The sequence below is a fragment of the Dryobates pubescens genome, chromosome 19 (assembly GCF_014839835.1).
Source record: "Dryobates pubescens isolate bDryPub1 chromosome 19, bDryPub1.pri, whole genome shotgun sequence".
Lineage (NCBI taxonomy): Eukaryota > Metazoa > Chordata > Aves > Piciformes > Picidae > Dryobates > Dryobates pubescens.
Window position 1 is genome coordinate 11,304,614 of NC_071630.1, and position 144,179 is coordinate 11,448,792.

The 144,179-nt window shown below is 43.4% G+C and overlaps 3 protein-coding genes across 3 annotated transcripts; 2 read left to right on the plus strand and 1 right to left on the minus strand.

Annotated features, from left to right (window-relative positions):
* Positions 1–5,396: 5,396 nt before the first annotated feature.
* On the plus strand, positions 5,397–31,991 carry LOC104303794 (hepatocyte nuclear factor 4-beta). Its single transcript, XM_009904476.2, has 10 exons — positions 5,397–5,639; positions 12,288–12,459; positions 15,055–15,149; positions 23,931–24,037; positions 25,693–25,848; positions 26,355–26,442; positions 27,749–27,901; positions 29,661–29,897; positions 30,530–30,643; positions 31,478–31,991. Exons 1-10 carry the CDS (start codon positions 5,525–5,527, stop codon positions 31,612–31,614), a joined length of 1,374 nt encoding a protein of 457 aa, XP_009902778.1. The 5' UTR covers positions 5,397–5,524; the 3' UTR covers positions 31,615–31,991.
* Positions 31,992–36,054: 4,063 nt separating this feature from the next.
* Positions 36,055–60,875, minus strand: ZDHHC7 (zinc finger DHHC-type palmitoyltransferase 7). Its single transcript, XM_054170056.1, has 8 exons — positions 60,703–60,875; positions 54,600–54,686; positions 50,326–50,648; positions 47,263–47,387; positions 41,653–41,749; positions 41,148–41,229; positions 39,809–39,939; positions 36,055–38,255 (listed from the first exon to the last, which is right to left on the minus strand). Exons 3-8 carry the CDS (start codon positions 50,629–50,631, stop codon positions 38,079–38,081), a joined length of 918 nt encoding a protein of 305 aa, XP_054026031.1. The 5' UTR covers positions 50,632–50,648; positions 54,600–54,686; positions 60,703–60,875; the 3' UTR covers positions 36,055–38,078.
* Positions 60,876–67,302: 6,427 nt separating this feature from the next.
* Positions 67,303–78,166, plus strand: LOC104303853 (uncharacterized). Its single transcript, XM_054170207.1, has 11 exons — positions 67,303–67,599; positions 69,816–69,950; positions 70,663–70,787; positions 71,072–71,140; positions 72,011–72,124; positions 72,928–73,040; positions 73,562–73,617; positions 75,140–75,192; positions 75,803–75,930; positions 76,332–76,488; positions 77,656–78,166. The coding sequence occupies exons 1-11, from the start codon at positions 67,393–67,395 to the stop codon at positions 77,756–77,758; spliced, it is 1,260 nt and encodes a 419-aa protein (XP_054026182.1). The 5' UTR covers positions 67,303–67,392; the 3' UTR covers positions 77,759–78,166.
* The last annotated feature ends 66,013 nt before the right edge of the window (positions 78,167–144,179 follow it).

The window sequence follows — 144,179 nt, forward strand, 5'->3', positions numbered from 1 at the left end:
TTAAACCAGATTAAATTATTTATTTTTTTCAGCTTAATGATTGGAGCTTACTTAATTTTCTATTTTTCCCAAAGGGTTGCTATGGAAGATTGAATCTAATTCATCTGAAAGCAAAATGAGCAAATGCTAAATGAATGTGTTTGGCAGCAGTAAAGAAAATAGCTTAGTCTGGAGAGAAATTAGGTGAAAGTCCCGATCCTCGTGTCTTTTGCTTTCCTTCTCTCCATCTTTCTTTCTGATAGGTGATTCTATCCCATCCCCATCGAGTCATTGTCCCTTATGTCATATCCACCATGGGACTTGAAGAAGGCTGTATGGTTACTGCCATCCTGTTGGACATGCTGCCACGTCATCCTGAAGAAAGCCTATGTCCTTACTCAGATTTTGTTCACCACCTCAGGGTGTGACTCAAGATTAGTCCAAAAATTTGGTAAGTCTATACAACCCCAGATTTGGTGACTTTGGACTCTAAAGGGTCTCTGCTATGCCTGATATCTTAGAGGCACAATTACTGATGGCTGTGTTTCCAGCAGGGGATGAAACAAGAGCTAATGTAAAACGGCCACCAAGCCAAACCCAAGATGTGTTGAGGGTTTTGGGTAACTTTTTTTGGGATACATGTTGTTTCTTAGTCAATTGCTATTAACCTTACTGGGAATGGTGTTAGAGAGGGATGAAGGGACCTCTTGGAAACTGTAGAGAAACAAGCAGGGAGTAACATCTCATTTCACTTTCCTTGTTCACACAGCTCTTTCATAGTACTGGAAGAAATAAATTGTTCAGCTTTGACTTCACTACTGAATGTGTCTCTCTTGAGTTCCCATCTACTCAGAGAGAGGATGGGCTGGAACCAATGTGGCTGTGCCCAACACCATAGGATGCTAAATGACCTCCATGGTGAGTCCTGCAACCTTCAGCTTAGGCTGCCATGACACTGACCTCCCTAATGGACACCTGCATGACTGTCCTGTTTTTCAGACATGCAGTGAGTTTGCAACCCAGCAGATAATTGGCCTGATGCTTCTTGGAAAAAAGGGAAAGACACAACTCAAGAAATATCTTAAACTGTCTTCATTTTGTGCATAATCACTACACAGGCAACATGTTTTTAGGAGATACAGCTGGAAGAGCAAGCAGCTCCTCACTCTACTGTGAAATATCATCACAAATATCATTCAGTTATATATATATATATATACATATATATATACACTCCATATGAAATTGCACACAAGAAAAGAGGGAACTGATTTATTAGACATCTGGTCTAGATAAATTTGTCATGTCTGCCATTGTAATTATATGGTAATGATATGATTTCACACTGCTTGTAATCTCAGAAGCATACTGTTTCTAATTATACATAACCCAGAAAAAAGGCTTTTCTGGCTTCTGTCTTTCAATTACTGTTTTTACCCAGACACCTTCTCTTTAAATAGGTAAATTTATGGCTACCAAGGTTTGTGATACCTGAGAACCATCTGAATATTGTTGGATTTATGTTCACTAGTCCCTGCAAGTTCAGCGAAGAGTATAATTATTGCTGCACTTCAGATGGAGAACAATCTTCAAAACAGTGGCAGGGCTTTAAATTGGGCTTCTAAGAATAAAAGAAGGAAAGGTTGGTGCCAAAAATACAGTTATTGGCTGAAGTTTGCCTCATCATTTTGCATAGCAACAAGTCTTTTGTTAGGCTTTGGTGTCTCAGAGATCTTTCCCCATATGCAGCATAGAATTTCTTTCCTTTAAAACCACCCTCCAGAGATTGATGTGCAGCTGCCATAGCTTGCAAACATCTTCTCTCACCACTTACCTTGCCAAAGAAATGTTGCTTCTGGTGGCTTGCTCACAGTACTTTGTGTTCTCTCTTAATTAATCAGAGCTCTTATCTTTTCCACACTTAATCTTGCCTAACATGCATTCCCAAATCATCCCAATTTTATTTCTAGGAAAAAAAGTGTGCTGTCTTTATGAGACCATGTGATTTTTCAGAGGCTGCCATCTCTCTTCTCTGCACTATGCCTCAGAAACCATACTGATTCATTCCCAGAGAACCATCTTTGAACATTCATTCTATTTTTATTAAATATAACTCTGTTTTTTTCCCTTCTTTCTCCTCTTTCTCCTGCACCCTCCAGCTATTTCCAGCCTGGTTGAGTCAAAAAAAGGAAGAAATGGAAAAAAAGAGGTTTATGCCCATATGAAGGAGGACTGACATTGTCAAGAATTAAGGCTGGGTCAGCCCCACACAAATGACAGACTCTCTCTGTTAATCCCTCTCCTTTCCAAAAGGGAAAAGGGAGAGAGACTGAAGGTCTGGGAAAGAAATGGAACCAGCTTTAATGAAAACAATAACAACAAAATGAAATAGAAACAAACAGATAAAAGCCAAAGCTGAACCCAGTCTCTGATGTCAATGATGTCACTGTCACCAGTGATGCTGGGGGCAGGCATTGTGTCCCAGACTGGGCTCAGCAGCAGATGGGAACAGGATTCAGGAGCTGGATTCTGGAACTGGATTTGGGAACACATGGTTCAGGAAAAAAGGCAGAGTGGACAGAGTCTTCCTCAGTCCTTGGCCATTGAAGAAGAGGCTTGACCCTGGTGATCCCTCAACTTTATACTGAATTTGATGTAGATGGAATGGAATCCCTTGTTGGTCAGTTTAGGGTCACCTGTTCTGTCTGTTCCTCCCCACAGGTACACCTCAATAGGGTACACAAAATTCAGCAGCGACCTCCTTCTGCGCAGGAGCAAGTCTAAGCAAGAGCTTTTCATACATCAAAGGGAGGTTTCCAAGGGCAGATTTTTGTCTAACATTTGCTTGGGATCAGCTCAAGAGAGATCTCTCCCTACCTCCCTAACTGATCTGCTCTATCAGGTTAAATCACAAGAAGATGAAGAAAGAAGCTAGAGATTGTTGGTTCTTGATTGGGACAAGTATCCACTTCATTGTGATAATGAACAGTGCTGAGCAGATGTGAAAACATCTCAGAGTGAACTTGATTTCTTCTGATGTTAGTGAAACTCAGTTCCAGCTTTGAACAGATTGCAGTAGAATTGCATCAGTGACTCAGAAAGTGACATAAGAAAGCAGGGAGAGGACAAAGGAGAAACTGTCCAACCCTCAGCAAAGTTTCAGTACTCTTCAGGGCTGCTTTTGTGCTGGAGTGGTTTGGAACATGGCACTGACATCTGTTTGAAATGAATAGAAATGCCACATAGTATCACTCCAATACCACCTTCCATAACAAGTCAGTCCTGATTGCCAGTATGGATGTGATGTTGAAATCCAGTCCTGAACTATGAAATTTACTCTATAACCTTTTTTTTTTCTCCTCCCAGAAATTCATTCCAGAATGTCCTTGTGCACTGCCCAGATTTCTTTGGAAATAAGTCTTAACCCTCACTTGGGACTGAGAGATTGAGAGTACCAAGGGATCTTGAGAATCAACAATATCTGGGCAGAAGCTCAGATTTCTTCTCTCTGGACCACAACTGCCCAAAATCATGGTGAATACTCATATGGTTATTTTAATGGTGAGAACACATACCAAAAAGAAACCCCTAGAAGTGTAGAAAATGTCACAACTCTGAGCTGCTCTAGTAGCAGCGTGCTGAGACTCAGGCAGGATTATGCCCATGGCTCAGGTGACAAAAAAAATGTGCCAGATTAATGGGCATAATCAAGACTGGCATTGAGTAAGAGGCAAGAGCGACTAATCAGATGCTAACTTAGCTGATGCTGGCATTACTGAAAGCCTGGGGGCACAGTCCAAGGATAAAAACATAATGTCTTATCTAACCAAGGAGTCATTTGTGCACCACTAGTTACAACACGTCCTTAAAAAAAGGAAAGAAGGAAAGGAAAAATAATATCTGTGGCACATGAAATTATTTTATGCCCCAGAAATGATAAGAAAACCAAGTAAGGTGTTCCTGTACCCAATCTTTATAGGGGAAAAGCCTCTTGAGACTTAACTCATTGCATTGCCCACTGTAAGTCCCCAGTAAATGGAAAAATCCATTAAAAGAAAAGAAGTGGTGGAATGGGGATGATCTCAAAGTGAGTCTATCTAGGACATTTCAAACCTCAGGTTTGGCATCTTTCTTGCTATTTGGAGATTGCTAGGATACATGGAGCCTCCCTACTCCTCGGTTCAGTGAGAGTTCAGGCAGTCTGGCAATCCTCTTTTTTTGGCCAAGGATCCTTTTCTGGCAATGTGTCTCCCTATTTCTCAAGACTCTTCTTTTCCTCCAGATTCAACAGGATGTTGAACTGGACCTGACAGAACAGCTCATGGAAAGGAAAGGCCCTCTGACACAAAAGAACGTCACTGGAAGGGGAACTGTAATGTCAGGGAAGGTATCTGGAAGATGAAACCAGGAGTAAACCAAGCACCACAAGCCATATCACTTTCCAGTCTTCTGCAGCACAGCTCACGAGTCTTAACAAGGGAAGAACCTCTGAGCAAAAATCAGTGCGTTAAAAACCAACCACAGGCCTGTGGGGAAAACCTGGAATTGTATTTTCATAATACAGGCTCTTCCCAGAAAAGCCAGGCATGGGTCAATGTGAAATGCAACACCACACATCGGCAAGGGAGCCTGCCCGCTTCCTTCCAGCCTTTTCCATTTTCATCATTTGCCATCCCTTGAAACCTTCTGCCCTCACAACTCACAGCCATAACTGAGCTCTTTCTCAGTGGGAGCCCTGGCAGAATGGGGCTGCCTGGAGTCATAGAATCATAGAATTGTTTCAGTTGGAAAAGACCTCTAAAATCATTGAGTCAAACCGTCAGCTTAAGAACACCATGGCCATTAAGCCATGTCCTGAAGTGCCATGAGTCAGAAGAGAGAAGATAGAGGTGACAGGGACAGTGGGTAGTACTTAGGAGAAGTCATCTCCCTTCTGCCATGAGGATGGATGCAAGGAAGCCTCATTTTCTTCTTGCAGTAGTGATCCAGTGTGCAGCACTGTTGGTGTCTGATGGCAATGCCTGAGGTTCTCAGTGGTACCCTGTCTTGGCAGTCTTCATCCAGTGGTGACACTGACTCTTTGCCATCTCCATCTTCAAGTGGTCTTTTCCCAAGAGCTGGCAGCTGAGCAAGAGGGCATCAGCATGGGAGTCATTTTGCATGACCACTGCTTTGCCCCAGAAGAGCAGCACATGTGTGTGAAGATCCCTTCGCAGCCCGTTTCAAAATGTTTGCTCAGGAGCAGCCATAAAGCAGGCTGTATTGACCCCAAGATGCAAGCCAAGGTGCTGGAGTCTAGGCCTTATCTACATCATATTATCAGGACCGAGAGAGCGCAGATGCACCCCGGGAAGGGAGGGGACAATGCGCGAGAGGGAACGGCTTCATCCCTTCTCTCCTGGCACGGGGAGGGGACTGCGGGCAGAGCTGGGTAATGATTTGTCATCGCAAGGGCTGGGGTGTCTCTCTTTGTGGAGGAAACCTTGGCCGTGATTGACAGCAGGGCTGGTTTTTTTGCCACTTCCCTTGCCGTTGACAAGTAATAATGAAGCTTTGTCAGCCCATCATGGACATGGATATGCCAGATTATGTCGACTCCTTGGATTCCTCTTACACCATGCTGGAATTTGACAACCTTCGGGTGCTCCCCAATACCACCGGTGAGATTTCTGTTTGTTTCCTCTTGAACAACCTCCACTACCTTTGTTAGATAGCTGAACACCTAGGAAAGGCAGAGAGGAGGTGTGGGGCAAAGGGTGGAAGGGATAATATTTAAGCAGCTGACCTGTCAATGTGTGTTGCCACCGCAGTTCTGTTTGGGCTGAAATGGAACCTTTTCACTTACCAATCCTTTTCTGAGTTATTCTTTCTCTTAGTGGGTTGATCCTCATGTCCTGAAGAGCCCACAAGGTATTGCAAAGGTTGGTAGAGCTCTTCATGGCATGCCAGAGTTTCATCCCCTGGTGTGACTTAAGAGAGGAGTTATTACCAATATTTCTTCCTTAAACTGTGTGTTTCATGCCATATATATGACTTAAGCTTCTATTTATTCCTTGGACAAAAGCAAGGTCTCAGATGACATTTGTGTATTACTCAGAGAATACACCATGTGCCTAATTTGACTTGTTCCAAGGTAGTGAGACAAAAGACCCAAATTGTTACTTCTCTTATTTTTATTTTCATTTTTGTGGCTACCAAAATGGTCTAAAAGCCTTTGCAGCACACAAAGAACTTGGCTGCGAGGTGTGAGTGCTTACATGCAAAGACTTCCGTGTTGCTCACAGGAATAAAGCGTCATCGTGTGATGTTTAGGCTTTGGGTAGGCAAAAAGCACTCTGACATAAAGTGAATGCTATTGTGTGAAACTAACTGTTCCCTGAGTTAAAAAAAAAAGGACATCCTAGGCATACAGCATGAAACCAGTCATGTAACCGAATAGGGTTCCAACGTTAGCAATGCCTTTGGAGAGTTTTGGCAGCTTTTCATTTAATTTAAGGAGCTTAGTGAAATTAAGATGGGAATTTTCGTGGTCTCACATTTGCTCCTTAGTTGGCTCATCAAAAGAAATCAGAGTTTCAGCAGGGCCATCATCTACAATACAAAGTGATTAGACTTGTTACTGTGGGACATGGAAAGACGTCAGGAGACGAGTAAAGTTAAAAGGCTCAAAGAGATTCAAGCTTAAAGTTGACTTCAGGAGAAGCTGCCTGCCTCTAAATAAAGGCTACCCAACATGTTTCTCTTTTGCCGGCTCCAGATATACTGGATCTTACTCTTACAGGAAGGTTTCCTTCTGCCATCCTGCTCCAGAAACGTTATTTAACAGAGATGTTCCTCTTTGTCACTTGCTGCTGAACAACAAGAGAACGTTTTACTTTCTAGAGTGGCACAATTTTCCTCAAGACTCAGTGTAATCTGGTGAATTAACTGCCAACCCCTCTCTGGGGCTCTCTGTTGTTTCATACAGTGGAACTGACAGGTTGAGTTCTTTCTGAAGTTTATCTGGATCGGTGTTGTGTTATTTGCCTAGCTGTTAATGAGTAACTGGCTCTCTCAGGAACTAGCTGTTTTGAAATTAGCTTGTTTGTCTTGGGTAAGTGTCCTCTTCTATGGTTTGTAAAAATAACTTCAAAAAACGACCTGCAATGTCCATGCGTTGGACATTATATTGCTAACCAGATGAGTTCAGTTCCCATAGGCATCTCATAGCAGCTCACAAAGATACTCTGTAGTTTCAGAAATATTTTTAAAGTTGTCAGAATCAGTAAAAAAAAATATATATATCTCATTTTAGTTATTTTTAAAAGCACACTGGGTTGCTTTAAGCTGGATCCTATCCCATTGTGCAAGATTCATCTGCATGATTTTCCTCATTAAATCCAATGGCAGTTTTGCCCTCTCTAAACAGGAGCAGCAGAGGAGGCAAGTTTTGTTTTAACAGTCTCAGGGCTGCTTTGTAAATTCTCAACAGTTTTAAACCTGAAAATTAGAATTGTTATTATTTTTTTTTCAAAGGGGGCCATGCATTTTTTGAAGCCAACGCTTTCCTTCTTTGGAATGTTATTTAATCAGCATTTTGGGTTGGTTGACGATGAGGAGCACTCCTGGTGCTCAGTGTTCTGCTTCAGGAGGCTGCTATTGTTTCGAGGCTTGCCTAGATATACATTTTGGTGTTTCCACCTTCATGTAGCCCATAACTTTCCAAATATTTGGAAACTAGTTCAAAATAATGAATAGAATCCATTATGGCAGTGGAGGAAGAGGATTAAAGAATTGTCTGGTTTAAACAGAAACAACACCAAAAGGAAATGACCAAATAAAATAATAAAATCAAGGCATTTCCTTTCTAAAATATGCTCTGTAGCTGCAGGATTTTTCCCATTCTGCACAAACTTGTTTCCTTTACTTTGGCTGGCATTATAAAGCCTATTCTCACTTGGTTTTTATGTGCTGTTAATACTCATCTCCTCATGCTCTTCTCAGAGTTGTCATTTTGCTTAAAATAGGAATCATTACTGAAACATTGGGTTAATTCTCTAGCTGAGCATTGAAGACCACTTCAACCCATGGTGGTGCTTGTTCTCCTATCTCAGTGCTCAAACATGGTGCTGATCCTCGGGGGTCTGGCATGAGACTGGCAAAACAGCAGCCCAGCTGCACTCTGACCCAATTCAGACCATGAAACAGCTGTCAAAGATATTTTGACACTGTTTGATCACCCCTCAAACTTCTCCTGCTTGGGAGGAGCTCTGGTCTTTCTGGCTGGCCTCTGTGTCATGTTACTGCAGTATTTGGGAGGACTGAATTAAAGTTATGTTTTCTGTCTCAAAAACTCCCCCTCTATTTGCTGAAAGCTGATACAGGAAGCAGCTGACCTGCACATTATCAGGGCTTCAGTGCTAGCCCCCATCCAGCCCTACATTTGTATGCAGAGGTTTCATAATGCTGGCTTTGGCCACCAAGTTAACTTGTGTACATGTCCCAAAACCTGCACTTATCATCTCTGCTGGATGTGTTCCTGGGTGATTTACTCTGGGTAATCCTGCTGTAGCTGAGCAGCTGGACTAGATGGTTTTCAGAAGTCCTTTCCAACCATCACCATTCTGTGGTCTCTTTTCATTCTAGCCCAGCACAGGTAATTTGGGAATCTGTTAGCTACAAATTACATGCATCCAGACTGGCTTGGATTTCTGTGTAGACAAAAGCCAAAGCCATTCTGGAAGGCATTGCAAAGTGATTGTCTTATACAATATGCTACAAAAGAGATGTAGCTAGGAACGTTACTGAAAGAAGCAGCAGCAAAGAGGTCTGCAGTGGTCAGGTATTGTGTAGATCTCCAGCTCTGACTGGAAACCAGGTAGCATTCCCCAGCAGCATCCTCATTGAGACCATCCTCACTGTCATTTCTTATGACTGTAAAACTTGAAATCTTCATTTCAGCCAGGTTAGGTCATGACTTACATATAGAAGCAGTAGGCAACACAAATTTGTGTGCATTTCAGTTGTGAGCTTGGTTGACCCCAAAGGTGGTGAAGCCGCTGGGGATACTCTCCTCAGCATTAGGCAGGCTGTAGTTCCCACTTTGCACACTGCTTCTGGATAATTCACCAAAGATGGCTGAAACTTCAGATTTTTCTGACCTTGAATGTCCAGCATAGCCCTAGCAAGAAGTCTGGCCCTAACCATAGTTCTTCAGCTCAGCCTGCAACCCACACCAGGTAAAGATGAATTGTAGTCTCTTACTGGAATATCATCACCTGCATCTCTCTGGGATAGTGGCACAACTTACAAACTGTTCTGATATACCACAGTGATGAGCATCTATAACCAATACATGTCTCTGAGCATCTCTCTCCAGGGTGTTGACGACATTTGTCAGCTTCAGTTGTTGTGAGTCAGCTGGACTCTGACCAGATCCATCCTAGCAGCCTTCAAGCACTATCTCAGTGCAGGGTTGAGCTCCAGGTAGCAACCCCTCTAGAGAGGCACAACTTGTTAAACACAGCTCTAAGCAGGTTACTACCCTGTGTCAGACAGGGCTGAAGGCAATGGAGAAATGGTCCACAGCTTTCAGCTGATTTGACAGGCTGGTGGGGATATTGGCTTTCCTCTGCCTTTCTAGCAATGACCAACCCAGGGAAAACAGAGGTTCTACAAGTACTGGGTAGATCTGAAAACCACATTGAGCCACTCTGCTCATACATGTGGTATCAGCTGTGCCTTTGCTTTTCTCTGAGCTAATTCTCATTTGGAACTCATCATAAGCTGGTGACAGGATTTTCTAATTAAAATGTATCATCATAATTAACATATGCACGTTGGCCTAGGGCTTTCCTTGATTAGTAATTTTTTGGAAACATTTCTGTTCGTGTTTAACCAAGCTGAAAAGGACACGTGGCTACCTGATAGAGACTGAACTTCTAGCTATGTATCTCCCCTACTAAAGAGCCACCTAACTCAGCTGTAGCCCATGAACTTCTCTGTGTTTTCATGGGTGTAAGTGAAGCCAAAATTTGGGTTGCTAGCTCACATGCTCAACCCTGATGGTCCTTCCTCCAGCACTTGGTTTAAGGCCAGATGATTAATTTCTTCCGTACATCAGCAAGCAGCTCCTCACGTGTCCTACTCAGATAAGGGATAAAGTCTCCTCTGGTGACTAAATGCTTTCCAACATCAGGAACATTTTACAGTGTGGCCCCAAACAAAAGGTGGAGGGTCCACTGGAGACCCAAACTGTGTGACCCTATCTTGATTCCACTGAAATCAGTAGAAAAAAGCATGAGTGGAGTGAAGAGAGAATTTGCCTTCTTATCTTAATTTTGGTTATGTAATTTTTGTTAATGAAATCCAGCACACTCAACACATTTGTTTATGGCCATGTGTTCCTTCCAAAAAAAAAAAAAAAGGTGGAGCAACAGATGCTTGAATGTTTAGCAGTACAGTCACTCTCAAAGGAATATTCCACTACAGCTCACTTAATACTGAGTTATCAAGCTAAACGAAATGAAGAATCAGTGTAAAAATACCCATTAAGACCAATGTAAATTACCATTAAGCACCTCTGAATCGGACTGCCTTCCCAAAGGACCCAGGACTCTGACAAATGTCAGAGCTGGGAGCGTCTTACATGGATTTTGGGCGCAGGTAAACCCCAATTACTGTCGTCATGACCTAAAAATGATTTTGATGTTGTCATTTTTCTCTTGTCACGTTGCTCCCCTCTTGCTGCAGCCTATTTATTTCTTCATCCATCCCTCAGAAGGTGAAATTCAGATCAAAAGGTGGTTTTGAGGGGGGAGAAAGGAAGTCTGACCTTTGCATTTGTGAAGACTTAGCTAAAAATATCTTACCCTTAGCTCAAAAACTCTCCAGTTTTTGAAAACCTAAAGGTTTATTCCCTGTTTTTTTGGCTTTTTATTCCAATTTTCATTGCACAGCAAATATTTTCACTATAAATTTTTGATGTGTATTCATACACAAAAATAGCCTCCTCTCTCTCTCTCTGTATATACCCATGTCATGTGTGGATTGCCCAAAGCTATTTTTATGCCTCATGCAATAGAAAACTTTCCCTGGAGTGTCCACCTCAGGTGCCAATTCCTCTCCTTTCAGTAATTTTTCTCAAAGACTTGTCACTGCTCAACATGATAGCAGCTGAGCTTTCCTCCTGTCTCCTCTTTAAGGCAGCATGTCTCTGCCCAAAACCTTTCCTGAGGTCACTGTAGCATGAGATCAACCCCTCCTCTGGAGCAAAGAACTTGCTCCCAGAGGTGTGATAAATTCATAAAACTGTCCTGCAGTGAGTTCCCCAGGTCAGGACAGGCTCCACAAGCATTCCTCCTCTCAGTGAGATGTAAACACTGTCATCTGTGTCTTCTCAACTGTCTCCTTCCTTTTTTTTTTTCCCCTTTTTTTTTTTTCCCTTCCCTGTTTTCCTTCCCCAAGTGGTGCCTCAAATTAGGAGGATTAAGAGGGCAGCAAGTCTGGTGGTTAAGGCCAGAGGAGAAGTTGAAAGGGGAGCTTGCAGCAGTGTATACACAGGCCAGGCAGGGGCAGAGCTATTCCTGCCCCAAATGAGTGGGTGCAAAGAGAGGACATGACAGAGGGCATTCATATGACCTAACTTAAACTCCTTCATTTAGAAAGTTGATCTTCCAGCACCCCTCTATTGCTTTTCAGCTGAGCCTCTTCAGAGGGCAATTCAGAGACAGAACCAGACCTAGAAGAACTAAAGTGACCTCTGTGGAAGCTGCTGTCTGTCTTCCAGCTGCAGAGGAACTCTCAAGGGCAGCTTTTATCTCCAGCACCTCTGCTATGTGCATGCAGTTCATCCTTCCTGCCTCTTCTGTCTCTTCTCTGCTCTCTACTTATTCAAGTTAATGATTCTCTTTCCACTGTCTGCTGTGAGCACCAGCTTTGAACAATGTCATTCAGATGTCTAGGTGGGGAGGTGGTTTCCCATCCCTCAGAGGCATATATATCACACACAGGCAAAGTTTCTCAGCATCTGTCAAGAAAAGTAGTAGCAATTGTTAAATTCTCATGGGGATGTTGAGTTATGGAGCTTGAAACCTTTCTGTTCATTGAAGCAAAGGAGAACACCAATATCAGAAACAACTGAGTTACTATCTTTGAAGTTCAGAAGAGCTTGACCATCAGTCTGGAGGCTTTACTAGGAACAGGTCCTGCATGTGCACACCTGTGGGGCTGGGGCAGTTTGTGCTTTAGCCTTACAAAAAATCAACTTGCTGTCAGCCAGTTTTGGTTTCCATCACAGAGCTCTAATGATCTTTGCTCTGTGCCCACAGAGGCCATCACAACCGAGTCAGCAAACACCAACCTGCTCACCAACGGCGTCAGCTCCCTCTGCTCCATCTGTGGGGACCGGGCTACCGGCAAGCACTACGGAGCCTCCAGCTGCGATGGCTGCAAAGGCTTCTTCAGGAGGAGTGTTCGCAAGAACCATGTCTATTCCTGCAGGTATCAGCCCCTTCTGCAATACATAAATCCAATTCATTGATGCTGTACCTAATTGGAGGTGAGGATCAGGCTGTACAACAGGACCCCTGCCCCAAATTCCAAATTGCTATGCTATGAATGCTAACAGGTAACCAGCACCAGAACAAGAGGACACAGTCTCAAGCTGTGCCAGGGGAAGTTTAGGCTCGAGGTGAGGAGAAAGTTCTTCACAAAGAGAGTTGTTAGCTGTTGGAATGTGCTGCCCAGGGAGGCGGTGGAGTCACCATCCCTGGAGGTGTTCAAGAGGGGATTGGATGTGGCACTTGGTGCCATGGTTTCATAGTCATGAGGTCTTGGGTGGCAGGATGGACTTGGTGATCCTTGAGGTCTCTTCCAACCTTACTGATTCTATGATTCTATGAACAGTAATATTCCAGTTTAGTTTATGGCCAAGGAGTAAATTAAGGCCTATCTCTTAAGTCCTATCTCATCTTGGACCCTGACAACTTTTGTGGAACCAAGCAATCCATTTGGTGAGTTCGCTGTCACTGCTTTCCCCACGGTATAAATCAAGGGAACCTCCCAGAGCTGAGCTTTAACTGGGGGCTAATGCTGTATGATGCGTAAGTACAGATTCTCTGTCTGGAGTGACACTGTGACCTTGTCTGGGCCCAGCAAGGGAAAGCCAAGGCAGCCAAAGACCAAAGCTCCAGGGATTTCATCTCAAGCACAGTTTTCCTTGATTTTCTTGATAAAAAAGCAACAAGCAGCCAAGAGTCTGTCACCTCCAAAGCTTCCAACTCCCCTTAGTTTCTCCATTTTTGTTTTGAAATACGTTAAGCTATGTACACTGACATACCACTGGTGATTTTACAATCCTTCTGAGAACTGAGCATAGACCAGCAATGATTCACCTCCACTTTGGCACACAGGTGTACATTTGGGAGAATTCTTCTTCCAAGAGGAGGCCATAAATCACGAAGCAGCTATCTTGGTTGACCTTAGAAAAATGATGTTTATTTTAGCATAGGAGGAAGGGAAAAAAACCCAACCCTGAATGCACTCAAGCCCTTCATCTCTGATTAAATCCTGGAAGTATTTTTTCTGTTCCAAGGCTCTTCCTCTTTAAGGGCATTCCAACTTTTGGAAAAACAAGTTGCCCTGTTATTTGAAATACTCCTGGGGTCCTTATCACTGCAGGACACACCAGCCATGAAAGACACCTTGGGTGACCCACCTACACAGTGATCTTCCCAGAAACTGTGGGGTGGATCCCTGCAGGAAGACACAACACCTACTACTGATTTCATTGAAATTTCAGCTATTGGCCTCCTGGGAGCAGAGCTGTTGCTCCTCCCCAGGAATCTATGAATCTTTGTGATATTTGGCAGCTCAGGGAAGATCCACAGCATGGAAGCCAAGCAAATGGCAAATGTTCACTTTTCTGCAAATCCTTATTTGGTGACCAGACTGTATTTAGCCCAGCTCAGAGGTCTGCTGTTTATCACGGACGTGAATTCCTTGGAAAATCTTTGGGCGTTTGTACCTTTGGCTTTTTGCAAGTATTGGAAAGTGCCTCAGCTTTTAAAACCTGATAATGGTCCTGGAGCAACCCACATCATTTCCTCTCTGTGTGGCATATCCCTCTTCCATTGCTTCACCCACCATGGCAAGAATTGCCAAGTCTCTGCGGGCCACCCCTTGAAAATCACGTAAGCCACATGAATAGAATAGAATAGAATAGACCAGGTTGGAGGAGACCTTCAAGATCATCGTGTCCAACCCATCATCCAACACCACCTAATCAACTAAACCATGGCACCAAGCACCCTATCAAGTCTCCTCCTAAACACCTCCAATGATGGTGACTCCACCACCTCCCCAGGCAGCACATTCCAATGGGCAATCACTCTCTCTGTGAAGAATTTCTTCCTAACATCCAGCCTGAACCTCCCCTGGTGCAGCTTGAAACTGTGTCCTCTTGTTCTGGTGCTGGTTGCCTGGGAGAAGAGACCAACCCCCTCCTGGCTACAACCTCCCTTCAGGTAGTTGTAGACAGCAATAAGGTCTGCCCTGGGCCTCCTCTTTTCCAGGCTAATCAACCCCAGCTCCCTCAGCCTCTCTTCATAGGGCTTGTGCTCCAAACCCCTCACCAACTTTGTTGCCTCTCTCTGGACACGTCCCAACAAGTCAATATCTTTCCTAAACTGAGGATTTGTTGGACATAATATAATGATTCTGCACAAAGATGGACAGTGTCAACAAGTGGGATCAAACAAACCCTGGTGCTGAACACCCAACAACTGTCTGAAAGTGGGAGATGGAATTCCTACATCATCACAACTTGAGTCACAGGCATGCTTTCACAGCCAAAACCATCACACTCTTTCACAGGGTGGGTGGTCTCCAAGCTGGCAGGAGCAGTGACGGAAAAAAAGAGGAACTGGGCCAAGACAACGCTGATTTAATCTATTTCCTGCAAATCTTTGGCTCTTCTCTGAGTTCAGGCAACATGTAGCCCAGTGAGGTCTGAGACTGTATTTGGGGCTGCTTGATGTCAGTGAACTGCAGATGCCAGGCTGGTTACTCCATGTTTTATTTCCCTTCTCCTCCCAGGTTCAGTCGACAGTGTGTGATAGACAAGGACAAGAGGAACCAGTGCAGGTACTGCAGGCTGAAGAAGTGCTTCAGAGCTGGCATGAAGAAGGAAGGTAGGTGCAAAGAGACATTTCTAATCTGCCTGCTGCTGTCTCTGGTCCTACTCCCACTGCAGAACATGGTGGAGAGCAGCAGCAGCCCTGGCCCAGTGAGAAGATGCTCACGTGTTACAGTGAGATATTTCTTGGGTTTTTCAGCTGAAAGCCCCATTTTCCATCTTAGCAGATGGAAATTTCTATGAAGTCCTAGAGATAGTGTTTGCCCACCCTAGGAGGCTGGTCTCCCAAAAGGCTGGTGTCTGTACCAGGGATGGGCTTCCTCAGGTTTTATTTGGTCTCTAAGTGCTTCACAACAGACTTCCCTTGCTTACTACCTGTTAGTATGACTCTTAATCCCAGCTGTGATGATCTCAGCAAGGACCTGCCACCTTCAGTCTTACAGATCCCAACAGCTGACTACAGAGAGTACAGCTGACTATTGCAGAGTAGTGTTTGGTAGTTGACTTGGCTGATGCTCATGTAGTTCGGTGCAACCCTTAGGGCCTGAACATGATTCCTTATGGTGTGAGAGATGCTCCTTGGTGGCACAGGGCTCACAGGCAGCACTCCCAGAGGCAGATGGATCCTTTGTCCCTCAAGCTGGGACCTGAGTCAGAGTCAAACCCTCCAGGAGTGCTGCGCTTGTGGTGGGCATAGCATGGTTATAGAGCTGCTATTAGCACTAGTACTGAGGGGACAATCCAATATTGAGTTATGGCTCTTGTTGTACTTCACATTTGCTATATCAAGAGGGAGATGGAGGTTTGTAGAGCATTTGGATACCAGTGACCATCAGGAAGTGTCCTTCCAACACACTAAAGGAAATACTGAGTGCTACAGTACCTAGGCTAAGCAAGAGAAAGACTACTCCTGTTAACCTGTGTCTAGCCTCCCCACAACCATCTTCCCTGGGAAAGTCTGGGACCTATCATAGCATTTCTGATCTAAGGTCATTAGGTGCTTGCATAGCAAAAGGGTATGGAAGGTACTATTTTACTTACTCCACGCTTCTGGAAAGAGACTGAGTTTGTACACCAAGGTGCTTAGCAAAGCAGGGACCCAGCCCACCACAGATGGTACATCCTGCTGATGTGCAGGTAGTGGGGTGATGGTTTCAACACTCTCCACCGTTCATTTGTGCTGCTTTCCAACCTAGTGATAGCTAAAGGATGAGGGAGCAAGAAAGGAACGTGAGAGTTTCATTCCACACAACCAAGTTAAATAACTCTTACCCATGAGGTGAAATCATGGTCCCACTGAAACCAAGGGGAAAATTGTCTCTGATTTCTGGTAATTCATAAGATTTCACTGGTGATGCAAAAAATCTTTCCAAATTTCTGACCATATGTATTCCTGGGGAACAAGGGTGTCTTGAAATTGGACCGAAGTCATAGACGTAACAAAAATCCCCTCTGGTTTAATTTAGGAGAAGTGGAGCAAATATAGCAGATGGAAAAAAAAACCTCCTATCCCTCAATTGACCAAATCAAAGCTGATCTGGTCATCTCCAGAGGAGGATGAAGCCAATTGCCAATGCAGCAAGCTCCACAGCTTGGAAAGGCTGAAATCTGGTCATCAGCTCCATTCTTTGAGCTGAAGCATGATTTTCGTTTATGGTAAAGGTTATAAAACCTTGGCTCATGCCTTTGTTACTAATTGCAGCTGAATGGAGGATGACTCATTTCAGGTTCCACATAGTCACATTCCTTGAAACTCTTTTTTATGAGTGCTCAGTCAGGTTGTGTGCTCACAAACTGCTCATATGTTTGGGAAGGAAGATTTTAAAGCACCTTGAGCAATGGCTTTGCAGAAATGAGCTTAGCTGACCAGAGCTATATCCAAAGCATATGTCCATGGCTGTGAAAGAAATTCTCTTGCACAACTGTGTGCACAAAAAGAACACAGCTGTTTGCTTTAGGGTGGTTCTAGATTAATATTAAACAGTATTGCAAAGCTACAAAGAGAAGCCATGTCTTGGGATAGAGCAGTATGAGGATGATACAAATGTTTGTGCATCATTTTTTGGTGGCACGTTGGGAGACCACAGCTGTGACATCCACTTTCAATGTGTCCCGTTGTCCCAGCATTGGCATGCAAGGGATTGGCACACTACTTTTCAGCCAGCTCATATAAGAGCAATCAGACTTTCCAGGGTGTGGCAACAGCATTGTTTATTCACAGCAGAGGGGAAGAAGCTGGAAAGGATCCTTTTCCCAGCCTGTCTGGGACAATACACCTGGGGTGGGGTTGGCAGGGCTGTGTCACCCTCACACGCTCCCCAGAGCCCCACTGACCCACTGCTTGATGTGTGTGTGTGCAGTATTGGAAAACTTGCTGTTCCCCAGCCAAACAAAGTGATAAACTGGAATTTTGGACCCAGAATGATATTTTTTTCCCCAGTCTTCCTGTGTTGTAAGACATGATGTGACAGATTTGGAGCTTTCTTTTCCTCATTTTATCTCTCTCTCTCTTTTTTTTTTTTTTTTCCATTTTGGAACCCATTCTAGTGGCTAAGAAATTGCAAGGAGCTGTGTTATCAATCTTTCTGCCTAAAGAAAAGGCCATATGATGTAAATACCTGAGCTAGCTTGGGACTGGCTGTCTACAGGAGCAGCAACATGGGTGCAAGTCTGAGGGTCTCAAGGCAGCTGCTCCTGGGAGCGCAGTGCAGTTGGGCCATAGGTTCACTATGGGTTTGGGGTAGCTGGGCAGAAGTTGTTGAGAAAAGCTTGTGTAGGGTCCTTTAGATTGGTTTGTTTGTACACTCTGAATTTGCTTCTGCTTTTGGAAAGGACCGACACTGTCTTCCACACGAGCTCTGTGCCTCTAGGCTCACGCATTTTAGATGTGATCCAGGTTCCGCTGGTGCCAGTGAGAGCAATAATGGGCCAAAACTTGAGTTTTGTGGAAAATCCAGTCCCCAGATTTCCTAGAAATTAGCTCACTCAGAAACACTCCTGTCCCAATTACATTTTAGGTATCAGTAATTCACTTTAATAACTACAAGCAAACAATCATTAAAGCTGGGACGAGGGGAGAGGAAAAGGCTTTTTTGTAGGCAAACTCCTTCTTGGTTTCCAAAACACCACTCTGACCAGGATTTAAGACTTTTATAGGAGATTTGTTCCTTTATTCTTTTTTTGTGGTCAAGGCTGAGATGGAACCACAGGATGATTTAGATGTTTCAGGGATTTTCTCTCTGTTCTCTTTGATTTTAGCTCTTTGCACAAGAGAAGGTTCGATTTCCATTGTGTTTTTTACAATGCCACTGGACAGGCTTTTGGCCACTTGGAATGAGGAGTGCACCAGGTTCTTAAACACCCAAAGAAAACAGCAGGATACTATTTTTGACATCTTACTGAGATCATGTTTAACCTTGGACAAATTAGCAGGGTGTGATTTTTTTTCTCAAGTGATCCAGGTCACCTACTCGCATGGAGCTGAGTGTTTGAAAGCCTGGAAGCCTTTTGCAATGCCTGTACTGCACTGTCAGGATTCAGTTTGCTGGTGACCGCAAGAGGAGTTAATATTTAACCTCTCATCCCCTTTAAAGTAATTTATGAATGTACATGAACTCCTTTAGTTTCACGCAGAAGCAGTAAGAATTGTTGTATCACTTACTGCCACAACACAGTGGGAGGGTTTGAGGGTATTTTTTGTTTATATTTGTTAAATTGGACAGGTTTATAGGACAGTTTTATTAGTGTTTCACAGGACCTCTATCTTCTTCCATACCTTTTGTTTGCACATCTCTGCTGCCAGCTTTCAGAAGGTTGGAACTGCAGTTTAATGCAAAGATGGATGAAAAAGATTAAGGGTCTTCCCTACTTTCTGATAGTCATAAATCAGGCCAAAAGCTCATGAAAGCATTAAAGGAATACGTACCCTGGGGATTTACTTCCAAATAAAATATACTACACCTACAAAATCAGAGGTAGCTTGGGCAAGAGAATTCTTTGTGCTTATAAATTGTCAGGCAACAGCAGGAGTAAATCTATTGCTAGAGACAGAAGCACTGTGAGCCCTGGTGAATTGCGTTAGTAGCAGGGTCCTTCCAACCCCTACTATTCTGTGATTCTGGGAAGGCTAGCACTGTGCAGGGACTCTCACACCTCTCTCCTCCTGCTCTCCCTTTATGCCATTCATGACACACTTCCAACCCCACTGATGTTAAATGAAGATGGATTTTATTGGAGTAATAATGGAAATGGTAACTCCCAGGTAGGCTTTAACCTCTGGAGTTACCATGCCAAGTTCCTTGTTTGCTGCTGCCCCCTTTCAACCAGCGGATTTTACAGTGCCTGTATTTATTGGACACCCCGGAGGTTGCTCATCACAGGCTCTGTACCCATGTGGCAAGGCAGCAAGGACAAAATGTTTGGGAAAGAGGGGTTTGTTGCAATCCCATAAACGCAGTGCTGTTTGCTTGGGAGCTGCCGAGCGTGCTCCACAGCCTGCCAGGCTGTCGGCAGCCTTGATGTGCTCATGGCAAAAGGCTTCCTCTGAACAGCAAAAGCCCTCTGATGGCTCCTCCATGACAGATAGAGGTTATATTTGGTTTTCTGCCCTCTTCCCACAGTCAGGACATGCTGTAGCCATGGACAACTCCCTGGAGGGAAACTCGGGCATCGTCTCATCCTCTATGCCCGTTCCTCAAGGGAAAGCATAGGTCAGGGCTGTGTTGTCCTTGGCTGGCAGCATTGTGGAGACTTACTCCTGCTGACGTCCCCACACGTAGGGCTGAAGTGGTCCTTCCCACTTTGGAAACCGTACTGCTATGCACAGGAGAGGATTAGAGGAGAGAAATGGATAAGGAAAGCTTTTGCCAGGTATGTACTGGAAACAGTAGTCCCTGGGAGACAGTGGGATCCAACACTGAGGTTTTAGTCCATTTAGATTTTATTCCTTCCTGCAAATTTGTGGAGTTTTACTGACTGCAAAGCCATACCAGGCCTGAGCCTGGTCTCCCTCAGCACCATCACACCCCTCGAGCACTCCCACAGCCTCACCACGAGTGACCTATCCCTTCCCTTTTACAAGCACAATAAATATAGCAATACAATTACCCCACAGTCACAGATTAATTTTTGTGGCTGGTAAAACATTAACTCCCTTCTGTACCTAATTCCATCACATCTTGGGTGTTTTCAGTGATAACACCCAAATCACCTTGAGAAAGTCAGTCTGTACCATCCACTTCCACTGGAAGATTGAGCTTATCAGAGCATGAGGGAAGCACTGAAATATGTGCCATAAAAAGGTTCAGGAGAAAAACAGGCTGAGGTTTTGCAAAGGAGTCTGTCATCAGGGACCAGGACCAGCTCTGCTGGTGTTGGTAGGATTTCAGTAAAATGCATACTGTTGTTGGAAAGGTAATTTCTACCTTTTAAGTGGGCAATAAAAGCCCTGTTACCTCCAGAGAGCTACACTGGGGAGCATCTGATAGGGAATCAGGCACGGAAAGTTGGGGGGGGAACTTTCCAAGGATGTCAGTGATGACATGGATTGGGGTGGGGTTGTTTCTATTCAGTGAAGGGCCTGGAGAACAAAGTCTTATGAGGAACAGCTCAGAGAGCTGGGGTTGTTCAGCATGGAGAAGAGGAGGCTGAGGGGAGACCTCATTGCTCTCTACAAATACCTGAAAGGAGGTTGTAGTGAGGTGGGGGGTTGGTCTCTTCTCCCTAGTACCAGGTAATAGAATTAGAGGAAATGGCCTCAAATTGTGCCAGGGATATTAAGAAAGTAATTCTTTACTGAAAGAGTGATTAGGCATTGGAACAGGCTGCCCAGGAAGTGGTGGAGTCCCCATCTCTGGAGGTATTAAACACACGTGTAGACATGGCACTTCAGGACATAGTTTAATGGTCATAGTGGTGGTGTGTTGATGATTGGACTCAATGATTTTAGAGGTCTTTTCTAATCAAAACAATTCCTGATTCTGTGATCATGCTGGATGCTGTTGCTCATCTTTCTGATGCAGCAAGAAAAACCTCCACAGAGTTAAGCTATTTTGAAGATTAATCATAGATTATGGTTCCTATAACTACCTTCACCTCCAGACTGGTGGGGATTCACCCTCCCCATGAATAGCGTAATGTATGGAACACCATTTAGTGTTGACCTGTCAGTGCTGGTTCAAGGATTGGACTGGATGTTATTTGAGGTCTCTTCCAACCAGATTTATTCTGTGATTCTGTATACTGCTTTCTAAGATAGGTTAGCAGAGATTCCCAAGGGCTGTATTTTGGTTTTCTTACCCAAATTGATATCTAATTGCCTCTACATAGTATCCATAGCCTGAAAAGGCTCTAGTAATATGTGTGTGGGTTTTATTTTTACAAATCAATGTACCCATCCAGCTCCTTGCATGCATTCAGGAAATCTGACTTCAAGGTGCAAAGTAGTTTTGGTGGCTGGACCCCAGCAGACCTCCCTCAAACACACTCAAACCAGCAGCAAGTGGGTCCTGACTGACAGCAAGGCTCCAAATCCTGAAAAATAAATACTGTGCTCCTAGAGATAACAGGAGCTATTGATTTTTGTCACTGATGTTTGTTTTCCACCCTTTCACTTTGTTGGCCCGTCATCAGAGGCCACTTAAGAGCACGGAACAGTGGCTGGATCTGAGCTAACAAACCCCCACCTTCCCACCCCCCTGTGTGCGAAACAGCCTCAAGTTGCACCAGGAGAAGTTTTGGTTGGACATACAGGAGAAAAATATCTTCCCTGAAAGGGTTGTCAAGTCCTGGAACAGACTGCCCAGAGCAGTGGTGGAGTCCCTCATTCCTAGACTTGACAAGCCCATGTGGTGCTGAGGGACATGGTTTAGTGGCAACCTGATTGGACTTGATGATCTTAAAGGTCTCTTTCCACCAAAATGATCCTTTGCATGTGTTCAGAGAAACATGGCCCATGCAAAGAGTGATGCTTGCTCTAAAGCAAAGCCTGGCAGCCAGGCAGAATCATGAGAGAGTGATGGCAAAATAATTTTGCTTACTGTGCAAAAATATCCCCCTCTTTGTTGGAAAAAATCTCCAGTGGCCACTTTTGAGACAAAACCTCACTGTTTCACGTCCAAGGGGTTAAAGCACAGAGCGAGTCGTGCTTTGACAGCTATGTCTGAGTCATTGCCTCTAAATAAAACCAAAAGGAGCCTGGGACTGCAGTCTGAAGGAGGAGGGATGTGCTGCTTTATCACCACATCCTAAATCTTCCTGCTCCCTCTGCTTTAAGGACCTGACAACTGCCTTCCCAAGCTGTAGGTAGCCAAGACATACGAGCTGTCAGGAAGATGCTGAGTCTCTGTTCAGGCTTCTTCCTCCCACCCCATCCAGGCTTGTTTGCTGCTGGACAGAGCTGATAGGGCTCAGGGGACAAATTAACACTGAAAATGAGGTTGGACTAAGCCTAAATTCTGCTTTTTGCTCTGCTGCTGTTTCACATGGTGGCTGCAGTGGAGGTGAGTCAGTTTTTTCACAAATCAGCTGCTTCAGGGCAGCATCTTCCTTATGTTCCACATGCAGAGTTGGTGGAGCATGGGGTTTGATTTGGCTTGTGGTTCAGGGGAGAAGGATGGTTTAAAGCATGGAATGGGCCTCAAAAAAGTGACTGGTTTGGGGTTTGTTTGTTTATTTGTTTGTTTGTTTTTCTAATTCACCATGGCATGGACATACCTTTCTGTTTGCAAAAAGCAAACAGGGCTGATCTTGCCTCTGCTGTGGTCACTCTAGGGTGTCCAAGGTGCATTTCATAGAATACTTTGGATTAGGAAGAGACTTTTCAAGGTCATCTAGTCCAATCTCCCTGCAGTCAATGGGGACATCTTCAAGTAGGTCAGTTTGCTCAGAGCCTCACTCAACCTGACCTCGAATATTTCCAGGGGTGGGGCATCCACCACCACTCTGGGCAACCTGGGCTTCACCATGAAAAATGTCTTCCATCTCTATAATCTATATCTCCCTCTTTTAGTTTAAGACTATCACCCCTTGTCCTGTCACAACAGGTCCTGCTGTCCCCATCTTTCTTATTGAACCCTTTAAGTATGGAAAACCATCAAGAAGGTCTCCCCAAAGCCACAGCTGTGTCACTGTTACTAAGCACATTTTGAACTGGTTTGCAGCAATGATTTGCACAGTGTGTCAGCAGATCTGGAGACCAAACCTGACTTGGTCTGTTCTCTCAGCTGTGTTCCAGCATTGCCTTTGGTGTAACAGGTTCATTGAACTCAGTAGCTGAGGGACAAAGCTGAGGGAATGGTTTTAAGGGGCAATTGGTGAACGTAAGCTTCCTTTCTTTGGAGTTTCCTTATTGAGGTTACTTCCTGCTTTGTGTAAGTGATGGAGATGTCCCCAGGGGACCACCACCTGTGATGCCTCAGGCACGAGGGACACTTACATGGCTGCTTTGAGGAGGGATAAGACATGGTTTTTTAAGTGTTGCTGCAGAACTAGACACAATCTCAAGAGCATCCTGTTGTAGGGGGAGCTCAGGACTCCAGCAGTGTGGGTACACTGCCAAGTGTTTTCATTGACATAAAGCCCCCAAACTCAACCTGAGTCCATCACCCAATGTGACCAACTAATGTCCCACAGGGGCTGCTCTGACAGCCAAATGGCCTTATCTCCGTCTGCTGCTCCAGTTTTTGGTCTTCTCCCTCTCATTTTCCCCTCCCCTGGGATCTCTGTAATCTTATGCCAGCATCCAACAAGAATAAAAGATTTTGCAGGCACTAAAGCCACATCCCCTCTTGTTTGGGGAGCATAGGCTTAACATGAGCACTGCTCACTCTCATTGCAGCCGTGCAGAATGAGCGTGACAGGATCAGCATTCGCCGGAGCAGCTATGAGGACAATGGCTCCCTCTCCATCAATGTGCTCACTCAGGCTGAGGCCATGGCACATCAGGTAGGAAATAATAGAATGGTTTGGGCTGGAACTAACCTTTAAAGGTGATCTGTGCCAATCCCCCTGGAGTAAACAGGGACATCCTCAACTAGATCAATCATGTTGCTCAAAGCCATGTGAGCTTGGCCTTGAATGTCTCCAGCAATGGGGCTTCCACCTCTTCCCTGGTCAATCTGTGCCACTGTTCCACTACCCTCATGTGCAATAGAAATCTACCCTTCTCTGGTTTAAAAACATTGCCCCTTGTCCTAGTGCTACAAGCCCTTGTAAACGGTCCCTCCCCAGCTTTCTTGCAGTCCCCCTTCAGGTACCAGAAGGCTGCTGTAAGATTTCGCTGGAGCCTTCTCTTCTTTAAGCTGAACAACCCCAACTCTCTCAGCCTGTCTTTGTAAGAGAGGTGTTCCAGCCCTCTGATAATTTTTGTGGCCCTCTGGACCCACTCCACCAGGACCATGTCCTTCTTGCATTAATCACTCCAGAGCTGGACACAGTACTCCAGGTGAGGTTTCACCAGAGCAGAGCAGGGTGGCAGAATCACCTCTCTTGAGTCAATGAAGCAACAGATTTTTAAATGAGAATGTGGCCTTCAGCCATTCCATACAGGGTTCTGAACTCACTAAACCTACCAGAGCCAGACCTTTCTCTGCCCTTGAATGGCTTTTGCACAAAGCCACAGGGAGGAAAAGGCATTAGAGATATCCAAAAGCAGACAATAAAATTCCTTGGTGCATTAGGATAACACATCCTGCAAGAAGCAGATGCAGCCTTTGGCATGTGAGATGCCAAGCTGAAATTCCAAGTTCTGAGGGATGTCCTAGACCCCAGGTCCCCTCTGTCCCCAGCCCCTAAAACCTCATTGCATTTCATGCAGAGGTTTATCCCTCCTTGCTGCATACCCTGTCCTGCTCAGCACATAATGTTCCCGTCATGGTCGATTATATCTTTTCTTGTAACTTCTTTAACAGGGTAACAATTTTAGGGAGGAAAAATAAAGCTAATAAAATCACTGGGCTTCAGCTAACGCTGATTGCTTTCTTATTTCATGTCCCACAATAAATTTCACCCTGCCTGTCCTTTAAATTCTTATGCAAATACCCTTTCTCCACGGAAACATAGGGTCCAGATGTTGCCCATTACATGCAGCAATGCATCCACTTCCTTTTCAAAATCTGTGGTGCTTTAACCCTTTCCTCCTCCTCAGCCAGCTCTTCAGAGATCAAAATGGGTGTTTTGTGTCCCAGAAGGCAACTTGGGAGAGAAAAAGGCTGGACACAGATCATGCATTTGATTTGGCTTAGGTGATTGATCTGGAGCTGTGACCCAGCGCTGCTGGCTACTGCTAGGAACGGGAATATTAAATCAATTTTTTTGTCCTCAGCCAGCCTTGAGAGTGGGGAAGGAGGGGGAGGAGGGAGGGGTGTCTGTTGGGACCTAGCACCACCTCGTGGAGGCTTCACCATGGGCTGTAGGTTGGCCGGTATGCATCACAAAGCAAATAATTGTGCAACCACAACAGGAAATGTCTTGTTGATGACCTGATCAGGTTAATGTCTGTGAAGGCTTCCCATCAATGAATTGTCAATGAATTGTTGCTACTGAGGGTGGCAAACCAGCACAGATCTGGTCCCAGTGCAACCAGGTTGTTTCTCTTTCAGTATTTGTCGTTGAACCCAGTGCACAGTGCAGACATTGCTATGAAGAAGGTTGCAACCATCAGTGATGTGTGTGAATCCATGAAACAGCAGCTCCTGGTGCTGGTTGAATGGGCAAAATACATCCCAGCCTTTTGTGAACTTCCACTCGATGACCAGGTAAAATGCAAATGCCTCTTCCCTCCCAGTCCCACTGCCTTCAGTAGCAATTCAAAGCCATGCCTTCAACAAGAGGCTGTGATATTAACATAAAGTAGCAGGAGAGAAGGAATAATAAAGAACAAGAGATCCATGAGAATAAGATGAGCAAAGTCCTCCAAATTACACCAGTCTGCACAAGGACCCAGCCCCCAAAGACTGGTTTTCCCTTTATTGATATCTGATATTTGAATACAAAAACCATTTATTTTCTGAGAATCCAAACTACTCCAATGCCTCTTTGCTCTTTCAGTTGAAACCCACTTTTCAGTTAGCTTGCTACGAAGGCAGCACTTCTGAAAAGTGAAGATATCCTCATGATTTCTAGTTCTTTGTAGTACTGGATCTGTAGGTCTGATATAGCTAAGCAAACACTGAATTTGGCTTAATCTAAACATCAGAAGCTCACTGCTCTGTTCTCTGCTTTTCAAACTTAATATTGTTTCTTTCTTCTGTGATCTCTCCAGGTTGCCTTGCTCAGAGCCCACGCAGGGGAACATCTGCTCCTTGGGGTGGCCAAGAGGTCCATCCCATACACTGATTTTCTGCTATTAGGTAAAAGAGAAACTGCACAGTGACACTGCTGCTTCTATAATTCTCACCCCTGAGTCATTGCCAAGTATCCTGCCTGCTTAATATCATCTCTGGGCATGGTCTGTGCTTGCCACTAAGTGCTTGAGAAGGTCTCTGGAGAAGCACAAAAAGGACCAAGCGAATTCACTGGGACTTCTGTAACAGTTCCCTTACTGCTTTGAAAGTGTGGATGAGGACCCCCTCCCCATTATTTATATGGCATCTCAAACTGCATTGCCTTGATTAGGTAACTGAAATTGCCAGGACACAGGCAGTGAGATATTTGGGTATCTGGGATTAAAAACTTAGCAGAAAGATCTATTAAAAGTCCCAGTGCAAACAGGATTTTCCTTTGCATGCAGCTCTTGTTACCAGAACCACAGGTGGGATTATTCTTGGAAAAAATGAGAATATTGTCTTTGAAAGTCACACATTAAAGAAAAGAGGGAGGAGAACTGTTTGTTTTTAAAAAGCATGCCAAAAATAAAGGTATAACACCATGTGCCACCAGATGCCAAGTGAGGGGTTTGGAGCACAAGCCCTGTGAGGAGAGGCTGAGGGAGCTGGGATTGCTTAGCCTGGAGAAGAGGAGGCTCAGGGGAGACCTTATTGCTGTCTACAGCTACCTGAAGGGAGGTTGTAGCCAGGTGGGGGTTGGTCTCTTCTCCCAGGCAATCAGCAACAAAACAAGAGGATACAATCTCAAGCTGCACCAGGGGAGGTTTAGGCTGGATGTTAGGAAGAAGTTCTTCATAGAAAGAGTGATTGGCCATTGGAATGGGCTGCCCAGGGAGGTGATGGAGTCACCATCACTGGAGGTGTTTAGGAGGAGGCTTGGTGGGGTGCTTGGTGCCATGGTTTAGTTGATTAGATGGTGTTGGGTGGTAGATTGGACTTGATGATCTCAAAGGTCTTTTCCAACCTGGTCTGGTCTGGTCTATTCTATTCTATTCTATTCTATTCTATTCTATTCTATTCTATTCTATTCTATTCTATTCTATTCTATTCTATTCTATTCTATTACAGAGGGTAAACCAGAGTTGAACCTGGAGCAGGGTTTGTACATGGTGTGGGTGCACCAGCATGTGTCCATGAGATAGTTAGGGACCAAAGAATGAGTTCCACAGCTTGCTTCTCAGTTGTGGGTCAGAGTGTGAAGGTGCACACTGGAAATCTGCACAAGGGCACTGGGACTGTCTGGTAACATGCCTTAGGGGAACTTCTGGATGAGACCATGCCTGCAGAGCTAGAGTGAAAATCTGATGGTGAAATTCTCTTGTCTCCCAAGGGAATGACTTCATTATCCCAATGCACTGCCCAGAACTGGAAATCGCTCGTGTGGCCACCAGAATCTTGGACGAGTTGGTGAAGCCTTTGCGGGACATCCAGATCGATGACAATGAGTATGCTTGCCTTAAAGCCATCATCTTCTTTGATCCAGGTAAGCTTCCTTCCAGATTGTGAACCATCAGGCTTGAAAAGCAGTAGAAGGCTCTCCAATAAGCAGGGAACCTCCTTGACAGCAGTTTTACATGTCACTCTGCCTCTGAAGTAATGAGCAATGCTTAGCAGAGCAGCAAGGACATGTTCAAGTGACCTGTTTCTGGACATCTTACATTTTAGCAACTATTAAGCCCAGCCAGACCAATGTGCAAGAGAGTGCAGACTCCTCTTAGGAGGAGTTTTGCTGCTTCTGTAGCTTGGCCTCAGGAAAGCCCATCTGCCTGAACTGAAGGAGATGGCTATTAAGGACATATATGCCTATACTGAATTATGCATAAGCAAAGTGAGTCAACTGTGAGCAGCAGTGTGGAACATCCATCAGAGTTCAGAAAGCAGCATTAAAAACCACAGAGATGGACTGTTCAGAGTGCCCAGAAATGCCAAGGGTATCTGTTAATGGATGGTGCTGGCATCTGGTACTGAGGGCAGGGCTGATCTCCTCAGGATGGAGAACAGGGAAACACAGAGAAGTAAACAAAAGCTTGTTTTGAACCTTTGTTGTGTTCTTATTCCACAAACATGGGGGCTCCTGTCTCAGCCCAGGCTTCCCCCAAACACACCTATTTCTACATGCCTCCAGCAAACACACAACCTCCTCTCAGTACAACTCTCAAGTCCCCTTGCTGTATATTGTCCTGTAGCTTGAAGAAGAGATGGGAGAACACTCCCAAGCCCAGAACAATGCCCTTTTGTCTTTGGTATCTATAGAGAAATGAGAGTATTTCCATTTGCTGTTTATTGCTGTGTTCACTGATTGAAATCAGGACACAGCAGTTGACAAACGTCATGAACTAATGGCTCACCAGAACCTGTTGCAAACCTGAGTAAAAGTGGCATTTTCAAATTGTGTTTGACAAATTACCTTCTGGGCTGATCAGTCTCTCAGCAAAGCCTTAGGTCACTGTGACAGTGAGGTGCTGTGAATTCCACAAGGCAAATCATAAAGCTCTACAGAAATGAAATTACTTTGTGCTAACAAGCAGGGATGCCACAGACATGCTGACATACAATAATTTACTAACCACTTTATCTTAGTCTCTTGGCCTGACGATGATCCCTAAAGTGTGGTGCTTCTGGATTCTTTGTAGACAGTGAAGGAAATGGTCCAGTGAGCCAGAAACAGATAGCAGCAGTGGACAGCTCTAAATCCTGGCACTTCACTCTACCCACAGTGCACACTTACTTGCTTAAGAAAAACTGAACCAGTGATCCATGAGAAATGGATCAACCACAGGACAGAGACAGGAAATCAAGACAGGAATCTGCTGCTATAGTGGGTGTCATTACAACATATAGGCACTAAACCTGCAGGGATTTAGTGGCAGCAGTTGGGACTCAAAGTTTTCAGGGGAAGATTCCAGGTTGTCCCCTTGAAAAGACAAATATGGTTTAAATTCTACATCCCTCCTCTTCACTGATGGCAGCAGCCAGACATATCCATCTGAAGCAAGCTCCTTTCTTACTGTTTCCCTCAAATCACTATTTCTCCTCAAATCTCCCTTGCTGTTTCTCTGTTCCATGTGAGATATGAAATAGTGGCAGCCCACTACTCTTCTGGCAGATAAACCTGGGAACTGACAGATAATTATCACAGGCTCACTGGCATCTCATCCTTTTCCTGCTGCACAGCCTGGTTATAACATTTTCTGGCTACACAGGCCAGCAATAACTTCATTTCCCCCCCCCCCCCCCCCCAGACTGCAAAGGCCTGAGTGAGCCTGGGAAGGTGAAGAACATGCGCTTCCAAGTCCAAGTCAACCTAGAAGACTACATCAACGATCGCCAGTATGACTCTCGAGGCCGGTTCAGTGACATCCTCCTCCTGCTGCCCCCGCTGCAGAGCATCACCTGGCAGATGATAGAGCAAGTCCAGTTTGTGAAGCTTTTTGGTGTGGCCAGGATTGACAGCTTGCTGCAGGAGATGCTGCTGGGAGGTAGGAACCTTGCTGAGAAAGGACAGAAAAAAATTTGCCATATTTCAAAGCCATTACAGGGCTTTGTGTCCCACTATGGAGAACATATAGCAGAGAGAACCTGGTCTCAGGAGGAAAGAAGTGAAGGTTCAGGTTGCATTGTAGCTTGAACATGGGGCCTTGGCACTCCAGCCCAATCCCTGAGCTGTTTTTTTTCCAGATTGCCTCTGAAAACCATCCTTACAGAAAAGGGCACATTCTGTGGGGCTTCACACACTTGACTTTTAGGTAGCCTATCAAACTGATGCCCTTTGCAAGAAGACAACACATTTTTCATTAGCAATATGTAAAGGTTATAACTCTACGGGAAACCCTGTTAAGAGCAGTAGCTAGGAGAGGCACAGAGACAGATGAAGAGTGCAGTTGGGTATTAGCTGAAACCCCAGCCATCCCAGGAGGTTGTCTGTAGACAGTAAGAAGGCTGAAAGCAGAGAAGGACAGCTGCAGCAGGAAGGAAGCAAAGATGAGGCAAGACATTAACCCCTACCCACAGAGGTCTTCCACGTTCACTGAAAGAAAAAGAGATTTGGCCCAGAGCATCTGGCTTCTGGTAACTGTGCAAAGGATGATGTATTTTCCCACTTCCACTGCAGGAAACACCATTGATCTCCAGTACCAGTCAGGACCTCCCAACCTCAACATGGACCCACTGCCAGGACACGTCCTCCCAAGCAACATGAGCTCTGTGATTCACACCACTTCTGACCGTACGTGCCCCGTTTTACACTTGGTAGTATCAGCATAATGAAGGGACTGGAGAGGAGAAGCAGCTAAGAAAAAGACTTTAAAGCTTATTTATATATTTAAGCAGTACACCCAAAACAGAATTCACAGCCTGCCCCCACTTCCTTGCTGAAACCTTTACATGCTTCCAAAGAGAAGTCAAGATCTTCATTGTAACAGCATGATCTAGAGGGATTTTGAGATGATGCTAACGTAACACGATGCAAAAGAAAGAAATGAAGGCTGGTGGCAGAGTGTTTCTACAAATGTAAGTGCTGCTGGGAAATACCACAAAGCAGCACACATGGTTATTAGTGACAAGACTTCCCCTATATAAAGCACCTTGGTTGCTGACAAGCAGAACACAATATGACCTGAATGCAAGGCCATCTTCAATCACTCTGGGCATTGCTGCCAGGCAATGGCTGTTTGTTAAGGCATTTATCTGTTGCAGGAGCAAACAGACCAAGTAGTACAACATGAGTTGCTATTTAACCACCACTGCCATCTAATCACAATCTAATCTTATCTCCTTCTGCCACTTAAAATCACCTACCTCTTGTAGGAGATTTTGCTGTTTCTCAGCCACATCAATGTTGACATCATGTATTTTAGGTTTCTTCTTTCTTTTAAGCAGTTGGAGGTATTTCCCAAGTGCAAAATACTGAGAAGAGCTGGCATATTTCTTATCAGTCCATCTTCTGCCTCACCTAGGAAGAATTTAGGATGGATGCCCCTGCTCCTTGGTTAATAGAATGGTTTGCTGGTTTTATTTGGGCACCACTTCCATTTTAATTATTTCTTTTTCTCTCCCACAGCATCTCCTGAACCATCCCTTCCATCTCCTTCTACAAGCACAGGCAGTGAAGACTATAAACTAGGCTCTAGCGCAGGACCGAGCGCTGTAGCGCAACTGTTGCCTCAGACAGTGATACCCAAGCAGGAGATTTTATAGGGAGAGGTGGAAGGAGAAGCTGGGAGCAATGTGAACACTGTGCTGAAAGTGAAACGGGCCCTTTCTCTTTGCAGAGGCAAAGCACAGCACCCCCCTGCCTGCAGCCGGATCCGTTGGTCACGCTCTTGCCCGTCCGTGAGTTGAGCACCAAGCACCAGACTGCAGCAGGAGCTCCACCACAGGTCTTCCCACCACCTCCACCCTCATTTCACAAGTGATTGAGGACAATGCTCTTTTCAGTAGGCCCATGACTGTGAACTCTTTGGAGCAGGGCTTCTGCTTGCTTGGTGTGATCACAACCCTTTTAAGGCCTTCGGTCGCTATCTTCATAAACCCAAATGCCTCACACAGCTCCTGCTAATCCTTCACGAGTGCAGCATGGCTCAAATTGTCAGTATGGAAAAGTCTATTCCCATCAAGAATGTAATTACACTCCCATTTCTGCTGCATGTTAGGAAGAACATCTTCATAACCCTTAGGAGGCCAGTGCTCTCTTATTCCACACATATGTGGCTTGTTCCACATGGACCAGCTAACACTTAATGCTGGTCAGTTATTGCTTGTGATTAAGAATCCCAACAGTTTGTCATTTTCCATAATTTTCAGTATATTAGAGTACACTTGCGAGCCATTTTGTGTATCTCTCTACTTTGTGTGCACACCTAATGCAGCTACAAAATGGCAGCAAGGATCTCTGCATCAGACCACGGCTGCTGCGTCTGGTAAAACCCATGACTGGCAGGAAGCTCAATTAGTTACTGACTTACTGAAAACTTTTACTGCAAATATATTTGGAAGAAGCAAGAGTCATAACAAAAAGTGCCCCAAAGCCCTTTTCCCATTACATAGATACAATTTTGCTGCAGTTTTAGATCTTTATAGGTCTGCTAACTAAACACCAAAGCTCTAAATTAGCCAAAAAAAGGGAAGAGGCAGGTATCCTGTGAGCCATTTGTTATAGAAAAGGTTTAAATTTAAGACACCAGGTGCTTCTGCACATAAGACTTCATCAGCAATAGCTGACCAACTATTAGCCATCTTACAACTACTTCAAATGATCCTGACAGATGACTACACCACCTCATGTTCCAAATCTTCCTGAAGATTTCCTGTTACGGTGTTTATTTGAGAGGACTTCATCAGTGAACTGACTGCCAGACTTCTACAGAGCTTATTCAAGTCCAGTGATCTCTCCCTCAGACAGCTCTTGAGAGGTTAGAGTGGCCATAAGGAACAGCAGGACGTGAAGGGGAACTCAAAGTTCAGCCACACTGCACAAATACCTGTTCATAGCAAAAAGGAGATGATAGTGCCCAGCTTGGTGAAGCTTATCTCACGAACGCTCGAGGAGCACTTTGAGCTCTTCAGCTGGAGGACACCACAGAAATACAATCTGATTGATTGAAAGAGAAGTTGGGAAGAGCATCTGAACTCTCATCAAAAGCAGAATACTCCGTATTCCGTTCGCGGGGGAGACATTTTAGAGTTGCCATTCTACAGCACAAGAGAGATCTGAAAGCCACCGAGGACTGGGTCGAATTTCACCTACGATCAGAGTGCTTTATTTTTCTACTGTCTATGATGAATTTGATCTGACATTATATGCTGATAACTTTGATTTGAAACAGTGATGTCTGGAAACCAGGTTCCACTGCAAGCATTCCTGCTGCATGACAGACACAACTGTATTTAGCTAACATTGCTTCCAGTTCCTCCATCATGTGGATTACTTTTCTAGCAATCAGATGTACATTTATATTCATTAATGGTAAGAAAATAAATCTAGGGGGGGAAATAAATCCCATATTCTTCTATTTCACATGGGCAGTTTGCCTTTTCTTTAATTCAAACCCAACTTTGTCTGCTGCTCTCTCCAGTGCAAACACTTTGGGGATTTTCACCTTAGGGAATTTCAATGATAAAGAACCATCTCAAGCTTTCACTTGAAACTGATGCAATTAGCCATCCAAGATATTAGCCAGGAGAAGAAAATACAATTGTCCACGAACAAGTAGCTATCAGCTTCAGCCTCCAGCACTCAGCCAGTCTGGGGAAGGTTTACAGAGAGAATAATTGACTGCCTCACAAAGGGCCTGTATTAAAGGTCAAAATAAATTCACAGCAGAAATCCCTTTCAGGCTTCCCTGTGTTAAACCCCACTCTAAATCAAATTAATAGCCTTATGCAAATATACCTTGAAAGTTACTATTTTATTGGATTTCTGCTTTATTGGAATGATGATTTTGTTAACAAAAGAGGCTCAGAGCCATCATTTGAAAGGGTTTTACTTGCCTGGCGAGATGCCAGCTGTTTTGTCAGAACAGCAGGAACCAGCTCACGTAATAAAGTCTTACCTATTTCTCTGCAAGTTATCTTTTCCCTTGCCAGTTTTAAGGTTTGGCTTTATTCACACTGAATCTAGGTCTTACATTAGCTTTATCCTGCACTACAGTACAAAGAGAAACAGCAGAAATATTTCAGAGGTGCAAAGATTCACTTCTGTTATTAAGCAGCTAAAACGGTGATTGCTTTGAGGCATGCTGGCTCTTTCCTGAGCTCTATTTGGCTACAACAAGAGTAAGGTGCATTACAGCAGCGTATACACTGCTGCAATACAGTCAGGAAACGCTGCAAGAACTGAACGATGGCATTCCTCCGTGAAGAAATTCAGAACAAAACCCAGAGAATGAGTGACAAGCAAAAAACCAAATGTAACCAACTCATGGATCAAGCAGCACCAATCCACGTTCAACCACAATTCCACTGCATGAATCCAACTGAGGACTAACACCTGAAAAAATACACAGGACTGTAGTGCTGGTGAATGTCAGTTTAGTGTTATTAAACAGATTCATTTTACAGTTCAGTTTCTGTATTTCTGCTTTCTTATGCCACAGCATTGGGTACATTCACGTATTTAACACAGTGCCAAAAGAAAGTGGGAACAACTACAGAAACATAACCACTTCTGCACAGAATGGGCACAAAGAAGTCCATAAATGAATTGTTGCTTTTGCCAGACTTCAGAAATGCTTCATGGAACAGAGATTACGACTAGAAATTAAACAAGAAAATAGACAGGAGCTACGTTAGCAGGATCCATCTGCAAAGAGGTCTGTTCCATTTGGAGAGTAAACAAGCTCTTCCCTAAAATATATGTAAACACAGCACAGCCTAACTGTTGCGGCATACAAATAGAATCAGGTCGTTAAGCTGCTGGGAAACACAAGCAGCCGTACCACAGAGTTCAGATGAACATTATTTGGAGCTATGTTCTCCATAGCAAAATCAGAATACAGAAGTATGGTATTGCACCCAGGAAAAGGGGACCAAAGCATTTTTTAGCATTATTGCAAAGGCAAAATACACCACTTCCAGTAGCTCCACTCTTCACTGCCTTAGCAAACCTTGTTTCCTCCTCACCCTTGTGGGGTCAGTTCTGTTGTCAGCTAACTGATCTGCTGCTTTCTAGGATGGATACTTGTACCTCAAGCCACAGAAATAGTGGGGGAAAAGCAACATTTGTGCAGAGAACCTAGGGAGTCCCAACTTTATTTTGCACATGCTGTGAAAGTGCACAGCCTGATGTACTCTGCTGAGTTTTCAAAGAGGAAGTACTCACTGTGTGTCTTCTCACTCGCCTTAGACAAGTATCAACAGCAGTTAAACCAGAGGATGCAGGAAAGGAAACGTTTAAGAGCAACCAGGCAGTCAGTATAGCTTAAACCCCTTAACAGGTAGAGTAGCACTTTAAATTTGGAGCGGTATCTTCTTATACACGACAGACACAAGTTCTTTACCATGAGGGTAGTGAAACACTGGAAATAGTTGCTCAGGGAGGTGGTGGAGGCCCCATCCCTGGAGAATAGAATAGGAACAGAATAGAATTAAATAGAATTTAACAAGTTGGAATGGACCTTCAAGATCATCGTGTCCAACCCATCATCCAACACTATCTAATCAACTAAACCATGGCACCAAGCACCCCAGCAAGTCTCCTCCTAAACACCTCCAGTGATGGTGACTCCACCACCTCCCCGGGCAGCCCATGCCAATGGGCAATCACTCTCTCTATGAAGAATTTCTTCCTAACATCCAGTCTAAAGACATTCAAGGTGAAGCTCGACAAGGCTCTAGGCAACCTGATCTAGCTGAGGATGTCCCTGCTTACTGCAGAGGGGCTTGGACTAGATACCTTTGGAGGTCCCTTCCAACCCAGACCATTCTATGATTCTATAGATCACTTGATATACATGTGCACCTAAATTACAAGGCAAAGGATGCAAGACCATTATCCTGAAGTGGTTGAGTGGTTGTAATCTTTAAAAAAGAAAGAAAGAAAAAAAACCAGGTGACATACAGAACAGAATTTAATCAACTATGACTTCAATTCATGACTTTATTTTTCCCCCTCTTTTCTTTTATGTTTTTTTTTTTTTTACATTAAAAAATTACAACATACCAAGGGTTTGAAAAGCCAAGTAAACCTGATTTCACACACGCACGCACTTGCTAAGTCACAGGGTTCAGCTGCTTGAAGTGGTTTCTTCTGGTTCTCATCAGGATAGCTTATTAAACGATTTACACATTAAGAGCCTCATGACAAAGCCAGACACATTTCCCCCCTTCCCCCTCCCCCCATTATCTTTAAGATGTGCAACTGAATATGCAAAGATTCTTGTAGAGCTTCCCTATTTCCCCTCAGTTACATGAGATGTAGTTTTGTTCACCTGACTGTAAAGCCGTTGGATGTGTCCATCTAGAACTTCTCCAGTATCACACATCACTCCCCCCAAGCAAAATGAGCGTATTACAAGAGTATTGCACAGTTTTGTTCGCAGGGCCATAGGTGATAGATGGACCCCTTAGTAATTTCACCCACCCACTGGTAGAAAACCTGATGAAGCTAGAATCCAGGTGTCACAAACAGTTACAAAGAAATGGAGAAGCGGGTTGCCGAGAAAAAGGAACTACAGCTTCTGTAGTACGTAAACTTCGTAATGCAAGGTTCTTCAGCACATTGAACTGCTTGAGGTGGGACAGAGCATCAGTGCTACTGGTGAAGCAAAAGCAAGAACAGGACAATTTTAAGGCAAGTCCCAAAACAGGGAGCTATTTACTTTCTAGGCACGATTTCAAGCTATGTATCAAGGCTCCTGCTTTATCATTTATATTGTCAGCAATTTATAGATTAACCATAATACAAAAAATAGTCTAAACGTCATTTTTAAAGAATCCACTTGGAGCTGAATTTCATTACTTACAGCTTGTATTTCATTACTTGCAGATTTATAAACATTTCTTAGCAGTACTGTTGTTTGTCAGGCCCACATAAAGCAGTTCTAGATCTATATTGCTCTCATTTCTGTATAGTCATTTTAGTTGGAAAATGGTTGAGTTCAAAATAATCCTTTCTATTGTAGATCTACATTTAAGCTCTGTTGTACCTGAGGATGAGGCAATCTCCCTCATCCCGCTCACACCTTTGTTAGGAGATCATGAAGTTAATAGCCTTCCTTCTATGAAAAGTCTGTACAATAAAAAAGGGGCAGAGCAAGACCTTACAAAGACAATGGTTTTCAGTCAATTAACTCCAACCTGTTGTTACATTCATTTTAATCTCACACAGGAGGATACAATCACTGGTCCCACTCATCCCTGCACAGAGGCCTAGATATGTTCCTCAAACCGATATACTTCAGCGTAAGAACTGGAGATCTGTATCGGAGAGCAGAATGTGGGCTGCAGCCATCACCTAAAAGTGTTGTTTACTTAAGATTTAGAACTTACCTAAATGCCATGAGATTAATACTGCCAGAGATGAGACATGCTTTTGTGAGCCTGGGAAGACATTTGGCAGGGGTATAACAGTGCCTCTGATGTATTATGCTGTTGTGTGCACCAGTCCTTTGAATCACTTGCATATGAGGAATGTGTGCCTGAAGTGGGACACAGGAGTACAGCTCTGTTTATTAGGACAAGCTGAAATAGAAATTAAAATGGAACAAACCACTATTCCCTGAAAACTAGATTTAGAAGGCTAGGTCTCATTTGAGATCAACTTTCACCATACTGCTCCTCCTTATGATTGACAACTGCACCTAAGTGTATAAAAAACCAAAACAAACCAACCCACACAGGTAATTCCCCAAAACATTTATCAAATAAAAGGGGTTTAACAAAAATGGGTAATCTCATAAAATAAATTACAGTAGCATGACAACATTTGGCTTCTTCAGTGTGACCACGTGCTTGTCCTTTGCAATCTTGCTGTAAAGACCATTGCAGACCCAGTCTGTGTCTCTGAAAGTTAATGAGATGTCTGTGACGATAAACGTATAAAACTCTGCTTGCTACAAGCAAACGTCTGGTCTCAGTTCCACCTGGTCACAGATCATATGTAGACAGCCTTCTCTGGCCCCAAATAAATATTATATAGTATTCTTGCAAGTTCCAGCATAGACTCAAACAGAAAACTCAGGTCCTCCTTTCTTCCCTCTCAGCAGAAGTCGCCTGATTCGAAATCCTGCAAAAGGATTGATCCACAGGAGTGAAGGCTGACCCCCAAAAACAGACTTCATTCCTTCCCAGCGTAGTCTCCTCTCCCATGTTGGCTTTTCACTCTTCAGTCTTTCGATCTCCTGTAGAAACAGGCATGCAGGGACATTGAGAAGTCTGAATTATAGTCAAGTCTAACAGCAGTTAGAAGACTGATAGCTGTTTTACATTATTTCATGTATGGCCAGGGAGCTGAGTAGTTTCTTACTGTTCTTTACTTTCTAAGGAAGAATTCATTGGTTGGACTTGATGATCCATGATTTGACTTGGTGATCTTAAAGGCCTTTTTCAAGCACAATGATTCTATCATTCTAAGAATGGCTAATTTAGCCCTGTGGGTACAGAGCAGAAGACTCAGAACATAAAATATCTACAAGAAGGTCTCTTCCTCTTCACCCACTCAAACTAAAGGACAAAATGAGCAGGTGAGCTGATGTGATAGTAAAGGATCTACAGGCAATAACCTACATTAGAAGTTGTTTACTCAGTTAATGAAACAACTAGACAATAAGGCTTCCAGGAAGGCTCTTGTGCTGCAATTACTGAAGCATTGTTTTGATGCCCATTTTTCATACTTCCCACTAATGAAGGCTGGACATTTACCAACTGTATTTCACAGTTACTCTAGAACACAGAAGTACACTGTCAAAGAGTCTCACACAGAAAATTCCAAACAATCACAAGCTGCAAATTCCTTGTTTCCAGTCAACTATCCATCACAAAACATGCTCATAAAATCACAGAATAGAATCACAGAATTGTTTTGTTTGGAAGAGACCTTTAAGATCATTAAGTCCAATTCAACCAGCACTACCAGGTCACCACTAAACCATGTCCCTCAGCACCACATGTCCATAGCTTTTCAGTCCCTCCAGGGATAGGGACTTCATCACTGTCCTGGGCAGCCTGGGACAGGGCTTGAAAACCTATGTGAGGAAGAAGCTCCACTCCTGGAACAACTCAAGGTTGTTTCCCCTTGTTCTATTGATTGTTCCTTGGAAGACCAGACTAACTCCTACCTGGCTCCAACTTCCTTTTAGGGAGCTAGAGAGAGCCAGAAGGTCTCCCCACAGGCTCCTTTTTCCCAGGCTGAACCACCTTAGTTCCCTCAGCTCGAAAGACCTGAGCTCTACACCCTTCACCAGATTTGTTGCTCTTTGGACATCACCTCAGTGTCTTTCTTGGAGTGAGAGGAAATCAAAGTTTAACACTGCAGATCGAAGGGTAAGATCCAAACTGTGGTTACACTCTAATCCAAGCATAGCAAAGTAGAGAACAGTGTGAAGTGTTGATGCAAGACAGCTAGTTTAAGTGTGAACCTGAGAGAAGCAGACATTTCTCATCACACATATCAGGAGTTCGTGACAGTTGAGAAGTCAAAGCCCAACCTGAAGCCAGAAGCTGTGCAATCTTAGGTGAAAACCTAATCATAAAATTCATGTCAGAAAAGCAAATAATGCAAGAATTTCTGTTAAAAAGCAACCCCCACAAAGTATTTCAATACAACTGTAGGTAAGAAAAACTAAGGGCTCTGTCAGATTTGGGGGTTTTCTCCACAATAAGAGCCTCCCCTCATGCAAAATAAACACATCCTCCTAGAGTAATCATTAGAGTGCAGAAAAGCAGAGGTCTTTACCGTTTCATCGTTGCATATTGAGTGGATTTGGGTGCCAAACATGACTGCGGTGAAAGTGAGAAACAGAAAACCCTCAAGGCACAAGAAGATCATCAGGATCACAGTTACAGGTGGGGAGAAGTCACTGCATTCTGTGAAAACCATACATGTAAATAAATTCATACAACTGATATGTTCAAACTGAGACATCCTCTCTGCAATGAACAGCAACAGAGAGGCAAATATCTGACGCTTAAGATTCCACAATTAACACAAAACTTCTCACTTCCAGCACTGCAGCAGCTTAATTTGCTGCCCAAGGAAATAAAGAACTTTAAGGAAGTAACCCTTTTGGCTTCCTACAAAGCACATGGTACTGCATTACAGCAATCCTGCCGCAGTATTTCAGGGGTATCAGATAAATCATTGCACAGGAGACAATTTAAGTACTCAGAACTGCACAAATATGAAGGTGAGAGCAGGCTGATGTTTCATGCATGACAGTGTAAAAACCACCACCACTGTCAGCTCTGACTTGCTAGTTAATCCAGCTGTTCCATTTTGCTGTGGTTGCTTTATCATGGTGTTTTTTTTTCTCTTCCCGATTTATCACGCAAATTAATCAGGTTCTAACTTCCACTTGCAGCCAGAGCTCTGAAAATCCTTTCATCAACTAACTAACAAAACTACAGTTAAACACAGAAGAAATGAGATAGTATACAGGAAGCAGAATTTTTCAAGTGAAAAAAGGACTAAAATCCTGTCCTTCTAATGGAATATGCATCAAAAACAGGTCACATGAATTCCCCTGTTGCTTCAGGTACCAGGAATAACATATGATCAACCATCTTCTGTCAAAACTAAGATCAGAATAAGCTCTAGCACATTGGAACACTAAGAAATGCAAGTCAGAGGCCTAAACAAACAACTGGGGCAGTTCAGGATGTTTCTTTTTGACAGGAGCCCCACAGCTGGCTCTAGTAACAGAATGAGTGAGAAATTAGTTTAAGTTTCAGCAGTTGTTCACAGAATTGTGATGGGACACACAAAGCCCAGCTGGCAGCTTCAGGTAATATAGTGCAGAGGTGGTTGAAGACCAGCTGTTTCCTTCCTATTACTGAGGTGGGTAAAATTTTACTATGTGGAAAGGGAGTGAAAATGCCCTTGACAACCACAGCTCTTACAGCAAAAGACTAAAGGAAAGGGAAGAGAGAGATGGGTAAACAGATAGAAAATATTTTCAGAACCTCACTTTAAAAAGATTGAAGTCCTGTAATAGTGGGACCAAAATAGTTAGGATGTTACAATTTTGCCTCAGTATCTGCTGGATTATGACAAAGAAAGTTAGGTATTTGCTTACCAGTCCACTGCCCTCGGACACAGGAGAAAAACTGAAACCCACACAGTACGAGCGCATGAGCTGAAATTAGGGCTATGTACATCTGGAAATAAGAAAGAGTGCTTACTTTTGACTGCTGCCAGGTAGTAAAGCAGGCATTCCTTTCAGACATTTCCCATTTCAGCTTAATTCAATGCAATGATGTAAAAACAAACTCTAATTAAGCTCAAATCTAAACCCGTGGGCAACAATGGAAGCTGCAGGATTAGCTCACAGTGCCGTTTCACTAATTGTTACTATCTACAACGCAGCGAAATTAAGATAGCTTGAAATAACAGCACTTTACAAGATTAAAATGAGCATGAATTAGAAATACCTTCCTGCTTGGAGAATACCCTGCAGAGAAGGGAAATAAACCAAACACCACAAAACAACTCAAGCCATTACTCAGTACTAAGCACAACCAGAATGGCTACAACGGAGGCAGATTCATAGTGAGACCAAGCTGCTGCTGCTGTTCACTTACCGTAAACAGAACAAAAAATCTCTGATTCTTCTCCCCCACACAATTATTCACCCAGGGGCAGTGGTGATCCATCTTTCGAATGCATCGTTTGCAAATGCTGAAGGAAAAAGAAAAGAGAGTTCTGTTGAGAAACAGCACTTGGTGTTTGGATGCAGAAACAGAAACAGGGGTAACCACTGGTCATGCGGCGAGGCGCTGAAATCTTTCCCGACAAATTACAAACAGTGATTTGATTTGCATTTCTTTAAGGAAACTGTTTGCTGACTTACAACTCAGCTGCTGGCTGTTGCAAAACTGTGTGCATAACATACTCTTCATAAAAGGAAAGTAGCATTATCACAGAATCACAGAATGTCAGAGATGGGAAGGGACCTGCAGAGGTCATCAAGTCCGACCCCTGTCAGAGCAGGATCACCTAGGGTAGGGCACACACGAACACATCCAGGTGGGTTTGGAATCTCTCCAGAGAAGGAGACTTCACCACCTCACTGGGAAGCCCACTCCAGAGCTACATCACCCTCACAGTGAAGAAGCTTCTCCTCATGCCAAGGTGCAACTTCTATGTTCCAGCTTGTATCTTTGTGCTATGACTGGGTTACCACTGAAAAGACAGTGGCAACTTTGTCTTCACATCCACCCTTCAGATATTTAGACATTAACAAGGTCTCCTCTCAGCCTTCTCCTCTCAAGACTGAACAGCCCCAGGTCTCTCAGTCTTTCTTCATAGGAGAGATGTTTGACTTCCCCAATCATCCTTACAGATCTCTGTTGGGACTCTCTCCAGCAGATCCCTATCCCTGTCCCTCTTGAATGTGCTCTTATGTTGTCATACTGATTTGGTACACCAAGAAGAAACTACAGCCATTAACTCTTCACACCATTCCTCATGCAAGCCACTCAAAACATACTCAATACACTCAGTAACATGAGAAACAATGTACATCCAAGCATCTGAAATCACTGACTTGTTTTAGACACTTGTGGCATTGAATGAGCAAAGCTTCACTTCTTTCTAGATTCAGTATGTAAAAAATCCCTTCCCTTCTGGAGAAGCTATTTTTAGACAAAGTAATTACATCACATTTACAGACTTTCAAGTTGCAAATTTGATTTCTGAATCAAAAGAAAAATAGAAGTCCACATTTTCGAGACAGAAATTGTCACTGTTGAGGTTTCAACTGGTCATACAATTCTAAAAGGATGCAATCAAAGCTAAAGAACAGCTTACAAGGTCACATTTCAACATAAACAAAAATATTGGAACTGTAAGCAGCACAAATTCTTTGCCTGCTTGTCAAGGAGTACTTAAACACTACTGTTTGTTTTTTTTTCCTAGTTCTGCAACTAATTGCTTAGTTTCTGCCCAGGTTTGAGCCAAGGTTATTTCCAGAAAGAAAAGTCAAATATCTCAATAACTCCATTTTACATCTGCTATAGCATCAGAGGGTTCACTCCTCTTATATTCAGGTCCCTCTGCAGGCAAACATGAACATTTATGCATGAGAAACAAATGACTCCCAGCGTGTGTTGAAGTTCTTCCATAAATCAATAGTTTAAATAATGCTGATATTTCATTTTCCTCGCTTTGTACTTCAGACAGCCACACACTCCAAGAGTCACAGATCTTCCTGCAGAACAGCCAAATATTAACCAATTTCATTTCAGACACAAAATTGCAGGCACTGTTATTAAAAATCCTTTGGTTTAAGGCAGGCTTATTTGTGTATGGCATCTATGGGTGCTCTGGTGACAAGCCATGAAGCAAAGCTAAATTATTGTCACTAGAGTGAAGGAGGAGTGTGTGTGCAGGGGAAAAAAACCAACGCTCCAAGGCATAAAATAATTTCTCAGTCATCACATATGCATGATTACAAGGCAATTCAGCAAGAGGAAGAACACACTCCTGTGCAGCTTCTATGAAAGAATGACAAGTCTCCCCACTGCTTATCTGAATCTCCCTTTGCCCTGAGCTATCACAACCCAGCCCCTACTATCACAACCCAGCCCCTACATTCCCACTGCCTCTTGCTTTATGGACATTAAAGATGATTCATCCTCCAATGCAAATCACTCTTTAAACAGAGCCAGTTACATATGAAAACCCCAGCACCACAACTAAACACTGAAACCATTCTCTGGGGAAGAACCAGGTATGGTTCAAGAGAAGGCATTAAAAAAGCTCTCCAACAGACTCATTTCACAGTCTGCTGCCTCTTAAGTTCAGCCTTTAGGTAATTTCCCAAATCTGTGAAAGGTGAGCTAACTCCAGTTACCATAACCATGCAAGTTTCCTAATGTAACAAAGAATATTTACTCTCACTCTAAAGAGAATATTACTGTGAGTTGCTGAGTAAAATCATATCCAGACTCAATCAAGCCCAGCACTGGAGAACGTGAGGTGGGTAGGACTCCTATTTGCTCATTCAGTATTTCTCACAAGCCCACGCAGAGCTCTTCAAGACATCAGATGTCTGGAACCTTGCCTTCATTTCTAATCTCTCCCCACAATTCACCAAACACTTCCAGCCAGCAAACTCACAGCAATGCTTAAAGCAGTGGTTCTGCCTTCTTCCTACTCCTGTCACTTGTATTGCAGTCCTTCCTCTGTCCAAGCTCAGATGTTTGTGTGGCAAGAATGTGGGGAAGTCAATCCATTAGCTGCAACCTGGGTCATTTCACTCTGCATGAACACTCACTGAAGAGGAAGGAGCAATATGGTAGTGAGAACAAGCAGCTCTGGACAAGGCAAAGTCTTCTGTAGCTTAGCAGTGGTGCTGAATGCACTCAGGCAACTGCAGGTGCAATTACCTTTTGAATGCCAAAGATAACATTCAGAAAGACACAGCTAATGGCTTAAGAGAAACTGGTCTGGATAACAGAAATTCATAAACATCTCAGTGGTTTCATTATGACTAATAGTTTTCCCCCACACAAATGCAGACACCCAGAATAGGCTAGAGATAAGGACAGCTCTGCTCCCTCAGTGGAAATGAAAGAGCATTCACACAGGATAAGCCTCTTCCTTAGACTGAAAATATTAACTGCTTAGTAAATTCTCAGTTTATTTTTAGCTGTAAATAGAAGTTTTTTGTTCTCTTCCTCATCACTGAAGTGTATTATGAAATCATTTTTCTTCCTCAGAAGAATTTCTGCTGCAGTGTTGCACAACAATTTTTGTAACTACATCGTAAGAGTCTCTTCTGTTAATAATTTACTACTCCAAACATGCACTGTGGCTTTGAGTGTTAAGTACTTCCCAACAAGAACCAACTTCAATTTCCATTTTCACGTCCCTTCTATCACAAATTGCCTCTGTGACTACTGAGACTAGACCATCCTTTTGATGTCCTTGGAATGGGTTTGTAAACCAATCAAAAGTTGGCAGTATAATCAAAGAAACCTTTCTTTTAGTGCTAAATCTATGGCAAAGAATCAGATCCTGGAGGCTGGTTTCCAGCCCATGTACCTGTCTGTGCAGTATGCATTCAAGACACTGCAAAACAGTTCTTTGTTTTATTAAACAGTAACTACTAGTAGTACATAAAGTATGAGTAATAGAATCAAAGACAATTAAAACAGATATCCAGCTGCTGAGAAGCACATAACAGTGGGCTCACAAAAGGGAAACACACACACATTGACTTTCAGATGTTCTGTGAAGCCATGGTGCAAGCACCAAAATTCATCCTTTGTCCTTGTGTGGAACATCTCACAGCACATTTTACCAAGGCATAAAAAGTAAAGCAATTCACAAGACATGTGAAGGTAGATCCCTGTACCAGTGGTTAGGGGGAAAAAAAAAAGCCAAACTATAAAAGCACTGCAGATTCCCTTCACTGCAGACACTAGCCATTCTTGCTCTGCTTTAATGATGTTACTCAAATTCTTGCTTTAAACAATGTATTAATTTGCTGACATTCTTCTCCCACAAAGAATTGACTTCCCAATCAGCATCACCTTAATTGGGACCAGAGGTTTCTGGAACACCTAAGGTGAGAGTGCCTGCTGAGGGTGATGGCCCAGATGCAGCCAAGGGATTCTGCAGGGCTGGTCTGAAAGCTATAAAGTTGTTAGGTCCAGGACTAACAGGTAAGCACTGCCCACACAGAGCTGTGCAGCTGCATGGAATAGCCCAGCTCTTCTGCTCATATGCAAAGTTCAGCATAAGATGTCTTCATTAGTGCTACTTCCCAACTCATAAATCCCATCAAGACTGAAAATGTGGTTAACACTTTACAAAGATACCTGCAGAGTCTCTGTAGGAAGCAGCCTAAATCTGTGATGAGAAAATTAGCAAGATCAACAGAGGCTCTCAGGTGTCCCTGTACATTCCACGAACACGCTGCCAGGACATCTGAACAGACTGCACAAAGCTCATTTGGATCCCCAGAGATGAACAGCTTATGTTCTGCTGCAGGAAAGCAGCTGCCCTGCTTCCAGCCCCAGGCCACTGTGCAATCAGGAGAGCTTGTGTTCATCTAAAACTCCACCGAAGCTACTAAGGCCAGCCAGAATCGACTCATTGCACATGAAGACAGGCTTGGTATCTGCATCCACACAAAAGCTAACCCACAACACAGATAAATTCACTGAAGATAATTCCATACTTGACTCTTTATGCATGAAACTTCTCCCTTCACACTCCAGATACAAAAACCCACTCACATCTGAGAGAAGAACAAGGCCTCAGTGCCAAGGCTGAGTATTTACAATGGAAATAGCTCCTCAGCCATAACTTTCACACAGATAAGTGACACACACCAAGACATTTAATTTAGAAACCACAAATTCACAGAAGAAGTTGAGAGTCCTGACAAGACTTCACTGTTCTTTTGATGGGCACTAGCTCACAGACTTAAATTTCATATACCACACAATTCAATACACATCACTCCTCACACCTAGAGAGAGCCACCAGAAACATTTACATATTTATGTAAGTCTCAATTATGCAGGCATATCTATTTTCAGCTCTCACACAATACACTTTACAAATGCATATCCACAGTGCCTGAAAACTCAAAAGACTGAGAATTAATGAAGAATGGATGCATTTACTATCCCTTCCATAGCGTGCTTAGTTCACATTAGCATCACTTCTGTCCTCATTATAATGAATCTTCATTAGGCAGAAGTGCATTTAACCAATTATACACACAGCTTTGGGAAAATCATCTGCCAATTCACATCTAACTTCAAATGACACACTACAAGAAGACACAAATTCAAGTGACAATTTCAAAGTAATCTGTATTTTCTTAATTTAAGACTGCAGGAGTCATTTCTTAAATCAGCTTCCATCAGAAATGTCCTTGGGATTCATTGCTTTACCTTACATGGACACAACAATTAGAATGCTGCACAGGAAAAACATATTTAAGACACCACAGCATGATTATGTTTAAAATGTTTTGAGTCTCTGCTTCTTTCCCATCTTCCACGTTCACGTTCATTTTTGGCCACGATATATCTGTAAGATACCCTGCAATGCCTGAATTTGCAAGTTCACTGCATATAAAAAAAAAAAATCATTGAGTTAAAAACACATAAATATCACAAGCATTATTCCAAGACTCAATACATAACTGATTGAAGAGCACCGTGGCCTACCTGCAATGGTGTGCACGTTCAGGCTTGATACTACAGCACTTTGGACATTTGTAGATCACTTCTCCTGGTTTCAGCTGTAAATTATCCATATATTCTTTAGTGGCATTTCCTTTGGGTACAGCCCCCTGAAATCATTTCAATTAAAGGAGAGAAAGCTTCTTAAATGGTAGGAGAGCATTTAAAAACACATTTTATAGGCTTCACACCAGTAATAACTGCTGAAATGAATTCACTTATTCACAGCTAGTCCACCATAAGCCAGAATCCTTTCCAAATGAATAAATTACCTCTGCTTGACCTCAAACTCAGCTTCATTTCAGCACCACTCATCTCTGGCCAAATATTAGCATAATTCTGATAGATTCTACCATCACCAGCATACATAAAAGTGATCTTTACACTGCAGTTACAAGCACTACAGGTACAACTGAGTAACTGAGAAGTTACTCTAAACAAGCACTACTTAAAGCAGCATATGACTGTGATGTTTGATTATTAGCCCAAGCCATCTTCAAAATCAGCAACAACTACTTGAATTCTTTTATTTCAGCCCTCTGAATTCAAGATTTAGCCACCTATACTTAACCTTTTAGCTTGGACACCACCAGCATGAACCCTCACCGGCTTCTTTATCCCACATCTAGTATGCTCTGCTGCCTTCTGCTACTGTGAAAGGTTGGGTGGCTGCATGGTAAATGGTTGAAGGAACTGATCCACAACTGAAAATAACCCATCAGGAAAAGAAATTATATTTTAGTGATTAGTTCTCTGAGCTATTCACCACAGAGCTGCATTAGTGACTGTTTCAACACGACACAGAAGATGATAAATGGAGAGGAATATTAGACAGGAGTGCCTCTTCCAGTAACAATATTAATCTAGAGCCTCATGAGAGTAGAATTCAGATCTGTGACAAGAAAATAATGGGCAGTGCCACTGTTACCTTGGTTATTTATAAAGCTAAAGGCTTCTCAGTGGCAGGAAGTGATTGTGAAAGGAACTGGGAAGTGAAAAGAAAGTGCAATGGTCTTTCTGAACCAACTCCTCCTGCTAGCACTTAACTCCACACAGGGATAACCCTCTTCAGGTTGTACAAAATCTTTTGCAACATTCTGCAATGATTTCTCATTCTAAAGAAGTTCACTGGCAACATCAGCCCTTTACACAGACACCTTAAGGAAGCTTTTGGGACAGGATTGAGAAACCAGTAGGCACTTCAGATTCAATTGCAAAACACCTCTCTACTTAAGCATCAAGTTTTTGTTGCCTGCGGCCTGGAATAACAATCCTGTGCTTGTATTGCCCCAGACATAGCCCAAGCTGTGCCCCAGATGGACTCTTTGGCTAAGTGGTGCTTCAGACCTGAGCCAGCTGGCCTTTGGAGAGGCACAAACCAAAAAGTGTTTCTTAAACACTCTTATGTTTTATTCCTGAAGTGGTTTCTGCAATAAAAAAAATGTTCTCACTGAAGTTAATACTTGGGTGTAAACATGGCAAATTATCTCAGAGAGAGCTGCACAAAGTACAAATTTACCTCATTCCAGGTACATTTATGCTTAAACACATCTCACATTCACCTATCACCAAGGCTGATAAATTCAGCCCATGCTTTTAACATTGTGCTGCTAAAAACATGCTGTATTTCAAAAACATCATTCACAGTCTCTGACAGCCAGCAACTCCTTTCAATGAAAACCCTATTTTTATAGTTATGAGTAAATTTGATTCACATATGTTTTGAGGCAGTTTATTCCTTCCCCCCCCACTTCAATCTTCATTTCTATTACACAGTTATGTCTTCCATTCTGGGAGTCAGCAGGAAAGGAGTGGAGGAAAAACAGTAGTGAATCATCTCAATTGTTATCATGTTCTATCCCTAAAGAACCACACAGGTCTAAAAAACCACAGTTTTACCAGGCTGTATTTTTAACCAATCTATCTTTAAATCATTAACTTTTGGAGCTGTCAGAGCTTGTAGAAGTCATAACATTTCATCAGTGGGTGTGGGCTCAGAAGTAAATCAAAGACCTGGAAAACCATTAACTACAACACCCTGCTGGCTTTCTGAACACTTCCATGATTCTGTGTCACTGTCTCAAAAACCCAGAGGAAATAGATGTTTCTCCTCTCACCTCTCTCTCCCCAGATTTATTTCCCCAAAAGAATGATAGATTTTAGTACAAAATAAACAATTTCATCTCCTGAGCTCTTGAAAAGTCCTAAGAAATGAGTACTTACTCTGTGTAGGTTCAACTTAAATCCCCCTTCCCAAAGACTCCAAACACCTGAACAAAATAATGCACGATTCACGCAGTTCTTTCCTTATACCACTATGTGACTGAGGTTTTTCCTTGTGTCTAACTCATTCATGTGCCACAAAGGGAAGATAAATTTCAAATGATAAGACAGGATGTAGCTAAAACTTCTCATGAAGTTTTGAAAATATATCTGACACCCCCCCAACCCCCCCCAAAACAACAACTAAGGACAGAAAAGACTAACACTTTATGAGTTTATTACTAATGAAGTTTATTAACCTGGGTTAATATTCTCCAAATATACTCATGAGCCCATCTCTCCCTTATAAATGAATTTTTTACTGCCTGCTCCTCAAGTCAAAAATGATTTATGGTTTCATTAACAGAACAATAGGAAAAGTACAGGTATCATCTCTTGCCTGCAGTGCCACAGGCTGGGGTCAGAGTGGCTGGAGAGTGGCCAGACAGAATGGGACCTGGGGTACTGGCTGATAGTAGGCTGAACATCAGCCAGCAGTGTGCCTAGGTGGCCAAGAAAGCCAATGGCATCCTGGCCTGTATCAGGAATACTGTGGCTAGCAGGAGCTGGGAGCTCTTTCTGCCCCTGTACTCAGCACTGGTTAGGCCACACCTTGAGTCCTGTGTCCAGTTCTGGGCCCCTCAGTTTAGGAAAGATGTTGACTTGCTGGAATCTAGTACTACTTTCTCCTAGCAGTAGAAGGCTGATACCACATCTCCAAGGTTCTCTGTAGATGATGAGCTACAGGAGTAAAAACCCAAGGTCAAGGAAGGATTGCATACTTACTGGATCAGTTAACATGGTTCTCAGATGTGATGACAAAGCTAGCACAGCCAAGCAGTTAAAGAGAACGCCGTTGATCACAGAGTACCAAAAGTCTTTGGAAGGCAGCAACATGACAAAAGTCACTACAAAGTCTGCATAGACAACCAGAAGCCATGTCATGATAGCACAGACCATCCCACAGCCATCTCGGATGAACCAAACCCTCTCTGCCATGTCAGCCTCTGAGGAAGAGGAATCGTAGCTGTCATTTTCAGCAAGAAGCGGGTGGTGCTCGACATCACGGAATCTGTGCCCTGATGACTGCATGGTTTTCTGGCCTTGCCCTGCAGGAAGCACAGATACCATTATTATGCATGAGGAAACTCAAAATGCAGATGGCTCTCTCTTCTTATTTCTGTAAAATGAAAAATTGATTACTGAGACTTCTTTTTTTCCCAACACCTGAACAAGTCTATGCCTACACAAACACAAATTATTTCTGTCATCAAGAAACAGTCACCTACAAAGTTGCCTCCACAATTTTGTAATCCTTTTACTGAGTTCTGCAATTCTTTTTTATTAATCATTGTATTGGGCTTGTGTGGCAGAGTGTTGGTAGTAGCAGGGCTACGGGGGAGGCTTCTGCTAGAAGTTTCCCCCGCATCCAACAGAGTTAATGCCAACCAGTTCCAAGACAGACCTGTCACTGCCCAAGGCTGAGGCCATCAGCAATGGTGGCAGCACCTCTGAGATAACATATTTAAGAAAGGAGGAAAAAAACCCTGTGGAACTGCAGCTGGAAAGAGGATGTGAGAGAAACAACTCCGCAGAGACCAAGGTCAGTGAATAAGAAGCAGGAGGTGCTCCAGGCAGTGGAGATTCCCCTGCAGCCTGTGGTGAAGACCATGGTGAGGCAGGTTCTACCTCTGCAACTCTTGGAGGCCCACGGTGGAGCAGATACCCACGTGCAACCCATGGAGGGCCCAACATCAGAGTACATGGATGCCCAAAAGAGGCTGTGACCCTGTGGGAAACCCATGCTGAAGCAGATTCCTGGCAAGGCCCCAGGGAGAGCTGGGAGGTCCTGCTGGCAGGCCCTGGCACACTGTGGGGAACTCATATTGGAGCACTCTGTTCCTGAAGGACTGCACACTGGGGTTGGAAGGGACCTCTGGAGATCATCTAGTCCAACTCCCCTGCTAACACAGGTACACCTAGATCAGGTTGCACAGCAATCTATCCAGGTGGGTTTTTAAAGTCTCCACAGAAGAAGACTCTACCCCATGGATGGAATCTGCTGGAGTAGTTCAAGAAGGAATGTTGCCCATGGGAAGGACTCACACTAGAGAAGTTAATGGAGGACCATCCCCATGGGAGGCACCCCACACTGGAGCAGGGAAAAGTATAACAAGCCCTCCCCCTGAGAAGGAAGGAGCAGCAAGGATGATGTGTGATGAACTGACTGCAGCATTCATTTCCCATCCCCCTGTGTTGCTTTGGTGGGACAAAGTAGAGAATTTGAGAGTAAAATTAAGGCCAGGGACAAGAAAGTGTTTTAACACACAGGGGTTATTTCTCATTATTCTACCCTGACTTGATTGGCAGTAAATTAATTTTCCCCATGCTGAGTCTGTTTAGCCCATGACAGTAATTGGTGAGTGATCTCTCGCTGCCCTTATCTTGACCCACAAGCCTTTTGTTATATTTTCACTCCCAGCTAGCTTAGGAAGGTAGTGATAGAGCAGATTTAGTGGGCATCTGGCATCCAGCCAGGGTCACCCCATCACAATCATGCAACTTCAAGGCCTGAGAAACGGACTTTAGAAGTTTCATTTCCCTCTTGCTGTGCACATAAACCATTCTTCCCCTTCGGTTAAAAATGCAACCTCTCTCCCTTATCCCAAACTACATGAAATTACAGCTCCTGTCTGCCAGAAAACAGCAAGTCAGACCTCTGACTTTTCATACTGCTCCAGCATCCCAGTGATGAGCAAAAGTTAAAACCAAAATGGAAAGAAAGTTTTGCTCTGGCATATTGTTCACAGCATAAAAACACAGCAAGTTAGAAAGCAGCTAAAATTGGTTGACAAAAGGGCTATTGTGTTGAAAAACCCACAAACCTGTTACAAAAGCATATTGGATAACTTACAAAATGGTCCCAAATCGACCAAACTTAAGGGAAACAAATGGTAGTGGTTATATGAGCATGGCAATGGTTTACAAGAGTCAGCTTTTCAAAGAACACATTAATTAATTGAATTTCATCAAAACTCTTTTAGGGCTTTGTTGCTGATCCAACATGGAACAAAAACAAGCTTTGAAACCTTAATAGCTTTCATGAACACAGAATTCTTTTCCAGACATCTCTAAGCAAAGATACAGAATGGGACAACTGAAGTGCTAGCAACAAACAAGAGAGAAATGAAAGCTTAAGCATTATGCATTGGGGACAGCCAGCTACTTTAAGAGTATACAGTGTTCTGAAATTCATATTGATTCATGCTATCAAAGGCCATGCCTGAGAGAAACTTGAAAGCATTTCTATTGATTGGTGACAGCCACCTAAGAAGTCTCTTTTTTCCCCCCTTATTAATGCTAGCCTTATATACAAACTATGGCCCTTCGATTTACATCCCAAGAACCCTGAATATAGAATCCCTTTGTTAGTCTGAAATGGTCAAAGTGGCCATTACCAGGTAGAAAGACTCATCCTGGCATAGTTTTTGTATTTCTAAACTCTAAAAAACTCTCTGCCCTATCTACCAGGAAGCAGATAAATATTTTCTGCCCAGTTAATCTTTCTGATCCTTAAACCATAATGCCAGAATGAGGCAGAAATAATCCAAGAGACTAGAACTGAAAGCAAGCACATGCAGATTGCAGTGTAGAGATCCCAGAGCAACACTGAAAATAGCCAAGATACTCCTGGGATGCAGTTCAGCGTGGGCTACATTCTATGGCTGCAAAACACAACTGAAATACAGCTCTGGTACTTGGATCTAGCCAATAACAATGCAATATTACAATTCCTAGTAGTCCCACTGCTTTTTCTGTCTACATGTTGGGTTTGTTTCTAACAAAGAAGTCCTCTCTCTTACCAGAATGCAGCTACTAAGGCACGGTAAAGGTAGTCACATACAAGAAAAATACCTCAGAAAAGAATAAACTTCACCTCCCTTAAAATCAATTCCAGCTTAACTTAACCTAGAAAAAGCCTCTCTTCAGTCTCTAAGTTATCCTAATCTTTCCATATGTTTACAGTTAAAATTACAATCTATGCCAATCAATTTCATCAGCACATCAGGACACCCAACAAACCACTCCTTGTCATCAAGACTTGTCAAAGAAAATTCCAGTTTCATGAAGCCTGCATAAGCAGCAACTGGAATATGAAGATAATGAGGCAAATATGCAATTATTTTATCCAAAATAAGCAGATGAAGCTTCTAAGACATATTATTGTCTCTTTTTGTTCTCTTTCAAAAAACACCCACCAAAGAGTCCATACAGTAAGCGTTAAACTAAGTCTTGAAGTATATGAAGAGCTGACAGGCAGAGTTATCACACACAAAAAACACCTCACAAAACGCTCTCAAGAGCCAAACTTCTAAAGAAATCAGTGTCAGCACTACAGAAACAGGCAAATGCAGTGCACCCACATGTCAGTACTTTGATGAAGCTTTTTTCACTGGCAAATTCTGGTTCTGTAAGCTCAGATTTAGGCTAAATTCAACCAAATTCACAATGCCGAAGTACCAGCTTTTTCCATCCTACTTTAAGTATTCTCTCCCCGCTCCTCCCCCCCCACACACCATGTTATCTTTTCAAGCAATTTGGAATTTTTTTAAAAACAAGATGCCTTTTCTTTTCTCCCCACCAAAACACTGTTTAGAAATCCCACTCCTTCAAGGCCTCCTGCTGCACAGAAATTTTGAAGTGCCTGAGAGGAATCAATGAATCAAAACCAATCCCCCTATTCTGGAACTTCCTACAGAATACAAATTAGGAATTCCTCCCAGCTAAGGTGCAATATACTTCAACAGCAATACACAATTATTCTTCAATCACAGCAAGTTTTCAGTTGCTCAAATCAACAAGTTAGCTTAAATAAAAATAGACAGCAAGACTCTTGGCAAAAAAAATAAATAAGTATTTGTGCATTTGAGATCAATTGTGCAAGAAACTCCTTTGAGATACAAATGAAGTGTCATAAAATTACTGTTTTAGTTTTGTTTAAGTGCATTTAAGAAAAGAAAGAAATTTCTTAGGGCAACAGAACGAAAAACAACACTTACCTCACAAATGTTTTGTATGTTATTCTGACATCATGTCCGTCCTTTGGGCTATCCCCGGGCTATTCACATAGTCATATCTGATGTAATCTGGAAAGACATCAACGAGCCGATTAGTAAAAGCCCTCTTGACTCATCAAGAAAATAGTGTTAATGGTAAATGATATCCATAGACAGTAGTACTTTGAAATACACTGAATGTACTTCAGCAAACAGGCTTCTGTCCAAGAGGAAAAAAACTTTTAGATTAAGCTAGCAAAGGACAAACTAAAAAAAATCACTCTATGAACAGTGTTTCAAGGAACATTTTATCTGTCTTGCTAACCGCTTGAGATGAGTTGTTATTCAGAGTTTAGCACTACAAACTAATGTATCCGAAGACCTACTTCTTTTTGCTGTTTGCCACTCCTCTATGACTAAGAAATATGCAAAAATGTGGGAAAAAAGATGACTAAGAGCATGAAAAAAATAATCCATCTTACTTGACTGTCTTCATATCTTACAGCGAAATTTTTGGTAGCAGGTTATTAATAACACACTTGCCACCATTTTTATAACTGTAAGATAAGGTAGGAAAAAAATGGTTTAACTCTAATTATTTAGACCAAGCTATGGCTAATTTCTGATACAGCAGGTACTCATTACAGAATCTGCAAAGAAAAGAAAATGGCCCACAACTATGCCAAAGAGAATATATACACAGAACATTCTCATTGCTAGAATTCCTCCATATAGGTAAATAATTACCATGCAACTTAAGATTATGAAATACAAGCTTAAGCTGTTCTAACAGTGCTTCATTTGACAATACAAATGTTCCAAGTTCTTGAATCACATTCCTTCCTTTTCACAAGGTCAAAATACTCAAATCCAACACACTGTGCAAAGTGAGCATCAGTAGATTTAGAAGTGTAGATGGTTTCTTTGTTCCTAATGAAAGAATAGGAGGAGGAATTTATTTTACTGAGAAAACCAGGTATTTCAAAGCCTGAAAATGTTAGCAGCTAGCTTCTGGAAATCACCACATGGCATTTGGAGCAGGACTACAGCACCGAACCTTGAGTTAGATTTCTATTTGGGGAAGGGAACAGAAGAGGTGTGGGCCTGAGTTTCTGACTAGAAAAGTTAGCGATCGCACACATGCTGCACAGAAAGTGTTGCTGCTTTTGGTGTCTGGAAAACTGAGGTGGTACCCCTGCTCTGCACAATATTGATTGCCCTTCTGCTCCCTCACCCAGTCCTTCTGCTGCAAACTATAATGTCTGGCAATTAAATCCCCAATTTTCTTGCTTTGTTTTATGTAGTACAGGATAAAATTACTAGCTTGGAGTAGGTATTTCGACTCTGTGTGTGATTAAAGTTGGCTAATGAAGCACTTTCAACTATTTCTTCAATTACCTTATTTACTAGTATTTAAACCAAGTTTTGACATGGAAGCTTCATTCTATTTGTTGGAAGGTTAAATTATTTTGAGATTACTGTAAAGCTTTTGATATTTAATAGCTACAGAAAATACAAAGCCACTTACTTGTAAAAGAAAGCCTCTAAAACTAGCTTGTTACAAAAAACCTCCCAAATACAGCACTACTGATGGTGTTCTTGAGTTCACATTTTCTAGTGTTCCTGGGGAATTAGATCAGTGCAGACTTCCCCTGAGAATAAGAAGCCTCTTATCTTACATAAACACATTCATATATTCAATTGCAAGCCTAAAAGGTAATGTGAGTTCTTATTATGCAGATATAACTGCATGAAGCCACTGATTGCTTTCTGTTTTGCTTTGCTAATAGCTTTTATACTTTTGTTAAACAAGTTTTCACAATATTGTGAAACCCACAATCATTAAGTTGTCATTGGCATGGCATGTCGTGGAAGCTAAGTAGAAACACACAAGGAGATACGTTGAGTGTTATCAGTTAATTTGCAATGTCACCCACCCGCTCTCTGAGTGGAGGCTGACAAGCAATAGAAGAAGACATGCAAAGCTTCTGCAGGTGAGACATTAAAGTCAGAGTAATCATTTCAAGTTGCTAACAGAGAATTCATCGGCAAGACAGGGGCACAATTTGTTCAGTCAGCTCCCTAATCCTAAATGCAATTCTGTGCAAAATTGCAGAGTTTATTGTAGCCTCATCAGTTACTGGTTTAGGTGGAAGTGCCACCACAGTTTAGCTGTGCGAGAATAATAGATTTAGTCATTCTCATGTGCTCTCTCCCTCCCCTGCTCTTCCTGCATGTTGTTCTCCTCTCCAGCTGCCTACACTACTACCCCCCATCTTGGTTTCCTTCAAGGGGAAGAGGATCAGTGCTTGAACAACAGCATTTAGACTTTATAAAAAGCTAAGCATCCCCACTGAGATGCCCGCAGCTTTCCTCTAGACGATTCATTTATTTGCTTCAATGCTTGTCCTAACCTAATTTACATTGAGTCCTTGCTGGGTTATGTGCTTAAAGCACAAACCTCCAGTCAAATGACACTTCAATCTCTAACATGCCAAGCAGTAGTTTTTAATTTGACCTTTAAAAATCTTGATCTATCACTGGAAGATAACACTAAATTATTCAATGCTTCATGCAAAATGTCATCTGTTTGCAAAGGTGATTATATCAAACCTAATCCAATGCAGTTCCACACTTAGGTGTTATCAGAAATTCTCAGGTTGAGAATGTCTCATTAACTCGCAGCACACTGTTGATGAAGCAGTGTTCCAACATGCAGATACATTATTGGAACAAAAGACCCAAACAATGGAGATACCACATTACAAAGTCATGATAACTTATAAAATGACTGTGTCTAAGATGTTTGTAGTTTTACAATGCAGCAAAAGAAAATCCACTGCAACAGCAAATCTCCCTTTCTCTGAGTTTACTGGAAGAAGGCTACCAAGGGTATTAAGAAGATGATTGATACCATACAACTAATTGCATCATGAGGCCTTTGCACTATCAATTAACTTTAAAAAAGGCACTTCAGGGTTAAGCACAGTCCTCTCCCTGCTACTTTTTTCAGGAAAAGAAAAGGAAAAACATTGTTGTAAGAAAACAGGCATATAGGCAATCATTCATATAGAGGCTATGAAAGCCTGCATCTTTTGGTTGCTTTTCCTTTCAAGCTACGTACCAGACAGTTCCTAAGATTCCTCACATTTCAGTTACAACACAAGAAAGATTAATGCCTTTATTTCAAAACTTCTCATTGCATTCTGGTAAATCCATAGTTGTAAGGACACCAAGAGATACCACACCGCAGACTAATAATCCTGCTGTGCTTACACACGAAGGATTTAAATCCTACCTGAAAAGCACAGCACTGGTGGCAAGTCAAAATTACAGAGCTGCAGTCTCACTAAAAGGTTACAGTGTAAATATTAACTTCAACAACTGCAAAAATTTTAATCAAACCTGATGGGCACAACTACTACTGCAGCCAATTCCATGGGCAATTTGGATCATTCACTGCTGACAGATAAACATCCCTCAGATACTGTCTAGATATAACCATGCTAATTTAGGTAAATAACCTACTTTTTATGACAGATACATGCAATCCACGCTACAAAGCCATTTAGTAAGTAAACTTTGGCTCGATTCAACGTCTCAGTGACTGATCTAGCAAACAAATAAGACCACTCCAATGACCACCTCACCCAGTAAGTGCACAGAAAACCCTTCAGCTCAGCCCCAGCAGAAGTCAAGCCCTGTACAAGAAGTACTCTGCCAGAGCTTCAAGTTGACCTTTTTCGGCAACCATAACTGTAGAGTAGGAACTACTCAGAAGAACCAGACCATCAACACCACCACCAATTTAGCCCTGACAGACTCCAGTTCTGCAATCTGTAATTCCAAAGATATGGTGAATTTCAAGGATCTGGGACACATGTAACAGTGCACACAACTCTGGAAGAAAGCAGCTGAAATGGCTCGTGATGGCAAACCATGATACAACCCCAAAATGTTATTAACTTATCCCCAAATGCATCCCCTACCCTCAGCAAGGCAGCTCATCATCTTTCCAAATCCTTGCTACTTTTATTCCAACTTATATATTTTGTACCACATTTCTCTCATTAATTTCCTGTTTATGCCTTGTAGCCATTTTTGTACTCTCCTTTACTGCAGACATAGATATTTTTACTTGTTTCCACTGTAAAATGTCAATATGATGCTGTTTGTGTGTAAACACCTGGCAACACACTCAACAGACAGTTTTGAGTAAGTACATACACAGCCAAGTTTCAAGCTATTATCTCATTACACAGTAAGTGCCAGGCCATAGAAAAACACTGGAATTGTTAATGGAAAGTACACTCTGAGGTGTTTCATAGCAGATTTATTCCCCCCACAGATGTGAAGTCAAAGAAAATATATTTTATGAGACTTTGGTGCCCCAAAATTGAAACACTTTCTAATACACAAAGAGTTCACTGAGCTACAACAGCAAGGACAGCACACTTCTGGGTTAAAGAGCAACCTGACTTGACAGAAGGGCATGTACACAACCTATAGCTGGGCTTTGTATGTTACTTCTTTTGGAACAGAGCCCCAGAATCAAATCCAATTAAGCTAAATGCTTAAATCAGTATCAGTTTTGTTATGTGGAAATCAAAAGCTTTGCTACTTTACCAACAGCAACTGGATGAATCACAGTTATTGTCATTTCTGCATTTATCAAGATACACTGCATCCTCACACTCAGTTAAGGACAGCTTGGGTATCACATTTACTGATTGGACTGTGGTCTCAGGTTGGCAAGAACATTTTTCTGTCAGTTATTAAACTCATATTCACATCCTTCCTGGTTCCAGAACACAAGCTAGATCAAAGATCTATCATATCTTTCATAGATCAAAGGTGAACTATCTTCACCAGGAATTGTCAACATCAATTAAAGGAGTGTTAGAGCTTTTGTTTCAATGGTTCCTTGTATCAGACATGTATAAAGCCTCATACTACTTCAACATTCTTTGTCTTCAGTCTATCAGCTGCTGCAGGATTCTGTCAATTTACTTTCCTTAAAAGTTCTATGTTTCCACAAAAGGCCCAAAAAAGAAATCCATCAGATATACATGATACAAATTATACCATGTCAGAGGAAAACGAAGTTTTGAAGAGATGAGAAATATTACCAATTTCCTTTAGCCACAAAGAGCTTTAAGCTATTTAACTTTAATCTACAACCAGTAAAATTTTACATCAGTTTCATCTACTAATGAAGCAGCCCCAGCTCTGTTTTATCTGTACATTTTCAAAGTCAGAGAGCATCCACTTCAAACGATCTAATTTAAGTCTGCTAATGTGAACTGCCACAGTGACTTCAACCTAATTATGTCTTTGGCAAAACGAACAGTTATGTGCCTCTAATTCAGCATCCTGATACCATTATACAACTACATAGTAGCACAGAAAATAGCCAATGATTTCCCAATCCTTTCCCCCCCCCCCCCCCCAGCACAGATCACATTCGTGCCGCGCTGTACGAAGCTACCCTCTCATTTTCCAAAGTGTGCACTATGCGCATTCCCACTCCCTGTTAAGTGCTGCTCTTCCCTTCTGGAAGTAAGGAAACCCAGCACCGCATCAATCAGCAGAACCCCCTTGAGCAAGTGCGGGGACATGACTGAAAAGCGTGGTGCGGCAAATGGTTGCTGTCCCTCCCCTGTCCGCTTCCCACGGTGGCAGCTGGGACTCTACAACACATGCCGTGCTGGGACACAGGGATACTTCCATGTTTCCATGGCTGCTGACAGATAGTCATTGTTATTATTTTTTTAAATAACCCGGTAAGAGGCAGGAGCACCACCAAGACTTAGGAACATCCCACTAAGCACTGATACCCTACATCGGCAAGGGTGGAGGCTGCAGGGGCGCCCAGACCTCAGCCCGACCTGCCCCAGAGGGGAAGGGTATCTCCGCTAATCGTCCCCGCTCGTCCTTCGCCAGGACTTCACCGGGACACCACGCTCCTTCCCCGCGGGGACAGGCCTCTGCGAAACACAAGGAAAAACAACGGCGGCCGGGCCCGGGCAACCGGCGGCGAGCATCCTGAGAGGAACCGTCTAGGTGAAGGGAAGGTAACCCGGAGAGGGAAGGGAAGTGGATTTACCTCAGCGGCGGCGGCCCCGCTGCCCTCAGAGCTGCGGCTGACGCCGTGCTGGCGGCGCGCTGGGGCGAGCCGGGGCCGAGCCCCTGCCGCTGAACTGTCGCCGCCGCCACCGTGCCCGTCGCCGGGCGCTCCGCAGAGCCGAGGACTCCCGGAAGCGGGAAGGGCAGCGCCGCAGGAGGCGGAAGCCGGGCAGCGCCGCACTGCGCAGACGCGGCGGCGGGCGGGGCCGGCCCCCGGAAGCGCTGCGCAGGCGCTCACGAAGGGAGCGGAGCCCAACCGGCTGTCCGCATGCGCGCACCGAGCGGGACGTCCTTGGCAGGGGCTGCCGGGCTGGGGGAAGGCCCCTGGCGGGTACCGAGTAACGTGGGGCCCGCTGACAGGGCAGCCTCTGCCCCGCACCTCGGCTGTTAACCATGGGGCCCAGCCCGAAATCATGCTACAGCTTCCCCAGGGAGGGCTGCCACCCAAAGCACAGTCCTGCTCCCATCCCTTCGTCTCCAGCAATATTGCAATCCAGTGGCAGCGCATCAACCAACTTCCGAAAGAAATGAACACAAATCCAGTGGACTTTTCCTCAGTTGTTCCATGAAGGGCTTTTGCTTTATGTCTGCACACAGTTCATGATGATAGTTCATGGTGGTCCCTCATTATTTCAGGGAGTCTCACAAGGGTGATTTTGCATCCAAGTCAAGAGCCTGTTCTGTGGGCATTTACTATATTAGTTTATCCAAGCTAGGCTTCAACAATCACAGTTAGACAAATTTTATATGGAAATACTACTGCATGATACTCAGAATATTCCATGGTGCATTAGGAAAAAAATAAACCCAGCAGCTTTAAAAATAAGATGCAAAACAGCAAACCTTGCAGTGTGTGAGCTGAGGATACATTTAGAACATGCAAAGATCACAATGCTGAAAAATATCCACCAGAAACTCAAGACAGCTCGGGGCACACTTCTGCATCTTGTTTGTAACTTGTAGCATGAACACCATCTAGTGGGACATGGGCAGCAAGTGCATATGGGGTTGTGTGTGCTGGGAAGTACAATAGCAGACAGCTGCCCACATAGCTATGTATGATTCCACTTTTGCCTTTTCCACCCTCTTTTTACTCTGCTGAAACATGAGGGGCTTCAGGAAAGCTTGGCTTTGTGGGTAGCCTGTTTCCCAACAGCTGCTCTCACATACTAAAATAGTTTGTCGATGGCAATACCTCTGCTATTCAAATGAATCTATGGAAACACAGACTCAAGTCCAACCATCAGCCCAACACCACCATGCCAACTAAACCATGTCCTGAAGTGGCGTGCCTATGCATATTTTGAACACCTCTGGGGACGGCAACTCCACCACCTCCCTGGGCAGCCTGTTCCAATGCCTGACCACTCTGTCAGTATGGGATTTTCCCCTAACATCCAATCTAAACCTCCCCTGGTGCAACTTGAGGCCACTTCCTCTTGTCCAATTGCTAGTTACTTGAGAGAAGAGACCAACACCCACATCATTAGAACCTCCTCTCATGTAGTTGTAGAAAGCAGTAAGGTCTCCCCTCAGCATCCTCTTCTCCAGACTAAATAATCCCAGCTCCCTCCACCAGTCTCCATAAAACTTGTTCTCCAGACCCTCCACCAGCTTCCTTGCCTTTCTCTGGACCCACTCCAGCAACTCAAATGTCTTTCTTGTAGTGAGTGGCCCAAAACTGGAGAGAGTATTCGAGGTGCAGCCTCACCAGTGCCAAGTGCATCTACAGACAACAAATCCAAAGAGCTGATCGTATGCTAAATTTCCTTCTCCCTTCATGTTTTCCTTTAATGTAAGTCTTATGTCATTTATCCATAAATAAAAACAAAGTGAAAAAAAGCTTTTTTTCTTGGGGATAAATTCCTGGGGACACAGTGCTGATTATAGTGAGTTTAAACCTTGGGAAAACAAATGGGTTGCCTGCTTTGTGCTTTTATGTCAGGATGGCCAAAATATGACAGTTATCAAGAAATTACCAAGAAGTCATTCACTCTGTAGCTTTTTTTTTAGCAGTATCAACTAGACAGGACTCTGCATGTTTTCACACCTGGGAGGTTTTATACTTCAGCAGCTCCCTCAGACTCTTTATTGTGACAGCTTCTAATTCAGTGGAAGTTTTGCAATCAATTTGGTGGAACTGATGTTTAGTAACTTGTCACCTCGCTGTAACTTAGCACATTTGCCCACTGGATGGAGCACCACTGATTGCTGCAGCCCTGGGGCAGGCAAAATTTTAATCACTCTCATGACTGCCAAGCAGCAGCTTATCTCCAGGGAGAAAAAGTCCATAATCAAGGTAGTTTTGTGGACTTTTTTTTTTTTTTTTTTTTTTTTTTTTTAATATAAAAAAGAAACATCACATATATGATGTGTAACTTAAATAGAGGCTGAAACCAGGAAATTCTCTCCTAGATCTTCCTAGATCTGATCTTTCCTGAAGCACGTCTGGGTCTTGTTCTGCAAATGTGAGTCCAACCGTTATTTCTGGATGTAGTTCTGAAAATCTGTTTACCTTTCATAGAATCATAGAATCAATAAGGTTGGAAGAGACCTCAAGGATCATCAAGTCCAACCTGTCACCACAGACCTCATGACTACTAAACCATGACTTCAAGTGCCACGTCCAGTCCCCTCTTGAACACCTCCAGGGATGATGACTCCACCACCTCCCTGGGCAGCACATTCCAAAGGCTAACAACTCTCTCTGTGAAGAACTTTCTGCTCACCTCGAGCCTAAACTTCCCCTGGTACAGCTTGAGACTGTGTCCTCTTGTTCTGGTGCTAGTTGCCTGGGAGAAGAGACCAACCCCCTCCTGGCTACAACCACCCTTCAGGTAGTTGTAGACAGCAATAAGGTCTCCCCTGAGCCTCCTCTTCTCCAGGCTCTCTGAGGAAAAGAGCTCATAATGCCTTTTTTGGTGTTTTTCTTTTTTTCCCTCTTGGCTTTGATTTCTCCAAGAGAGACTGGATAGCTTTGCACAGCAAGTGCAGTCAGGGCTCATCACAGTGCACAGACCTTGAGAACCATTTTGCACCTCAAGAGTTACCCTTAATCTGATTTTGCAGGCCTTTGATTTCTAGGAGTGCCAAAGTATTTTTTTTTTCCTGGTGGAACAGAGTCCTAACATACCAATTCCCTTTGCCAGGCAGCTGGATTTGAGAGGCAGTGCTGTTTAAAGCCTTCACTATGCAATGAGAAGTTTGATGGTCAATATTGCAGATGCTTAAAAGAGCAGGTTAGCAAATTTATGCTAACCAGAAATTCTTAAATTCTTTGCTGTCTGTATTCTTAGCACCATATCAATCACAGGTTCCTCATTTCCTCCTGAGCTTAAAAACAAACAAATCAGTTGAATATTTTCCACCCCACTTATTTTGCTAAGCAGGTGGAGCACGTCTTAAGATTTGTTTTAATATGCACAGCACTGTTTTCTGCCATGCTAAAAACATTACCAGACATGCCAGGACATTGGTTCTGCAGGTTCCTCTGATTTGGAACCCATTTCTATATGGCAAACAAGAACTGCCAAGATAAATTGTTTGCCAGAGATAATTCCAAGTCCTCAAACAAATTACCTAAGAAATGTTGAAACACAACATTGCACGAAGCAAATTGTTTCCATGCTTCCTGTCCTCATAGGAAGGAATGGAGCTTATCTCTGTTACAGATTCCATAAAGGCAGCCACAATACCTTCAACGGTGCTTGGTGAGGCTACAGGAGAGTTTTTGAATACTTCACATATCAGAGGAACATATGAAATATTCATGCCCTGTTTATCCTGCCCTCAGAAATGCAAATACAGAAATTCAGATGATTTGTGTAAAGACTCCAACAGTTTGGCAGAGGGCAGTAAAGTGGCTCGTGGGTTGCTGTCCTGGTTTGAGTTACAACAGAACTAAATCTGGTCAGTGATTTGACTTTCCAGGTCAGTCTCTTCTAATAACTGCACTTTCTGAAATTAACAGCATGGTTTTGGAGAGTGTCTGCTTCTGGAAGTGATAATGCTGATGTTTGGAGTTAGTAGCAAGGACTGGCGTGCTTGGCCAAAGTCACTGCTAAATCTGGTGTACCACTTTGCTGTACATCTGTGGGGAGGAGCAGACAGGACAGGTGACCCTAAACTGACCAACAAGGGATTCCATTCCATTCAAGTCATATTCAGTATATAGCTGAGGGATCACCATGGTCAAGCCTCTTCTTCAGTGGCCGCATCCGAGGAGGACTCTGTCTGTTCTGCCTTCAATCCCAATTCATGTGTTCCTGAATCTAGTTCCAGAATTCAGCTTCTGAATCCAGCTCCCATCTGCTGCTGGGTCTGGTCTAGGAATTTCCCAGAACCTGCCCCCAGCATCAGTGCTGACAGTGATGTCATTGCCATCAGGGGGTTGGTTTGATATTGGTTTGTATCTCTTTTGTTTTATCGTTGCTATTTTCATTTAAGCTGTTGCATTTTTCTTTCCCAATTCATCAATCTCTCTCCCTCATTCCCTTTCTATTCGCATTTGGGAAGTGAGAAGGGTTCACAGAGAGTGTCTGTCACTTGTCTAGTGTCTGGCCCAGCCCTGACTCTTGAAAACTGCACTAGTCAAAAAAAAGGAAAAGTTCACAAAAACCTCTCATTTCACAGGCCCTTAGATATCAAGCAGCCTAGAGCTCCTGAGGGTTTAATTATGGCACATTTGTAAAGTCCCAAAGCTTTGTCATTTGTGTTGATCTTTTCTCACTTTATATTGCTTTGGGTCAATACTGAGTATAAATTTTAATGAAAAATAAAAGCTGTTTTTCATAATCCATTCCCTTTGCAGCCTTCCTCTGGACAGAGCCCTATCTGCTGTACTGCAGGTGCAGGGTGATAACATTGTGACACAGCTCCTATTTTTAGACCTTTTTAGTCCCTCCACAACACAATCTGAAGTAGGAAAATAACCTCATTATCTCTCTGGCTCTCTGCCTACTCTAGGTGATTTACTCTAAGATCTGCCACTTGATATTAACTGAAGCAATAGCCATTTACAGAAATACATTTCAGAACCCCATTGTCTTAATCCCTGTGCCTTCTGCTTTTTTTGTGCTTTCTTATTTTTGCTCCTGCCCTTCTGTTTTTAATTTGATGTAGCTTATGAACAACAATAAAGTGAAACACAGCAGTTGTGCCCAGTCTCAAAAAAGGGGAACTTTGTGAAAATAAGGAGGCTTTTAAAGAAGAAGGTGAAAGGAACATCTAAGACACTATAGGCTTTTGAAGCATAGCTGGAAACCTGATAACAGGGGAAAAGTAAGTGCACATGAGTGTCAGAAAAGACTAGCTAAAAGGCAAAAAGAGAGCAGCAGAGCTAAGGAGGTTATTAAAACCGAGTTGCAGTCAGAGAAGAAAATTGAAAGAACCAGAAGCACTGATCCGTTAAACACAAACCACAGCAGAGGTGGTTATAAAACCAGACCAAGGGACAATTGAGAGAAGCATAACAATGTACAATAAATGCTTATTCAAGTAACAGGAGCTCCACTGAGAAGTCTGTGGATCTAACAGGCAGTCCAAACACTCAGAATACAAATGAAAGTACAGGTCCTGAGAGCCCCATCTCTTTCCAAAGCCTTCAACCACTCCTGAGAGGCTTGGGATTATTTTAGTGGCGGCAAACGAGACTAAGTACTTGCTAATTGCATAAAGAATAAAAACATCTATTGTACAGCCAGCCAAAAGCCTTCCAAGATATGGTTTCCAGAAATGGTACCTACACAAGACACTGAACAGATGCTTGCTGAGATTGTTTTTATTGGTGCCATGGATGAAGTGGGCTTCTGAGCCTTTTTTCACTGCCCATTGGATGGCAACAGGAGCAAGCAAAGGATATGCACTGACAGCTCAATAAGCCATGGTCTCATGGTCTGAAATCTACAACGTTCAAATCAAGTTGCACCAGGGGAGGGTTTGGTTGGATATTAGAGGAAACTTCTTCACTGAAAAGGTTCTCAAACACTGGAATGGGTTTCCCAGGGTGTGGTGGGTTAAAGTCTCCCATTCACATTAACTAAGCACAACCAACTCAGTTTACTGCCACACAGGGAGATGGTTGAGTCTCTGTCCCTGGAGGTGTTTTAGAAGTCACAGACGTGTAGTGCCAAGGGACATAGTTTAGCACCAGACTTGGTACAGTTAGAGAATGATTGGACTCAATAATCTTAAAGGTAATTTCCAACCAAAATCATTCTACCATTCTGTGAACGCCTACAACCTTCCGCCTCGGAGAAGAGCTATTGCCCTGACACCCCTGGATAGCTCCAGGGAGCAGACCCTGCGTCCCACTTCTCCTGCACTACCACACTTCAACCTGGCGCACTGCCTCGAAACTTGGCTATACCTCTCCAGGGAAGTGCCTGAGCTTTCATTTGAGCGCGTCCATTGAGAGGCGCCGTTTCCCGGGGGAAAAAATGTAACAACAACAACAACAACAACAGCCCACCCCACAAAACCATGTGAAAAAATAAAAGGCATAAATGCAGCGCGCCAGAGTGACCTCAGCGCTTCGACAGCCGAGACAAGCCCCTCACGGAAATGACCGCGACCGGCTCCGGGACACCGCGGCCCCAAGGCGGGGTTTGGCGGCGGCCGGAGGCAGCGCCCAGCTCCGCGCACCGAGCACCGAGCTCCGCTCCGCGCAGCCATGCCGGGGCTGCTGGCGCTGCTGGCGGCCGTGCTGCTGGCGGTGCTGCTCGGGGCACGGCGGGCGGCGGCTCCCGTCTCCTGGGTCCCGCTGAAGCGCTGGGCCCTGGGCTGCCTCCTGCTTTTCCACGGCGCCGGCAGGCAGCGGGCGGCCGGCGCAGTTCCCGCGGAGCCCCGGCGGCCGCGGCCGCTCCGCCCCGACCCCCACGTGAGTGTCCCTCCGCTTTCCCGGCACCCCAAGGCTTGGGGTCCCCTTCTCTGGCGCTCGCTTTTGTGACACTCTCTCCCCTAGTACTTCTGTCTCCCCTTGCCCTGGCACCCCCTTGTTCCCTTGGGACCTCATCCCCAGCATCCTCTCTCCCATCCCTGGAACTCCCATCTCCTGCGGCCCCATCCCCTGTATCCCTATCACCCAAACCCGGGGACCCTCATTCTCTGGGACCCTTTTTGCTCATTCTCCTTGGACCTGTACCCTGCTGGACCCACACCACCTTCATCTGCAAAAAGCACATCCCTCAGGGATGTGCACCTGTCTCTAACCCAGACCCCTACATCCCTGTGAGACCTTCATCCCTCTTGTACCCTATCCCCTGTATCCTGGGTGCCTGACATGCTCTACCACCCAACTCCTGAAACATCAGGACCCCCATCCTTCTCCCTACCTTAAACACATCCCAGTGAGGGCAGGTTGGGACTGTCACCTTGGCTGACCCTTGCAGGGAGAAGGGTTGACTAATCAGACCAGCTGATGTTGATGGGAAAAGGCAGATATACTATGAGCCACAAGAGCCTTTTATTTTAGCACACTTACTGAATGGAATCTAATTTTCCAGGTGTATTTGTCAGCTTAAAAACTAATAAACCCTCTTATCTACAACCTGTACCTTGCCTGTGTTCATGGACCAACCTGTCAAATACTCACCATGCCTAACTGGGAGATTAGGGTGGGCTTTTCTGTGTTCCTTGATGACAAGGGGAAGCAGAGAGGCTGGTGAGAAAGGATTTCCCTCAGTTTTCCCTGCCTCACCAAGATATCATCTGAAATTTTGGATCCTAAGTAATTTATGTGAAAAATCAACCTCTTGCTAACATTTCCTGGAGCCTTCTGGGAATTCTTAACTTGTATTACTTAACAAATGCATTGAGGCTTCAGCTTAGCCTTTAAATAAAGAGGCTGTTTTCTCTTGCATTTCATTTCTACTAATTAAACTGCTGCTTAGAGCATTTTGAAGTGTTTTCACAGTCTTGACTGGATTTGATAGGGCAAGGGTGACACCTGCTTCTACAGCAAACGGACATCCAGGGTGGTTTGAGGCAAAACCAAGAGGTCTGTGCTTTCCTCTTTGCTCCTCTAGGCAGCAACAGTGGAGCCACCCTTCCAAAAGAGGTACAAAAACACATCTGGAAAACACTTCCAGAAGTGATGTATCTGAATTTTTGTGTTGGCAGCCAGCAGAATCTCTCCGAATGTATTTCCAGACTCTGTGCCCTCAATACCGCAACCCTCCCACCCCCTGTAATTATACACGTAAGGACAATAATAATCTGATATTCTTCATTTTTTTGGCATTTTATGATGGATACTTTTCCAAAAGCAGAACTTCATCCATGCCCAAAAATGCATTCCTGAATCTTGATTTCCATGTCCCAGCTTATAAAACTTCCCTGTGAGCAAGTTCTGCAGAATCGTGTGGAAGTGTACATCTGAGTTGTAATTTCTGTGCCTAATGGTTTCTGAGATGTGTGGTTTTAAGTGGACCTACACCAGGCCAACTGATAATTGTTGATTAAGTGCTGAATTTCTTATTATTTACTATCTTTCTGTTCCATTTTAGTTCTGTTTGCCCTAAGTATTAGTTGTGATGCATAACAGCTTGGAGGTAGCCAGGGAACGTGATTGTAGCTCCGTTTCATCCTCACAGACGTCCTTATTGGTGACACATTTCATAAAGTTTGGTCCAGGGAACCACTCGTTGCAAATTAATCATCTTAATTCAGGATAATATTTCATCTTGTCCAAGCCTATCATGCAGTAATTTCATTCTCTCTCTAAAACAGCTTCTTGTCTGCTTCCTCTCTGCTTCCTGATAAGGGGGGGGGGATGGGGGGAGAGAGAAAAAAAAAGGAAAAGAAAAATGCTCTTGTGTCACTCTATGATGTTATTGTTGTTTGACTAAATGTTGTGGATCTCAGTCCTTTTCTGAGCACGTGGACTGTCCATTCTTACAAATGAGGCTTCACTGCTGCTTGCAAAACTCTCTGGCTGTTTGCTTATTGCCTGCTATTAAATATTAAAAGTGAAAGTAAAATCTGAGTCCTGAGAAGAAACAGATGGAAAACAAAGAATTACTCACCTTCTGCCTCTCTTTTCCTGCCTCCAGCTGGATCTGAGATCCATTTCCCTTTCCTTTTCCTTTTCCCTAGGCTCTTGATTCAGTTTACTTCACCGGCTTTGCAGAGGCCAACAAAACCTTTGTGATTGCTCGTCTTGCAAAACGTCCTGATGGGATCTGTGAGATGTGGCTCTTCCTGAGGGTGGATGGAATAGGAGAGTTTGAAGTAAGTGGTGGATATATAGGATGAAATTCAAGAGCAGAGCTTAACTCCTACCTTGAACCATTGTTAGAATTCCAGGCAAAAAAATATTCACAGAATGGTTGGCTGGGGTAGGAAGGGACCCTTGGGAGATCATCTAGTCCAACCCTCCTGCTAGAGCAGGGTCACCCAGAGCAGGTTGCCCAGGACTGTGTTTGTAATCTCTCCAGAGAAAGAGTCTCCACAACATCTCTGAGCAGCTTGCTCCAGGGCTCCAGCACCCTCAGAGCACAGAATTTTCTCCTCATCTTCAGATGGGACAAGTTAACAGCTTTAGGAAACGGGACATATTTTTCAAAGAGCAGCTGAAGAGTTTTGGGAGCTTGCATGCACTAGATTTATAAATCAGTTTAGAGTTCCATCAAATTCAGTCTAAAAATAAATTTACCCCAAAGCCCTGCAATGGCTTGGCTGTAAGCTTGACAGTTGTGAGCGTAAGGAGCTGATTTCTTGCAGTGGCCTCCTTTCACACAAGTAATTATCTGAAGCAGTAATGTGTCATCTTATAATTCAGGTGGCTTAGATGCAATTTTCCTGCTCTAATAACCAGACAGAAGGTAGAACTGAAATGCTAATTCAACCGAATGTCATGCAGAAGACCATCAGAGCAGGAATTCACCCACATTGCATCCTCACTATTGAATTAAGCAAATGTTTCCCTGAAATGTCTTTCTAGCACCCACAACATCCAAACATGATGGTGAGTGATGAATCTGAAGAGCTCTGGAGTGGAGGAGGGCTCACTATTGAATACTTGGAGCCCCAAACACGCTGGAAAATAAACTTTGATGGATTGCTCAGGTATTGCAGCACTTTCATTTATCCATACACAAAACCAAGGTATTTTTGACTCTATCTGGAAATATATTCAACCAACTTGAACCAAAAGCTATCTGCTAACAAGTGCTTGTTGATTTGTATGGAATGAAAGTACAGTTAGTGATACATAGCACTGACATTCCACCTTAGCACACAATAGTGTAATTCTTCAGCAGTGTCTCCTGTTGCACCCATTTCTCAACATGTAAGAAATGTTTTGCTTCTTGTTTAGGAGTGATACAAAATTATAATGCTTTGCCTTACAGGAAAGGACCCTACCGACAGCAGTGGAGTGAAGAGGAAGGGGAACTTGTACCAGTTAAATTCTCTTTTCAGTAAGATTGCTTCACATGTGCTTTGGGGATGTGCAGTGAGGTTTTGGTTAGAGAGCTGATTACTACTTTCCAAGGCTCATGCCCATGACTTTCCTTTCTCTTTCTGTTTATAGGCTCTGTTTGTCTGATAAAACATGAATTTGCTGTTAGAGTAGCACCACATTGTGAAATGATGCTGCATTCTCTTCTATGAAGAAAGAGAGAACTGGAGCTGTTTAGTCTTGAAAAGAGAAAGCTGAGATGGGATCTTATCAATGTCGATAAATATCTGAGGGGTGGGTGTCAAGATGAAGGTGCCAGTCTCTCTTTGCTGGTGCCCAGTGATAGGACAAGAAACACCAGGCACAAGCTAGAACACAGGAGGTTTCACCTCAACACAAGGAGGCACTTCTTCATGGCAAGGGTGATGGAGCACTGGAACAGGCTGCCTGGAGAAGCTGCGGTGTCTCCTGTACCCACATGGATGTGTTTCTGTGCAGCCTGCCCTGGGTGATCCTGTTTTGGCAGTGAGGCTGGACTCAATGATCTCTGGAGGTCACTTCCAACCCCTAACATTCTGTGATTCTGTGATTTGCAGCTCTGAGCAGACTGCATGAGACAAAGCAGCATGCTTTCACTTGACTTTGCTCTACCAGCTTCCCTTCCTATGGGATCTGTTGACCCTTGAGGGTTGTTGCTGCTCTTCTCAGTTTCCCTTTTTTTTTCTTCATTTCCATGAAAAGTAGTCACACATTCGAAATGGCAAGAATGGGAATTTTCCAATAATGTTAAGGTACAAAAATTGTCACAGTTAGAGTAGCAAGTGCACAGCTTGACCTAGTATGAGCTGAAAGCTACCAGTGCCTTTTATTTTTTACCCTCTTTTCCTAGTTGGGACAACTTCACGGAAGTCTTCAACTTTAACGTTGACAGTCACCCCAGCACATTTGCACAGGCTATTGCCCTGGAACCATGGACAATGGAGTTCTTCCAAAGGGTCAAAAAGTAAGAGACAAGATTAACTTCTTCTGTGGTTAATAGTAATTTTTCTACATATCTCTTCAGGGTCTGTCATGTATTGTTGTAGGTGATTTTAGAAGGTGAGTTTAACTGGAAGTGAGTTAATGAAGCGCATGGCTCCTATCAGGTATCTCCTGGTTTCATTACCACACCAGAACTGGAAATTTCCAAAAGAGGATCATGCACACAACATGAGGTCTTCCTGATGTGTGGATGGAGGGACCTGCTCACAGTTTTAGCCTGTGAAACCTTGAGCATTATGAATATTTTTTATTCTTTTTTAATTCCTAACAAGCTGATTTAGGTTATTTCTAATTCAGTGATACAGGTAAATCTAAGCAAAGAGCTCAATAAATCATGTCAGGGCTAAAGTGGATGTTGTAATTACTACAGAAGCTTCAAAGAGCTGAAAACATGAGAGGAAAATATGAGCATCAATAGTATGTTGACTGAATAGAAGCAGAAAATAGGTATACCAGTAGTGTGTGGTCTGTACTGATGATACCTGCTGACTTAGTTCAGCAATTTCTCAGACAAAGGGCACTTTTACAGTCTGTCAGGGTGGGAATTTGTTCCTGTTTCATTCTCAGGTGTCTCATAGATGTCATGTAGCAGTAACTGGGAAATGTAAAAATGATTGCTAATGTGTAAAATCTGGCATAGCCATGAGCCAGATGCTCTGAAACCTCTCCTTTTTTTAGGGGGTTATAAATCTTATCAGATTGACATTGGGGCTGCCTTGATTCTACCTTGTTGATTTTGCCTGTTGACTCTTTGCTTCCTCCCAGACAAAGGGACCAACATTTCCGACATGAGCAGTGGGGTCAGGCTGTTGGAGAAATTGAGATAAATCATGAGAAGACTGAACTTTCTCTCAAAGGTGTTCGGAGCCACTCTTACGGTAACAACACCAGAAATAATTCACTCACTTGGCTGCCTTCACTGTAGCTGGTACTGGTAGGACAGAGCGCCTAAAGATTAGCTTCAAGACCAACCACTTTTATGCCTGGGCATGAAGTTAAGACATCTCAGAGGACATTTTAAGGACATGCACATTTGTACCATGTTACCAGTCAGTGGATAGTTGTTTATCCAAAGTTAATGTCAAATCTCAAAGGTCTTTTCCAACCTGGTTAATGCTATTCTATTCCTTTCCATTCCATTCCATTGTATTCTACTCTACCGGTCTCTTCCAACCTGGTCCATTCCATTCCATTCCATTCCATTCCATTCCATTCCATTCCATTCCATTCTAGTGGTCTCTTCCAACCTGGTCTATTCTATTCTATTCTATTCTATTCTATTCTATTCTATTCTATTCTATTCTATTCCATTCCATTCCATTCCATTCCATTCCATTCCATTCCATTCTTTTCCAGCAATGGGGCTCTTTCAGTTGAGTGATTTTGTTCTTTTTGGCAGGTGTCCGGGACTGGTCTGAGATTTACCGTTACGTCATGATTTTGGCACACTTTGAAGTAGGTACTGACATAGCAATGTGCTGCTTAACTATGAAAATGGAGATGTTTCTGAGTTTGTGAGCTATATTTAAATAACCAGAACTAAGGCATCCACAGTGTGCAATCAGAAGTGCTAACTGGTGCCATAATTAGCACACATTGATGCTCTCCAAAGCAGAACCATGTGTGTAAAAACTGAGATTTTTGAACCAACAGTTGTTTTGATAACTTGAAAATGTTTGTGTGTTTTTTTCCCTTCCTTTTTTTTAAAAAAACTTTTAAATATAAATTTAAGTAGGCAGCTTTACAGGATAGATTCTCAGCTGCCTCAAATACCCAGCACTCAGCTGAGCTGAGGCAGTGCCGTCACATTAATTGAGAGCCTGAGGTATTTGGAGGCATCCTGAGTCTTCATGACAGCAGTCGGCAAATATTTCTGCCTGTGCTGAGCTCTAATTCTCTGCTTTGCTGTTGTGGCTGTGCTGGAGGAGAGTCAGCACTGTGGCTGCTGGGAGTACACAGCCTGGGGAAATGCTAAATGCTGGCCTGAGAAGCTGGCATGCAACCCGAACAGATGCTCCTGAAAAGGCATTTCCTTTGCCAACACGGGCGTGAAGAAATTTAAACTCTCTGTTTACAGGAGTTAAGACTGAGTTCAGAATAAAAACTTTTTCCCCAGCATAAAAACACACCTTGGAAAATCCCACATACTTGGAGATCCAGGAGCTGCTGTGATTTAACATAAGCTTGTGTGCCTTTTAATAAGACTCTGCTTTTGCACTGTAATTTGTGTAATCAGGTGGTAACCTCTCCCTTCATCGTTATTCAGGACTTAAAATGACTGCTGTTTTCCCCTTCCTAATTAAAAGCCATCTGGCTGTTTATTAAGAAGGAATTGAAGTTTATTGCCAATTGAAGTTTGGAGTCCTCATACCCCGAGTGCTTTACATGTAGAACATCACAGCATAGGTTTATATTTGGCTCAGAGCAGCCCAAGTGGAGCATGAAAGGATTCAAACTCAAGGATGGAAGACAAATGAATAAACCCACGCAATTCCAGTTCCTTCTTATTTAACACTTTTCCTCTATGCTGCTCTTAGGAATAGAATGCAGGTTAGAAGAAACACCTGGTCAAAACAAGGCTGACCATCAGTTCTGAATATGGCTAGCTGATATCTCTGCATGCATTATTTCCCTCCTCCTCCTCTGTCTTCTTGCTGTGGACTTTCTGTTGTCTTAATATCCTTAATTTGTCCTTACTGTGTTGAGTTTATATTCTTAAACTCTCAGCCAGGTTTTCTTGGCAGATGTACTGAGAAGATTTAAAAGTGCCATGGTCTAGTCATGAGGTCTGTGGTGACAGGTTGGACTCGATGATCCTTGAGGTCTCTTCCAACCTTAGTGATACTGTGATACTGTATAAATTCATAGCACATTGCAAAGCCTGAGTTAGAGCCAGTGTCTTAGTCAGGCCAAGGTAGGACCCACAGAAATGAGTCTGCACAAATTAGGCTGCTTTTTCTTTCTTGGTCTCTTACAGGATGGGACTGCAGCACATTTAACAGTCATTAATATGCCAGCTACCACAACTAAGTAAGTAAACCAAGGAATTTTATGCTAAAAATATAAAGGTGGCAGAAGCTGCTCTGCAGGATGCATATATGCACATTCTTGCTTTGAACCTGTACAGCCCAATTTCCATCCCCACCCTCTTGTTCTCCACCCAATTTTCCATCTGCAGCTGGTCACAAGGACAGCTGTTACCTTCAATCTCTTCCTTTCCATTCCATTACTGCTTGGGTGATGCAGTTGCCTGGATGATTTAGAGGTATAAATTGAGCACTTCCAGCTATTCAAGAATGTGTAGTGGGGCTTACAGAGGGAGCCCTGCCTTGATGACTGATGCTCTCTACATCCAGAAGCCTAAAGACCATTGGTTATGGTTATGTAACCAAATGGGACCCAGTGACCTGCCTGTGCCACCTGTCCACCACAATCCATCCTGCAAGCCTCATCTTTCTTGTATGCTTGACTTCCTCCACTCATCATTTGCAATATTCCCCAATATAACTTTTTCCTTTATTCCTGCTGCTATCCAGGGATGAAGGCAGTGCTCAGCATTGAGCTGCTCTGGCAGGTCAATGTGCTGGCCCATTTGAAGGATAGTTGAATTTTAAATCTGCTCCATTTCTTTTTCCTTCAGCCTGACTGTTGGTTATGTCTTTTTCCCTGATGGGAGGAAGGCTGGGATTGAGTGGTCCAACGCCTCACTGGCTGAGATGGCTGACGATGGTGTCATCAGGGAGGAATATGGAGTGACTTTTACTGCTGGTAAGCTAAATGTGGCCCAACTAGATTTGCCTTCAGCTTTTAGGCATGCAGTTAATTTAGTGGACGAAAAGCTAGTCAGCGAAATTCCATGTGATCCTTGGAGCAAATCTGAAAGTTCAATGCATGGTTGTACACTCTGAGAAACATACTTCTAGGCTTAAGTAACATTGTATGTGTAGGGTGTCAAAATGTGATTCAGCTGCTCTGGAAATAGGACTTGATCAAAGAGTTACTTTACAAAGCAGACAGGAAAACTATTGCTCTCTAGAAAAGTATAAGAAGAAACCATATGCAAAAATAATAGTTCTTGAGAGTTGTTTTTTTGGGTTGTTTTTTTTTTTTTTGAGATAAAATCCTCCTGAAGGTTGCAAACATTCTTCCCTTATTTGCTCTTATCGAAGGTGGCAAGTACTTTGAAGTTTCTGCAAGGCTGGACAAGCAGGCTTGCCCTGTGGTGTATAATGGCCTGACTGGAAGAGGTGTTTTCCACGAGTGCATTGCAGATTTCCAACTGAATGGATTGACTCAAGGCTGGGGCTTGGTTGAATTTTACTACAGGTAAAATAACAACAGACAAGAGGTAAAAAAAAATCCCATTCTCATGTATTGGTCTTTGTGGCTGCAGCTCCATAGATACTTGAAGCATAAATGCACAGGGTGTTTTTTTTGTCTGATACAAAGAAATGATGTTCATACAGTGCTTAATTAAATTGTGTTTATTATATATATTATATTAAATTGTGTTAATTCATATAGTGCTTAATTAAATTAATGTTCATGTAGTGCTTAATTAAATTGACAAACACTGTATGCATTGTTTGACAAGGAATAATTGTACAAGAACTTCATCCTTGCACACAAACCAGGGGCACTTAGTTGGTTGTTTGTTCTGTAGATTTCTGTAGGATTTTCTGTAGGTCTCCATATAGCTTTGGGTTGGTGGAGGAGCCATTCTGGAGCCTCTTACTTAGGCTGTCAGTCACATTATGAAAATAATGAGACATTTATCCCAAGCAGAACACTAAGCTTTTACAGTGTGTGGCTTGCTCACCCAAGCATTTGTCAGACTAGAGCACAGAACAGATAAATGATCAGAAACTCAGCACAAGAATGCCTTGACAAAGTGTGTTCTTCACAGTGGGGTCCTGTTTCTCCTGCCACATGATTGTTTCAGTCTTTCACTCGAGCCTTTTCCTTACTGAGTCTTTTCTCTCATGAGAAAAAGGCAAGTTTGGTTGTTTACATTCACTTTGCTTTTTAAAATGAACATTAATTCTTGGCTGTCAGAGGAAATGCCATAGAGGAGTTGCAAGAGATTGAAAGCTCAGTTTCTTCTGAAAAGCCATTTGCATTTCAAGTACATAAAATAGGCCATTAAAGTGCCAAACACCCGCTGGTTGAACTGGAAGGCTGTGGCCTGTAGCTGCTGCCAGGTGCCTGCTCCACTCCTCTCACTGGCTGTCAAAACCTGCATCGGGGAGGAAATCACCCAGCACGGAAAGTCTCAGCTAAATCCAAACAAGGCATCTTCTGCAAGTCCAGACAATCCTGGTGTTTCTAGATCTGCCCCAGAAAGGCTTCATTTGGCAATGCTGACAAAATTCCTGTAGTCTCACACCTCGTATCTGCTTCCAAATCAAAGCCATGTTAGAAATTAAAGGGTGAGTGTCTGGTTCTTCCTCCTCACCACAGGATGTTAACTCAGCATCGTTGCTCTTCTTACAGGGATGAAGCTGCCCAGCCAGTTCCAAACTTGCAGCTTGGTTCAACAGCCAAAGGACCTGACCTTTCTTCCTGGCACCCTACAGCCAACAGCTCTCCCCCATGAACATTCCCAAGCCTGTCTCAGCATCATTAACAAGCAGCAGCTCTCACAAAAAAAAATGTTACTCTGCAAAATGCTCAGTTTTGAGTGTGGAACTCAGGATGCTGTGGAGGTCAAGGGTATTAAAGGATTTAGAGAGAAATGAGATATGATTTTAGTTGTGCAGCTCTTAGTGGTTGCTCACTCTGGTGGTCTGGAGGCAATTTAAAGGAACCCTCTGGACAGCTGATTGCAGGGAGAGTGCACTGGGAGGGATCATTCTATGCTTTGTCTTTTGGTATTTTTCCCCAACTGCCAGCTGCTCCCCACAGTGAAGACCAGGATGCTGGGCTATGTGGAACTCTGACCTGATTTTGCAGTTCCTCTGCTCTGTCAGATTTGTTTTTGAAATAAAAGCTCTATCTTTCTGAACTCTGTGGTTGTTTTAGTCATTAAAACATGGGGAAAAGCCATTACAGGAAACCAGGCTGATTCAATAGTTTTGTCTGTGCCTGTATGAGAGCTGAAATGGAAGAACTGGGAGAAAGCACATCTAAATGAGGTGTCCTCTAGGAATAGCATTAATGGCCAATGAAATAAGTGGTGCAAACACGTTTTTCCCTTGTCTGAAGGGTCTGGTAGTCTGATTTAGAAGGCGTTCTGAATTTCTCATCATTGACTTGGACTCAGATGCCATATTAATCACAACATCCATGTTAGTCACTGGCAGCTGCTGGCCCAAGGTGGCCTTCAGTGTATTCCCTACCTAGGTGCATCTTGCCATGAAGTACTGTCAATTAAACATGTCAAGAAAAAACTTGGAAGGTCTGGGAAGAAAGGATTAAGGAAAGATGCCACTTTCTCTATAGTAGGCAGCAATGCTGTGCAACTGCTGGGAGCATCATAGGTTATGTTGTAATAGTACCTCCACTCCATGTAAGAAGGTAGTGGAATCTGGGTGTATAGACAGTATATGTTGCTGCTTTGCTTGACATTAGAGGAGACTAGAATAGAATTTAAAGACTTCCTCCTTTCTGAGACAGTTCTTACACATTACTGTGTCAGCATTATATGCAGAATAGATGCATGAGTGTAAAATTATTCAGCCGATACCTATCGCATCAGTGACTGCATGATCATATTTGGGATGCACTACTGAGCAAGGGTGAGATGATGCAGGCTCTTCAGTAGGGTAGAGAGATCCCCTTTCCCTAATTTTTAATATTGTCTCTGCTCTGTGTTTGTGCCAGTGACCTGTACCCCACCAGAAGCACAGGTCTATGGGGCGAGTGTTGTGCCCTTGCATGCATCCCTGTCAATGGTCAGGGCTGGGCTGGCTGCTAAATGAATGACAGATGTTCTCTGTGAACAACTCTTTCTTCCCAAAGTGAAAAGAAAAAGAATAAGGGAGAGAGACTGATGGGCTGGGAAAGAAACTAACCCAGCTGGAATGGAAATAAGAACAATTAAGTGAAATTGATACAAACAAATACCAAACCCAACCCCTGATGGCAATGTTATCACCACTGATGCTGGAGGCAGACACTGGGGAAGTTCCAGACTGGACTCATCAGCAAATGGGAACTGGTTCCAAGAACTGGATTCTGGAAGTGAATTCAGGTGCACACAGATCGGGATCAAAGAGCATGTGAAAACTGAGCTGAGAAGTCAAATCACTGACTAGAATTAATTCTGTTCTAGCTCAAACCAGGACAACTCAAACCATCAGCTGAATGTGCAAAGCAGACACATGATCACATTTCTGTTGGGATAGTCACTGGTTCAGAGCTTTGGGTTTTAGCTGGACTTAGAAATACTTCTCTGGTTATAGTGGTATAAAGAAACACACTCCTGCAAATCTTGCACAAACTTAAAGATGTCCTGAATCTTCTGTGCACTGAGGCTCAGGGAAGACCTTATTGCTCTCTACAACTACCTGAAGGGTGGTTGTAACCAGGAGGGGGTTAGTCTCTTCTCTCAGGCAACCAGCACCAGAACAGGAGGACACAGTTTCAAGCTGCACCAGGGGAAGTTTAGGCTGGAGGTGAGGAGAAAGTTCTTCACAGAGAGAGTTGTTAGGCATTGGAATGTGCTGCCCAGGGAGGCGGTGGAGTCACCGTCCCTGGAGGTGTTCAAGAGGGGATTGGATGTGGCACTTGGTGCCATGGTCTAGTAGTCATGAGGTCTTGGAGGCAGGTTGGACTTGACGATCTTTGAGGTCTTTTCCAACCTTACTGATTCTATGATTCTATGATTCTATGATTCTATGATTCTATGATCTCAATGACCCAAACAGGAAGCTCCTAAATTACTAAAGTCATAATTAACCAGGTTGGAAAAGACCTTCAAGATCATCAAGTCCAACCTATCACCCAACACTTTCTAATTAACTAAACCACGGCACCAAACGCCCCATCCAGTCTCTTCCTAAACACCTTCAGTGATGGTGACTCCACCACCTCCCTGGGCAGCCCATTCCAATGGCCAATCTCTCTTTCTGTGAAGAACTTCTTCCTAACCTCCAGCCTAAACCTCCCCTGGTGCAGCTTGAGACTGTATCCTCTTGTTCTGGTGCTGGCGGCCTGGGACCCAAGACAATGGTAGTTTGACAGAAGGGATCAGCCTTCTGCCTCTTTTTGCACATAAGAAATCAGTCAAATAGGTAATTTTAGAAAGGTTAGAGAAAATGAGAGTGCTATACTTCATAGTTTGCTCCTATTAAGCATGTGGCTTGCTTTGCTGTGATCTCAGGAACAGCTGTTCCTGTTTTCTGTAGAGTTTTTGTCATCTCTTTCCTTTTTGTAGGCAAGGAGGAAAACTGTTCCTTAGTACTCTGGAACAGTAGTCTGAGAAATTGCTGTAAAAAATTCCCTGTTCAGGTCAAACATTTAAAATCCCTCCTGTCAAGGTAGGTATTGTGTTTCTGACTGACAGAAACTGGGCTACAACTGGAGATGCTGTGGGGCAAATGGCAGGTTCTCCCCCATCTCACGGTCTCTGATATTCATGCTCCTGCAGTGGAGGAGGCAGAGAAGGTTGACGTAGCCTTCATTGCTCTCCCTTTGTCCTTTTTGCCTGTTTCATTTGGTGCCAGGGGATGGAGAATAGGAGCAGCCCAGAGTTCATTTTGGAAAAGTTCAAGCAGGGTACAGAAAATGATTAATAAAGTTCCAAGCTGGCAGGTTTATTTGCCAGGTGATGAACTACTGGTACTGCTTTGCAACTTGAAGGACTGAAAAATTGACTGCCGAGGGTTTTCTCCCTGGATTTCCAATTAGTTTATAGTGAGCCTTGTGTCCAGGACACATGGAATAACTTATTTAATTTAAAATAAATCTACCAAGCCCCCACGCTTTGACCATATGAAGTGGTCCTTCTCTTGTGGCTCCTTTCTCGATGGAAAAATCCATCTTGGGGAAATGCTCCTGCAGCCTAAAAAACATTAATTCTGAGAAAAGAAAAATAACAAAGAGGAAGAAAGGAAAAAAAAAAAAAAGGGCAGTAAATGGATGCAAGTCCTGCCCAGAAGTGAAATGTAGCATAGGATCTGCTCTTGTCCAGCGTGAAGAGAGGCAGCTGGAGCCTCCTTGGGATGAGCTGCTTTCCAGCCTCTGCATTTTGCACGTCTGGGAGGAACTGAACACCTGTAAGCCCTGCTGCTGTCAATGGGCCAGCGCCTGACACGGCAAAAGGCTTGCACAAAATGCTTGCACGTCCCACTGGAGCTCGACATGCATGTTGAGTTTTTAAGATTCAGGCACTGGTAAAGAGGTCATTTAAAGGCTGTCAGCCCCAAACGAAGCATTTCCCATCAATCTGGCCTTGGCTACTGATGTCTGAATTTTACTAGGCTTATTTATTCTGCTTCCTCTTAGCAATCTTTCATGGGTTTCATAGTATGGATATAAAGGCCATTTTCAGTGACATTATATTTCACTGGCAGAAGGAAAGGAAGAAAAAACCCCAACTTTTTATCTTCTCTTTTTTTTCTCTTTGGATTTATGTCTTAGCTTTACAGTTGGTGAAGCAAAGTATAGCCCAGGGAGTTGTGTAATTTATCAAGAAAAGTAGGGGGGGAAAGAAGCACAAAAAAGAGAAAGCACTATATGGCCAAATTATCTCTGCAAAACAACCAATTATTTCAAAAGGGGACTTTTCCCTCCATAAGAACAAGCTCAGCAGCCAAATGACTCAAAGACATTCCAGACAAAATGACTGATAACCACCCACTCCCTTCTCCCATTTACTGGAACCCCGACTGCCCCACGCTCCCTTTTGTTTACCACAAAAAAGCCACATCAGTCTTTCTCCATCCAAAACTGCTCTTCCCTAAACTGTGGCTTGTTTGATTCTTGCTTCCCTCCTAATGTATAGACTCAGGTGTCTCAGATATCCAATGGGATCTCTTCTGAGTGACTTCTTTTTGGATCCCCCTTTCCTCTTCCTCCCCCCTTTCCCCCCACTGTTCTGAAGTATTTTCTTTTTCCTGGTCGAGGCTGTAATTAGTCACAGCATCAATTTCTGCTTTTATTCAGCACAAAAATAACCTTACTAAAACCACAGTGCAAGTGAAGTTCATTCTAATCTGGCCATAAAATTTTACGAGGGGTGTAAATCAAAGGGAGGAGTGGCAGCTAATGCTCTGGAACAAGCTGAGTCCTGTTCAAGCCTTCTGCATAGAGTTAAATCCCTCCAGGAGCAATTAGCCTAACAAGCTGTTTGGTCCACTTATAAATAACGTCACTGATGGAGACCTCTGGAGGTGTCTGCTTTGTGCACAAGAGACTTTCCAAATGTGCTGAGCGGGAAAGGACTTTTTCTCCTTAATCCACATCAAGGAGGTAGAGATACATATCTGACATGTCCCAGCAGCTTCACTCACATATTTATCATGTTTTCCAGGAAAGACAGAGGGGAAAGTAGGAGTGCCATGCCCTTTTGGAGTGTTCAACATTGTTTGGGAGCTGGGCATGTGTGTCTTAAGTGCTGACCCAAAAGGCTTTGGCCAAAATAAGCTTAGAAATGGCTAAGTGCACAATAAACCTTCATGGCGGAAGTCCTTGTCACATGCTCTGGGACATCTGAGACTGGTGAGGGACTTCTAGTTGATACAGGTGTTAGAAATATCATTTGCAGAAGGGCCATCAGATACAATTGAGCAAGAAGATGTTGACAGGAGTGAGTCCGGGTGCAGCCTGTGGCTATGCCAGCTTTGGAGAGCTGGAGCATAGAACAGTGACGTTTTACCTCTACAGAATGTCTTTTCTGCTGTTATTTGTCTGGAGTGACTCAGCCAGGTGGAGATTTCTCTAGCATGTGATCAAGTGGCTTTGGTTTCTGTGTTCAGGAGCATTCCTGGCACATCTATAGCCTCAATTATTCCTTTTCCTTGAGAGCTGACGTTAGTTTTGCCACCCATCCAGGTGGCTTGAAACATCTTCTTGGTTTTGTTGTTGTTGGTTTTTTTTCCCCTTCTAATAGTCTTTCCTTTATCTAAAATATGTTGCAAATTTCCAGCTTTTGTGATCTTATGATTATGGAGGAACCTTCTGCAGCATGTAGAGAGCTCACTCCGTAAAACTGGGTTTATAAATTCTAGTTAGATGTTTTCAACTGCAAGGATAAGTAATCTCCCAGATCACTGTCAAGTCTGACTTTCCAAAATGGGGTTGAAAGGGGCTCATAAACTCCAGCATTGGTGAAAAAGACACAAGAAGAAAACATCACTGAATAATTGCAGTAGCCTTAAGGTGGTGCCTTCAGCCATCAAAAATGGAGACTTTCATAAGCAAGCAAACCTCAGCAGAGATGCTGCCTTGTTTCAATCCTCATGTGACTCCGTTGTTTGAGTTTCTTCATTGAACTCAGAAAATTTCCACGTGTCATGAAGCATGAAGGCTTTTAGATGAGAAGATGAAAAAGATGGCAAAAGGATGAAAGACCTTTGGTCTCATCCTGTTTCTAACTTTAAGGGACAGACCTGTGTTATGCATATTGCATCCAAGCAGAAAAAGTGTTATTGTGGGTGACTAAATATTCTGATACTCAGGTAAGAGTCTTTCAGAAAGAGTTCTACCATAAAAATCTAAGGTGATTGAGGCCAAGTTTGGTCGGGTCCCATGGCTACAGGGATAGAGTAGAGTAGAGTAGAGTAGACTAGACTAGACTAGACTAGACTAGACTAGAATAGAGTAGACCAGGTTGGAAGAGACCTTCGAGATCATCAAGTCCAACCTATCATCCAACACCACCTAATCAACTAAACCATGCAACCAAGCACTCTTATCAAGTCTCCTCCTAAACACCTCCAACGATGGTGACTCCACCACCTCCCCAGGCAGCCCATTCCAATGGGCAATCACTCTCTCTGTATAAAGATACAACACATCCAAACAGGACTATTTGGTTCAGCACTAGTAGGATAAAAATTCAGCTGCCCAGATATCCCAGTAAGCCAAAGTGCCAGGCCAGGGCCAATGAGCTGAGGCAGTAGCAAGAGCAAGTCATGGTTGAAGGCATGGTAGCAAGCAAACCTCTGTGGTGCCATGACCACTTACCTAATTGGTGCCCAATATTGTCTATGTCTTATTAAACAGAGAAAAGGGGATCATGAGGATATCTGGGAACTGGCTCACACCTCTGCACAGGTCAAAAATACTATTCATAATTTTTCTCTACTCTTAAGGCCAGGAAAGTAGCAACTGTTCAGACGATGATGGGTCTTAGTCCTGTCACCCCTTTGAAGTGAAAATCAGAATATCTTCCTTCTGCAAAATGCTCCAAATTATGCACACTCAATTATTTTTTTTTTCCTTTTGTTTTTTTTTTTTTTAACTTCCATTTTGGGTGAAGAATGTAAAATTCCACCATTTATTGGCTTTGCTGTCAATCTGAAATATCCTTCGAGTAAAGGCTGGCTAATTGTTTGATAACTAATCAAACAAATTGATTAGAGCCCCCCCAGCCAAAGTTTAAGAATATTGAATAGTGTTTTGCAGAGATGAAGAGTGGGAAAAGCTCTGAGGTTACACATTGTACCGTGCTGCCTGTTGTCTGTAGTAAAGCATCCAGATCTCAATGTTTCCTTTCCCAGTCTTGTTTCTCCTGTTATTCTAAGGCATGTAGGCTTCTACCACATGTTTATAAGCTGATAAAACCATAATGCCAGGAATGTTTTCCTTCCTCTATTAGATTAACAAAATAAGTGCCTTTTCAGTTACAGCCCTGTTTGCCATCATCTCAGCAACAAAACAATAGTGAATAAATGTCATAATTCATGGAGAGGTGAGAAAACAAGAGCTTGTTTGGTGTAAATGCCAATTAAGATGCATCTGTGCATCTCCATGCTCTCCATACGCTCCTGACACGCTCTCCTGGTATTGCACCACTCCTTTGCCATGCTGGCAGCCCTCAGATGTGGCAGGAGTGGTGACATAGTGTTCAGTCCAATTATCTAAGAGTGAGTCCCATCAGACATGACTGAGTCCTCCTGCAGCCACTGTTGAGCAATTCATAATTGTCCACGTCAAGCAGCTTTCTGACAACACAGGGGCTGACTCCCATTAAGACAAAACAGCCACAGAAACAAGTTTTCATAATGAAGGAGCATTTTGAGGGATCTCTTAACAAGATTTTCCCAAAGCCATAAATACCCTCCTCTTGGTCTGCCATGCAGTTAGAAGAGCCGAATGTTGTGTGAGGATTTCAGAACAAAAACCAACATAGAGAGGTTTTGGGGATGGGGAAGAGCCTTGAGCTGTCAAAGCCAATTACCCTAAACTCCCCAAATACATAAAGCATTTCATCAAGGGAGATCAAAGTGCCTTTCATGGGAAGGAAGAGCTATGGTCTCTCTTTTACCCATGGGAATACTCTGGGGAAGAGATTGTCTGGCCAGTTCTATAGCAGCATTCTTTAAACATTGACCCGAGAGTTTACTTTACATTCATAGCAGCTTCCCATATGCCTTGTGAGCTCTCCCCAGACCTACAGCAGCCTTCATGCATTTTGGGATGGGACACAGAGCAGGCAAGATGAAGTGTGTGTGGGAAAGTCTGCAAAAGGAACAAGACACAGTCAAACCTACGAACAAAATGAGGTAGCACCCAGCTGTAGGTACCTGATGTGTGATGCATCACCTAAGAGCTGTCCAATCTCCCCCCATAAAAGTTAAAACTGTCACTGCAAAGAATGACAAAATTGTGTAGAGGTTATATTGTATGTTATCAGTTGAAAATTGTTGGTTTGGCCTGAAAAAAAAAAAAAAAAAGCCCAATGGCTGTGAAGAATCCTTAGTTTCAATGCACATTATGAACATACAGTGATGATAATACCAAGATCTTTCCTACAAATGACTGCTAGTCATGGGGTTTTATAGTGATGAGTGGACCAGCTCAAGCAGCACAGTTAGCATGAGCTGGGTATTTAGTGGAGCACCTTGTTCTTGGGTGATTTGGTATTGTGGAAATCGTGGAGAATCACTGAAAGGAGTGATGTTAGCTCACTTATCCTTCATCTTAATGAACTCTGGATCCAATGTTCCCTAAACATTATTTCTGTGTTTTTACATTTGTCTCAGAGAGAAAAGGACATGGTGGCCAAGCATGCAAAAGGAGTCCATCTCTACAAGCAAATGAAGAGGCATGGAGTGATGCTCACAAGAAGACTCGGGATCTGCAGCCACGGTCATGATCTCCAAAACAAATGAATTTCCCATGGACAAGCCACTTCCTGATATAACCAGAACACTAAATGTTTCTGCTGTGGGAAGTGGTTATGAAGTTTGGTTTCACGCTTTTGGATCCTGACTTTGACCAACACTAAACCCTTCGAAGGCTCATTGATCATTTCAGAAGTGCCAGAGCACAGAAAGACTCTGTTGGTGTTTGAGGCTCTTCTGTAACTGCTATAAGCTGGATGATAAAGACCCATTTCTAATCACCTCCTTCTCCCTCAAGCTTTCCTAGACTCACTGATGAGCTATGATTCTGCACCATTTCTTTTTTACATGGACTTGAAATATATCAAGTCATTATGTGGAGGTTCTTTTCTGCATTTATTGTATTTAAATCCACCCTCACTCAAAGCAGCTGATTTAAATGCCTTTTTTTAAAACCATTATTTAGCAATATTTCAGAGAAAACAGTATAGATCATGGCACTTCATCAGTTGATAATGACTGAGGAGCAAGGACTTTGGGCAATTTTGAGCAAGTCCATGGACAAATTTGTGTCAGGAGCAGGAAAGCACACAGGTAGTTTCACTGCCTTCCACGTAAGCTGGAGCTGCATTGACACAACACAATCATTCCTGGTAGAAAGCTCCTCTGCGTCTGTCAGTGATGCTGTGCCAGAGGAAAGCAGCATCCTAGTCGCTTCTGCTTGCTTTCTCCTTTCATGAGTTTGGGATGGTTTTGCTGTCTCTCCCCCATCAGTCAGCTGGGACTTGCACATCCAATTTGTCTTCTCCAGCCACTCTGGAGGGTGTTTCCGGGAGGACCTTGTCTCTTGAATTTGTTTCCCCTGTCTGATTCACAGGGTCTGAGCTTGTTTGATCTCCCAGGGCTGGCGTTTCCAGCCGCTCCCTGGGGCTCCATGAAAGGGGAGTAAGGAAGAAGAGTTCACATATGCTACACAGAAATCTCCATATTTTAAAGGGTATCCTGTATCCCCCCTGGAACATTTTTAATGGTCCACAAATCAGAAAAAAAAAGAAGAAGAAAAAAAAAGTTGAAACCCACACTTAAGGCATTCATTGTTCAAAGCCCAGATCTTCTGGGGGCTGCTGTCTTCACAGAGGCTCCATGGGGCTGTGATCTGAGGAATTCTGTGCTAAGATCCAACCAGGACTGGGTGGAGGTGCTGGGTGTACACTCCCAGGCACACAGTGTTTATCTTTCAGGGAAATATTTCCATTTTTGGTAAAGGAAGCAAGAGAAACAACAAAAAAATCAAGGACGAACATGCAAAGGTATTCGCTATGGAGATTTATGCTTTACTTATGATAGCCAACAGGGATTTGGTGAAAAGTGTGCTGAAGAGTTAAAGAGTTATTTTGTTCCTCTTTAAAACTCCTAAAGCAGAATTCTGCTCTCCTCCTGGCATCCTTTAAAGAGACTTAACAGTTACCAAGGCTGGGATATTCAAAAGTGCTTGGTATAGCCAACATCAATACAAAGTGTTGCAGCTTGTGCCTTGCCTTTGTGTTCTCCGTTTGTACCCGCTTCCAATCCCAGTCACTGTGACCAACACAGAAGAAGGAAGAGCTTCAAAAATAGAAGTCTTCTAAGTGAGCTCTTTAATGTGTGTCTGCTGATTTCCCTTTTGGTCACAGAGTGGTAAGAGGAGTCAGCAGGTGCTGAGAATGCTCCAGCTCTTCAGCAAGGAGAAATATTTTGTGGCAATTATAGGTGAAGGCTGAATTTAATATTACCTGTACTCAGAAGAGCAGTTACTGGGGTTGAAGAAGAAATATCCCACATGAAGCACATGATGGGACTGGCCAACAATTTGCAGCTTCTTTAGACAAATGTAAAGAGACATTATCCTTTCTTGTGAAAATGTGAGAATCGATGCTCCAAATGTGTCCATTATTATCTAGAAATACTTCCAGAACATGTTTGTTCCACAAAGGTTTCTTGGAATAGGGTTTACTTACAAAAGTGCTTGTGGTCTAAACATTTAATAATTCTCCTGCTTGCTGCTCAGTGACCGGCTAAAGCAGAGACAGTTTGATAATGTAGTTTCATTTGATTCCTGAATGTTCCAAATCAAAATGTACTTTCCACAACTATTGTGCAAGAGTAGGGCAAATAATTGTTTCATTATTAAAGTTGTGCAAACTCTTTACAATGTTGACATTCTAGAAAGGTCACCAGCTCGCAGGGAATTCCCAATATTTCAGCAGAGAAATTGCTGAAGCAACCGCTCATTTGCTAAGGCATCATCTTTTGCCAGTCTCCTCGAGCATACTGGAGGTCTCCAGTTAAAACTACTAAAACATAGTTGCCACTGCATAATCGACGTTCAATGTCAGTCTGTGAACGACCAGATCTAGTTGGGGATGTCCCTGCTTACTGCAGGGGGTTGGACTAGATGACCTTTATAGATCCCTTCCAACCCAATGCATTCTATGATTCTGTGACTTGGTACTTTTCCCTTTGTCCTGCCAAGCTTACAGTACCACTGTTGACTGACCAGCTGATGCTTTCATGAGGAAGAATATCTTTTCCCATTTATCTGTAGGACAAACAAACTCTGTGCCTCAGCTGCAATCATAAGCCATGGGCTATGCCTAGAGACAGCATGGATGCAACACGTTGCAGCCACAAATGATTTCTTTCTCCTCTTTGAAGGCATTTTCCCACCTCTCTTGCAGATGCCCTGTCCATCCTCCTCCTTCTCCTCCTGGCTGAGGAGCCAGAGAGTGCACACATGAGCTGGTGAAAGGACATAAGAATCCAAACGTCCATCTCAAGTCAAAGGAGTACACAGCAGTATCCCATGATTATACAGGGCTCTAGAGACCTCTCGTGGACAAACACATTTGTTTCTTTCATGTTCCATGTCTGCATCAGAGACAGGTTGCATTTGTTTCCCAAGCCTCAATCCAGTATGATATTGTTAGTGGTCTGTGATGATGCAAAGGCTAATTCTGACCCTATGGTGAAGATCAACCAAATAATGTGTTGAATACTTTTTACCCATTTTCTCACCTTGCCTTCTTCTGCAACTTATTTTTATGTAGGGTCTTTGCATTCTGAAATGGGCTGTGGCAGAGAAAATAATTGAAATATATGTTTGCTGCCTTATTGGTCTTGACCAAAATGGGTTCAGTATGTCCTAATATTTTTACTTATAGACAATATGAATGCTACAAGTGGAAGAAATAAGCCAGCAACACTAAATTTTGCTCCTGTGTCATTATTGTTGACCATAAATGTTTTGGAATATGTGGGGTTTTTTTTAATTCCTTCATCCTAAAAACCTCTCAAGATTCATTGATTTTGTTGACTTTCTTTCCCCCACACACCCCTTTTTTATTGGCATTTTTTTTCCCCTCTGTCACAAAGCAAAAAAATCCCATCAACCAGAGAAAAGCCTAAGCTCAGTGGGCATTTTTTGTTTTCAGTCTGGCAGGAGAGATTCCATGGTTGAAAATCACAGCTCTCAAACAAGAAATAAATCACTGATTGAATTTTTATTTACTGGTGAAAAAAAACCAACAACAACATTTTTGCCTGAGAAATGTGTTAACCCAGTGGGATCCAGGCCTTGGGAGGTGCCTCCTATGAGATAAGTGTTGCACCAAACCCCACATGCCTGTACCCATCTGCCAGCACAGGATAAATTGCTTTTTCTCCAGAGATCATTTGATTTTTTTCCACGATCCGCCTCATTTTCCAGTTCCATCCTTTCCTCACTTGGGTGAATTATTGGTGACCCTTGATGTTTTCCCTTAACGAAAAGCAGAAGGAGAAATGGCTGGTTTCTTCACTGCCCTGGCTTAGCATGAAAGTGCCATAAAAAAATTAAAAGGCAGACAAAAAGTTTCATATGAAGGAGAGATAATTAAAGAGCGTCCTCGGTGCTCAGTGCTTATCTCCAGCCTCTGTGAGCAGCCCACCGTGTGGAAGTCAAAGGCAAGGTAATTTTTCTTTTTAATATTGCAGTAACTCCAAGCCCCTTTAAGGGGGAAATCTGCTGACAGTTTTGGACAGAAAGCCCCATTTCAAAAATAAATTAAAATCTTGGCAGGAAGCTCCTGATTTCACAGGAAAATGTCGATGGACTGGAAAGCTGAAAACCAAACTAATGGGACGTATTTCAGCTTTGAGTTTTGCCAGGGGAAAAACACAGACTGGGGGCTTCCTTTCTAATTACTGTCTGCTTTTTTTTTTGTTGGTTTTTTTTTTTCTGCATGAAAAAGTACCTGGCAACACTTTGTCATCATCCTTCGTGGCTCTGCTTGTAGGCGCAAAGTCTTAATGGGGGAGTTGCGAAGCAGGGGATAAAGCTGTTGGGGGTTCGGAGCTAGCTCTCCTTTCCCCAAACCATGCTAGGAATGCTTTAAATGTGCTCCAAGCAGATTTTAAGTGGATTTTTAAGTGGGTTTTGGAGGAAATTTCTCGCTTCAGATGGTTGCTCTGCTCATGTCCTGTAGCCACGTAATTTTATCACCACTTTTCAACTTAACTCTCAGCCTTGGGCTGCCTGTAAACCAGAATATCCTCACAATCAAATTCTGGGTATTTTCAGACACCATGGGAAGACAACATTGTGGTGGTGGGTTGTTTGTTGCTTTTTTTTAATTGATTTTTTGTTGTTGTAGGGTTTTGGGTTTTTTTACCTTTTATTGCAGTCGTGGCTATCAGCTGTATCCAAGCCAAACACGGATCTGGAATCTCAAGTTCTTGCCCCATTTTTCTCTCTATCTCTGCCTAAAGCTTTCTCTTTTCAGTTTGACAAACCACCAAGAAGCTTGAGTCTGGATAATATTTTTTTGTGGTACATCTTATCGGCCAATTAGGGGTTTAATTTAAATTTACAAGTGCCTATCTCCCCGTTCACAGTTATTCTGCCTGATATAAAACAATTGTTTGGTCACAGACTCCATGAATCAATGTTATCATGACTCGTGAAGTATCTTATTTGCTTTGTGATAGGACTGTGTAGTGCATTTTGAAATTCTGTTTTCTTGGGTTTTGACTTTTATGTGCCATGCAAACCAGAGTGATCTCAGCAGGCTATTTTCCTGTTGTTAAGCCCTGGACCCTAATCTGAAGGAAACAAACCCAGCTCCTCTTATTTTCAAACAGATAAGATTTGCGAGGTTATTAATCACAGGTTCAAATGGCTGCACTGGGAATTGAAAATGATATATGGTTTTATATAAAACTTGTCAACATTTATTACAGAGACGGACCATCCGTCCAGTGGGAGCCTTAGAAAGTCATTATGTGTCTGGTGTATGATAAAGAGCAATTTAACTGCATAAACAGCCATGACATCATGCTAAGCTTACATGTCCTTTCATCTGCCTCTAAACGATACTGTTTCTTTTTGGCTATTGCCCTGAACTTTGATTTTGGACAAGGAAGTCCTTTCTCCTCCCGTGTAACATTTAATCTGTGTATCCTTATTGAAAAAGAAATCAAAATAAATAGAATAGAACCAGCTGCTGTTGGTGGTTGTATTTGTCTGAAAGGTCTGAAAGTGCTTTCTGTCTGGATTCGGAGGATTAGCTCCTGGGCAGGTGTAAATCGACCTCATGCGACAGAAGTTGGCTTCCATCGGACAACGTTTATCTTGTGGTGTTTTATCTTGGGGAATTTGGATGCTGGAAAACATAAAATCATTCCCCCCTCCCATAAACTGATCCATGTGAGTACTGAACACATAGAAAGAAGATCATATTGCAGATCACTTTATTTCCTTTCTCAGCTTTGCCCCTGAGATATTAAACCTATTTCATGGGTGACCACTACATTAGGGCTGCCCAACCCACTGTCTATGCCAACAATCAGTGACACAGATGACTTCAAGAGGAGATCAATTTCTTTTTGCTGTAGTTGCCCTGGGCATTACAAGTATCTGACAGCCTTTAGCTGGAAGGGCTTTCAATGTGTGGTGGATCATCACCATTACTATTCACAAAGTAGTTTAAAACCTTCATAAATATCCCATTAAAATATTCCAGTGACCATTTGGTGCTGAAATAAACTGCCAACATTGCTTTAGAAGGATGTGAAATAGATAGATATATATGTGTGTGTGTGTATGTATGTATATATATATATATATATATATATATGAAAAGTGCAGAAGTACTTCATATAGCTGATGGTGGGAAGAGAACTCTTGCATGGATGCCACAGTGCAATCATAGCCACCACGGGACACCCCAGATGCCATGCCATTTACTGCCAAAGACCGTGCTGGAGTCGCTGGTGATAAGATCACAGTTTGCAATAAACCTCCCAAGTCCCTTCCAAGGGATAAAAGATGGGAAGCAAAGTGTTTTAAGTGCAGCCAGATTGCTGTCCTAGGCTGGGGAGGGAAAAAAACAAAAGCAAAAAAGAAAAAGTAATGAAACTGGTATTTGGAGAAGTGGTCTCTGAACTTTGGAAAATTATGTTTGGCATTGAGAAATTAAATTCTGTGGAGACTAATAAATTTCAGGGTTTTGCAAGTGGTGGTGCTGCAGCCTTGAACTGGCATCCCCAGGGCTGCGGATACTGAAGGGCATAGATGTGTCAGAAGTGAAGAGAAGAAAACAAGATAAGAGTTTTGAGGAATTGCAGAGGTTTCTCTTGTTCCTTTCTGTGATCCCTCACTGCAAGAGGACAAAGTGCAGGAAGCTGCTAGAGAATTGATGGATTTTTGCTCACATGTACAAGGAGGTGGATGTAAGAGCAGAGAGAACAAGCAGTGTGTCTTACAGTATCCTGGCTAGTAAGCTTCAGAGCAAAGGATAGTGTCCATTTTCCATTATTTTCTGGAGAAAACAAAGCATTTTCCATTGCTTTCTGAACCTGATGAGCATGTAGTCCATCTTCCTTGCTCACCTGCTGCATTGGCAGAAGGCATTGATTATAAGAGAAGGGGAGGCTCAGGGGAGACCTTATTGCTGTCTGCAACTACCTGAAGGGAGGTTGTAGCCAGGTGGGGGTTAGTCTCTTCTCCCGGGCAGCCAGCACCAGAACAAGAGGACACAGTCTGAAGCTGCACCAGGAGAGGTTTAGGTTGGATGTTAGGAAGAAGTTCTTCACAGAAAGAGAGATTGGCCATTGGAATGTGCTGCCCAGGGAGGTGGTGGAGTCACCATCCCTGGAGGTGTTTAAGAAGAGACTAGATGGGGCACTTGGTGCCATGGTTTAGTTAATTAGATGGTGTTGGGTGATAGGTTGGATTTGATGATCTTGAAGGTCTTTTCCAACCTGATTAATTCTATTCTATTCTATTCTATTTCTATAATCTATCAGAAAACACCCCCAGTCTTTAAAAAATCCCAAACTATCACTAAAAGCAATGCAAGGAGGTGAAAGATCATACTGAAAAAGAGATTTTCACAGGGCATTTCTCACTCTTCCAGGAAATGGATGCACAAGCCCTTTGAGATTACAGTCACTGGAGTTCTTGGGATGTGACCATATTGCATTTCTCTGTAATTGTGTCAGCTTTGAACTGGTCACTATTTAAACTCCAAAATGTTTAGCCCTCCTCTCAGAGCAGTTTTAGAGCCTGTCCTGAGCTTTACTTTGCCATAGCTAAGTGTAGCTGAACTGCAGGTGTGAAACTCTCCTGTGAAACATTGATGGCAGAGTAACTCTTCTCTGAAATGTGGATACTCAGTGTAGATAATCTTCCCTGAAGCCGCCAGCTGAGGTCTTTCAGTCACCACTGTTGCTGTCACTTGGAAGAAGACATTTTCATGAGCTGGTTGCCCATGAAGTCTGTGTGGGTCACAAGTAGCTGAAATGGCTGTACAACATCAAGGATAACATTTCACAGAATCATAGTATAACAGATTGGTTTAGTTTGAAAGGGGTCTTTAAAAATCACCTGACTCAACCCCTTCCCAGTGAGCAGGGAACGAAAGCAGGTTGCTCAGAGCTCTGGATGACCCGACCTGGAATGTTTCCTGGCATGGGGCATCTACCACCTCTCTGGGCCACCTGGGCCAGTGTCTCACCATCTTCAGTGCAAAAACATTCTCCTTTCTGTCTAGGCTAAATCTCCCCAGTTTAGTTCAAATCAACAGCCCTTGTTCTGTCACAACAGGCCCTGATGAAAAAGTCTGTTCCCATTTTTCCTAGAGTAGTGAAAGGCCAAACTAAGGTCTCTGCAGTCCTTTTTAATTTTTTTTCTGTTTCTTGGGAAGAGGAGTGATTTGCATGAGTAAAGCACCTATGAATGAGTTTTATCAAAACCCATGTGCTGTGTTTAAAGGGAAAATGATATATGTAGGAAGAGATATTTTGTTGAGGCTTTCTCTGTTAGGGTTATAGTCTTACTGTAGGTGTCATTCTCTACCATTTGGAATGCCAAGATTTTACAGAATCACAGAATTAACCAGGTGAGAAAAGACCTTCAAGATCATCAAGTCCAACCTATCACCCAACACCATCTAATCAACTAAACCACGGCACTAAGTGCCTCATCCAGTCTTATTTTGAACACTCCCAGGGACAGTGACTCCGCCACCTCCCTGGGCAGCCCATTCCAATGGCCAATCTCTCTGTGAAGAATTTCTTCCTAACATCCAGCCTAAACTGCAAAATTGTTTTAGAATCATAGAGTTGTTGAGGTTGGAGGGGACCTCAAGGATCATCCAGTTCCCATGGCAGGGACACCTCACTCTAGATCAGGTTGCCCAGAACCACATCCAGCCTGGCCTTAAAAACCTCCATGGATGAGGCTTCTGCCACCTCCCCGGGGAAACCATTCCAGTTTCTCACCACCCTCATGGTGAAGAATTTCTTCCTAACATCCAATCTGAATCTGCCCATTTCTAGTTTTGGGTTTGTTACACCCCCCACCCCCCCCCCCCCCTAGTCCTATCATTACCTGACACCCTAAAAGTCCCTCACCTGCCCCATTTTTCCCCTTTTTCCCCTCAAATCCCAGAGCACCTGAGCTCTGTTGGAGTCTCCTCCCACCCCAGGTGTGGCCACTTGGCCATCCCCACCCACTCCCCTTTTTAATCTCCCCCAGGAAAGGCAGAAGCCCCTAGCTGAGCCCATCTGGGCTGAGGGATCCTCCTCTCATCACTGGTGAGTGTCCATGGTGCACACTGGGTGATGGTGGTGGTGACAGCAAAGGCCGGGGGGCCTGGTGGCCCCCCGGTTAGGTAGGAAGAACATTGACTTTTCCTCCAGTATCATCCATGGGTGCTGGCTGGGTCTCCTTACTGGGGCTGAGCTCCTCTGTGTGGCATCTTGGCTGGTGAGGGTCTTGCCCCTGGCTCTGGGCTGGGTGCAAAACTGGTGGTGGTGGAGCAGGAGCAGGAGCTGTTTAGTGATATTATGTTAATGACTCTATTTTTACCTGGAGGCCCCTTGGTCTGCACTCATCATTCAATAAACCTCTGCTCTTGTGCCTCATTTACAGACCATTTCTTTGCCCTCACTGCTTCCTTTCAGAAATAAGGAAGGAAAAGAGGAAAAAAGCAATAAAGCATCTCTGGAAAATGCATTCCCTTATCAACCAACTCTGAAGAGGAAGCCCTCAGAAGAGGGGCAGGTTGGAAAGTGACAATCGCTTCTTATGAATCACAAGACAAAGTTCATAAAGAACAGACAGGAAAAGACTGCATCTTCTGCATTGTGGTTCTGTGTCATGGTGGTAAATGCAGAGGGGAAAAAAAGTTCAATCTGGCTTGGAAATCTAGTCACACTGCTCCACAGAAAGAATCACTGAGAAAAGGACATTGTGACAAGTGAATTCCCATCCCTCATACAGAATTAAACTTTGAAATCATTGAGTCCAACCTATCACCCAACACCATCTAATGGCACTAAGTGTCTCTTCCAGTCTCTTCTTAAACACTTCCAGTGATGCTTGCTCCACCACCTTCCCTGAGCAGCCCATTCCAATGGCCAAACACTTTCTGTGAAGAACTGCTTCCTAACATCCATCCTAAACCTCCCCTGGTGCAACTTAAGGTGGTGTTCTCTTGTTCTGTCACTGGTTGCCCGGGGGGAAGAGACCTGGCTACAATCACCCTTCAGGTAGTTGTAGATGGTAATCAGGTCTCCCCTGAGCCTCCTCTTCTCCAGGATTTGTAGATCTTTTTTTTTTTTTAACGCAAAAGATGATCATCAGCTGAAGCTGATGCTGTAAAATGCTGCACTCTTTGCTCAAAGAAGGTTCACTGTTTACGCAATCCTAAATTCTTCCTTTTAAAATCAAATTTACAGCCTCCTGAAATGACTTGTGCAGACCTCCCAGGCTCCTATTTCTCACAGAGTTTTTGAAATGCATATTGACCCCGAGATGGGCAACAGACTGAAATAATTACTCTCAATGGTAGGTGTTAATGCCTTTGACATTGCCTGCCAGTTGTCCTCATGCTTGTGAGAAATTTATGTACCAACTGCCCGGTGTTTTACTGCCAAACTGTATTCTTTCCCTTCCTCTTAGGGATTACCCTCCATGCCATGAATCTGCTTGCTCATTTATCACAGCAGTTCTTCGAGTTGGATTTATTTCAAAGAAGGAAAACAAGGCATGGGCTACAAATTGCTCAAATTGTGGTGAGGATTTTGGAGAAGATTCCCACCCAGCACCAGGGACCCTGCGCTGCCTCATGGTTTTGCTGCGCGTTGATTGCAGGACAGAAGTAAAGCTGGTGAAAATAGCTGGGGTGTGCTGTAACATCAGGCAGTGGTCGAAAAAGCAGCCTACAGATGTCCTGGGACATGGATTTGGGAGCAGATTGAACAATGGCAGCTTGGTAAACCTCCACTTCTCAGGTCTTTGCCTGGGCTGGGGAAGATGGTGTGGCTGGATTTCTGAGTCCCTGGGTTCTTGGACCTCTCACTGTGCTTTTGCTTCTAAAAAGGCAAATATGCCACTGGCCTGCAGTCATTTCCAGTCTGATCATCTAAACAGGGGCAGGGAAGTGATGACTTCACTTCCAGTAAATGACTTGGAAGAGAGGGCTGTTCGTGCAGGTAACAGACCCCCAGTGTAGACAGACACCTCACTCAGAGCTTGATGAAGTTTTGCCTTCTATCTGGATTCTAGAATTGTTGGAAAAGATGATTTTTAGCCCATGAACCCCGCCACTGAGGTGTGGCAACATCTGCCATCCAATGTGCCAGCCCTGCAGAGTGCAGCATGAGGCACTAATGTTTCTGCAGGAAACGCTGATTTGTGTTGGGCAGATCCCATCTGGGCTTTGTTTTTCCAGGTGGCTGAGGAAGAGGCTGGTTCTGCACATCGTGGTGATGAATGTGGCAATCTTCCTATCAGGTTCTGACATGTTAAACTCTTCTGGGTGATGCTGAGGAGACTACATGAGGATTTGAACTCCTAAGCAATTATAATTATCATCAGCCAGCACGCTGATCTGTTGATACTGATGCTCAGACTGAAAGTGTTGAGTGAGGACTGAGTGGGAAGTAGCAACAAAGAGGCAGGGAAAAGGAGGAGTTACATCTCCACACCTTCTATACTTATCAGAAGGGATTTATTGGGCATCTGTCCCATAAAGTTTATTGCTCTGACATGTTTGAGGACATGCTCTCCAGGACCCTGCTTGGCCTTCAGGACAGTTCTGTGCAGCATACACAGACCAGCTGCAGGGCTAGAAAATAAAGACGGTGTGATGGAGCATTTGTTACCTTCCACAAGTGTTTCAGCAGTTGCCTTACTCCTTGGTGACATCTTGTTTTGACTCTTAACTTCAAGAAACCTGATGCCTGGTGAATGCCTTGAAGGGCATGTTCTGCTCTCCAGGGGTACACTGGTTCTCTTGTCTCTTTTTTTTTTTTGCTGTGTAGGGACTTTTTTAGTCTCCCTGGGATTTCATAGAATCATAGAATTCTTTCGGCTGGAAAAGACCATTAGGATCATTGAGTCCAACCATCAATTTAGTTATTTCAGTGTCTGCAGTTCATGCAGCATAGCTAACCCCATCAGTCTTTTTGTAGGCTGTTTTCATAACTTTAGATTCATGTTGAAGTCCCCCAAAAAAATAATTTGATAACAAGTAATTCATAGCTCTTGGGTTTAGATTCATCAGAAGTGAGGAAAGGGAGGATCAGTGGAAAACTCTTTTCCTCTTGGTCCAGGGAACTTTGAGGAGTTTTGCTGAAACAGTAGAGTTCTTTAATAATGTTTGCAGCTACACTCCATCAAACAGTGCAGCTAAACCAGGAAATGGCCAGACCTTTGAATGATTTTTTTGTGGCTCCTCATCACTCACTTCTGCACAGGACTCTCTCATAATAATGATCCCAAGTAGAAAGTCAGGAGACATTTAATACATGAGCAGCACTTCCTGCCAGACCTCAGCTGATCTCAAAGAAACTGCAAATGATCCTACAGCTAGGCAGAACCACGGGTTGCATCACACTAGTTTTATTTTCATTACTACCTTAGTTGGATGTAAACCCAGAGGAGGTCCTTTGGCTTAGACCTCTGTGGAGGATGCGATACAGATGAAACCTCCCTTTGGGTTGAAAGAGACCCTGTGAACCAAAAGCTATGGGATTTATGTTAAAAAGAAAAAGAGCTATCCTCAGACTCATTTATCTCCCCCTGCAGTGAAGTGCCACAGGGATTTAGTTCCTTTGAAGTCTGAGTTAAGAAAGGAGCAGGGAGGTCGGTATCTGGGGGAAGGCATCGATCCAAAGAGCTGTCTCTTCTAAGTTAGGAACAAAATAGCAATGGGTAAACTGGTAAGCAGCAGCTCGGTTTGAACGTGGGGCCCACAGGGTGGTCATGTAAAGCTGAGAGGTCTCCAAACCTTTGTAGAAAATCATGGTGTCCCAGGGTCCACCTTTCACCTCCACTGTTAGCTTAGCCCCAGATTCCATGTAAGACTTCCTGGAAGAGGAGACACAAAATATTGCTGAGCCTTTAGCTGAGTATACAACTCTCACCCTGAGGTTTGGAAATGTGAGTTCCCTGTGGGGCTTGTGGGTGATCATAGTCACCCTGATGGCAGACCAGGCAGTGCCTGGGTATTCTGGGTCTGATTGTTAGCTGTGGGTGGGAGAATGAACCTTTCTGTTTCGTACAACATAATCAGCTTTGAGGGATGCAGGTTAGCACAGCTGACCTGAATGCAGTAGCTGACACCACGGTGGCACATCTCCTCTTCACAGAATGAAGAATGATGGAGTTTGAAGTGACTTCTGGAGACTGTCTACTTCAACTGCTCTGCTAGGTGAGATTGCACAGGACTATGTCTAGGTGGGTTTAAAAAGTCTGAAGAGGAGACTCCACAACCTCTCTGAGTAGCCTGGTCCTCAACCTGAAAGTAAAGATTTTTTTTCCTTAAGTTCAAGTGAAACCTCCTGGGTTCCAGTTTGTACCTCTTGCCCCTTGTCCTGCCACTGGGCACCAACCACTGACAAGAGCCCAGCCCCATCCTCATGACCCCCACCCTTCAGATATTGATCAACATTGATAAAATCCTCTCTCAGTCTTCCATTTTCCAGGTTAAGCAGCCCCAGGTCTCTCAGGCTTTCCTCCTTACAGAGATGCCTCTGTACCCTCAGCATCACCATGGTCCTCTGTTGGACTGTCTCCAGTAGTTCCCTGTCCCTTGTTAACTAGGGACCCCACAACTGGATGCTGTACTCCAGATGTGGCCTCACTGGGGCAGAGGGAGAGGAGACCCTCGCTCAACCTTCTGGCCACATTCTTCTTCATACACCCCAGGGAACCACTGGCCTTCTTGGCCATGAGGCTGGATGTCAGGAAGAAGTTCTTCACAGAAAGAGTGATTGGCCATTGGAATAGGCTGCCCAGGGAGGAGTCACCATCACTGGAGGTGTTTAGGAAGAGACTGGATGAGGCACTTGGTGCCATGGTTTAGTTAATTAGATGGTGTTGGGTGATAGGTTGGACTTGATAATCTCAAAGATCTTTTCCAACCTGGTTAATTCTATTCTATTCACTGTAAAGGATGAGGGCACTTAGCTGACTCTTGAAGATTAAAACCCCCTTCTTTATAAGCTCAGCAACAGCCGCTGCTGGTAGCATTGTTTCACGGAGGAGCTGTAGATGCTGCCCATTAAAGAGCAATTAGCCTGTGCTGGATGCTTTGCCCACTCTCTCTCCCAGATGGCTACTTATTAAGATATTTATGGTTAATATGAATTTCCCCTGCCATAAATCACTGGCCTTTCTACCTGCAGGGAAGCCAGGGCAATCAGTGACCCTGCTCAGTCGGCGCGGGCAGTGAGTGCTGTCTTGTAAAATAAAGATTGTAACAACTTATCGGCATCGTAAAAACAACAGGAGAGGGGAAAATCCCAGTGCTGCTATCTGATAACGGGCTGCAATCAACCACTTGCATATCCTCTTCGAGGAGGCTGGTAAATGGAAAGTTACACAGATTCATTTGTCACTCAGGGACTTCTGGACAAGGAGCCAAAGCCCGGTGCAATTAGATGGGTGGGAGGATGAAGGAGCAATAATGTGGACAGCTTGTAGGAGGTCTGTGTGCTGGCAGGCGTAGGGGGGCACCTCACCCAGCACAAAGAGTTGTGGGAAATGTTGGGCTTTAAGGAGCTCTGCAGGGAAATCACAGAATATTTTGGTTGGAAGGGACCTTTAAGGGTCATCTAGTTCAATCCCTCTGCAGTCAGAAGGGACATCTTAACCAGATCAGGTTGCTCAGAGACCTCTCTAACCTAACCTGGAATATTTCAAGGGATGGGGTATCTACCACCTCTCTGGGCAACCTGGGTCAGTGTCTCACCACCCTCAACATGAAAACCTTCTTCCTTGTCTCCAGTCTAAATCTCCCTCTTTTTGTTCAAACCATCACCCCTCGTCCTGTCACAGCAGCCCTGCTAAAAAGTCTGCCCCCATCTTTCTTATCGACCCCTTTAAGTACTGAAGGGCCACACAGTAAGGTTTCCCTAGAGCCTTCTCTTCTGTTTCATGGGAGGTCTCATCAGAGCAGAGCAGCAGAATCCCCTCCCCTGGCCCACATTGCCTTGCTTCTAGTCTTTACTTTCAGGTGTTTCTTCCTGTCTTAAATAACATGACAAGGAATTTCACAGAGTCGTAAACAGGTTTGGGTTGGAAGGGACCTTTAAAGGTCATCTAGTCCAACACCCCTGCACTCAGCAGAGACATCTTCAGCTAGAGCAGGTTGCTCATATGTTCATGTGCACCTCACACATGCCATTTGAACACTACTGAATTCATCCAACCCTTTGTGTTTTGCAAAGGAGAATCTTTGCCTCGTCATTAGGGGCTCTGCATTGACACCAGAGCCCTTGCAATAGCCCTGCTAGCGCTAGTGTATTTTCTTCCAGTATCAGTTTACAGTTGCTTTAGTACCATCTGAGTAGTTTGCCACAGTTAGAAAGTTAACAGATTCATAGAATTGTTTTGGTTGGAAGAGACCCTTACATTCATCAAGTCCAACCACTAACCCAGCACTGCCAGATCACCACTGAACCATGTCCCTCAGCACCATATCTACACAGCTTTTCAAACCCACCACTGCCTTGGGCAACCTGTTCTAAGGCTTGACAACCCTTTTGGGGAAGAAATTGTTCCTCGTGTTCAACCTAAGCCTCCCGTGGCGTAACTTGAGGTTGTTTCTTCTTGTCCTGTCGCTTGTACCATACAATGACGAAGGGAAAGAGCAATCAGCTTCCAGGGTCTGATGGTGAGCTGCTAAAACGAGAAGTCAGTAGATGGCACTATTTTATACTTTATAGGGCCACAGTACAGGTAGTGAGGGAGCAGTAAAGTTCGGGAGATGGGAACACAGATTTCTTCTTTCTCAATGCAAAAATGCTCCACCAAGACCAATGCAGAAGAGGTGAAGAGTTTGCTCCGTGTGATTTCTTCTTTTCCTTTTGCTTGTACTGAGCCTTTTGCAAAGGTTTACTTCTAAGGGCAATCTCTGTCGTTCATGGTTCTGGGGATGGTAACGGGGATCCCATTGCCACATGAAGCAGAGATGTTTTCATATGCCTATTAAATGTTTCTAGCTCACCCAGCTCAGAAATGTTCAGGTGGTTGCAGAGTGCTGTGGATGGTCCCCAGAAACTTGGCAGAAGTGGTCTAAAAGTGGTGACATTTTTATTCCTCTGGGGTCCAGAGCTGCTTGTGGAGTGATCAAGAACACCTTGTTTTCAGCTGGACAGGATTTAAAGGTCTCTCTAATGTAAAATGGCTCTGGGTGGTCTATACCTTGGCAGAAAAATATTCTGTGATGAATATTGTGTTGTAACCTCACTCTGGCAAACTGGAGGAGGGAGAAAAGGTGCAAACTGGGGCAAAATGTGACTTTCCTGGTATCCAGTGTAAAGCGGATAGCAACAGTCTATTGCCCAGCCTAATTCTTTTATTTGCTGCCATAACACTGGGATAAGCCTGGAGAAACCCAACGTTGGAGGCTGGGGTTGAGGGGCAGAGTTTGGCTGCTCTGTCTGTCCACAGGACAGACACTGCTGGCACCAGTGCAGTGGTGTTGGATGTAGCCAAACAATGCCATTGGTGTACAGCCAAAATCACCCAAGGGACCAACTCAGCTGTTTGTTGCCATTTCTTTGGAGTTGGTCAGGGTTTACTTTGGAGGTTTTAAAGGTCAGAGAGTTCAAAGTTCAAATATGCTCATCAGAGTTAACATATATTTTGCCTTTAAGTTATAAAGAGAAAAAGGAATCTGTCCTTCACCACTAAATCCCTTATATTAGGAATTCCTGTCATCCTCTGACAGTGACATTTTTATTCTCTTTAGTAATTGATTTTTTTCCCCCTCCTTTCCCCAGAGTGTTCCTTGTTTTGATTCTTGCCATTTATTACTTTTCTTTTTATTTGGTGCCTCGGAGAACTGTCAGCATTCTGCTAGTGTGCTGCTCCCTTCCTTCATACATATATTGTCTCTCTTTCTGTAGCAAAACCAAGTAGAAGATATGCCTGAAGAGCAGTAAAACCTCCTGGTCTTCACTAATGCTGGTCAGCAGAAAGACTAAACTGTGCCCATTTCCACCCAAGTCGTTTCACCCTCTCTGCCCTCAGCGCCTGCTGCCTTTCCTTTGCTGATGCAATTCTAGATTTGTAAAAAGCCCTGACTACTATACTGGTTTTATCTGGAGGAACATCTAAATCACTTAGAAGTCTGTTGGCTGAACTCAATAAATAAATAGCAGAAAGCTCACTGGTAGCAGTGAGTTATGGCTTTGCTGTCACTGCTGTGCAGGGTTGTGTACAGCAGCTGCACTAACAGCAACCCCTCTATTAGCATATGGTTCTTTTAATCCAGTTCAGAAGAATTAAAGCAGTGTTCCCCACACTGGGAAGCATGGTGGTTTATAAACTCTCCAGATTAAGTTCTGTCCAGGCAGCCTTTTGCTTCTTGTGAAGAGTCACAAGGGTTGCTGCTCATTAGGGCTTGTCCAAGTCTACTTGCAGAGATGCTCAGCCCTCATCACCACTTTGATGTGATGGAGAAAATCATCTGTTAGCATGAAAATCTCCAAGGAGCTGGCAAAAACCAAAGTGAAGCAGAAAATAAGCTGTGGTCTCTCTTGCCAAGGAAGCCAGATCAGCTTCATGAGAAAAGTCAAGTCATGCCTGATGCTCTGAGCTTCTTTCCAAGTCTCTGTATACCTGTGTGCACAGCCATAGAGATGCCAGTGTCGCTACAGATGTCTTTAAATCAGCAGCATAAATGAGCACATCATGAATTTATTCTCCCTCTGAGAGTCCAAACAATTAGATCACATACAAATAGCTATACCTATCCTAACACATCCACCACACATATTAACTCTACCATACCTTTAACTGTCATTCTGTATACGCCGATATGTTACAGGGCTCTACACTGTATTATGCATTGTGCCAAAAGTACACATGACATCTGTGATTTAAGGGGACAAGAAAAAGATTACTTATTATTCCCCCCCAAAAAGATCACTTCTTATTCCCTTGCCTTCTTTATACTCATTACAAACCCCTACTTTTCAGTTATCTGTATTTTCAATATGTTTTCTGTGCCACTGAACATGGTTTGGTTTTGTCTGGGGTTTTTTTGTGGATTGGTTTGTTTGTTTGTTTGCTTGGTTGGTTTGGGTTTGGGTTTGGTTGTTTGTTTTTTTTGTTGTTTGGGGGGTTATTTTGGGGGCTGGTGGGGTGTTTGTTTTGAATATTCTGAATTTTTGGCCATGCAAAAAGCACACAAAGATATACAATACTAGTTTTATACTTTATTTTAAAGCCAGGGTAGCAGCATGACTCTGTCCTGTTCTCAACTTTTGACAAAGCTTACAGTTTTAGGGCTCATTTACAAGGGGTTTGTATTACAGCCTCGTAAAAGCATGTGCAATATTTCATTATGTTCTAAACCAAAAGCAGGGAAAAGAAGGGAAAAAAAACCCCAGTTTAAATAAAAATACCCATAATTTTTTGGTCCCCTTGTCACCGTCTGAGAACCTTATCAGAGTTCCTCGTTACTTTAATGGTGTGGGATTAAGGCTAATGAAGAAACATATAGGGTTCTGCAAATCACTTTGATTTCATTGTATAATGTAGCAGCACTCCTCTTTGATTTACTACTGGGTTGTTTGAAATAGCCTATGGTATTTATCAGTCTTGGAGGAAACTCTGCTTCCTTCAATAATTAATTATACAGTAAAGTTTGGTAACTCTTTGAATTTTTTTCCCCTTTCTTTTTTGTTTTTCTTTCACAGGGGAAGTTTAGGCTCGAGGTGAGGAGAAAGCTCTTCACTGAGAGAGTCATTAGCCATTGGGATGGGCTGCCCAGGGAGGTGGTGGCGTCACCATCCCTGGAAGTGTTCAAGAGGGGACTGGACGTGGCACTTGGTGCCATGGTTTAGTCATGAGGTCTGTGGTGACAGGTTGGACTTGATGATCTTTGAGGTCTCTTCCAACCTTGGTGATTCTGTGATTCATGGATGAGAAATTACAAATCTTCCACTGGATCCTGCCTTGGTGTTTAGTGGAGTAGGGATGAGTGGTTTTGTGGCAAATCTTTTGATCATCAGGAATTGGGTTTTGCCCTCCCATTTTGAAGGGTAAAGTGAAAGTCGCTGATGGTTATGAAACTGAGTTTGCGTCTATATTTCTGGTACTTTTCACTTGCTCATCTTGATTTTTTTGTTTTCAGTTCAGATTTGTTTTCCTCGTTGCCCTCATGGATTTCACAGTTTCCTCACTGAGGGGGGTGTTTCTCAAGTTTTGTTTTTTTCCTAAATAATAAAAAAAAAATGTTTTGAAATAAAACACTGGCATTCAAACAGAACAATAACAGTTCTGATTGCTACAATGCTCATAAAATAAAGCAGGAAAGCCAGAGAACTCCAGAATCACCCAGTAAAAAAAACCATCCCCAACTCTTAAAAATGTTGCAATTTTCACAGCAATTAATTTTGATCTTTTGGCTTTTCTTATTCAGGAGCTACAGAAGGGTCCTTTCTCCATCTAATTCACAGAATCACACACAGAATCACCGAATCACCAAGGTTGGAAGAGACCTCAAAGATCATCAAGTCCAACCTGTCACCACAGACCTCATGACTAAACCATGGCACCAAGTGCCACGTCCAGTCCCTTCTTGAACACCTCCAGGGACGGTGACTCCCCTGGCACAGCTTGAGACTGTGTCCTCCTGTTCTGGTGCTGGTTGCCTGGGAGAAGAGATCAACCCCCTCCTGGCTGCAACCACCCTTCAGGTAGTTGTAGACAGCAATAAGGTCTCCCCTGAGCCTCCTCTTAATTTCCCACCATTTTCAGGAGAATGCTCTGCCTTGAAGTGAGTTTGATAAACCCCCAAAAGAGATGGATTTTTGAATTTATATGTTTTTGGAGCTGTACCTGCTCCTGTGCTCTTTACAAAGTGATTCCTTTCACTTGGAATTCTGATTGCTCTGTGGTGTGAACCTGCTGCTGCTGCTGCATGACCAGGGTGCTGAGAACATTGAAGCACCCTGAGTTCATGGGTAGTTCAGCGCATGCAGCAGCATGCAGGGCTTCACACAAATCACTGGCATCGTGTCTGAGCACTTCAGAGTTCCCCAGAGCTGCAAACTCCTCTAAGCCATTTAATAATTGAGGATTAAAATAATGTATCTGTGGTTTTGCTTTTGCTAGCATGAGATGAAGGTGGAGCTGGATCAATTTCTTAATTCCCTTTGATGATCTTTTCCCATGGTATGCTCCAGTCAGGTAAGTTCATTGTCAGTTCGGAAAGCTTTTATGTAAGCACAGACTCACTTGAGGTTTGGTGCTTCCCAGCAGGGTGATAATGAATTGGCCCTGACTCAGTTGTGGTTGCAGAAAATTAATACTATGGAATATCCCCATCCTTGGAAGGGTTGATCAAAGCAACTTTGGTGTTGAGCTGGGGTGTTCTCAGTGGTGGCCAGTGGTAGGGCAAAGGAAAATGTGTACAAACTAGGATACAGGAGGTTTCACTTGAATTTAAGGACAAAGTTCTTTACTTCAAGGATGATGGAGCACTAAAACAGGCTTGCCCAGTGGTGTTGTGGACTCTCCTTCTCTGTAGACTTTCTAAACCTGCCTAGACACTGATCCTGGACAAGCTGCTCTAGACTACCTGCTCTAGCAAAGGGGTTGGACTAGATGATTTCCAGAGGTCCCTTCCAACCTCTACTGTTCTGATTCTCTGAATAGAATAGAGTAGAGTAGAATAGAATAGAATAGAATAGAGTAGAATTAACCAGGTTGGAAAAGACCTTTGAAATCATCGAGTCCAACCTATCATCCGACACCATCTAATCAACTAAACCATGGCACCAAGCACCCCATCCAGTCTCTTCCTAAATATCTCCAGTGATGGTGACTCCACCACCTCTCAGGGCAGTCCATTCCAATGGCCAATCACTCTTTCTATGAAGAACTTCTTCCTAACATCCAGCCTAAACCTTCCTAGGTGGGGAATGAGTACCAAGAGATCCAGGTGTGCCTCTGAAGCCTGGGAAGTGGTGAATATTGTTAATAAAGCAGATGTGTCCTGATAGGCACGAGAGATTTGATTCAGAGGAGAGGGTGCTGGATATGAGGTAAGGGAAGGTATCCATCATGCAATTGTCCTTTTAGTCCTTTAAATGCCTGGGTAGATACACACTGAGAAACACCTAAAAATACCTTTGTGACTGAAACACTGCTGATAACACTGCCTCTATAGTCTGTCACCTGACAAAAACACTGTAAGGAGCATCGACCCACAGCTCTCAAAGCAGCTATCTACAAAAGGCCTTGCAGGCACCTCATGATCAGTTTTTCCCTTGGAAAAAAAAGGATTCTAGAACAGAATTTTATATCCAGCAAGACTGTCAAGAGCATATAAACAATGCTTACAATCTACACCAAGTCTGGCTTTGTAAAACTTGGAAAAGTTTAATCCCATAATCTGTCTCTTCATTGAATTCCCTGAGCTAGGATTAGTGTCTATTAGTTTCTAGCTGCTACTTGCTTTATAAATTCTCAATGATTTATTTTTAATATCCCTGATCTTGTAAGCAGAGGAGGAGTGCAAGGGCCATAATATATCATGTGCTGTATTATACCAGCAGCATAATCCTATATTGCTGTTGGGAGACAGTGACATCCTTAAGGACTTCAGGAATCACACTGTAATCAGGGCTACCAAACCCCTTTCCCAACCTTTTATTTATTTATTTTTTTCTTTTGAGGTGGGGTGTGTGGAGGAGAAAGAGGAGGGAGAGATTTCAAGCTAATTCTTTCCATCTGGGCTTCATTTATGGATTATGTGGGAAAAGGCGAGATTAATCCATGGGAGGAATGAGGACACATTCATTTGCCATCCATGGGTGTAAACAGGAAGCCCAAAGCGTTGTGCTTTAATGTGTGCTTATTGCTGTAGTGAGGAAAGATGAGTTGAAAGATGGGTCTTATCCTGAAAATATTTTAGCAAATTCAAATAAGATATGATAAACAAATGTCAGTCCAAAGCTGTTCCAAAAAGGGGGGGAAAAACATTGTCCTTGGATACGAGAGCAGCTGATAGGAGGGGGAAAAAAATCCTTTGAATGAATTTGGCAAGAGAATCTCACTTGTTTGAGATTATTTTTCTTGAAGTTTGATTTTTTTTTCCCCCCTTATTTTTTTTCTTTGAGTTAAACATACTCATGAACCATCCTGTACAGCTGCTGAGCTTTTGCTGCTCCTTTTCAAATGCAATAATTGGCCTCAAAGACTGTCAATGCTTTTAAAGCCCAAGTTGAAGAATAATCCTTTTGTACTGTGATGGCTGAGTGAAAGAGGAATGATTTTCTCTCCTGGCCTTTTCTTTTCATTTCCCATGTATTTATTCAGACTGGCCAAGACCACCTAAGTGAGGTGTGACCTGGAGGTCTCCCTGCTTTGCTCCCAGGTGACAGGACCCCATCTCTTTCCACAGCTTCACTCCCTGAAATACTTATCCCTATCTTTCCTGTGCACATTTCCATGGAGAGGTGGAAGCTGAGTAGTTAAACAGAGATGACACTGATTCTTCTTTCCCAAGACCCGTAACTTAACTCCCACCTTCCTCTCCCATGGCAGGCAGTGGCCCTTCCAGCCCCACTGCCCCATAACTGCAACTGAAATGCTCTGATGGGATTTCACATCAGCTTTACGTGCAGATGCCAGCAAGACCCCCTGTCATGGCAGCAATGGAGCCTCAGTGAGATCCTGCTACAACATCACACCCATGTAAAATTATGGAGGGGTCCCATGAGGTCGGCAGCATTTAATTTCCCTAAGGCTCAAAAAGATTGTATCAAGCTAAGCTTGCTACCAGATTATTCAGAGGAAGAAGTTTGTCTGTCTGGGCAGCAGCTATCACACTGGGGTTCATAAATATTCCCAGGGAAAAATACTGAGGGCTCTGCAGACAGCTGATTCTTTCAAGACAGGAGTGTTTATTTGCTGTCCCTGATTCGAGACAGTGATCAGGGCTGTGGACAATAAATGTCAAGCCCTGGCATTCAGAGTTTAACACAAAGTTCATTTGAGAAATTAGGGCAGGTTGCTTTTATGGCTGGCTGCAGAAATGGCTCAGTCCCTTCTCCTTTCAGCCCATTAATCCAGCTCTGGGGATTCACTGTGGATGTGGGCACTCTCAGCCAGCAAATTTTGCGGGGTAGGATGCTCCTTGCACTTGAACGGGACATTTTTTGTTTCATCACCACATCTCTCCTTATCCAGGGTGTGCTTGGTGGTGGTATAGGTGGAATTTCATTTTAAAAGAATGTCTGATGCTCCTCAAGTCTGCTGGAATCAAGAATAGTGTGGCCAGCAGGAGTAGGGAAATCATTCTGCCCCTGTACTCAGCACTGGTTAGGCTGCACCTTGAGTCCTGTGTCAAGTTCTGGGCCCCTCAATTCAAGAAGGACATTGAGACACTTGACTGCGTCCAGAGAAGGGCAACAACGCTGGGGACAGGCCTTGGGCACAGCCCTGTGAGGAGAGGCTGAGGGAGCAGGGATTGTTTAGCCTGGAGAAGAGGACGCTCGGGGGAGACCTTATTGCTCTCTACGACTACCTGAAAGGAGGTTGTAGCCAGGAAGGGGTTGGTCTCTTCTCCCAGGCAGCCAGCACCAGAACAAGAGGACACAGTCTCAAGCTGTGCCAGGGGAAGTTTAGGCTCGAGGTGAGGAGAAAGTTCTTCACTGAGAGAGTTATTAGCCATTGGAATGTGCTGCCCAGGGAGGTGGTGGAGTCACCATCCCTGGAGGTGTTCAAGAGGGGATTGGACGTGGCACTTGGTGCCATGGTTTAGTCATGAGGTTTTGGATGACAGGTTGGACTTGATGATCTTTGAGGTCTCTTCCAACCTTGGTGATTCTGTGAATCCCACAAACCTAGCAGATAACTCATTTAAACCTCAGAGCAGCCTTCTTTCCTGTCCATATCCCATAATTATCCTCTAGATCAATATTTTTTCAAGTACACCTGTATGTGTATTTACTCATCTACCATTAATTGTGGGGGTCCATAAGTTTCCATTCCTGTCTAATGACTTTTTACAGGCAATCAGTTCTCTTATTGCATTGTAATGATTGAAACATGCACACCAAAAAGAAAAAGAAATAATCATAGTCCAGCTAAGGACATGGCTGATGAAAAATTGCCTCTATATTTTCTCCACATAGCTTTAAATTAATCCATTTTTATTAGGGTGCTTGGGAAAAAAAAAGAAGGAAACTCAGTCCAAATGGATTTGGTTTTGTTGCAGCTCTATGATTCTGAAGAGTGATTTGATGAATTTAAACCATTTTTGTAATTAAAAAAAAAGAAAAGGCAAACAAATTGTCCTGGTTTAAAAGCTGGAAAACCATTCTCCCTTCTTCTGCTTTGCACTTTGAACCAGCTGAGATGATAAACTCCAGCTGTGAGGCTTTCAGTGAGGAAGGGACAATTGTTTTAAACTAGAGCAGGGTAGATGTAGATTAGACATTAGGAAGTTCTTTACTGAAAGGGTGGTGAGGCACTGGAAAGGGTTTCCCAGAGAGATTGTTAGTGCCTCATCTCTGGAAGTGTCTAAGACAAGGCTGGATGAGGCTTTTAGCAAGCTAACCTAGGAGGGTGTGTCCCTGCCCAAGGCAGGGGGGCTAGAACTATATGATCTTTAAGGTCTCTTCTAACTCAAACCATTCTATGATACTATGAATTATGAGGTCAGCTCTTCATGCCTGCAAGGGCTTCTGATTTCCCTGAAGATGCTGCTTCATGTCAAAGCATGGTTCCCTCTGGACCTGTGCTGAGGAAATTTGGGACAGAACTGGATACTTGTGAGCAGCACCTCAAGCCAGAAGGAGGTTTCTTGATCTCAATTTTTGAAGGTTAATCAAACATGCAGCAGGGTGTCGAAGTTTAGCAGCAAGCACTCTACACACCAAGAATGCTGAATTGTTACTTCTTCATCTCTTTAAACATGACATAAGAGAATGGCTTCAAAGCTGGTGAGGGGTCTGGAGCACTAATATCCTGAGGAGCAGCTGAGGGAACTGGTGTTGTTTAGTCTGGAGGAAAGGGGGAGACCTTGCTCTGCAACTCCCTGAAAGGTGTTTGTAGTGAAGTGGGGGGCTGGCCTCTTCTCCCAAGGAACAAGCCATAGGACAAGAGAAAACGGGCTCAGGTTGTGCCAGCAGAGGTTTAGGTTGGACATGAACAATTTCTTCCCCAGAAAGGTTTTTAAGCCCTGGAACAAGCTACCCAGGGAAGTGATGGAGTACCCATTCCTAGAGAGAGTAAAACCCCATGTAGATGTGGTGCTGTGGGACGTGGTTTAGTGGTGACCTGGCAGTGCTGGGTTAACAGTTGGACTTGTTGATCTGAAAGGTCTCTTCCAACCAAAATGATTGTGTGGTTCTATGATTCCATAACTTTGTACCCCTTTATTTTCTTTTGAGTTCTTTGTGAAGAAAACCAAGCCAGGAGATGCAATTACACCCACAATGTCCTGTAAGATCCAGTGCCTGTCTGTACCCCATCTTGATGAAAGCTTATCCTGGTGGCAAGTCAGTGGGTGTTGAGGGCTCCAAGCACTGCCTGTGGTTGCAAAGGGCTGGACAAGTGTTAATGAATCCTCTGCTCCCTTGGAGATATGTTTTCCAAGCCTCATTTTACATGCTTTAAATCATAGCACAAAGAGTTTTCTTTGTAAGCTTTGATAAATGTTTTCTTATCATTTATATTACTGTGGTGTTCAGAGGCCTTAGGAGAGGTCTGGATCCTATTGCAATAGGTGCAGTACAAAACCTCTCTGATGAACTGACAGTTTAAACAGCTAAGGCAAAAATTGGAGGTATGGAAACAAAAAACTGATTTGCCAAAAATCTAAGGAGGCTGGGAGCATCTCTCCTTCCCCATTGCTCACTCCATGGTCCAGCTAAAGACAGGACCAAGTTGACACAGGTGTAACTGTAGCCAGAATCATTCCTTGGGATATTCTTCGAAGAAAACAAGGTCTTGAGGTGTTGTTCAGCATGAGCTGAACAATGGGAGCTGCAGGGATAGAGCATATTGGCATAAAGCAGAAGGTGACATTATTTACAGCCAACTGGGAGACATCCTGCTCATAGTATTCCTCAGGACAACTTGTCTCAGAAAACGAACTTCAAGATTACAGTTTTTGTCCATTTTATAAATCTTTTAACCTTTGGAGGACTAGGAAACATTTTCTGTACACCTTGAGCTGTCATTCACTCAAGAAACAATAACTAAGCTTCTTATGCTGGAATGAGTCCAGAGAAGGGCTACGAGGATGATCGTGGGCTGGAGCACCTCTCCTATGAGGACAGACTGAAAAAGTTGGGGCTGTTCAGTCTGGAGAAAAGAAGGCTCCAAGGTGACCTAATTGTGGCCTTCCAATGTCTGAAGGGGGCCTACAAGAATGCTAGGAAGGGACTTCTTAGGTTATCAGGTAGTGATAGGACTAGGGGGAATGGAATGAAGCTGGAGGTGGGGAGATTCAAACTGGACGTGAGGAAGAAGTTTTTCACCATGACAGTGGTGAAGCCCTGGAATGAGTTGTCCAGGGAGATGGTTGAGACCCCATCCCTGGAGGTGTTTAAGCCCAGGCTGGACGAGGCTCTGGCCAGCCTGATCTAGTGTGAGGTGTCCCTGCCCATGGCAGGGGGGCTGGAACTAGATGATCCTTGTGGTGCCTTCCAACCCTGACTCTATGATTCTTGCCTGGACCTTGTCTGTAGTAATGTGCCTTGGCCATCCTGTAGTTGCTTTCTCTCACACAAATGAGCAGATCAAGTCACTCAGCCCTCACTGAGGACTTGGTCTTCATCAAGGAGCACAAGGTCACTTATAATAACTAGCAGGGGCTGACCCACATGCAACATGTGTACATTTGGCCATCCTGGGGTTTAAATGATGTGTTTTCTTCCTTCCCCTCCCCCCCAATGCAGTCCATTTTCCTGCCCAGCATGGACAAGACAAATAACACCACACACCAATGTGTCCCTGTCAGAGGACAGAATCAGTAACAAAGGCTGCAAATACCTTCTCAGAAGTCACTGTTGACCTTACTACTAACACAGACGTTTCTGATTCAAGAGGCGACTCCCCTTGTGCTCCTCTGCATTCTCAATTCCTGTCTTTGCTTGGTTATTTTTCTTTATCTCTCTGCTTCTTTCTTTTTATTTTTTTTTTTTTCCCCTCTTAACTTCTTCCACCAGCAATGACCATCACTCACTGGATCACCCCAAGTCATCCTGAACTGGAGCATTGGCAGCACTTCACTTATTAGTCAGCCAACTCATGGGATCCTGGCAACCTCTTTTCTCTCTATAAGGGTAGGGTCCAAGCTGCTCTTTGATGTTGTCAAGCCATGACTTCCACTGGTCTCCCCGCTGATTTCTTTGCTCTTTCTCCCTGGGAGCAGAAAGCCACAGGGAAGCATTTAGTGTTGAATCAGGCACCATGCCAATATGTTTTCAGGCTTTGTTACTGTGTGGAGCAGACAGCTTGTCCAGTACTGGATCTATATGAGGGATGCTTTCATCTTGTAAGAATGCTTTGCATTTCAGTCACTCAGGTTGTTCCACCTATAGAGCCCATCCAGGCCACCTCTGGAATAGTCAACTGTCCTGAAATCTGAAGGAATAACAAAAACCTAAGTCAAACACAGACATCAAAGTTTGCCCAGAATTTATGTTTTATGGATTCAGAAACATTGAGGACAAGGTGAAATCTGCATTTCTGATGGGATATTGATTTATTTCTATTCCATTTGCCTCCTAAGGTTTGAAGTGTGTGAACAAAAAGGAGTCATTCACCATCTCTGAAGCATCACAGGGGAAATTCTGGCCCCTGTTAAAGCCAGTGGCAATATTCCCCTTGATTCTGGTGGGGCCAGTGTTTCACCCCATGATTTCTCATCTGGCTTTATTTTAATGACCTTTCTGTTGAATACTAGCAAAATGTGAGTATTTTCTTTCCAGCATAAGTCTTTGTACTCTATGAACTCTGCTGGATCCAAAGTGCTTCATATGTATAGAAGAAACCCAGCTAAAAACGAAAGAGAGAGCAGTTAACTGTGCCAATAATGATCTCCACAACCTATAAGGGATGGCCAGGTTCAAAAAATGAGAGAGTGGTTAAAACAGAATAAATAAAACAGGCTTAAGGCTAACTTTTGCACCACAAAGAGTATTCTTAAGTCTGCATGGTACAGACCACACGTTTCGGGAACGTAGATGGCCTCCAAGGCTACCTCAGCATGGCTCTGTGGTGGCCCTGAAATCACAGATGCTTAATATCATTTTAATATCACAATGATCCCATTTTGGGAGCATTACTCTGACTGTTGCCAGTGGGGGAAAAAATGGATGTTTCTTTCAGTGTGAGTTCAGTCTTGACATGGAATGAATAAAAGTAGCTGATTTGAGAGAAAAAGAATTACCTTTATTGCTTTCCCCCAAAGCCTTGTCTCATCATTTCAGTCCTTTAGGATAATCTCCTCCATGTTGATATGGTGAATCCAGGCAGTGTCACAGTTAACTAAATCATTACTTTGTAGATTTGTGGGGAAAAAAATCAAACTGTCAAAGCTATTTGCCAGAATAAGCTCACTTTTCATAGGGCAAAAGATTTGGGCAGCACCATTAGAAGGCACCTTCCAACAGCATCTCAGGTATTTGCATGGTTTAGATAGTCCTTAAAACAGTAGAAGGACGTGACCCTCACTGAAATGATCCTGATTTTACTACAAGCAAATGGAGACACAAGAAATCATGTAGGGTGACCAGCCAAGTAAAAGCAGATGAGGTGGGAAAAAAGAACTCCTGACTCCGAAGTGGACATCATGTTGCAAACAACACCTTGCTATAATCCAGTGACAACTCATGGCTTAGTGGCGACCTAACAGTGTTGGTTAATGATTGAACTTGGTGATCTTAAAGGTATCTTCCAACTCAAATGACTCTGTGGTTCTATATGACAGAGAAATAAGCAATTGCATCACAGAATCAGGAATGGTACAGGTTGGAAGGGACCTCTAGAGATCATCTATCCCAATCCCCCTGCCAAAGCAGGGTCACCTAGATCAGGTTGCACAGGACCACATCCAGGCAGGTTTTGAAAGTCTCCAGAAAAGAAGACTCCACAACCTCTCTGGGCAGCCAGTGCTCCAGCACCCTCCAAGTAAAAAAGTTTCTCCTTAAGTTATATGACCAAATCATCTGGAACTGATGTAGATCCTGCTGTCACTCCCAGTACCCCAGTGCAGAATGTGAACAGAAGGCTTCTCTCATTCCAGTCTTTATCAGCATCCTTAAAGCCATGGACAAGCTCACTTTTGCAGGATATAAAATTTATCCAAGAGCCATCTTGTGTGGTGCTGCTGGGAGAGCTTTTCTTTATAACCAAATAAAAATGAGGCTGAGCTCTAAGTGCTCTGGGCTTGCATTTTCTCCTTTTTCATTTATTTTCATTTCAGAATGTGTCCCCCACCCCCCCTTGTTTTTTAAATTATTAAAAAAGAAAACAGAAGAAAGAAATTTCTGTCATCTCTTGGGCCATGTTCTGATGCCTCATGGACCACCAGTGGTTTGCAGACCACAGGGTGAGTAATGGTGCACAAGAGCATATTGCATGTTAAGTCCTCTGCTCTGCCTTCTTCTGCCAAAGCAACTCTGTTCACACTAACGTGTTTGCCCATGCTTTGTCAGACCCAATTCTGCATGATTTGAGTTATGAAGCTTCCATCACATCTTTAGGGAAAATTATTTCACTGTCTACCAGGCCTCTCAGATCAGAATGCGGATTCGTGAAGCCCATGGTGTGTATTTAGTAGAAGAGTACTTTGAAATTAATAAGGGTGAGGAAACAGGGCCAAAATTCTGTCCTCAGCCTCACTGGTGTGGTGCTTGTTAGAGCACTGAGGAGCCAGCTGAGTGACAAGGGGTGGAGGATGGAGAGCTTCTACGGGGGCTGGTGCATCACTGGATTTTGCGACCTTTGGGAAATGCTTTGGCTTTAATCACCCCAACTGGGAAATCGAATAAACCATCAAACCCTTGCTAAAAAGCCAGTTTCTACACTTAAATTGGTGTTATCACTTACATAAATAACAAACAAATCATACAGCTCGGGCTCTATTTCCTGGCTGGAAGGAGCGTGAAGACTGATCACTCACATAAAGCACATTCTATCCCACTCTTGCTTTATAACAAGTGCTGTGTTGCACTTGTGAACACAGGTTAACAATATTGTTCTTTCTGAAAACATTAGCGCTCCCTGAAAGGTTTCAGGCAAACATCCTATGAAGGTTTAGCGGCCTCAGCTTGTTTGACTTGGAATCAGCCTCGGTTTCTAATTAGCCAATCTCCAGCGGTCTGTCAGAAAAGGCAATGAGCTGCCAATTTTCACACCTTAGTCCCAGAAAAAAAAAAAAAAAGAAGAAGAAGAAGAAAGTCCTAATAAAAGTCTTAAGGTAAAAAAAAGGGCCTACCACTTCCACTGCTTGGAAATTCCCAGTATGGTCAAGGTTCTTCTCCGCTCGCACATACACGCACATGCAATACGTACATATGTATATATGTATGCCGGTTGAGAGCTGGCTGAACATGAGCCAGCAGTGTGCCCAGGTGGCCAAGAAGGCCAATGGCATCCTGGCCTGCATCAGAAATAGTGTGGCCAGCAGGAGCAGGGAGGTCATTCTGCCCCTGTACTCAGCACTGGTCAGACCACGCCTTGAGTGCTGTGTCCAGTTCTGGGCCCCTCAATTTAAGAAGGACATTGAGACTCTTGAACATGTCCAGAGAAGGGCAACGAGGCTGGGGAGAAAAGAAGGAAAACTTGATAATTTTCATTCAAATTTGGTTTAATCAAGACTTCATTTTTGTAGGCATATCATGATTATTTTTCTTCACTTTTGAATTTCTATTCATCTTCATTCTTTGATTTTTAGAGTAGGTAGATGTCCCACCCCTGGAAACATTCAAGGTCAGGTTGGGCAGAGCCCTGAGCAACCTGCTCTACTTGAAGATGTTCCTGCTCACTGCAGGGTGGTTACACTAGTTGACCTTGAAAGGTCCCTTCCAACCCAAACCATTCTATGATTCTGTGATTTATAACTATATCAGCATTTTAGAGATGAAGATCAGCACTTCATCTGCTTAGCGAAACACCTGGGAGCAAAATCTATACTCTTAATAGTGTTGGTAGCCCCAGAGATGTCTCCATCTAAATTTTAGCTTGTGCTTCATTTTTTCAAATGTGGTTCTCTCTTCTTTCCTCTTTCTAACAGTGTTCAGATGTGAAAGAAAATACTGTTCACTGTCAACTATAGTTTTTGAACAGCTTCAAGCCTGTACACTTTACCTATAAATTGCATTGTGTGGACACTTAATGAGAGCATCTGTGTCCAGTTCTGAGCCCCCCAATTTAAGAAGGACATTGAAACACTTGAACATGTCCAGAGAAGGGCAACAAGGCTGGGGAGAGGCCTCGAGCACAAGTCCTACGAGGAGAGGCTGAGGGAGCTGGGGTTGCTTAGCCTGGAGAAGAGGAGGCTCCAGGGAGACCTTCTTGCTGTCTACAACTACCTGAAGGGATGTTGTAGCCAGGAGGGGGTTGGTCTCTTCTCCCAGGCAACCAGCACCAGAACAAGAGGACACAGTCTCAAGCTGTGCCAGGGGAAGTTTAGGCTCGTGGAGAGGAGAAAGTTCTTCACAGAGAGAGTTGTTAGCCATTGGAATGTGCTGCCCAGGGAGGTGGTAGAGTCACCATCCCTGGAGGTGTTCAAGAGGGGATTAGACGCAGCACTTGGTGCCATGGTTTTGTAGTCATGAGGTCTTGGGTGGCAGGTTGGACTTGATGCTCTTTGAGGTCTTTTCCAACCTTATTGATTCTATGATTCTATAAGAAAGGGCACTTGGTTTTAGTCCTGAAGACCTTTTACAGCTGTTTCAGCTCCCCTGACTCAAGAAGCTTCCAACTGACTTCAAGAGAAGTTTGGGCCGATTAAAGTCTAGGCAGGAACTCCCAGCTTTGGCCAACACTAATAAAATGAGAGAAATGTACCTCGCTACCTCAGCTAATAGTTTCCTTAAAGGCACTACCACATGCTGCCATGTTTCTCTAATCTCCCTCGGCAGCCCAAACCCAGCTCCCCTCACTGCAGCGCCTGCTCTCCTAGATGTCAATGGAAGTGGTGTCTGCCTGGGATTATTTGCATTCCTTAAGCAGGCGTTCAGCCCATAAATTATGCCAAGAAAGGATCTTCTTTGAGCCCTCATTTGTAAATTCCTCTTTAGGAAGGTTTTCACTCCTATCACGATCCATTAACTAAGCCATATGGAGGTTCCTCCATCCAGAACCGTTCCACTCCCCAAAACACAACTGCTAGGGAGAGATGAGGATTTGGATCCATTCTTGTTTTCCTTTCTGGCTGTTTATTTAACAGCGGAAAGATCGTTGAAGATGTTATCACAGAGAGTTCACTGAGGTGTTCTTCTGTGACGGTGTTATTGCAAGGGTGGTCAGCTGGCTCTTATCTTCAGCTAATAGAGGTGCACTAAGCAGGGAAAAGTGATCACATGTGCCCTCACCATAATTTCATGTCAGCTTCTTTCTGTAAATATTCCATTTCTTGCATCTTTTGTTCACTTTTAAATCGTTCTGCTTAGCTCTCCCTACCTGAAAGCTAGAGGGGCTTCAGTTAGAATCATTGAATCAGAGAATGGTAGGTGTTGGAAAGGACCTCTGGAAATCATCTAGTTCAACCCTGCTTCAACCCCTGCTGTTGATAGTTGGCTGAATATGAGCCAGCAGTGTGCCCAGGTGTCCAAGAAGGCCAATGGCATCCTGGCCTGCATCATGAATACTGTGGCCAGCAGGAGCAGGGAGGTCATTCTGCCCCTGTGCTCAGCACTAGTTAGGCCACACCTTGAGTCCTGTGTCAAGTTCTGGGCCCCACAGTTTAGGAAAGATGTTGAGTTGCTGGAACGTGTCCAGAGAAGGGCAACAAAGCTGGGGAGGGGTTTGGAGTACAGCCCTATGAGGAGAGGCTGAGGGAGCTGGGGTTGCTTAGCCTGGAGAAGAGGAGGCTCAGGGGAGATCTTATTGCTCTCTACAACTACCTGAAGGGAGGTTGTAGCCAGGTGGGGGTTGGTCTCTTCTCCCAGGCAACCAGCACCAGAACAAGAGGACAGTCTCAAGCTGCACCAGGGGAGGCTTAGGCTGGATGTTAGGAACAGTGATTGACCATTGGAATGTGCTGCCCAGGGAGGTAGTGGAGTCACCATCACTGGAGGTGTTTAGGAGGAGACTGGATGGGGCGCTTGGTGCCATGGTTTAGTTGATTAGATAGAGTTGGATGATAGGTTGGACTCGATGATCTCAAAGGTCTCTTCCAACCTGGTTAATTCTGTTCTATTCTAGCATGGGTTCACCTAGAGCAGGCTGAACAGGAATGTGTCCAGGTGGATTTTTAATGTCTCCAGAGAAGCAGACTCCACAACCTCTCTGGGCACCCTTGTCCGGTGCTCCAGCACCCTCAAAGTAGAGAAGTTTCCCCTTAAGTTCAAATGAAATCTCCCTCGTTCTAGTTTGTACCCAGTGCTCCTTGTCCTATCACAGGCTACCACTGAAAAGAGCCCAGACCCATCCTCATGACCTTTAGATATTTATATGCATTTGAAAAGAGCAAGTTGGTTGTCTTTGCTCTTCACAGCCACTAGGGAGGAGCTTTACTTGCACCAGTTCAGGAAAGCCCATTCCTTCCCTGTGAAAAAGCTCTCCAGCACACCACAGCAATCTTGAAGTCCTTGCTGGGAAAAGAAGCAAAACATTCATAAGTTGATGGAAATGCCCAGATGGGGATGAGATCTACTGCAAAAAAATAGTCTTTCTGCACCTCCAGTCTCCCCAGAGATTCCTGCCCATTTGAGGAGATGTGTTTCCAGTTGCAGACTTGGCCACTTGCAGTCACTCAAATCTATCAGGGCTTCCATGGGTTTGCCCCACAGAGCTCCATCTCAGCCTGGCCCAGCTGCTATGGCACTTCAGTGAGAGATCAGTCCATGCAGTGAGGAATCAGGGTGGGGATTATTCTTATTAATAACATAAAAATAATGTGCAATAAGTATCACACAGGCTGCAGGAAAGGCCTCAACATCACCTTTTGGGCAAATGAACTTTAACTGTGGGGTTTTTTTGGTTTTGTTTAGGTTTGTTTTGTTTGGGTTTTTTTGGTGTTGTTTTTTTTGTGTGTGTCCTGCATTTCCAGCATTTTTAGCAGACTGAGGCTGAATTTCATGGTCTGTTGGTAATTTGTATGCATTGTTACCACTCAACGGTCATATTCTTTCTGCTGACCTCACTTGAACTTGCTTCCCTCAAGCCCACAGCAAGTCCAGGAGGCAAGGGCTTGGTTTACTGCAACAAGCCCTCGGTGGAACTACACCTTTGGACCACCCAGGAACAGCAGTGAGCCATAGCACAGCTTGTATCTGGAGCACACCTGCGCTCCTTGACCCTTGTTCGCTTTCCCTTCATTTCTGGTCTCATTTAGACCCACTGTGCCCTGAATGGTTCAGCTCACAGGTACCTCAGAGACCACATCTCTCCCTCCCTCTCTCCCTCCCTCTCCTTTCAAAATCAACTGAAGTGGTAGATCTCACTTTATTTGACTTAACTGAGAGCAACAGAGTGCAGCTGGTGTGAATGCAGCAGGCTTTGCTGGAAGCCATGGGAAGTCCCATGGCAGTTTGCATCCTCTAAGAGCCTGGCTCAGGATGTTTTCTATTTTACTTTTTATGTCTGGACCTAGCGTTCCAGTTGGATGGATTTTAAAGTAAACAGAGTTGATAAATAAAAACTTCTGCATTTCCCAGTCATCCCAGCCTATTTCTGTTCCTCCTGCCTTGCCTCCCACCTCCTAGTTTTTCACTGCTTGCACAGATACAACAATTAAATATTCAGCCAGCGTGCCAGTTTCTTCTTGCTCAATTGATTCCTCCTGAAATCTGTTTTTTTGAATGGATTCATTCTAAAAGAAGCAGTGTGCCAGAGTAGAGACTTTAGGTTCTTGGGTGGAAAACTCCTTATGCAGGACTTTTCACCCCAAATTAGTCATCAATCATCAGCAAGCGAGTATGTTTTACTCTTGCTGGAGCCAAGATGCAGAGGCTTAACGAGAAGGATGGGAGCAGTAACACCCAGCAGCTGGCAAAGAGCTCCATGATTTCTTCTGGATCTGGATGGTGGAAACAACAGAGGAGCATGCCCACATTCCAGGTGACGGTGAAGGGGGGAGGTGTGGGCAGAGGTCTGTCTTCCCCATCAGCTCTCATGATGCTCACCTTCCCTGGCCTTCTGCATCATCAGCTCTGCGCTGTGTTTTCAGGCTCTCTTCCAAATCTGTGACTTCAAGAGAATTTGCCTTAGTCTGAAGCAGCAGCCTTTGATCCTAGTAACCAAGGTCTTTAATATTATTTTTTTTTTTATGAGATGGTAATTAGCTGAAATTAGTAATGGAAAGATTTTTTTAACTTAATGGGCCCTTAAGCATTTGAATTGCATTGCTAGGTTGTTTTTTGGGGTTGTTTTTACAAACACCGATCTCACCCCTTTCCCACTTTGTGAAACTGCTTTCTGTTCATCCTTCTCATTAAAGCCCTCAGAGCTAAATGCTGGGGCTTGTGACTTGGGAAGCATATGGATTTTACAGCCCATGCACACCAAAAGAGGAGGCATTCATCTGCACAGAGCGTTCCTGTTTGTTTATTGTCCCAGCAATGGGACTTCTTGGCTCGACAGCCATCGCAGCACAGGTTCCAGACTCTCGGCTTTTCAGGCTCGCGCTGTGTGTCCCAGCTGCATTTAGACCCTGGCAGGTCTAATGCTTCTCCAATGGCCACCTTCCTTCACTTAAAACAAGCCTGGGAATCGTCAGGCCTTGGTTCATTTCCAGAGTCTATTAATTGAACCTGCAGGGCTTAGTTCTCCTAACAGACAAAGAACCCAACTCTGCGAGCTCCACGCAGCTGCTCTGCCTCTTGTAAATGCTGAGCACATGCCAGCCTTACATCTCCATGTGGGAAATAGGAGATGAGTCCCAGCCCAGAGGGACTAAACCCAATTTTTAAATATGAATTTTCTTTAAAAGAAGGTCTTGCTGAGAGTATGTTTCCTGGCTATGAAGTAATTATTCCTACACAAAAATGGTGTTTATGTCCAAACAGAGCTCTGGAAAGTGTGGAGTGAGAAAGAAGCTGGCCTCAAAGGACTGCTGAATAAAGGGAGACTTTCTCACCCCCTGACATCTGCAGCCCAGAGTCCATCCATCCCTGTCCAAAGCCAAAGAGGGAACTTGGTGATAGGAGCAAATGGGCAAGGGACTGGAACTGTTTGCCTGAAGTGGCCCTTTTGATGCATGTCACAGCTCAAAGGCAATGTGTCCTGAAGCCAGAAGAGAACCTCCAAGGGCTTCTGAGCTGCTTATGCACTTCTCCAGAGCTTGTTGTAGCTGTGGTTCATTTTTATTTTCAGACACACGAGAAAATAGAATTAATTCAGGCTTTCAGTCATGCCTTCACCAAGGCAGAGGGCTTGTTCTGAGGCAATGCAGGAGAGCTGCAGATTTCTGCTGAATGATGACTGAGCAAAACAGTCTCCTACTGGGGTCCTCATGCCTCTGAGGAGTCTTCAGCCTTGCTGAGGAAAGAGAACACCTCCTGCCTTGCCATGTACTTCAGATTTCCATCTTCCAAGTAGCAGCCACATCTCTTTTCTGTTTATCTTCTTTGTCTGGCAATTTTCTGGGTTCTCATACCTCCAGACAGTCTCTGGGCAGAGGGTGATTAAAGGACTGAAGTAACCAAGACATTTCTAGCTTTTCAGCATTACCTAGCATCTCCTCAGGGGTCTCTGCTCCCAGGAGTTACTCCCAAAAGATATGGGTCTCCCAAAGGTCTTTTAGCAGATTGGGCAGCCCCTTACAGGTGTCTCTGTCACTTCAGATGTCTCCATGCTATGTATTCAAGCCTTGAAAGTCTATGGGTGGGCTAAGACCAATCCTTCATTGACCTGCTTGGTCATAACTATTCAATGTCTGTGACCTCTTGCAAGTCTAGCTTTACCTGCTTGACCCCAAAACACTGGAAGCTCCTATCACAAGCAGTAGTTCACAGAATGAAAGGAGGTGAGAAGCCTTATCCCATCGCTAGTGAACACAGGAGAGCCATCTCCACCAGGCTTCACCCTGGTAGGACTGGGGAGAGCAGAGAGGAGCAAATACACAGAAAAACATTTGTTTGAAAACTGGGACACGTGCTGACTGAAACCATTTTGCAGCATTCACCCAGCCCTAGTAGGAACTCACACATTCCTTGAAATGGGCTATTCATTATACAGCAGCTAGTAAAAAAGAAGGGATTTTTTCCCCCCCGCCTTCAGCCCTTAAACATCTGATTTTCAGCTCCAGCAAGGACTTTACGAAGTTCACATGGAGAAACTTCACCAAGGGCAGTGTGTATCATCAGCAGCAGTGCGCAGGGCTGGGGCACTTGCTTGAGGCTCAGCAGTCCTGGTGCAAAACATGTTCATGGGCCCCTCGTGCCTGGGAAGCTGTGCCAAAGTCATGAGCTTTTATTAGCACTAACTTTCCATTTAGTCGGGAGGGACCTTTCCATTTGCTTCCCCTGCAGTATAGCCCTGGCTCCACCTCAACATTTGCACCTTATAAAGTGTTGTCATGACCCGACTAGAGCAGTTTATACAAGGCCCTTCAAGATCCCTAGTAATGAAGAGTAAATAACCAAGGAAAGCTTTCTCTCACTTTGCAGCTTTTCTTTCAGTCTCAAAAGAAATAAAACAACTTACTTAACAGCATTCTTTAATCTTTTGCACCAGTGGCCTCCTTTATAGGGTGTTATACAGAGCCAGTGTAAATCCAACCTCTGTAATGGGGTCAGTGTTTCTCAACAGGTGTTGGGTGGATACAGTGTAAGATCTATTTTTTCAATAAATGTCAAGCCAGAAAGCTTGCTGTTCACACAGAGGCAACCTTAACATGTGCTTCTCTCACATGCTCACCCTCCCCTCCCTGGTACCCCTTTCCCAATCATTTTTTTTTCCAGCAGCCCACCAAGGTCTCCAGTTTAATCGAGGAAAGAAGTGAATGCCCATTGCCCAGCTGTAGGAACAAGAGCACAAGAGCAGCTAACCTGCCATGCTTTGGGAAGGAGACCCCAAAAAGATCAGAGGTATCCATCATTTTCTGGAAAGAACTCCTTCTTCCTGCTGGCTTTCCACAAAGGGGCTGAAAAATGGATGGATAGTGCAAGGGGAAGTGCAGCAGACAAAGTAATGAAGAACAGCTCATTGTGTTGTTTGGGAGCAGCCCCAGAACTCATCCTGAAGCTCTAAATTATTCTTTTTATTATGGTAGATGCTGTCCAGAGCCAGCAGAAAGCTCAGCTAAAGAAGGATGCCAGAGTGAGCCCATGGCCATCAGATTAGATCCTGTACTGAGTTTGTTGACCAACAGATTCATTTCAGCAAGGGCACAACTCTACCTCTCCTCTTCAGTGGTAACATAACAGCATCATCCAAACACAGCAGAATCATTTCTGTTGGAAAAGATCTTTAAGATCCTTGAGTCCAACAATCAATACAACACTGCCATGTCCCTGAAGTGCTATGTCTACAGATTTTTTTTAACTTCTCCAGGGTTGGTAACTCCACCACCACACTGGACAGCCTGTTCCAATGCCTGACCACTGTTTCTGTGAAGAATTTCTTTCGACTATCCAACCTAAACCTCCCCTAGTGCGACTTAAGGCCCTTTCTCTAATTGTTCTGTCAATTGATACTAGGGAAAAGAAATCAACCCCCACCTATCTCCAACCTTCTTTCAGGGACTTGTAGAGGCGTGTCCTCTCAAGCCTCCTTTTATCCAGACTAAATAATCAAATTTTCCTCAGCTATTCCTAGAATCATAGAATCAATAAAGTTGGAAAAAACCTCAAAGATCATCAACCTGTCACCCAAGACCTCATGACTGCTAAACTGTGGCTTCAAGTGCCACATCCAATCCCCTCTTGAACACCTCCAGGGATGGTGACTCCACCACCTCCCTGGGCAGCACATGTTCCTCACAAGACTTCCTCTCCAGACCCTTCATCAGCTTCATTGCTCTTCTCTAGACACTCTCCATCACCTCAATGTCCTTCTTGTACTGAGGTGCCCAAAATTGAACCCAATATTGGATGTGTGGCATCACCAGTGCTGAATACAAGTGGACAATCACTTCCTTACTCTTGCTGCAGTATGTAATATAAATCTTTGCGTGAAGCTGGTGTTCCTCATCAGGTAGTCAGCGGTTCAGGTGATTGCCTTGGGGCTGCTGTTCCTCCTTGGGGTCAGGTCCTCCTGGACTCCCTATTCCCTAAACCATCTGCCTCTGGTAAGAATGGGTTCAGAGCATTAGATGTTGTTTGCAGTATGTACTTATGAGTAGACTGCGTTGCCTCCCTGCCTGCTTCTCCAAATACCACAGGGGAAACTAATGCAACATATTTTCATGATTGTTCATTTGAGTTGGAAGGGGGTGGGGAGGGGAATGACACTTTACAATCATTTGGGATCATTCAGCAGAGTATTTCCTTATGTACTTTAGCCATGTTCTTAAGTCCATCTCCTGTTCATCAACGCATTTCAGCATCTAAATAAGTCCTTGAGCACTTTGCTCTATAAGGAACTACAAGGATTGAATTTTACTGGGAAAACATTTGTGGAAAGCAATTTGCAAAGAATTATAGAAACCAGACCTAAAATTTGCAGGTTCAGATATCCTTACTGTGCTCTTCCAGTGAAAAACACTCTGTGGTCTGTCAAAACTGAGCAACAGAGCTCTGAATCCATCATTTCTGAACAAACTTAGGATCTGATGAAATAACAAATCCATGTGGAATCACAGAATCATCATTAAGGTTGGAAAAGACTTCGAAGATCATCAAGTCCAAGATTGTCATCAAGCAAAGTAGAAGAACAAACAGATTCAAGGGCGAACTGCTCACAGATATTCCATGAGCCAGTACCAAAACACATTTCAAGATATGTTAGATATTTGTTATTAATTTTGCTCTGGTGGTGGGCATAAAATTGCCAGTGGTATCTAGCAAATAAAAAGCAAAAAAAAATTATCTTTGCTTATATGAAATTTGATTTGCATGATATTTTGTGGCCACCAAGTCTGTTTTGTCTGGCTGAATGTTGGTCAGTCAAAAAAGAAAGGTTTTCTTTCTGCACTGTTTTTATCTGGTAAACCAGAAACCAACTTACTCATTACACATTCTGAAAGCAGTTTGAATAATCTGAGTAAAGTGCTGCTAACATTTATGTACTTGGGGTGGAAGACTGAAACTGGTGTGATACAGGACCATGTGGGCTGGCTTAAAGTGGCATTTTCTTTTTGGTTTTCATTTTTAATTCAGTTTGAAGAGTCCAACTGCTAAGTGGGCTGGGGTCAGCCATTGTTTTTGCATCGATGTTGTGCAGTTCCAGTGGGTTTGGATCATGCCTCTACTATTTAGTTGACAGAGTTGCAATAGAGTAGAATGCAGTCCAGGGACCAAGACACTTTCTAAGTAGTTAGGGGGGAAAAACCCACCACATGGATAAAATTACCTTTAAACCACAATTTTTTAATATATATATATTAAAAATATATGAATTATATATTTTGTGTGTGTGTGTATATATATACACACACACACATATACACACACACACACACACACACACACACATATATATATATATATATATATATATATAAATAACAAATGTTCTGGGCTCCATAAATGTTTCCCTCACAACGTCTGTAGAAATTGTGTTCACAAAACTCACTCTCCCCTGTTTAAAAAAGGCATTTTCCCTACTAACCACATTTTGGTTCAGTCTTGGTCAATCTGGTTCCTCTTGAATGCTCACTTCTGAGTCAAAAAGAAAAGCAAGACTGCTTTAAGTGGCGAGACTTTGCACAATTGTAACAAATTCCACCACACAGTAATGTTTAGATCAATCTGATTGAAACTGAAAGGGAAGTGTGATGGTGACATGACTGTCCCAGCTGCACAAGGAGAAAGTCATCCCAAAACAGCTATTAGTGGAAGTAAAAATATCAAAGCAGTCATAAGAGTGAAGGAAGCAAACAACAGTGGTGGGATCGAGTCCTGTAATGGCAACATCCAAGAATGTTTGGATGACATCAAAATCAGGAAGAGCCTCCATCTAAATGCTTCCATTGTTGAGTAATGATGAAAGTGGTTTATTTCTAATGAAGATACAATAAATGATTTTCATAAGTCAGATGGGATTATGAGGCTATCTGCTGTGCTACCGAAAATCAGCTTTTCCTGATGAAATTATGTTGATTGAAGAACCTCATCGTGGTCAAAAGACTTCAGAATTTCAAGAGACATGAGGAAAAAGAACCACCAAGATTTGAGGATGTGGCAGAATGTAGTTGTTTCTAATTTAAAATTAAACATATATAATTTGGAATAATAATAGTAATAGTAATAATAGTAATAATAATAATAATAATAATAATAATAATAATAATAATAATAATAATAATAATAATAATAATAATATCAGTCATACTCCCTTAGTAGAATAGAATAGAAATAACCAGGTTGGAAAAGACCTTTGAGATTATCGAGTCCAACCTATCACCCAACACCATCTAATCAACTAAACCATGGCACCAAGTGCCTCATCCAGTCTCTTCTTAAACAACTCCAGTGATAGTGACTCCACCACCTCCCTGGGTAGCCCATTCCAATGGCAAATTACTCTTTCTGTGAAGAACTTCTTCCTAACATCCAGCCTAAACTTCCCCTGGCACAGCTTGAGACTGTATCCTCTTCTTCTGTTGGTGGTTTCAGACAGTTACTGGCTGAGAAAAAGAAATTAAAAATAAGGGCAAGAACAGAATGCTCCTTCCCCTGGTTTATCTTTCCAGCACCCAGCATCTTAGGAATTAATTAAACCAGACATTGTATCCAGGCTCCCATGTTTGGTAGCCACCAGTGAGCTTATTCACCATGAATTTCTCTAATGAATGCATTTTATATTTTTTTCTGCCCCTTCTCCTGACATTCTGTGGCAGAGATGCTGAGTAAATATCATCTTTGGATATTTGTTAAGATTTTGCAATAAAGCAAACAGTAACATAGAATTGAGCCATGGCTGTGCAACCTCAGCCCTCACGTAGCTCAATGGGGGTTTCAGCTGTTGGGTTGCATTTGCAGTTTGGTGTTTGCATAGGGCAGGAGCTGTGTGTTTCCTCTTGAGTTTTATTCAACACTGAGCTGGCATCCCTAAAAAAGGAAAATGGAGCTCATTTCTGAAAAGGAGAAAATAAATATCCCCAAGTCTGTAGCCATCTGCTCCACATGCTTGCATGATTTTAAGAAGTGATCGCTGGCTGTCAGAGGTTCTGATCAGGGCAATAAGCTCCACTGAACCTTTTGCTGCCTTGTGCTTGCAGGATGATTGAAAATCCTGTGCACCAAAAGTGGAAAACTGATGTGAGTGTCACATTGCAGGGAAGAGAGGAAAAACTTGAAGGGTGCAGAGCTAACTGGCTCACTTCGTAGGGTCTGATAGGGATAAGAACGGAAAAAGAGATGAATCTGCAAAGGAAGCTGCATTTGAGAGGTCAGCAAGCATAGGGGTAAAGTGAGAACTGCCAGAAGTCCAGCTGAGTTAGACCTTGCAAAGGATATTAAAATAAACAACAGAAGTTCTTCAACCAGAAGAATAAAAAGAGAAGCAGAAAAGAAGACGTGGGTTTGCTATGCAGGAAGGACAGCGATGAGATTAAAAGAAACTGTATAATCCCCAGCATTACATGAATGCACTGCATGTGTTTTCGGTAAGGAAGAGGGTGTAGAATATGGGGTAAAGGCTGGATGGCTCATGAGTGATTGGGAAGGGAAGTTACCACATCTGAGATGGGAACAAAACTGAGAGGACTCAATGTGCTGAAATCAGTGCAGGGAGGGGGGATCACCCAGAACAGTGGAAAAACTGGCAGAGTCTATTAGCCAGGATAGAAGTAAATGTAGCCAATATTTACAGGGGTGACCTGAGCAACTATAGATGCCTGCAGCTGTATTCAGTAATCTGAAAAGCTTTAGGAGAAGAAAAAACATAAAAGGAAAAAAGAGAGAGAGAAAAAAGGGAGAATAAGGATGATTAGAGATATCAAGGTAAAGAAACACAATGCTATGTGAGTTCCCCTGAGGTAATTGTAACATAAAGTCTTACCCTGATCTTTTTGCACTCTCTAAGCAGAGTTTAAAAAGCATGCAGTGCTTCATGGGGAAGTCTTGAGTTAAAGTGAAGAAGAAGGGAGCTTGCACCAAACTGTAACCCAGTAAGAAACCTGCTGGTTGTGTAGAAAGGGTGGAAGGTGGAAGGCTATAGACAAAACCTAAAGAACCCTCTTGAAATCAAATTTAAGTAGTGTTCTCAAGAACTAGTGGACCCTGAAGTTTGAAGTAATGTAAAAGACATTAGGTCTATGACTGCAAGGCAGGAACTGGAATGAGAATTTCATCAAGCCAGCATCTCCTTCTCTTCTCTTCTCTTCTCTTCTCTTCTCTTCTCTTCTCTTCTCTTCTCTTCTCTTCTCTTCTCTTCTCTTCTCTTCTCTTCTCTTCTCTTCTCTTCTCTTCTCTTCTCTTCTCTTCTCTTCTCTTCTCTTCTCTTCTCTTCTCTTCTCTTCTCTTCTCTTCTCTTCTCTTCTCTTCTCTTCTCTTCTCTTCTCTTCTCTTCTCTTCTCTTCTCTTCTCTTCTCTTCTCTTCTCTTCTCTTCTCTTCTCTTCTCTTCTTTCTCATTGATGGGAAAACATAGAGGGAAAGAAAACCTGACATACATACTCATTTTCAATAAGACTACAGGCTGCTTGGAATGACACATGCCTCCAGTTATCTGTCCTGCACCTGACTGGCTGCAGTAGGAAGGTATGAGGATTTTCAGTGAGGAAGAGACTTTGGTCTCTTTAGCTTAGCAAAACAGAGATGAGGCAGGGACACAACTGTCCTGTGAGACTGAATCCAGGGACGCATGCTGATGAAGAGGGAGAGCTTGCTAGAATAAAGAACAATATTGGCATACACAACACATAGTGGTCAGAAAGTTATTCACTGGTTTAGAGGGAATATAAATTATCTGAATACATTTAGTTTGCTGCATTTGGTGGTCTCTTCAGACCAAGTAATTTCCATAGCTCTGGAAGAAACTTCCTGCTGAAGCAGCAGAGTAAGGAGCAAACTAATTCAAAAGAGGAAACAGAGCCTAGAGGTTCTTTGCAGTTCCTTATTTCTGGATTGGTTATTTGAGGCTTTGTCCAGAGCTTATTAAATTGTGCAGAATTCTCCATCAAGGCCAGCATTTAATACCTGTGCATATAACAGCCATGGAGGATCAGGATGGACTAAATATAGGTATTAAACAGTCTAGTGCTTGGTTACACTGGGTTTCCATTCCACTTGAAACTGTTGGAAGTCCTCTCCTTCCTTCCCAACTCTGCTTTTCAAACAGACACTTTTAACAGAGGATCAGGACTGAGCCATAAACTAATTTTCACAGTTCCTAGGCCAGTTGGCATAAATCATTGCTGCCAAGCTGCTGACCAGAAGCAGCCTGTATTTAACAGATAAGCTTTGTGAAATGCAGCAATAGTTTGTAGAGAGTCACATAACTGAAGCCTCTAACAAATATTACAAGGAAGACTTTATCCTATTCAACCTTGAGTTGCTATCAATGCCTTATTTTTTAGTGTGTTTTTCACTCTTTGCTCCCCACCCTGATGTCCTCACCAACACTCAAAGAAGTTTGTAGGGCACTGGCATGTGGAATAATAGAGAAGATAATTTTTAGAACACACATATGAAATATTCTCAAACGAAATAAACCATCTTACTCTTACCAACTTTGCTTTCGTTTTTTCCCAGTTTCCTTTTTCTGAGTGGCCCCTTTGGATGTTTTAAAAGCCATCTTCTGAGGACATTTTACTGGAGATAAAAAAAAATCTTTTAAAATGAAGTGACCTACAAATAAAATCCCTAGGTTTAAGTGATCTTCCTTTGCAAGCTCTGTGCAAGTCAGCATATGGGATAGTCGCTTCCTGACCTGAAAAAGCAATGAAACACTGTCCCAACATATATATAGATATAACAAATTGCAGCCTCATATTAAAGCTCTGGAATTTCCCAAGCTCCAGATCTGCTGACCCAATCATATCACCAATAAGTAATAATAAAAATAAATAAATAATAATAATAAAACAAGCAAGGATTTCTCAAGAGGAAGCATCCAAGTGTTGTTTTAACTGTGCAGACAGGCTACAAGGTGCCTCTTCATGATTAAAAGCTGTAATTCATTCTCTCAGGCTAAACTCTGACTGATACAATACACCAGATTCCATCCAGAGCCTAAATTCATCAAATTTAAGACCAAGAGGGACCATTAGATCATCCACTAAACAACCCAGACTTGCATTTCATCCTTCCTCCAATATTGAGCCCTAAACCAAGTGCTTAGTTAAATCCTATCAAGGTATCCTGTCCCTGATACAAGACTATGGAGCTCATTAGATCAGGAGGTAAAACTGCCCACTGGGTTTGAAACTCTTGGGCTAACAGCTCTCTTTTTTTCACGACACAACCACCTACCATCAGACCCAGGGTAAATGATGGAATTGGTGGTGGGCTGCCTGCACAAACCCACGACAGCCAATCCCCAAACCAAACATTTCTCAATATGGCCAGCGTTGCTGTAAAGATCTAAAGGTCAACCCTTAGCTGTGGGACCACAGGAGTGTGATGATCTTTATGTCTGCTTGGGAATTGCAAACACTTAATGCATTTCATGAAAATGGGATCTTCACACAAGGAGGGTGAAGGCTGCTTGTTCGATCACCGTGGCCTGGGGAGCATGCTTTGCATTCTGAAGGGATGAGGGACATCATCAACCTATTTCATTTTGTTATTTTTTTTTAATATATAATTAAGAATATCACTCAACTTTCTGTTTTAAAACAGTGTGTTCTCATGAGAGCTCCACAGGTTGTTTGAAATCTGGGCCTCTTCCCAGTATTTTTCAGCCAGTTTCCTGAGCTTGCTGACAGAGCTGTCTGGACTGCCACTGGCTCACATTCCTCGCAGTCTCTGCTCCAAGCCAGCTTCTTTGGGCCCAATTTCAACAAATACAGACGGACCACCACAATCCAGAGCTCAACGTGGGACTGGCACCACATGCCTTCAAGATATTAAACATAAATCAGCTGTGGCGAGCAGAGACAGATGTGGGCGTTAAGGGAACTGCCAGCTCCATAGGCTAAATATGGAGTTTTGGGTAGGGAACGCCAAAGATCGCAGGTCTTTCTTTAATGCAAATTCGACTGAAGGAGCAAGAACAGCAGCCAATTAAGCAGCTTTCAAGAGAAAGCAGGAGCTTTCTGTTGAATTTGCAGCCTGTGTTCAAGCCAAAAGAGGGGACAATATTGCAACTTGCTTTCCTTGAGACCCAGGAGAAGGAAACCAGTGCTGTGTACAAGAGCTCACTCTGGGAGGGTATCACTGCTGGCCACTCTGGAAGCCTTCAAAGGGTTTCTATGCCTCTGTCCTCTGAACTGGGAGAGAAGCTACTGCTCTGATCCCTCAAAGGAAGTCCAAAAGCAAACCTGTTTCCAGAAAGCTGCCTGAGAGGACATGCTGGGTGATGGGACAAGAAGAGATGGTCTCAGGTTTTGCCAGGGGAGGTTTGGTTTGGATGTTGGAGCAGTTGTCAGATACTAGAGTGGGCTTCCCAGGGAAGCAATTGGATTGCTGTCCTTGGAAGTGTTTGGAAGGTGCCTGGATGTGGTGCTGGAGGACATGGTTTGACACTGGATTTGCTGCAGATAGGTGATAGATGGACTTGTTGATCTCGAGAGTCTTTTCTAGCCAGGGCAATTCTATGATTCTATGACTTTGTCAAGTACAATATGAGACTAAAATGGAAGTGAAGCACAGCATTGACTTGATGGTTTCTAGAGGAGCACTCTTGATTCCCAGGGGAAGCCACAGGGTGCCACACTGTGGGTAGCTGAGGGTTTTGGGCACACTCCGATGGACTATCCATCCTCATCACAAAAGCCTGCAAGATTCAAATGTAAACATAACCTTGTGGTTTAGGTCAACTTGGTATTCCTAACACTTTCTGCTTCATTTCCAAATCACTGCTGAGTTTGCAATCTTTATTTTGAACTTTATTGCATTTTTTATTAGGTCCCTCTCAGTCCAAACCATTCTAGGATCTCACATCTCACACTTGCACACCTGTGAACACCAAGAGGTCAGGCTGGCTTATCAATATACCACTCTATTAAATTCACCACTCTGATAAACAGTTGGTGTATTTCACAATAAAATGAGACAAAAGTGCTGTAATAAATTGTGCCTGAATATAGTGCAGAGCAAATATATAGTTTTAATGCTACTTAATTATTAGTTCATTTATTGACACTGACAACAATACTAAAACTCATCATCTGCAAACACACCAAGGGCCTCATTTGTAAGTATTTAAGCATGTGAATAACTTCTCTCATGTGCCTCAGTCCTGCTGAGGTTAACAGGTTTTTGGCATTAGAGAAACCTAAGTCAATGCTTATGGGCATGTATAGATAGGACTTGGTCTGAGATGCTGTTGATGTCGATAAGGCAGCGTGATGCATTTTGGTTCCAACATACTCCAGCTGCACTGGCTGGTCTCTACTTCATATCTCATCTGCCAGCTCCATCCTGCTGTGAAAAATGTTAGATGAGAAAAGAAGATTAGAAAACATTTTAATTTGCAGAGCTGTAGCTAAAGCAGTGCAATGTTAGGCTCAGACAGAAAACGAAGCACTGCTTTATCCAGGAATCAGGACATTCCACCAGGTTTTGTATGGGAAGTTTACATTGATTACAGACCAGAAACATCTTGTTAAAACTCCTGAACCAAAAAAAGGGGGAGTGCAGCCAGCAGCTGGCAGATTCTGGAGGTGGATTCTCATGTTAGCATCTCATTACCATTACATCAGGTGGCTTATAAACACAGAGATGCTGACACACTCTCCTGAGTGCCATTACAAGCTGACTGTGCTCCTCAGTCAGATCTCACTTGCTGCATTTCACACCGTAGGAAAGTATTATTGCTAAGAGAGAAGTTGCAGCAAGTTAAGCTGACAGTTTTAGGAGAGATCTGTCCACATTTGCAGAATGGAGAGCAGTCTCTCCTCATGGCAAACATTTCTGGTGTCTGATGTCAAAGTTATTGAAAAAGTATCACTGCAGATGTCAGCTCAAATCTTTGTCAATGCAAAAGTTGGCATCAGTACCAGTTCCTGCCAAAGATGGAAAGCTGAGACCTGAAGGAGTCAACAGGGGATGAATATATCTCTACCTTTTAATAAGATGACAAGGTCAGGAGAAGGTGATCCCATCCTTTGTGCTTCTGTAACCTTACTTACTCCTGTGGGTGGGAATCAAACGAGTTTGCTTCAGGCTCACTGTTGCTGAGCATCAAAACTCAGCTGTGAAAACCATCCATCTTCTTTACAGAATTTCCATATTTCCCATCATATTTCTGCACTGCAGCATAGAACTCAATAAGAAAGGAGAACTCATGTGAAATGCAGTTTCCCCCACAGAGAGAAACATTAATATTCTTTGGGCGTGAAGATGTTGCTTTAACTTCTAAAAAGGATTCTATCACTTCACCCCATTTTCTCTCACCTCCAGAATGATTTATCTGAAGTGTTTGTTAGAAAGAATGGGAATTACTCTACAGAGTATGCAAAGGGAGTTGCATTTGGAACTCCCTGTCTGTGATTACTCAAACACATCATAGCTCTGCACTTCATATTGTGACTCCCTCCACCACCACCACCACCCCCCAGCAGTAATAAGGTTTCCTGAATTCTCAGCAAGTGAGCAAAAAACCATTGGGGGTTTGACTTTAATATATCTTAGCCAAATATTTTTTTCTCTTCAAAGAAGACAGCAACAAAGATATTTGTCCTCAGGAGAGTAAACTCTGTGCTGTCTGGGTGGATATTGCTATAGATCAGGGTGTTTTGGAGCTGGCAGGCAGAATAAGTGCCACAGTCTTACAGCACACCAATATTTCCCATTTTGATATCAGGCTTATTTTAGACATTCAAGTTTGAAGGGTTTTTATGATGTAGAATTAAGACAGTGGACAATTTTTTCCCATTATCAATGCAAGTTTCATAAACATCCATTTAATAGAGAGAAAAAAATTATAGCTGAGGGCTAAAACTGAGAGGCAAGGCCTCTCTTAGGTGAGAGCAGCAGCAGCGTTTCTGAGGAAGTAAATGTTTTCCCTAGTTTTGTTTGCAGAGAGGATTTTCTTTGCATACTCAGTGAGTTAGGAAAAGAAAGAGCAAATTTCTTTTCAACTGGAAAAAAAGAGTGGAAGCTGCAGCTCTTTCTTTCCCTTTCATGTAAAGGGAGCAGTCACTTGCAGTTAGCCCTCTTGCACCCCCAATCTTGTACCTCTCTGTGGCCAGACTCTTACTAGCGGAGACAGCATCTCATCTCTGTCCCTTGAGCACAGTTATCCTCCTTTAACTTTTAGCATGTTCCCTGAACTGAAATTTCCTTCCAATGGCATATGTGTGAGACATGGGAAATAAGATAAGAGTTGTAATATATCTGTCTGATTCTTTCCTTCCAGGGAAGATAAAGAGATACAGCTGAATTCCTTCCCCACTCCCCTCACAGCACAAAGAAAATGCTTATAAAAATTCCTTTTGTGGAGGTTATTGGTTGTTAGAGTATTGTTGCAGCTTGGCTGGAGCTGGAAAGACAGACAAAATATCTCCATAAAAATACAATCAGGAAAAAAAATATTTTCTGAAGCTTCAGGTTTTCCCACTGGCACCACAAAAATAAAGCTAATTCCTTGGGGACAGAAAACAGAAGTGAATACCTTGGTCAGTAAGAAAGAAAATGAGAGTAGATCAGTTACCTGCTCCTGAGACCTACTTATCAGCTAAGCCTGGAAAAGGCTTTTCTGGGTGGAGACTGCAAAGAGACCTAGGCAAATTTGGAAGGACATTGTTAACATCTAGGCTGCTGGAAATTATGGAGAAACCCTGAAAGCTAATGCTCTGGTTTCTCCTTCCCCCCGCCCTCCCCGCCCCCCCCCCCCACCCCCCCCCCCCCCTTCCCTCATTAGTGCAGCTATGCACAAGGGGCAATTATTTTGCAAATATGCTCCCCCTGCTCTTTCAACAGCACATACTGATGATAAGCTCTTGCTGTTTGATGAAATTACTATCAGTAGTGTTTTCCACTGGCGTGTCATGGAAGCACCTTTGTTGTTAACAGGGTTGGACCCATTGGTGGGGTATACACTGTGATGGACAGTCCTCCTCTTCCTCCCACCTAAGGCATTTCCAGGTGTGAGTCTGATTCAGGGGAACTCTTTCCCAAATAAAAGGAGGTTGGAGCCAGGTGAGATCAGTCTCTTCTCCCAAGTAACGAGTGACAGGACAAGAGGAAATAGCCTCAGGTTGCACCAGGTGAGGTTTAGGTTGGACATAAGGAACAATTTTTCCCCCTTTAGTGTTGTCAAGCCCTGGAACAAGCTGCCCAGGGCAGAGGTGGAGTCCTCATTCCTGGAGGGATTTAAATGACATGTAGGTGTGGTGCTGAGGGAAATGGTTTATTGCTCAACTGGCAGTACTGGGTTAATGGTTGGATGTGATGATCTTAAAATGTTTCTTCAAACCATCACTTAAGGTGTTTAGAAATAGCCTGGATGAGGCACATAGTGCCATGGTTTAGTTCATTGGATGGTATTGGATGATAGGTTGGACTCGATGATCTCAAAGGTCTCTTCCAACCTGGTTAATTCTATTCTATCCTATCCTATCCTATCCTATCCTATCCTATCCTATCCTATCCTATCCTATCCCATCCCATCCCATCCCATCCCATCCCATCCCATCCCATCCCATCCCATCCCATCCCATCCCATCCCATCCCATCCCATCCCATCCCATCCCATCCCATCCCATCCTATCCTATCCTATCCTATCCTATCCTATCCTATCCTATCCTATCCTATCCTATCCTATCCTATGCACTCTGTTTTTGAATAGATTTACTTCTCACCACTGTACATTTCACATCTATTCCCAGCAAAGCTAGGGAAAAGAGGGAAGAAATCCTGTCCCCTCTTCAAATGTTTGGTTTCTTTCTCTGCTTTGTACCTTTACACCACTGGATGGTTTGAGCAACTGTATTATTTCGAGCAACTGCATCATTTCAGGCCAAGTCATAAAACCTTTTGGATTAAAAAGGCTAAGGAGTGATTTATACTAGCACCATTTAGAAGCCACAGGGTGTGCCAAGAGATTATGATATGCCAAAAAGTTACAAACATCCAGTAGAAAAACAAAATCTGCAGTGATGCTGCTGAAAGTCAGGTTAAATATAGAAACCAGGTTTGCCATGGAAAAACATTCAACCAGAGAAATGAATGCAATTTTTTGACTGTTCCCTGTAGAGGCACAGGTTCTATGATGAGAATTGTTATGCCAGCTCAAAATAGAAGCCACTTTTCGGAGGTTAATAAGGTCTCATAGAGTGAAACTTCCATCAGGGATTTAACCATTGCATTTTGGCTCAATATTGAGCCAGTGTGACTGAACTGCTACTAGTAAAAGCTAATGAAAGACTTAGTGAATCTCATGGACAATTTGTGAAGTCTGAATGTTGGATCAGAATTAATTCCCAGCCACTTTGTTATCACCACTTCTGGAATCTAACCCTCTTTGTTTTGGTTTGGTTTTGGTTTTTTTTCTTTTGGCTGAAGTTGTAGCAAATCAGATATGTTCTTTAATCCCATTAAAATCAGCAACACCACAGAGGCCCTCCCTATACCCATGCCCAATGGGTCTCTCAGCTTGTAAATCAATGCTCCTCTAGCTCTCAGTTTTACCCTTCCTAGATTTTAACCCTCTTGAATAAAGGACACTCTTCTTGAATGAGATGCCTTGATTTCTGGAGTTGAAATTTCCCTTTGCAGTGTTTGCAGCTGCTGCTGGTTTTACTAGTGGGTATAATGGTTGCTAAATTTACCATGAGCACGATATTTCCAGTTTGAGCTGCCTTTGATTAACTGGCACTCCAGTAACTCAAAATGCTCATGGCTGTTGCACCTCGCAGCCCTTTGGCAGCTTCTGTTAGCTGCCCATTTTTCTTGTAAGCGTTCATGGGGAAAGGAATTTTCTGTTCAGTATAGCCCCTTGATGGTGAAAAATAAAAAACACAGCACAACACAAACCCCCTGAGAGGTCAGGAGGGCAACAACAACAACAAGTCCTGACGCTATCATCCTCTGGAAAGATCTCCATGCGAGCTGTAAATAAGAGCTGTGTTTCGCCGCATCTCTGAACCTCAATGATTCACAGACTGCTCAGAAATTGGGCAAGTGGTTTTGTTAGGTTTTTGTTGTTGGGTTGTTGGGTTTGCCTTTTTCTTTTTTTTTTCTTTTTATTTAACCCAAACTTGAGTAACCACTTTCAAATGTATGGCTGGAAAATCTGGCTTGCACAGCAGACCTCACAGTCATTCTCCCAGTGAAATTCAATCCTCTTGGTTTATTTCATTTTACCTAAGACACCACTGAAGGAAAAATGGGTTTGGAGTAGATAAATCTCTTTCCATCCATGTCTATGTTTTTTTATTGTACTTTATTTTTTACAGAAAATCTTGGGGGGATTCTTTTTCTCTTTCTCTTTTTTCTTTTGTCTTCTTTTCCTTTTCCTTTTCCTTTTCCTTTTCCTTTTCCTTTTCCTTTTCCTTTTCCTTTTCCTTTTCCTTTTCCTTTTCCTTTTCCTTTTCCTTTTCCTTTTCCTTTTCCTTTTCCTTTTCCTTTTCCTTTTCATCTCTTTCTCTTTTCCTTTTGCCCATAACCACGTAGTCTGTTTTCTACTCTCTGTTTCCAGCTGAACAGGAGGCAAAAGCCCCTAGTGAGGAGCACACCACTGGACGTGTGATTTCCTCTGGCCGTGCCTGGGTGTCTTTGCTCACTGCAGTTGATAGGTGATCCAGCCAGCAATGATTTACTGCAAGTCTCCATCTGCCCTTCTGCTAGGATTATAATCTGGGAGGTTTTTCAACAGGCATTCTCAGCCCCCATTTTTAATCAGGCTTTCACCCAGTTAGGCCAAGCAGAAGTTGTAAAGTCAGAAGAAACGCTGGCATCTGTTCTGTGACTCAGAACAGAGCAGAGGTTGTCTCCTTTCCATTTTCTGCAAACTCCAATTCTGATTTTTATTTTTTTTTTGACCACACACAAATGGTTCTAATCAGCTTCCAAAGGGCTCTTGTTGGCATTCTAAGATGTTTACTCTTTACATTCTTCCCTACATCCCCTTTTCCTTTCTCATCTGAAAACAAAGAGGATGTTGAAAAAATTGAGATTTTTTTTCTTTTTTCATATTTGTTTCTTTTTTTCTTTTTTTATCCCTGAGAGATTCTGGTTTTCCATTAACTGAACACTTCTATTGAAGGGCGTTGTGCAATGCAAGTGCAAATGACATGGAAACCTCTTTATTATGTTTGGAATGTCAGTTTGGACATTTATTTTAGTTGGACCATGCAAAACACAGTCATGGCAAGAACAAGCCAGCAATTTGCTTCTTTAATGACCCTTCCTCCCCTAATGGGGCTCAGGCTGTCAGGCAGTGATGCATGTTCCTCGATCACAGGTGAATTCAGGTGCTTGTCCATCCGGAGCCAGATGGGAGCTGACAATGCCTGTGTCAGTCAGCTCCCCAAGAAGCATAACTGGCAATACCTCTTTGAATGGATAATCCCTCAATCATAAGGCCAGAGGAAACTGCCAAAGGCATTTTTCACCTCTGATGGCACTGAGCTAATGAAGACTGCAAGAAAAGTTGAAAGCTCCTCAGGAAGGAGAACAAGAAAAATGGTTGTTGGCGTGAGAGCTGTTGTGACTTCCCATAGGGAGAGAGCACGGGGCTTGCTGAGAAATAGAAAGCAAGAGAAAGAAGAGGATCTAATGCCCAGCAACTGAGTACATATGTGTCTTCCAAAAGATTTTCTTCTCAGCTATAATATTGACAGTGAAATATATTCCTTTATATAAACAAAAATAACCCCCAAAAAATGAGCCCTTGGCATAGACCAGTAAAATCACACATTCTGAACAGGGCCAGGCCAAGATGGAAAAATACTCAGTCTATTTTTCCTAAAATCTACCATATTTCTCCACTTTCCTTTTTTCCTCCTCTTCCCTGGTGTGAATGTGTATGTGAGATGCTCAGATTTTGCAGGCATGTTTTAGCAGCACACAAACACAACCCCATCTGGAGAAACCACAGCAGCCCTCAGTGGACTGACTTCTACAAAGTCCAACAGATCGTGTTTTGGGTAGAGGAACATCAGATACTAAGTTACAAACACCTCCCGAGAAAGGATCCAACAACCCTCAGTTGCCTGGGATGGATTTCCACAGATGACCTCCATGGATATTGTAGCCTCCATGCTGAAGTCCCTGGTTTCCTGAAATGATTTCTACCTGACAGATCCTTAGTTCCAGCAGTGTTTTCATTAGTTCTTACTCATGACCTGCTACCAAAGCTGGTAAGTTCAATCCTTGATTGAAAAAAAATGATGATCAAAAGTCCAAAGAATCCATGAAAAGGCTCAGATTTTGGTTCATATCAAGATGCAACACACTGCTGTAACAAACAGGTAGAGAAGTTGGAGACACTAATGGCTCAAATCAGTGGAATTAACAGCCTTGAATAAGGAGGAAAAAAATGAAATACAAATACTTTTCCTAAGATTTTAAAGGGTTATTTGTACACCTGCCACTCAATGATAAAATAACCACCTCCCTCTAGGACCTAAGAGGCTCAAGGTGTGTTGTGGGCAATACCTGAAAGGGAAAATGCTTGGACAAAACCCAACAGTAGTTGCAAACCCTTCAGGAAATATCTCTGTAGGGTGACCACTCTCATCTGGAAAATGTCTCACCAGAAAACACTGAGTTCTTGCAGAAGCCATTTTTCAGAAACAGTAAAAGGTGAGATTTTATTATTATTTGTTTTTCATGGAAAGAGAATCCAGTTAATAAAGGGTCAGAGCAAGAAGAAAGAGACATATTTCTCCATGCTGCCCGGAGAGGTGGCATTTTGAAGGAGAGACTAAATTATGTTGTGTGTCATACCTGTAGGTATTATTTCTGCACCAACAGGTAAACATTTGGCTTATTCATGTTGTCCAAACTGGATAATATCAACTGACGCCTAAATTACCAGGAAAATAATTAAGAAGAGGCAATTTTATTAATTTTTGGTGAATACCCCCAAGATCCTGTCGTCTCAATGTCCAGCAGGGACTGCTAATGATAAGAGCAAAGTCTGCAAAGGAAAGGAGTTGTTAAAACTATCAGGAATTATTCTTATACTATAAAGGACATTTGCTCTTGTGTCTTCCTTAGAGTCGGGGGAATCTAGTTTGCTCTGTAGGAGTCATTGTTTTCTCCTCAAGGTAAAGATGAGCATTTGTGAAGGCAACACCACCAACCAGGCAGAAGGTGTCCTCTAGAAATCAGCTTTAGCAAACCCTCAGGTTTTTCCTCTTTGCACAGTCTTCTACATCTTAGATGGCAAATGAGATGCATTAAAAATTAGTTGGCCAGATGGTGGCAGGACAGATTGTTGCCCATCCACCACCTGGACCCCCCCCCACCCAACCCTGGGAGAGAGTCAGCATCATTCACATCCAAAAAAGGGCAACAAAGCTGGTGAGGGGTTTGGAGCACAAGCCCTATGAGGAGAGGTTGAGCGAGCTGGGGTTGCTCAGCCTGGAGAAGAGGAGGCTCAGGGGAGACCTTGCTGTCTACAAGTCCCTGAAGGGAGGTTGTAGCCAGGAGGGGGTTGGTCTCTTCTCCCATGCAACCAGCACCAGAACAAGAGGACACAGTCTCAAGCTGTGCCAGGGGTGGTTTAGGCTGGAGGTTAGGAAGAACTTCACAGAAAGAGTGATTGTGCTGCCCAGGGAGGTGGTGGAGTCAGCATCACTGGAGATGTAAGTACTCAGTAAGTATTGACTTACTGAGACTGGATGAGGCACTTGGTGCCATGGTTTAGTTGATTACATGGTGTTGGATGATAGGTTGGACTCAATGATCTTGAAGGTCTTTTCCAACCTGGTCAATTCTGTATTCTGTATCACTATCTCCATTATGTTTCTCCTTCTTTAGATACCAGCTTGGTGGCATGGTTTAGCTGATGCCAGGGTGTTAGGTCACAGGTTGGACTTGATGATTTCAGAGGTCTTTTCCAGCCTCAATAATGATTCTGTGATTCTGTGTGATTTTAGTTTGGGTGGAATCAGATCTGTGAAGCAATGGATGGGTGTCAAGTAGAAATGGTGACATATCTGAGAAGGACATGACAATGTCATTTTTTTTCCTGATCAGATGAGCTGGAGAATCTGAAACAGCTTATGTACACAGAATCATGGAAAACTGAAACTTAGTAAAGATCAAATTTACTAACTTTTTCATGACAGACTCACAAGTTATTTAACGTCTTTATTCTATTGGTAATGTCCAACAATTAAGGTTTTATTTTGTTTCTCTTTTCTCTCTCCCTCCATGCCACCTCTCCAACAACAGCAAGAGAGGCAGCACAACAACATAATGCTCTGTCTTCATTATTCCCAACTAATTTTGCTTTGCTATTTTTAACTGCTGCAAATGCTGCTGCCACAGGGAATAGGTAGAATTATTTTGCCATTTGAGCAGACTGGAAAAGAAATTGAATGAACTTTTGCATACAGTGGGATGTTACCCTTGCCAACACTTAAATGAAATAGGTTTGCCTGTGTTATTATAGGACCATAATAACATAATTACGTAGTCCTTGCAGAGTGTTTTACATCTGCAGTAGCCTGACATTAATCTGTGCAGTAGCTAAATACCATCTCCATTTCACAGTCTAGGAAATTAAGGAGAAGAGTAAATCTCTGGGATCATAAAGAACATTAGTGCTACAGTGCAGCTGGGAGGAGGTAAAGAGGATTCCCTGCAAGCCCTAGAGATGCTCTACTGCCTTATGTAATGTTTAAGGTAAAATACTCTCCTGGCTTTTCTTGTTCTGTTGTGACCCTGACATGTCAACCAGCTGCAGGACCTTTACAAGAATAGTATTGACCATGCCTGCAGAGTCCTCTACCCTCTGCAGAATTGGGCAATTGATAACCAAGCTATGTTTGATGCATTTACTCTCACATCTTTGTGTGAATGGAAACCTAGGCAATGAGAGACTATATGAATGACACAAGTCCCTGAGATGATGTTGTGTTGCTGGAACGTGTCCAGAGAAGGGCAACAAAGCTGGGGAGGAGTATGGAGCACAAGCCCTATGAGAAGAGGCTGAGGGAGCTGGGGTTGCTTAGCTTGGAGAAGAGGAGGCTCAGGGGAGACCTTCTTGCTCTCTACAACTGCCTGAAGGGAGGTTGTAGCCAGGTGGGGGTTGGTCTCTTCTCCCAGGCAACCACCACCAGAACAAGAGGACACAGTCTCAAGCTGTGCCAGGGGAGGTTCAGACTGGATGCTAGGAGGAAGTTCTTCACAGAAAGAGTTATTGGGCTGCCCAGGGAGGTGGTGG

Excerpts from the sequence above, each read along its gene's own strand:
- LOC104303794 (XM_009904476.2), top strand. The coding sequence starts at position 5,525 with ATGAAGCTTTGTCAGCCCATCATGGACATGGATATGCCAGATTATGTC. Across the intron at positions 24,038-25,692 it reads CTGAGGCCATGGCACATCAG|TATTTGTCGTTGAACCCAGT; the intron begins GTAGGAAATAAT and ends TTTCTCTTTCAG. Across the intron at positions 27,902-29,660 it reads CATCATCTTCTTTGATCCAG|ACTGCAAAGGCCTGAGTGAG; the intron begins GTAAGCTTCCTT and ends CCCCCCCCCCAG.
- ZDHHC7 (XM_054170056.1), bottom strand. The coding sequence starts at position 50,631 with ATGCAGTCATCAGGGCACAGATTCCGTGATGTCGAGCACCACCCGCTT. Across the intron at positions 47,388-50,325 it reads GAACCATGTTAACTGATCCA|GGGGCTGTACCCAAAGGAAA; the intron begins GTAAGTATGCAA and ends AAATGATTTCAG. Across the intron at positions 41,230-41,652 it reads GATTTTTTGTTCTGTTTACG|ATGTACATAGCCCTAATTTC; the intron begins GTAAGTGAACAG and ends TCTTATTTCCAG.
- LOC104303853 (XM_054170207.1), top strand. The coding sequence starts at position 67,393 with ATGCCGGGGCTGCTGGCGCTGCTGGCGGCCGTGCTGCTGGCGGTGCTG. Across the intron at positions 70,788-71,071 it reads AACTTTGATGGATTGCTCAG|GAAAGGACCCTACCGACAGC; the intron begins GTATTGCAGCAC and ends TTTGCCTTACAG. Across the intron at positions 75,931-76,331 it reads TGGAGTGACTTTTACTGCTG|GTGGCAAGTACTTTGAAGTT; the intron begins GTAAGCTAAATG and ends CTCTTATCGAAG.